The sequence below is a fragment of the Musa acuminata genome, chromosome BXJ2-11, assembly GCF_036884655.1.
Source record: "Musa acuminata AAA Group cultivar baxijiao chromosome BXJ2-11, Cavendish_Baxijiao_AAA, whole genome shotgun sequence".
NCBI classification, from domain to species: domain Eukaryota; kingdom Viridiplantae; phylum Streptophyta; class Magnoliopsida; order Zingiberales; family Musaceae; genus Musa; species Musa acuminata.
Genome location: NC_088348.1, coordinates 1,308,301 through 1,448,438, shown reverse-complemented (window position 1 = coordinate 1,448,438; position 140,138 = coordinate 1,308,301). Strand labels below are relative to the sequence as shown.

Here is a 140,138-nt window from a genome sequence, read left to right as displayed (position 1 = left end):
GGTATAAAAAGCGGTTTAGGCATCCATCTATCATGCATGGCGGAGAGAACTCTGTTCCTTACGATAGAGTTCATGAACCTAGAAGATCACCTGTACGGTAACTTGCTTGTTATCTGTTGACAGTTAGATGTTGAAGTGCATAAATTTCAGCAGTTTGATACATAAACTTGTTTTATGATTCAGTTGAATAATGGAGGCGACCGTGTGTGGCAAAATAATTCCTTGTCAAACTTCAATTCCTTTAAAGGTACTGCACATGGTTGAAGGTTGTGTTTCCATTTGTCTGTTGTGTTTTGGATTTTATTGTTTTCTGTTCTAATTTTGTACAACTGCTGTTATTTATTATGTTGATAAATGTCATCCTTTTGTTAATTAGATTTTTTTTGTTCTTTTAACTCTACACATTAAATCTTTTTCCTAGATGAGGAATAAGAACAAAGAGGAAGAGGAGGAGGTGTCTCGAAATAGGCAGTGTTGTGAGGAGTCGTGTTGCAGCTCTAGTACAGGTTAAAAGAATATATATTTATATATGTATGTATGTATGTATATGTATATATGTATATATATATATATGTATATATATATGTATGTATATATATATATATGTATATGTATATATGTATGTATATGTATATATGTATGTATATGTATATATATATCTTAAACCAGACTGAACTGCTCGGTTTGGTCCGACCAGTAATACTGGCTGAATCATACTGAACCGATCGGTTTTGCAAACCTTGTTTGAAAGAACCCTAATGGGGAGTTCTTGCTTGCTAGTTCAAAAAAATTAGTTTATATAAGTGCACAAAATTATTGAAATAGTTATTGTGGAAGCAAGAATACAGGATGGAAATGTTATCATCAGAATAAAAAGTGGCATACAAGTTAGTTGTTGCAAGCAACACCAACATGGCCAAAGGTGCAGCTGAACAAGTGAACTTGAAGAGCCACATGTTTAGATATTTTGGACTGAAGACGAGAATTAATTACATGAACCTCTCTACATCTATATTCACCATGGATGCATGAACTTCACACATGGCTTAATGGATCACAAAACCAGATCTTTCGATGTTAAAAATCTTGGCAGATGCAATATTAGACTATTTGAGAGAATTTTCCACCCAAATACGGTGGAGTTTTAGTTTGATAGTTGGCCTTCTTGTGTCATTCAGTTGTAAGAATTCAAAATTGTTGCATGTAACAGTAAGTTGACTGGTTTTATCCGTGGATAGAATTTTTTTTTTCTTCTCCTGGTCTTAACTATCAACAGTCTTTAGTGACTAGGCTTGCCGACTTTTCTCTTCTATGGATAGCTCCTTTTCTTCTGGATGACTTTGGCAAATATTGGGACCTTTATGAAACCTTTGATAGAAACATAGTAATGTATTATGTACCATTTTCTTAGATCTGTGCATAGTCTTCACCTGTAGGATGTGTAGTAATTGTATGATAGAAGGAATGACAGGCTGACAGTGCCTCTCAAGTTGGCTATCACAAAGGACATCATTGAGCATGGATCTTTCATTGCAGGCTGGGAATTAGCAAGCACTTGAGGATGTTCAATGTCTTTAGGGTTTGAAGCTCATACTAGCCAAATTAGAGGTGAATAGAGCATAAAGAAATGGATTTAAAGGCTGAATTTTTGTGGTAGAGCAGTTTAAAAAATTACCTTTGGTTCATGTTCCTTGGTTATGAAACAAGTGCAAGATTCTTCCCATATTGACAATTGCTAACCTACTGAAACTTTTACCCCTTGGGGTCCTTTTGCATCCATAAGTAATATTCTGTGTAACACATAGTAGTATGCTTATGCTGTATGGCCTTGGTCCATTGAATGTTGTTCGATAGAAGCCTGCTGTTTGTACAGGAACTTGCTTTCTACAAATTTTTGTTTATTAAGTTAATTAAGATGATGACATTATTCTTGGACCTAATTGACATGCTGTTTTCAACCAAACTTGCAACATGAAGGTGACAAGGTGCCTATGGGGCGAAACTTTTCAAGCTACAAAGATGCCCAGTTTGAAACCAGACAGGCTACTATAAAGCAGGCAGAATCTCCTGCTGGAATTTTACAGGAAATAGCGATGAGATGTAGAAATAAGGTATTTTTCTGAATTGTGCTGTATAAATTTGAAGAAGTTAATTAATCTTTTTCTACTTCTATGTAGGTGGAGTTTCGAAGCACTCTTTGTGATACTGCAGAACTGCAGTTTTCAATTGAGGTATTAAGACAATCTGGTCGAGAAGTTTTAGAAGCTATGTACCATTCCTGTATTTTCTTTTTTTCATTGATCATAGGTGTTCCTTAGGTTTATTTTATGTTAAGTTTGTTTTTTGAAAAAAAAAATTGATGTGCTTATCATTTACTCACTTTGATTTAGAACCATATATAAAGATTTAATAAATAAACTATGTTGCCGGCTTGTTATCTTTTAGTATGGGTGTTTTGTCTCATTTCTTAATAAGACATGTAAGGAAGGTGCCATTACCAACCATGAAACTAATAATGAACTTATAGATCGATTTGGAAGGTTCCTATTTAATGTGCAGCTTACTCCTTTTGGGAATAGGACAGTGTTGACTTATTACATGTGAACGGGATTTCTTTGTTAGTTCTATTTTATTCGCTAAATGGTGGATGCTAAGGCTTTTCTTAATAATGTTTATACTTCATAGTGACTATTGCTCTTTTTGCTTGTTTTGGTCATTGAGAATAAAATTATTATGTTGGAATGTCAATTATTCATGATATATTCTTTGCAGGTTTGGTTTGTTGGAGAAAAGTTAGGTGAGGGGGTTGGCAAAACGAGGAAAGAAGCCCAACATCGAGCTGCTGAGATCTCCGTTCGGAATTTGGCTGGTATGCTTTTGTTGTTTATATTAGTTGGATATTAGTTAAAATAAACCGTGATGTTATCAGACAAAGCACGCCTTATTTGATGGTTTTTTTATAGTATGTATAATATCTTAAACCAAATTAAATCTATAAACAATTGTTTTCTTAAATATCCATTTTTATACAATGGATTATGTTTATGATATTGGCAATTAGATCATTAGAAATTGCTTATCCAAGGAGGGCCCATGGGTGATCTTTTATGCTTGGCTCAACGGTGTATTGGGTGACTTTCGATGCTTATTTTAAGGAAGGCACAGTGATATTTGATGCGTAGCCCAAGGAGAATGCATACGGTAACTTCGAGGAGCATGCATTAGATGATCTTCGATGCTTATCCCGAGGAGGGCATATCGGGTGATCTTCAATGCTTAGCCGAAGAAGGGCGTATCGGGTGATCTTCGATGCTTAACATGAGAAGGACACAATGAATGATCTTTGATACTTAGCCCAAGGAGTGCAAATCAGATAATTTCGATGTTTAGTTTGAGGAGGGTCCATCGAGTGATCTTTGATGCTCAGCCCGACTATCAGATGATCTTTGATGTTGTGCTTGAAGACCACTTTTAGGATCTGATTTGATAGCAGGATTCTGTTAGTGGTCAACACACATGTTGGTTAACTGCTTTGGTGAGCAAGAAGCTGTACGAGAAATTGATGAGTGAGAAAGAATGAGCTTGAAACTATTTTGAGCAGGAAGGTAAAAGATGTCTGGTAGGCGAAAGACATATTAGAGCTCGTGTCCAATATAGGGCCCTTTCATCGTTAGCTTTTCAAGTCCTCTAAGCCTTTGAGCCTTAGCCTCTAGCTTCTCAGCCCTTTCCCTTCTTGAAGCACTTTTCTCTTCTCCTCATTAGGTAGGGTAAAATAACCCCTTTAATTATTTTGAGCCTCGATCCCTCAGTCGCCGAATGACCAGGGGGGTTAAAGTCGTATCCTCGGGTAGTTCGAGTTCTGAGAGTGTGTTATTGTCTCTATCTTCAGAGGGGACATCGGTCGTCGACTCGAAGGCCGAGAGAGACCTTTAGAACGTAAAAGGTTTTTATGACTAGGACTCCACCCTTACTCTCAAGTTTCTGAAGCGCTTGCACCACAGGTATTTCATCTCGACCAAGTACGAGATGATAGTACCTTTATCAAGATTTGGCCTTATGAGTCGATGTGTAAGTATCTTTGCATGTATGCTAATACATTCGAGATCAAGCTCTGATTCCCACTCCATCTGCTTATTTCAGTGTGCCTCCACTGGTGGAGGATATTGCCCTCCTGGATGGTGCCCAGCTTGTAACATTGGGGAATGCTGCAACATCAGCATAACCTTGACCATTAATCTCTTTCACGCTTGCTTTCGGGTTTGCAAGAGAGCTAATGCACTATCTTGTAGCTTGAGTGGGGCTTAAGATTAAGGGTGCCCCATCCTCCAACAAAGGTTGGAAATGGCGGTTCTTCCTCGAAGGCACGGGTTGGGAATAGGACTTCGATTTTGAATGGTCTGCCCATCCTGTCTCGAATATCCTCGTTCTTGACCTCAAAGGAGAAGGGTTAAATGCTTCAATTAGTAGAGGGCCTCTCCATTTTCTTAGCCATCAAAATGATTGATGAAGATTGGTTAATCCAAGGATTATAATATCGAATGATACCGCCTGTACCTGTCCACCAGTAGACCGGTATGCGGACTGCCCGCTACCGTGCGGTACTGTTGATCTAGCCTCGTATCGGACGATACGGGGCTGTATCGAACAGTAACGGTCGATATTTCGATTGTCATCGCCCGAAACAGGTCGGTAACGGTCGATTTCGATCGTCGCCACCCTCTACTGGGTGGTATCAACCTGGCTGCGACGAAGGAAGAAGAAGCGTCGAGGGAGAAGAGGGAGAAGGCGCTCGAAGAAAAGGGAGAATCGGGAGAACCTCGACGCTTCTCGATCCGATGCCGCTCTCCCTCGACGATCCCGATCCAGGAGGTAATGGAGAGGCGATGACTTGGCTTCTTCTTTGCTGCGTTCTTCGCCGAAGGCCGGAGACGTCTGCAGCCTTCGACGTCTTTGTCGAACGCTGCAGATGAGGAGAAGACCTCGTCTGACATGACGAGGAGAAGAAAAGGATGTGACGTCGTCAAGACAGCGTACACCTCATTTTTTTAATTTATTATATTATTTTTATATTTTTATATATTGATTTTTTATATTTTTTATATTATATATATATATACCGAGTGGTACACCCTAGCGTACTGCTCAGTATGCTCGTACCGTACTGTATCGAGCAAAGCTTGAAATGTCGGTACAGTACAAAATTATGAACCTTGGGTTAATCAATGTCAGATTGAGCTTGGGTCCTCCGGTGGTGTCTCCTTTTTCTTGCCTCTTTTGTTGCATGTTGTTTCTTTGATATCCGATACAGTATTCTTCTCTAGGGATGAATCTTATGTTGAGGCAGAAGAAAGGGCCTGCTATAGTTGTCGCCCTGGCCAAGGAGTTTGTTGCCTCAATCGAGTCGTCTCCTGCGTTGGTCGACGGGACCGAGAGGAGCACGATGGGGGAGGCACCGATTGAGAGTGCGCTGATGTTGCTGACTTCGGCCTTTCGAACAACCAAGTTGCCTAAACTGATATCTTCGGCCACATTCGTTGGTTGTAAAGCTTTGTAGTGCCTTAAGTGATCATTGGCCTTGACCTTATTGATGAGTTTGAGATTTGCACAAAGTTCCTCCTTAGAGGTCACGTTCCTAAATTCTTCTATTTGGAGTGTCAGGAAGATAACCTTGGGTGGTAGGATTGCCTCACAATTGACAATGCACTTCTTGAGGCTCTCGATAATGTCTTTGTTGGTCACCTTGGCGAGTTCGTTGGTTTGAGGACAAGCTACTAAATTGAACTTCAAGAGGATGTCCTGCGATTGGCAAAACTCTTGAAACTTTATATTGTCGAATTAGGTGCCATCGTATATGATAATGGCCCTTGGGATCTTGAACCTTGTAATAATGTTCCTTTACATGAAGTCTTCGACCTGCCTTTTTGTGATATATGCTAGTGGGTCAGCCTCCAACCCCTTGGTGAAATAATCAAACCCCACAATAAGGAACCTGTGCTGGCCCCAAGCAAGTGGGATGGGGCCTAGGAGGTCCATCCCCCATTGGGTGAAGTGTTAGTCGTAGTCTATTGGGCTTGGTATTGGATCTGGGTGACTCTTTGGCATCGGTCACACTTTTGTGCATATGCTATGACGTTTTTTTTAAGGTCAACTAGTAATATCCTTGTCGAAGAACTTTGAACGCTAGAGTTCGTTCAATGATATGCTCTCCACATAGTCCCTCGTGTATCTCAGATAGGACCCTTTGCTTACCATGGGGATAAACACTTAAGGAGGGGTCGGCTAAACGGCCTGCGAATAATGCAATACCATGACTGATTATAGTTGACGAGAGGACTTCATCCCTCCTGTACTTCAGTATGTCATCATAAAACAAGGTTTGTCCTTGACTAGTGAGATGCTAGGTAGGTTGAGGCTTTTTGGGCAAACAAGATCTCAATCATTAGGCCACTATCAAGAGAGATGGCATAGTTGGATACTAGACTCACTAATGTGTCGGCATGGACGTTCTCCTCTTGAGGCACTTGTAATATCTCAAATTTGGCAAAGCAGGTTATTAGTTTGTGCACTCCAGTTGGATACCTTGCCTTCATGGCATCTTGGTCCTTGAAGCTTCTCTTGACTTGGTTGACAATTACTTGGGAGTCACCAAAGATCATCAAGCTCCTCAACCAGAAGTGCTTTGTATTTAGTCGGTAGTGCTTCGTACTCTTGACTTGTTGTTGGAAATCTTTAATTTAGACTGGAGAGCATGCTCAAACACTTGTTTGTCAGCCCTTGAAAATTAGCCCGACATCCCTACTAGTGGAAGTTGTCGATCCATCAATGAAGAGGGTCCATTGCTGAAGCTTAAGGCTCCTCGGGAAGAGGTGGCAAACTCTAAGATGAAGTCCACTAGCGCTTAGGCTTTGGTTATCATCCTCAAAGTGTACCAAAGAGATCTGCTCCTTCAAGTTGAGGCAGACCTCGTTATTATATCCACGGTCACAATGGAACCCCTTTTATTGTGCCTCGTGGATGAAGACCTCATTGGGAGAGGTTTCTGAAGGAGCCCCATCTCTTGGATCAGGAGAAAACCCCTTTTAGTTCAGGATGTGTTGAGGGTAGTCAAATCCATGTAGGGTTGAGACCTGTGACATTCCTTGCTCGGTGAGCTGAATGCAGGGCTTTAGGCGGTGGTCGATTTGTCCTCATGTGTTTACACCCCTCCTCACGTTTTCTCAGCTAAAGTAGATCAGGAAAGGACATCAGTAGCTCGTCTGCTATCAACAAAAGAAAAAATAAAAAAGGTCTCAATCTGCACATAAAAGCTTGGATGAGAGCGAATGGATGCAGATCAGTAACTTCATGAACCTCCTTCATGAATTGGGTGATGAAATCTGCCAAGAGTCTTCCTCGCCCTGGTGTATTGCTAACAATGCAGTGACCACGTGCTTTGGTCCGTTTTGGTCGATAGCTGGTGATGAAGTGCCGCTCGAATTCCTTTGCTAATTTAGTGAAGGAAGAGACGGAGGACTAGCAGAGATGAGAGTACCAATCACAGACCACGCTGCAAGGAAGGTCAAGAAAGTTCAACATATTAAAGCATCCGTTGTACTGGATCAAGCCATTTTAGCTCGAAAAGCCATAAGGTGCTTGGTTGCATCAGCACTCCCATTGAACATCTCTAGTATTGGGAGGCAGAACCAAGGAGGAATTAGTTGTTCTTGGATTTTCTGAATGAAGGGTGACCCAATTTGCATGTCACCTTGGTTATCGGTTTTGTCGATGTGGAATTCTCGATGCTTGTCTTCGAGCCATCAGTCCATTTATTGGATTTGGGCACAAAGAGTAGGATTCTTAAGCTATCACCGGCTGAGCTTCTGATTATGGTTGGACTGACTGGTGAGTGAGCAGGACCATTAACCTCAACCATGTGAGACCGTAGGGGCTCGTTGTTGACTGGTGGTGCAGCAAACCTGGACCGCTTGGGGGCAATGGGAACGCTGTCGAGGCTGGTGTAGTTAGTATTTGCTGCGTTTGATCGTGGGTGACTGCTATCTGAGCCAATTGTGAAAGGGGATGACTGACTGCATCATTATTATTATTTGCTGGGCGAAGGCAGGGAAGACTTTAGCAGGGACCATCATGTGGGTTGGCATTCTTTCTGCCTGGTTCATTGAACAATCACTAGTATTGAAGTGGGGTTTGAGCAAACCTGAAAGCATCAATTGTGGAGAATATTGATGACCATTCGATGTTTTTAAAGGTGCAGTAGGTGGGGATTGGAGTGGCTTCACTAGGGCGCTCATTCGGAGTGTCTTTCTTGCACCAAGATCGGTGTCAAGAGGGGGCTCTTGGCATGGTTCTTTTGACGCCCAAGTCAAGCTCCCCAAGTGGGTTTAGAAAGGAGGGGGGAAGAGAAAGAGAGAGAGAGAGAGAGAGAGAGAGAGAGAGAGTGCCTGACCTCAATAACTGTGCCAATTTTTACCTTTTATAGTCAGTCCTTCCCTAGTTGCTTACGGGTAGGTAAGTATTTCGTGTAATATTTTCTAATTGGATTCTGCTGTTTCGTATCCATCGATTAAGGTCTTTATCGTTTTTCAGTGACATGGCTGTCATGTGTCAAGCTCTGGATCAACACAAATATTCCCTATATCATTAGTAATTGCTGAGGAAAGAAGTTTGGCATATTCTAGTTGGCTTCAACCTCTATTATTAACTTTTACAAGTATTATATTTTATGATGGTAAACTGACATAATCGAACCTTTACACTTCTTGGTACATGCTTAAACAATAATTATTTTAAGTTACACCAATGACCATACTACTAATTAAAATTTTCATTACATTTTTTAGCCTTTTTTTTAAATTTTACCTCTTAAAGAACTTTTTCTGTATATCTTGGGTAATCTTAATTTTCATTGCAGATAAATACTTGTCAAATGCTCTCACGGTCCCTAATACTGTGCATGGAGATCTACCTAAGCTGCCTCAAGCCAAAGAAAATGGTCTTTTAAGTGAATTAAATTCATATGGATATCAGCCATGCTCCAGGAATGACCTTTTACTTGTTGCAAGTACATCAGAAAATTCTCATTCCATAGATCAGAGATTAGAAGGCTCAAGAAGAACATCTTCTATCACTTCTCTCAAAGAACTAGTACGTTACTAGATGTAGGACATTTATGTGTATTCCAAGCATTTGCCCCCTCATATTTATCTCTGCTGTTTCTACATGTTAGTGTGTCATGGAGGGTTTCGACCTTGTTTTTCGAGCTGAACCTTCAACCTCAAATGGTTCAGTTAGTAAAGGGGAAGTGTTGGCACAGGTTATTCTCTAACCTTTATTTTTTACACGTTTTCTGAAATAAAAATGTAATGAATCATGATCCATTACCTGCAGTCTTCATTGACTAAATATCGTGTGGTCAAAACTCAAAAGAAAGTTCATACGATAAGTTGCTTTTCGGAAGAACGTAGAAGTTAATTTAATCAAATTTTCTATTGTATCCTCCAACTTCTGGGATCATCGTTGAGGTTATTTTTATAGCTTCAGTCAATTGACAAGACATGTAGGAATCATGGACCATTTTATGGAGAAAATCTTGGTCTGATAAACTGTGATGGGGCTCACTTTGCTAGCATCTTCGTGCCACATGTTTTGGAAGAATTCTCAGTGGAGAGTGAAATATGTCTGCTGGTAACATTCATGTACAGTTTTTGCTCGAATAATGTAAACAGTAATTGGTGAGGGTGGATTTCAATCACAGAACCTTGAGTTATTGATGACTCAGCGATCAAGTAAAGTGTCACGCAAAAGAAAAAAAGAAAAAGAACAATAAATCATAATTAACCAGGAGCTCCTGTCTCATTCTCTTCTGGTAAGTGAAGTAAGAAAGAAACTTCTAAAGGTCTTCATGCATCAAATTGTCAATGAGAGATTCCCAAACTTGTTTTTTGTCTTTCTACTTTTTATAGTTTAAAGTTTAAACTATATTCAATTGTTCATGGTCATATTGACTTAGTTGTGAAAAATGAGAAACACAAGAAAGTCATACTTGAGAAACATTACTGGTATGGTTTTTTTCCTTTTAGGGAGACTTGGGAACCAAAGTGAAAGCAGTATCGAGATCAAATATTTTGGGAACACATTTTATGAAAATAGCTGTGAAAATGGACAAACACAAGAAACTCCTAGTTCAGAAACATTACAATTATTTTTTCCTTTTAGGGACTTAGGAACCAAAAGGAAAGCAGTACCCAGATCAAATATTTTGGTAGCAGCACATTCCATGAAATCTAAAATATGTTCAGGATGGAAATGGGGACCAACCACCAGGAGAAAGTTTGTGTTCAACAATTTGATGATTATAAGAAAATGACCCCACCTGAATGAATATGCAACTTGCTAATTTAGTTCATAGCACTATAGCAGCGACATGCATGAACAAATTTGAACCAACCTCAATAGTTTCAAATTTGTTTCCATGTTGTATGATATATAGGGCAAAGTTTTCAGGTAATCTGGTGGATCGGCCCTGTAAGTGTATGTGTGTGTGTGTATTTCTAAAAGTTGTCTCTGTGTGAACTATCTGGTTCAGTCTGGTGGAATTGTAAGAATTAATCTATGAATTGGTGACTTTATTCTCAAAACTTTTTATTAAGCTTTATACTTGAAGTACTATCTTTCTAAGACTAAGACATTGATTGAATTTGTAAAAAATTGCAACTCTTTCATTTCTATTCAGAACAATATGTTGATTGAGACAAGAGTTCAGTGTGTGCTACATGTTCAAGAAAGCAGTTTAAGATATATCTTGCTACTGGAATGCATGTATTTTTTAGACACCAATTATTTGCACCTTCATTTGTGCTTATTCCCTAAGTAGTGGATTGGAAATTGTTCAGTTGCTTATGTTATACATATGAAAGAAATTCTTCTTCCGTTTTTGGCTTCTCATATGGAAGTTAAATGACAACAAAAGGATTAAGTGATGCAAATGGTCGATCATACAAACCTTTCAGCTTGCTTCTGTCAACTTTGATTAATGTCACATACTCACATTAACTGAGACTCATGAGGTCTTGTTTGATTTGAAGCTCTTAGGTTATGTATAATAGACTGTCACAAGCTATAAAGAAAGGAAAATAACCTACTGAATTATTAAATTGTGTAAAATGTCCATCTTAACATAGGCTTTGTCCTTCATGTTGTAATCAAAAGCCGGTTCAAGAGTTTAAATGTGACTTCTCTTCTGTTACTATTCTGTTGTTGACCACTATTCATGTTGTCTGGTTATGTTTTTTCAGGTAGAAATAGCAAGACAGATCTTGGGGAGAGGAGTTGGAACAACCTGGGTGGAAGCTAAGCTCCAGGTAGTATGCTTTCCCTTCATCTCCCCCACCCTCCCCCTCTCCTCTTTCTTTATTTGACTTTGTTCTTTCTTCTCTGTCACTGCAAGGAATTTTGCATGAAAGCACATTTACATTAGGTGGTACTTTGAAGTTTGAAGTGATATTGACATGCTTAGTGCTTAGTACGTGCATGTCTTGGAGGTTCCTTTTAAAAAAATAAGGCAGGTTTTTGGTAGTTCCTCTACAAGTGACTATACTTCTGCATTACTTGTTGTGTGCGCATGGTTTAAGATAGCTGCTCCAAATGGGGGATTGAGGAGAGAGAGAGAGACAAAGAGATGTATTGGTTAGAAGAGTGTAGAATGAACTGGACAACTTCCTGATCATGACAAGGAGTTTGGCAGGTTTATGGTTCACCATATCATGCCAACCAAGCATATTGGTCCTTGGTTGGATTGGTATATACCTATCAGTATTGGTGTACCATGTGTTAGTACACCGGAACCTATTGATACAATAAAAAAGACTGAAAAATCAGTCAAAATTTAAAAAAATCTAAGCTTAAATTTTATACAAATATATCGGTACATAAATTAAATTTGGTACCTAAGCATGCATTAATAAGCTTCTACCCAATAAAAATGGTAGAATAAGCATGTAAATCATGCAAGAAGACAATACATGGTCAATCTAAGCTAATTCTTCTTAAATACCTCTAAATATATCTTAATTAATGATTAGTCACTAAGCAATCAAGAATTATCGATATTCTTTGTGCTAATTACATGATGTTAAAGAAAAAATAGACAGATTGATTTCACAAGTCACCTTAAACAAGTTTAATAAAAGTGACAATGAGTGAGAAAATGTGAGGAAGAGTGTGAGTGAAAGAGGGGGGGAGGGAGAGATTTTTATAAGCCCAAAACAGCCCCCAACAATCAATTTGACCATTGGGGGCCGATGTCAATTGAAATTTCGGTTGTATCTAGTGATACATGAGGTGTACCGACCAGTAGACCTCATGTTTCCTACAACCAACCGAAATGGGCTGGTCTGTGTCTCGGCTGGCTCTCGGATCAGAACTTATCTGATGGTATGGCAGTCCATGGGGAGGTGACTAATGATGTGTGATATGTGGTAGGAATTGAGGACATGAGCAATCCTAGTTTTGTAACTGGTAAGGAATGAGAAAGCAAGCAATCATTTAACTGAATAGGGAAATTTGGGATGCATCTGTGTTTATCTTAGATAACTTGCTATTCTATACTCAAGCCGGGTTGCTAAACACTTGAAATTGAGTGTGATTTGAATTAGAGTCAGGATGAGTTTCTATGTTGGTTTTAATCCATGTCAATAATACCTGAACTAAAATCTGCTGGAAACTGGATTGGTTATGGGCAAGGTATGCAATACCGTACCGTACCAGTGTTTAGAGGTTGGCTCGGTACGGTACCATGTACTGCTCGGTACACCAGGGCGTAACGAGTGGTTTTAAATATTTTTCCTCTTATTATAGTACTGTAGCAGTGCTATACTATCTTACTGTAGCACTGTAGCACGTTCTATCCGGTAGCGGGTGGTACTATTCGAAATTGCATACCATGGTTATGGGTTCGCTGAAGCTAAATCCCTCCACTTGCAGCCCTAGATTTGGGTTGAAATTCAGAACAGAAGGTTAATTTGTTCAGATTTGGACTTTTTTTTTTCTGTTGATTAGCCAAATTAGACGTTGTTCTGTTGATTCCAATTTTCTACATGATCAATAAAAGGCTTTTCTGTAATTTTCTCAGTCTATGACTTAAAACCTTGATTTTTCCAAGAGTGGTTCTTTTGTTGTTGCTTCTAGCAGATCTTGTTTTATCTTCCTCTTTTGCAAGTGGTACTCCTGAGACAAATTGACCAAGTGCAACATGGTCTTCAGTGCACACTTAATATACTGATGTAGCTCTTGTTTAAACTCAATAAAATCTAGTTCAATCTTGACTTTGCATCTTTTCTACAGGCTGCTGAACAAGCTCTTGGAACTTTGAGGTCCATGCTTGGTCAATTCACTCAAAAACGCTCTAGTTTACCAGGGTGAGTTTTTTTTTTTTCATTTTTTTGGTTAGAGTGCCTAAATATGCACTTTCTTTTGCCGAAGAACTTTTTAAAATTGGAAGAAATAATGATAGTTCTTAAGACATTTAGAAAATATGATGTATAATAAAAAGAATTTCAATGGTAAAGTAAATGAGTATATGGTTTTTTATTAGATGATTTTCCAACAGTCAATAATGTGAACAAGAACAAAGTCATAACAGGAAAAGACAGTTGTTAAATATTTATTAATGTACGGTTCAATGATTTTATTGGTCTGTGGATACCATACATGTAGTTGGTTCTTGGTTTGCCTAGACTATTACACCAAGAAACATGATTATTTTCTTCAGTTTGTCAGCTAGTTTTAGATATTTGCTTAATTTCTTTTTGTTATCCCAACTAATTCTAATGTTTGAGATCCTTACAAGTTTTATTAAATGAAGTCTTGGATGGTTTGGACCAAGGACTGCCATACCATCTGAAACGGTTACAAAATGGGCAGTATGAGCCGGTCTGGGCATGGATCAGTACATGGACGACCCCCGTTTCGAGCAGTCTTGTCCAAATCAGGAAAAAATAAAAAAACCGAGAACAGTGATGGGCCGTCCAACTCAGTATTAAAAAAGAAAAAAAAACCTAAAATAGCAACTGGGGCTCGCCAATGGTAGTCACCTTCTCGCAATGGTCGCTGCTGCTGCTTTGCGAGCCTTCTTCTCACCGCTGCCGTCTTCTTGCAACGTCGTTTCGCTGCCGCTGCCATTCCCGCTGCTGCCATTTATTACTATCTCCTTTTCTTCCTCTTCTTTTTTCTTCCTCCAGTGTCTTTCCTTTTTTCTCTTCTTCCTTCTTCTTCCTCTTCCTCCGCTGTCTTTCCTTCTTCCTTCCTCTTCATACTTTCTTCCTCTTCCTCCACGGTCTATCCTTCCTCTTCTCCTTTTTCTTCCTCTCCAAATTGCCAGTATCTACTAGTGTATCGACGGATGATACATCGGTACTGACTGGTATGTTTCGGTCCAACCAGATCACCGAAATGGGTCCGGTACCCAAAACGGTGATCCTTGCTTTGGACAGCCGTTCCATTTACAAAATTTTCTTGAATCTTCTAATTGCTGGAAACTTAATCATGGAATCTTGCGGACGCCTGATGCATGTTTACTTTGCTAATGTAAAACCATTGAAAGTGTACTGCAACTTTTAATGGGTTCATGATTCATACTTCTTTTTTCCAAATAGAAAAAGTCATGATCACTAGTAATGTCTCCTTCTAGTTCTCACCTCCAGCTTGCCTCGCTTTCTACAGTAATTATATTTCCAGTTGCTTGACATCTTTCTCTTGTTTTTTCTTTATTCTCAGGTCAATGTCAATAACAGCGAACAAGCGGTCCAGGCCAATTTTCACGGATGCTGCATAGATTTCCCATCTTCTGGGTGATACTCTAAAAGTGAAATTCCAGTGCCTCGAGGACTATGCTACAACTTCAATGGTTCTCTGCTAAAATACATGGTCGCAACAAGAGCAAGGATACCAAGCCCTGACGACACCGAGCAGTCTTCTCCACAAAGTTGATAGAGCTATATCTCATGCATTTTTGGGCACCTCGATCAGAATATCTCGTCTGGAAGCATGTGTTTTACATATCGCTGCTAATTATATGTTTCTATGATGATTACTGTTTGGGATCACTCCACGGATTGAACCTTTCAATTGTGGGGACTGTTTGAAGTTATAGTAGTATCACCTGTTGCTAATTATATGTTTCTATGATGATTACTGTTGCATCATTGATTTTTTTTTTCATGGTTCCAACTTCCAACATTATCTAGTTTGTGATGATCAGATTGGATGGAAATGAATCACCTTCCAGTCAAGAAAGTCATTATTTGTAAACATTCATCATTTGCCAACAGCGAGTTTTATCTGAGTCGATAGAGTGCTTTAACCTACTCCACGGCTCTGATTCAATGCTCAAGTGGGAATCTTGTCCTGTGTTCACTTGAAGCAGCAGCATGTCACTGCCATGAAACTGTTGATGTTGTTCGATGGTGGGTGCATTAACGTCATCTTCTATAACTCGATGTTATTGCACAACCGAAGACTTTTCCAACAAACAGCTGCAGAGTTGCGTTCCGTTCCGGAGAAGCCATATCGGATGAGGTTAAAGGAGGGGGGATTGGCTTCTTCGGTAGTTCTTGAAATGTATAGACTGCAAGCCTTTGGGGGCTTACTGTAATCTGCATACAATGCCGATCTGTCAAAGCTTGTGTTTACCTTGTGATTACTCTATTGGTAATGGAGAAATGACATGATTTCATTGAGACTTTTGTCGATGAAAAGCTTAGCCTTACTCCTATAAATTGAGAACATGAACAGAAGTTGCAAATGAACAACCTCAAATTTGAACACTGAAAAGGTCTTAAGGAATCACCCTCACTTTCTGTTTCATACATGCCAATAGATAGCTCAATCTAAACTCTCTCTCTCTCTCTCTCTCTCTCTCTCTCTCTCTCTCTCTCTCTCTCTCTTATGGGGTACTAACCATTGTTTTCTATTAGCATTCATGGAGAAGCTAAAGCTTGCCAATCTGGGATGAGAACATTAGCTGCTGTGACCAATATCCATTCATGGATGAGCACATGCCCCAAATCCATCAAAGTTACAGACAGACAGCTCCCCTTCCTCTACGAAAGATTGATTTGCAGATTACGTAACATTGGGCTCATAATATCTTTATTTTCTCGTCAGCTCAAAATTTTCAACAATGACTACGACAACAGTGATCTTTGCATGGCGCGCACACACACTTTGGACCAAATCATCTGCTACTAATCCTACGCCAAACCTACCAGCTTCTCACTTAGCTGCCACAGCCTCTGAGCCTTCTCAGGATCACTGGCTTCCTCCGACAACTGGTTCTCGAACGACGCCGAGTTATTGTTCCAGCTCCAGTACACGCCGGACTTAGTCAAGCTTGGATCAATCACCACCTGAATCGAAGAACACAGCCGGATTCCGAAAGGATCGTCGTTAGTAATCCTCCATGTTTTCTGGTGTCAGCCAAGGAGACGACGTTACCTGTGCGAGTCTTTTGCCTGCTTCCTCCTCGGAGACGAAGCCTTTGGTGATGTACTTTTGGAAGGGAGGAAAGAGGAGGCGGAACAAAGCGACGTGCTCCCTGAAGAGCCCGGTGGTGGCGATGCAACCGGGGTAGAGGGAGGCAAATGTGACCCCGGTCTCCTCGTGGTACCGCCTGTGGAACTCCTGCATCGTGAGCATGTTGCAGACCTTGCTGTCCTTGTACGCCTTGGCGCCGTCGAACTCGCCTCCGTCGATCATGGTGGAGCCGCCGAGCCCATTCAATCCCCCCGCGAGCCCTCGCAGGTCTCCCAGGTTTGCTTTCGGGGGTATGTTCCCGGCCAAGGTGTTGGTGTTCCCTGGGCACCGGCAAGCACACACGGAGAAGCTCGTGTTAGCGATGCGCCTCGATCGAAGGAATGTATCGGGTTCAGGTCGTACCTGTGATCGAGCCGACGATGATGAGACGTCGGGAGGGGTAATCCGATGCCTTGAGGTCCTCGAGGAGTTCTCGGGCGAGGAGGAAGTGGCCGAGGTGGTTGACTCCGACGCTCATCTCAAAGCCGTCGGCGGTGTAGGTCGGCTCTTTGGCGGTGGGGAAGTAGACGGCTGCGTTGCACACGAGGACGTCGAGGGGCAGCCCGCTCTGCCGGAAGTTCCTGACGAACTGGCGGACGCTGTCGAGGGACGCCAGGTCGAGGTGCATGACCTGGTAGTTCTCCTTGGCCATGCCGGCCGACTTGGCCGCCTTCTCGGCCTTGAGGAAGTCGCGGCACGCCATGATCACATTCCATCGTCCCGTCTCGGCCAGTGCCTTAGCGGTGGCAAGGCCGAGGCCCGAGGAGGCCCCCGTGACGATCACGTTGCCCTTCCTCAGCGTCTTCTTCCCTTCCGGGGCGGAGCTTTTGACCCCCGGGGTTGTAGTTGCAGTCTGAGCTCTGATTCCGGCTGAAAGATTATTCCTCTGCATTTGATTCAACATGAACGAGCTAACTGAGTTCTCCGAACAAAGAATTCTACTACCTCTGCTTTCTTCCTGATGCTAATTAGATGTTCTTAACTAGAGCAGAACAATTTGCTTTGAGTCAATCTTGTAACAATAAACACAATATGCAGAAGAACCACAAACTTCCTGCAAACTAAAACCCTCATACCTTGTGGCTCCTGAGAACCGAGGAACTGAAGTCCGACTTCATGGTTTCAGACAGAGACACACCCAAGAAAGCCGAGTCCTTCGCACCTCCATTAGCCTTTCCCTGCACCACCGAACAAGAAAGTTATAGCTCACATATCTGCTTCGGAAAGAAGGGTAAGAACAGAATCAGCAAGCTCACACCTCCTTGTGAGCTGAGAGAGCCGAAGGAAGAAACGAAGCCTGAAGCGCCATTGTGCTGCTCATGGAACCGATGGTTGCAGGAGGAGGAGGAGGAGCAACGGCAGCAGGGTTTTGTAGTGGCGCTGGATCGAGGGGATAAGGTGATAGAATCCGGGCCAACTTGGCGCGGAATCGGCCAATGAGGGTTCTTCCTTTGGATTGCACCCGTGGCCGTATTTTTATGGCTCATCTCGTTGTGGATCGACCTGTAGATCTGTAGATGTCGTTGTGGATCCACCTGTTCGATTTGGTTCGTTCTGGGCCGAGATGCATAGCCCTTCTCCAGCCAATAATGGAGCATGGGATGGGAGGGCCTGTTGATGAGCTGAGCTAAGCTGTTGTCCTTTTGTCGAGCACTTGCTGCACAGCTTGAGCGTGTGTGTGGGGAGGACTGATGCAAAACACTAATATTTTACTATAATTATTTAGATAATGTTGATATTTTTGTCAATAACGCATCTATTATTAATTATTATTTTCAATAAAGATTATCCATGCCTATTATGAAAGTTTTACAAGCATTTTATGATATGCTGTATTATTTATTATTGTCTCACATCCTTTTATATCATCATCCATGTCGTAATCACAGTCAAAGAGGAATGCTGCAAGAGGTCCTACCAAGTAGCTATAATTAACGGCCCAAACGATTTCTGATCCAAAACTCAACCAGAGATCAGATCATTGATGAAGACTTCTGGAGTTGCTTGTGTTTCTCACATCACAATTTCCTACCAAGTGAGAGGACAACATTCACTGTCAGTCATAATTAATAACTGAAACTTAGGGTAATTTTTCTTGCAGCATTTGAGTTTAGTTTCTCTTCTTACATCAACATATGGTAGAATAAAACAATGGGGTCCAGATCAACATGCCCCCAAAACATGATTGAGGTGATAAGAAAAGAAGAGGAAGATACAGAGAATGGACCAACCAGCTCCCAGTTTCACCATCTTTAGCTTCTGCTTTAACATGCAATTGCAGTAACATCCTCGCAATACTGATGGATCCTTGTGGAACATCTGTTGCTGGATTGGCTTTTTACAAATCAATCACGCAAATGGACAACGGAAACTCAAGTATAGGCCCAAATGGATATTACAACTCTCGCAACATCCATCTAACTGTACACAAAACTACAGCAGCAAGTTGCTGAAAGCTTGTAACCGAAGTGGAGGGTTGAATCAGCATCAACCTGGGCAGTGGAGGGTTGAATCATTTTATGTTGGCGATCTCCCTCCATTTACCACAAGTGAAGAATTATATTTGAAATGGAATGCCAAAATTCTGAAAAGTTCTAATTTCGCCGCATCGACTTGCAGTGACAATCACCAATCCCCAGGCCGAACTTTTTGGCACTGGCATATGACAACTGTTCAGGTCATCATTACTTCGAGGTGTCTGTTTACTAGCCATGAGCTCTTCAGGCCAAGTTGCTGAAAGCTTGTCACCAAAGTGATCTGGTTTTCGACTGAGAATGCTATTGTTTTGCTGGCAACTAATGTTCTGGTTACTAGGAGAAGGCGAAAGATGGAGCCCATTGGCTTCAACCAGAAGTGGTGAATTGGCCTGAGATTCTTCACCAACTTGGTCCTTCTTGTTGGAGTGAGTTTTCACCATCCTTTCCAATCCGGAGCATGGCCAAGGAACAGCTACTGTCACACCCTGGCAGTGGAAATGCTCATAAGACTGCGTGACAGTTGCTGCAGTTTTGCTCCTACTAGGCCGAGAATCTTCATCGTATCTCCATACATATACATGAGAGTCCTCACTGGCACAGATAACATATCTTCCATTAGCAGTCCAGTATGCTGAGATTTGGCTGCTTGTATTGCGAAACCCTGAAAAAGAAAGCAATGCATCAGCCCCAGCTAACAAACTGAAGAACAGTGAATGAAATATTACTGTAACAAATCAAAATATTATATGCAGGTAGCACTGCCGGCATGAATGAAAGTTTCAGGGTGATTTGGTCCACTTAGATAGGTCTTTCCATAAGAAATATACATCTTACAGCATATATATTTCCCATGCAATTAATATTGGTAGGAACCAGAAAAATATCAGTAGGAACCAATAACAGGTATCTATATCATCACAATGATCCATGCTCCAATCTTTGAAAGATCCATGAAGACTGATGTATATTTAACATAAGTTACTTTAGAGTGCTGCTTCTCACTTCATTTCAGGAGAGGGGTCCTGGTATTGCTCTATGCCATTTTAAAGAGATGTTTTTGACAAGGATTGTCATTCATGCTGACCAACGCATATGATTGATTTGGTGCTTGCTTCTTGGTAATGTGGAGTAAAAGCTTCAAAAAACATGAAATTGCATCTTACTTCAGTTTATCTATCCTGTTCACCGGTCACATGCATGCTGCTAATAATACATCAAGCTTTTACAATAAGCAAGGATCTCAAACAAGTTTCGGAGGATGATTGTGTCAATCATGATTTGGTAGCTAATTTCAATTCTTTCTTAGATAAATCAAAATTTCTTTGCCTCGCCTTTGCATCTCAATTTTTCATTTTCTTTTCAAGTTTGGCTACAAAACTTATACTACAAGTGAAGTTGTTTGATGTCAATAAAACAATAAAAATCTAAAACCAAATTTAAAAGTTTCCATTTTAATTCATAACGTGTTTCCTTACCATCTGTAGCTAGCATGGAAATCTTTTTTGGAGAACATAGAAATTAAGCAACATTCCCTATAAGCTTCTGCTACTAAATGCTCATACAAGCTCATTTGATGATTGATAAGAATAGAAGGCTAATCTATGATGTAAAATTATGTTACCTTAAATAAATGGTTTGAGTAAAATTCTAAAGTGGAATCTATACCTTTGAATTTGTGGACCAGTGCATCATTATCAAGTATCCGCACTCGTGAATCTGCAGATGTAACCAGCACCTTTGAAGAACTCCCTGGAGCAAACTGTTAAAGAAGCTAATTAGAAAGCTCATTATATTTAGAAATGATAATTAAATGATGGAGAAGCTCAACATTTTTATATAAAAAGGAAAGACTGATCATACAAATACCTGGAATCCAGTAATTTTCTTGTGTCTGGACTTCTTTTTCTTATTTTGCAATTCAATGCGACTTTTTTGGAGAAGCTTATTGTCTGAATCCAAGAGAGATATATACATACATAAATATCATAAGTTCGTTTAAAAAATTAGATAAAACAGATAGACCAAACTAAGAGAGGGTTTATGTGTTGGATGCACCATACCAGATGTATCATACAAGTGACAACTCCCCTCGTGTGAACCAACTAGAGCGCCCTTCAACAATCAAAAAGTTGAACAATAAAAATCAAGATATCAACTGATCCATACTTGGAACAAGTAAATCATTTAGTTCCTAATAAAAGACCTGCCCATCAGGGGTATAGCAGGCAGCAGTGACCATCTCATGCAAATCATTCCAGTCAACAATTTGACGATCTGGAATACTCCATATGCGGACTTTCTCGTCTAGGGATCCGCTAATGAAGTACCTGTCATCAATAGGATTGAACTGGATGCAAGTCACTGCATCAATGCAAATGTAAGACGTATCAAGAAGGTAGCTAGAACAGAAAGAACATACCAGAACAAGAAAACAAAAAATAAGTCAGAATATAATTTGAGTGTACCGTAGTCACTATGTGTGAATGTTTTTAAACAGCAGTTGCTGGACATGTGCCAAAGCCGAACAGTTTTGTCCATTGAAGATGAAAGAAGGTACTGAGAAATAAACAAACCAAGAATAATATGATCAACACTTTAAGCTTGAACCAGAGAAGATAAACTCCTTAATCGACATTTAAAAAGCTACTTGAGTCTGCAAGCATTCATTGATAACATCTGAACAGATTGTAAATTTCAGCATACTGGTAGTTATACCAATTAGGAGAATAAAATGGTTATCAAAAGTTTCATGATGCAATAACTAAAAAATTGTAAGATTTTCATTTATCACAAAAAAAATACAAAACTAACTAGTGAGCCAGTAACATATTTTGGATCATCGTTTTGTTGCTAGGAATTGCAACAAAGCAATATGTCAGGAGGTAGTAGATCTTCATAATATTTTTAATCACTCAGGAAAAAAAACCTATAATTCTTACTATATAAAGCATTCAAATAACTGCAAAATCTGGTTTTTGACATAATACTACAGTAAGCAAAAAAACAACCTCAAACTCTAAACTTAAACTAAATACAAATTCTTCAGTAAACTTTACACCGGGAATGGTTTAGGATTCAATCTAAAGGACTGTACGAAGCAGATATTAGGCTTCAAATATTAAAAAGAAAATTCCAGAGCCCATTAGTGTTGTTTCATTATCCACCTACGGATGATATCAAGCGGGCCATGAAAGGGCAGCTTGGCTAGTATAAGACTGAAAGGCCAAAAACCTTTTGACTCGGTACAAAACCAACCTACAGTGCTATGATAATACTATTCAAGTAAACTTTAAATATTGGATGCTCCTAACATACAGAAGATGTATCAAACACGAATGTTGGTTCTTACAGCTGAAAGCATTTTTCTACTGTAGATACATAGCATAATTATGTAGCTAAAAGGAACAAATCATGTCTGTTCCTGAAAATTCTACATAGCCTGTAACTTTCTCTCAGCTGTGCACCACTTCCATGTTTAGAATTCTGACCAGCACAAGCTTGCATACCCGAAATATCCTAATTCTTCTGACAAACTACATGTATATGTGCATCACTGCATCTCTCCTCCTAAATTTCTATGTTCTCTAAAGTTTGATCAAGTTTCATGCTCTTATTTCATCATATATAAACCTCTGAAGGTCCCAATATTATTTCTCACATATAAAGCTGATGATCAGCAGCAATTCTACCTGTGATTTTGACCAAGAGAGATCAAGGACATCATCTGAGTGGCCTCTGAAAGAACATACAGGGCTCTCTGACAGAGAAAACATATGTTCTGGCATCATAAGAGGGTCCAAGCTAACAGACCTCCGACTGCCAGAAATCTTTGCTCTTCGCTTATTTTCCCAATGGTTCCCTTCGGCACTGGCCAACACCAATCTTGGATCTGGTGGGCAATCATCGATTGCCACAGCAAATGGATTGAAATTCCCACTCTGCTCAGCTACTTTTAGCAAATCCCCCTTTGTAGTGATCTTAGAGACTTCCCACACATGGATGACACAGTCCTCTCCGGCAGTAGCCAAGTACCGCCCGTCCAAACTAAACTTGATGCACCAGATGGAACCATTATGGGCCTGAATAGCCTGGCTCATGTAAAGACCGGTGAGCTCCTTGTGAGACTTCCCAGACTGTCGGACCTTCACACGAAGGTCTAGGCCGGGCGCACCATCCTGGCTGTCATCTGTAGCAGAGCTCGATCTCCTCCCTCCCTTCTCCGAAGATGTATCTTTCTCATCACTACTCCGACGCTGCTGATGGTGCCCTCCAGCTATCGCGACACCCGCCACATTCCTCAGGCTCCTGAGCCAGCTTCCTTTCTTCTTTGGCCTCGTCCCTCCCCTGGAAGCCCCATCGATTCGTGGCGCGCCACCGGAACCGCCGGAGCTGCCGCCGCCATGCGCGGCCTCCTCCACGTTCTGCCGTCTCATCAGTTCTTGAACGATGGGTGACCAGCCGACGCACATCTTGAACTCCTCCATCGTGAGCTGCCGCCCGGTCTCAACCTCCCTTAACTTGTTCCACATCCCATCCTTCCCGAATTCCTTCACCACGAACTCCCTCCCGTTGTCGAGGTTCTTGATCAAGCACCTGGGGTCATCGCACGTCGCGCGGTCGTCACCGTCCTCCCAGCGGTCTCTGCTGCCGACGCTGCTGCTTGCGTCGCCGTCGGAGACATCGAGATTCCCGGTGGACAAGGGCCGAGATCTCGAGAAGAGAGGCGGCCTGTGGGATACCGGCAAATTGATCGATCTCTGATGCTGGTGTTGGTAAGGCCGGCGCGGAGGCTCGGGTTTATTTACGGAGCAGGGGTTGACAGACCCATCGGATCTGGATCGGACCATGCCGGCGGCGGGGGCCGAGGGAGAGGAGGAAGAGGACGAGGAGGCATCCCAGGCGGGAGGCGGTGCGCCGGCGGGTGGGGGGAGGCGGACGAGGGTAGGGTCTCCGGCGAGGCCGAGGCGCTGGAGGAGGAGGCGGCGGCGTTCCGCGACGGGGGCGGGCTCGGAGGTCCAGACGTCGAGGGAGGGCAACGGCGGCAGGGGGAAGGTGCGGCGGCGGTGGCCGTCGCCGTCGTCTTCGGAGGCGGAAGTGGAGGAGCAGGACGAGGACAGTATGCGGTCCAAGGACTCGTAGAACTCCTCTTCCTCCTCCTCCTCCTCCTCCCCCTGTTCCTTATCGTGCATCATTCCAGCATTCCGGATCGCGACACGGCCGCGACAAGAAAGGAGCAGTTGGCTCCCGGGAGTCAAAATTGAAGGCAAGCAAGCAAGCAAGCAAGCGGCGCTTCCGCGACTCGGAAGAGAAATAGAGGGAGAGCGAAGGCCGAGGCGATTTGTTGTTGCTGTTTTCGTCGTCAGTTGATGAAGACTAGGAGGAGCGAGGTCGTAAGACTAGTCGTCGCCGTTTTCGTGGAGACTTGCTTAGTCGTGGTCGGTCTTTTTCGTTCGTTCATTAACTCTCACAAATCAAAATCCAGCTGGCATCATTATCATCTATATGTATATATACTAAATATACTGTATTTATTTTTAAATTATATTATAACAATTTCATATTTTTAGAACTCGTAAATAAAATAAAACTAATTAGATCGATTCTTGTCACTCCCTCTTCTATATCATTTTCTGCCTTCTAAAAAAGAAGCCACCTCTTAATTGCACTCTAACAACAACGCACTTTAGGTTACGTGAAGTCAACGGCTATGCTTAAACGTAGGCAAAGAATCGACGGTGAGTAACTGCTATGTAATCTTCATGGTGAATTGGTCTTCAGTCAAATGCCTAATAACTTCTCTACGTAAAAGTTGACTTGTGCAGGCCTGAAAGGTTCGGACTACGTCAAAGCTTCCGGTTACAGTCAATTTCTCGTCAACGTAGACGGATTTCGACGCCACAGATGCCTACCATGTGTGCGTTGATGCTGCCTAAGGTTGCAGGGAGGACATGGAGGATGTGTAGGAATTGAATCGGCGGCCACAGCTATGACCGCCGAGCATTCAATGGATTACTTCTGGTTACAGCTCTACTCGTCGATCAAAGCGAAGGCTAACCCAAAAGCCTATGCTGCCTACGGCTGAGATCGAGTGAAATAATAGCTGAACAGGCAAAGACCAAAAACAAGACAACACTTGTCTTCATGGCCTGGCGATGCAAGTTATTATAAGCTGTCTGCCTTTTGACCGCTTGTTGTGTCACAGCAGTGCCAGTGATGGATGCCATGCAGTGACTGTGATCATATGTAGGAAAAATAAACATAGTGGGGTGAGAGAAAAGGTCACAGAGAATGATTTGTTTGCTGTAGACAGAGATTCGACTGGTGCACCGTTTCTATCTTTTGCGGGTGGAGGCGAAAGAAGATGGTGGCGAACAGTCGTCGGACTGTGAAATATGTGGATCCCAAAATGTATGAACCGCATCTTTCACTCGTTACGTAGCAGGTGAAAGTATGACTGCGTGAACAGCAAACAATCTCATTCTATGTATCCAATATGATAAAGCTGAAACAGTCTGCCTGCTTCTGGATTATTTACAAACAAAACAAGATCCAACTCGATATCGTCTCAACCTTCCAAGTTTTACTCCTTTCTATGATCTCAAAGATCTAAGAGGGATCGAGTTCATGCAGGTGATCTCTCTCTCTCTCTCTCTCTCTCTCTTTTCTCTTCCTCATAAATATTTAAAAGGAGAAGAGAGATTTGGGTTGGGAAAGAGGACGAGGGACCATCCACTAATGGCCATATCCCATCGTTTTCTTGGCGTCCCACCACCACTACCACCTACATTTGTGTCTCTTGAAGTAGTAGAACTTGGAGGACAGGAAAGGAGGGAGCAGCATGCTGTTGGTTGATGGCAGGCCATGAGAAAGAGGAGATCATGAGACAGTTGTTGATCTCACGCAGAATGCTTCTCTTATCTGCACACTTTTACCCATAAAATGACCGAAGCAATGAGGATCGCTTTAACCTACGAAGCTCACATAGTTGAGCACATTTCCCTTGCATCCCTGTAAAATAATACAGGAAAATTTGCATTTGGACTGTAGAAAATGTTTTAAAGTTTTTGTGTGGACCAGCACATAAATTTTTCTTCTCCTCAGAAATGGACCAGTCCATTTTACTGTATCGGCATGATACTGAGCAGAACCTCGCTCCTCAGGTGATGTGGGCAAAGATATTGATGGTGAGGCTCCATACTTGTCCTTTAATCACACAAGAAAAGAAGACATTGTGCAACTTGACATATACATAGTACAAGGCCAGAGATGAACTCTGTAAAAAAGAGATGGATAAGAACAGTTGAAAACCTAGGAAGACTTGGGAGGCCACTGAGTTGGCCGAAGAATTTCCACTGAGCTGCAGGGGAATGGTAGTTTCTGCTGGATCCCATAATAGTCCTCATGTGAAGCCACATGATCTGCCTCCACTGCCCAAAAAAATCCTTGAAATCTAAATAGAAGTCAGTCATGAACAAACACATTGAATGACTCGATCAAGTTAAACCCAAAAGAAAGAAAGCAATAACACCTGTAGGTCAGCATCTACAGCTGAAGATTATGCACGATCGTAATTGCATGTTGGGTTCAAAGACATGCTTGCAGGCTCTTGATTGACTCCTTGGGAAGCAATAACCATTCTGTGGTCCTCCCATTCAATTGAAATGTACTACTCCAGCTCGGAGATTGGCACTAAACCACAGTAAGGGGACCATCAAAAGGTAAATCCCATCACTCGCACATCTCTTTGTTCCTCACTGCAACTCAAGAGCCCATATGTTACTGCATCAAAGCTGCAGTTGTTATCTGCGGTAGCATTCCACAGGAAGACGAGCTGGGGACATCGGAAAGGGGTGAGCACATGGAGGATGCAAGGGGAGGTACGAAGCGAGCTCAGCGAGTTGACATGAGTGGGAGGCATCTTCGCACGTATCGCTGTCACCGGCCAACGCAGTCTCATCTTCAACCCTTCTCCTTTTGCTCGATATCTTTGGCATTCTTTGGCGCGCACACAGGCTGGTGGTTGCTGCACAGGGTTGCAAATGGGCAGTGTTGCAGGAAGCATGTGAGGCTTCCTTGACTTGTTAATGTGGATCTTTTTAGTTTAGTTAGCAAAGGACTGGTTCTATTATGACATATAATTGAAGCAATGAAAGAGCAATGTCAGAAAGGGCACATAAAATACTGTGTATGATTCCCAAGTCAATGGTTACATTCGTGGTTGTTACTTATCCCCCTCAACATTCATGAACACCATGAATGATGCTTTGAAGACTGTTCTTACGATCTTCTGCTACTGTATGCCTCGAATCCATAAATAAGGGTTCATTAAGCTATCAGTTTAGAGATATAACTGGCCTCGCAGAAAATATCGTGGGAGTATAGTTCATTAAGCTGCACCTCAAAAATCTATGAGGAGTTTGGAACCGGCAATTCAATGGCTGGTGTTATTCCTACTCTGAAAGTTCATAGGATTTCATGTCGATTTGACGGATGGTGCAAAAGTATCCATTCGGTACAACGGGCTCCGATGCCCGCCCACTCAGTAAAATCCATGGCAGCTCTACTAGCTAATCTATCATATCAAAATGAAGAATATTAGCTGAAAGGGACCAAATACCGGAAACCGAGAAGACGCTTGAATGGTTAAGATCCAATGTTGTAGAAGGGATCCTTTCATAAGACAATGGGTAGACTTCAATCGACCTCATCAAAATTAAAGAGTGTTCACTTTCTGTATCTTTAATTTCGAATCTATGCGTGTAATGTGTAATTTGACACAAATTAATATAAAACAAATTGTTTGGCACGATTAGTTTGAATTAAATCTCATACAGTTCCTCCTTGTCCAGATACCACCGGCAGAGAAGAAAGGATTGCTGTGACAGTGACTGAGACTAAAAACAGAGCCAACAAAAGCCATTGAGAAAGTTAAAACTGTAATACTCATAATCGAAAGGACAAATTATTAGATTATAATTACTTTATCTAATTAAATAAATTATATTATATATGATTGGATTCTAATTATTATTATTGATTAATAATTTTTTTAATTATATCATAATTTCATAGAATATGACGTTGATGAGAGGGAATCTCCTACCCTCTACTCTTGTCTATAAAACGACATGACTTTCTATAAACGAATGAGATAATAGATATATTCTCAATCTCCCTTAATATTTAATTTATCATTCATAATGATTTGTGAATGATAGGAAAAGAGGAGAAGGTGAATCTAGTTCTTCTTGTTGATCAACCTTACTATAGCTTTTAGATTTGACGACGATGCACCTGTAGATCAAATAAAAACCTTTTGAATGACATCGAAATACATGCATCATAAATTTGATCTATCGCTTTTCGGTTCAAGTTTCTAATATTAAAGTTTTTCATATAATAGTAGCATAATCATAGTTTTTATACTTACAATTGATATTAGAGTCATGCTTTAAAATCAAATACCTTATATTTATTTATTACCACTCTTCGCTTGTGAAAAAGGATTATTCGATTTTGATTATGATGCTTAAATGATTTATTTGTGTTGTCGATCTATTTTTTTATCTAGTCTATCATATTGCTTGCTTGACGATGATGTACGGTTCATCGTGTTTGATCGATTGATCACCGTCAACAACTTGCTGTCGGTGATAGTATTATTGAGGGTGATGGCTTCCGATGGTCACTAACCTAGTCGCGAGCAATGATTCCATATAGGTGCTACTATATATAGTGGAAGCATCATGGGGTACCATAGCTGGCAATGATCATATGCACAGCTACTTATGTGCACCAGTACTACCTTTGACCGACGGCTATAGTAATGTCACTATGGCGGCATTTATTAGTCATGGTTAATGTCAACTAGATGATAAAGGCTATGATTTCCAATGGCCACATGGCAAAGAAGAATAGCAATGATCGAGTGAATGTCTGGGCACAACCATGCACTACAATGACCATGGGGGGTCTCTGGTTGTCGCGTGTACACAATTATGCAATAGGGCGCTCGATCGACGACACTCGATCAACGATGTATGACTATGGAGGTGTTTCGCCCATGAGCAACCTATACATGGTGAAAACAATCGCACATGGGTTGACGACACGACTTAACACGACGACGGGTGAGATCGTCGATTAATTGTGTAAGAATAGTCATTACTCTAAGCGATAACCATAAGTGATCGCATGCCTCACGTAGTAGTCGCTTAAGGAAAAAAATAGAGTTTTATTTATCTTTTAATTCTAATTTATATCTTTTTCATAGTATTGTCGTTCAAAAATTATATATTTTCATTATATATCCCAAGAAAAATTATAATTTAATCTTCAAAAATTAATTTTTTTACTTTGTTTTCTCGATTATAAAATTATCTAATTTAATTTATTTTAATCAAATATTTTGTTCAAACTTAATTATGAGTGTATTTTAACTACTTGATTAGATTTAGATTCTATCAATCAAATTTTGATCGAATTCAAAGATAATTAAATTTTGATAAATTTTAACTTTGATCAAATTTAATTTTTGACTAACTTAATTAGTTTGATAGTTACCCAATTCTAAGCCTGCCCAATTAAATAGGGTTAACTAGCCCAAGGGTTTCATAAGGAATTAAAAAATCATAACGAGACATTTGTCTAATAGACTCATTAAGAATTGTCATGATATTGATAGTACCATGTAAAAATAATTTTTCTTAATGGATATCTAGATGTAAAATTTGATATGCAAATTTAGAAAATTTATTTATGACATTAAACAAGCCTCTAGACAATTATATATAAAATTTCATAATATCATTATTTTCTTCAAATTTAAGAAAAATATTATTGATCAATATTTATGTTTGAAAATCGATAGGAGCAAGTTTATTATATCGATTTTATGTATGAATAAAATTTTACTTACCAATAGTGATCTTAATTTATTATATAAAAACTAAAATAGTTCTTTTCATATGTAAATTTTCTTGATAGTAGAAAAGTCACTTTACATTTTATATTTATTAGTTGAATGAGCAATTTATAAGGAAAAAAATATAAAGTAAGGTGTTATTGTATTATCAATAATAGAAATTGATTTTGTGGCATGTTTTAAGACAACTAGTCAAGCTTTATGTAAAATTTTATTTTAGGACTTGGTATGATCAGACTCAATTATCAAATTATTGTGGATACTTTGTGATAAATCATAATAGTTTTCTTTTCTAAGAATAACAAGTACTCTAGTAGTTTTATTAAATTACTTAATGGTTAGAGAAAAAATCTAGAAATAATTAATATTATTTAAGAACTTGAATTCTACTATATTAATTGTTGGTACATTCACTTATGACTTATATCCTAAAGTGTTTGAAAAAAACATAGGTTTATAAGTAACTCATAAAGATATTGTGATATATGTTTGAGTGGATATTATAATTGATATTTTTATGTAATTAAAGTTATTTATTTATATTATCTTGTTCACATTTATATATGTATATATTATATTGACAAAACAAATTATATGGGTCATTTTGGATTATATTAGAAAAAGACTAACAGTGATATGATATATAGAAGGAAATACGACATTGATGACATACAATCACTATGACTCGCATTAGTAGTTAAACTTAACATGGTATTATTATATTTATTTGACTTATTATTTTATAAAATTTGTGCCCACATATAAAATATTTTTTTTAATGTTTCAAAATCCAATTAAGTAAAATTATTTTCAAATAAATTTTTATTTTATTTATTTTGATTTTAATTTTTTTTATATCTACTAATGAATGGGCTAAGTGGGAGAATGTTAGACTATATAACTCTAACTAATTAGGTAAGATATATTATAGGTATGATTGGATTTTGATTACGTTTATCGACTAATAAAAAAGAAGTTCAATTATAGTATAATTTCTTATGAGATTATCTGAATGGGAAGGACTCACTCAATTACCATCCTACATCTTCTAATAAAAGGATAGGACCCTTCAAGGATAAAAATCAATTATTGAATTATAGATCTATTCATAATATCCTTTAGTTTCTAATTCATTGCTCATAGCAATCTTACGAAAGATAAAAAAAAAAAAGATTATAAATCTAATTCTCTTTACCGATCGATATTACTATAATTTTTTAATCTAATAACAATATATCTGTGATAAAAGTTTTTTAAATGATATTAAAAGATAAACATCGTAAATTTGATATATCATTATTTGATTTCAATTTCTAATATTAAATTTTTTCATCTAACAGTAATATAATCATAGTTTTTATACTTACACAACTAAATAAAACTAACACAGAACAATCAAAGGTCGCAATTCTTATCATCTCACTCTTCAAAGCTCGCACAGTTTACCTCTCTATGCAAGGATGTTTTTGTGTACATGAATTTGGTTAGTATTCTACTATGAGTGGCCAACTGACATGAAATTACAGCCAAAGCAGCTTATGTTGCAATGGTAGGTAGACCTACAAACTTCCTTTCATATGCTCGAAATGTGACTATTGATTGCATGAACAAGAACCAAATCACTGTTATTTCCAGAGGTTGATCATCCAAATTTCGAAGAAAACTCAATATGATCCCGATTTTGAATATTTTCATACTTGAAAATCAATCAATAGCATGAATTTTTTTTTGAAGAGATGTCAATGGAAGAAGGAGCTCTTGATCGAACTAGGCTTCTATACTTCTCTTGCAAGCCAATATCAATATTGGGTTGTACTTTATTGAGCTCCTTCAATGGAAGAAGGAGCTCTTGATTAAGATGTTTGTGCTGTCTTTATTTCAAAGATTGAGAGTGACTTAGCAACAACATTTCCTAATTCCAACTCGAGAGATCTGAAGGACCACAGCCCGACATATCACGCGACTAAAGCGCAACTGTGTGTTATTTCGTCCTCAACAATTCCACACTTCCTTCTTCGTTTCCCTTTTGACCTTTTCTTCTTTTCTTTGAGTACTCTCAAGACAGCTTTCATGAGATCATTCTCTGGTAGCATGAGTGCAGTGCAGCATGATCATGTGTTCAATTATGACATCACTCTCTTGGTCATACATTTGGATTGTAATTTTGTATGTATCCTTTTGCACAAAAGGAAACAATTATACTTTTGTTCACAAAAGATAGATCGAGACTAATGAGTTATATGACAGTGAAAGAAAACTACATGACAGTATGAGCTTCCAAGAAAATTTTGTTGTCTGACTTGTGCAAGAGGAAGACAAGCCAAGGAGTGATTGGGCTGTCACCATCTCTTTTAGCTAATGTGTTCATTTATTCTTGGCATCAATCATATTCCAAGATAAATGTTATCTTAGACAAAAAGAAAGCTGCCAAGTTACCAAGCTAGTGGTTTGTGGGTTATTGTGAAGCTTGGACAAGCATATTAGCAATCCTTTTCAACGGCAGCAAAATCTTTCTTTCCTTCTCAGGCTATTGTTTCTGTTTAATGATCATTGCACTTGCAATTACAAGCTCTATCTTGTACTCCAATTTGCTATCCTGAGAACCTTCTACAAACTGTTTATCATGCCATATATATTGGAGCTTAAGATCCATGAGAAATGATGCATGCTTTTCAAAGAAAGAGAGCACTTCATGATCCTAATCCATTAAGTTTGTCTCTCCATATGTGATCAAATATTTAGCTTTACAATCCTGAATTTCTTCCAAACACTGATCCGAATGCAATATTAGCATAAGAAAAGCCTAATCCAGAGGTCTCTTAAATTTGACAAACCTCCATTTTTACTTCTCTCCAACAAAAGATGAAGGCATCTTCTCTCTTCCTCATAGCTTTCATCTTTGATGAAAACTCAATCTTAAGTGCATAACACAAAACTGATCTCTAACCAAAAAAAAAAAAAGTAAGATTAGCTTGGCAAAAGCTCATATTTGGATCTAAAAGCCTTTGGAATATTACCATTAGGAATTCGGTAGCAATTCCTTGGTTCTTTCCTTTTACCTCATCACCTTCCTTACCTCATTCCATATCTGTCCAGAAACCAAACTATGCATGGCTTCTTTTCTCAACTCCAATCATGGCTTACACAAAACTGTAGTTACAGATCCTAACTTGGGTGTTCTCAGCACAAGCACAAAGAACACAGGTCAAGGTCCTTGGACAATCCAAGGTAGAATTGAGTGGTGCTGGGTCCATTGATTGGAAGCAAATGATTGATCAAAAGCCTGTAGAACATAGTGATGTGACATTGGGGACAAATCAGAATGATCCAGGACCTAGTCTAGGTTTTGACTTTTAGGCCAGTTATGGGTGTTTAAGGTTGTTGCTCCAAAAAGCAGCCAATGATGGATTGGGAAGGGGCAGCAAACTACTGCTGCTGCTGCTGCTTCCTTTCCTTTGGATGACATTGTGCTTTCTGAATCTTTTCAGACTGGTTCATGTAGGAGAGCTGTTCATCTGTGACAGAAATGGCATAGAAGCTGGAAATGAGTTGCTAATCCAGTTGGTGGAGTGTCAGAGAGAACAAGTGAAGCAAGTGAGAACCTCAGAGGAAGTACAAGAGTAGCTCCTACACTGCTTCTCCAATTCCATATTTTGTGGTACTCCATCCTCAGCATCAGATATGTTCTTGTTAGTTCACTGTTTCTTCCTGAAATAAATAGATATTACACTCTTTTACAGAAGAAGCATCATTGTGAAGACAATTAATTCTTTGTCTCTTATTATGTGAAAAAATTAATTTATCCGTCCTGCACTACCTCCCTTTCCCTCTGCTTTACCAAACTTGTTGTCACCTTCATGGACCCTTTCAAGATCACCTAGCCCTCGCATGAGAAACGAGGGAGCATAACAATGATAGCGTATGAGTATAAGGGAAGGCCTGGTATGATTCACGGAGGTGGCATCAACCCTCGCGTAGTGAATGAGGGCGCATGATGGTGGCGACTCTTGTACATAGGGGAGGTCCAACGAGATCTACTGGGATGACAATGGCTCTCACGTGACAAAAGAGTGGACATGTAGCAATAGCCCTTGTGTGCAGGGGAGTGTCATATGAAGTCCACGAAAGCGACGATGGCCCTCATTCAACGAAAGAGGGGATACGGTGGTGGTGGCCCTTGTCACGCTCGTATGTAGAAGGAGGGGGCACAACCAAACAAAGTTAGGGGCGGAGGTAATTACAAATCTGACGAAACATAAGGGAGGCAATGACAAATGCGGTATAAGATGGAGGTAGAGACGAGTCTGATGGGATTAGGGGACAAAATGGTTATTTATAAAAAAGAGATGCTTTGTGAGAATTTCTCAAAGATAAAAGCTTTTTCTCATAAATTTAAATTTAAAAAATAAATTCTTTTTTTTCTTCAATCACAAGAGTCAAATCGGAGAAAGCTAGGTTAGGATCATCGAGATGTATCACCTTGTTCCTACGATGTTCAACAACGATGGTGAGGGCAAATGCAACGACATCAAAGACGATAATAAGGGTGAGGAATAACTTGGAATCCATGAAGTGAGAGGAGATCAATGGATTAGAGGTACCGAAGAGGGATGGCAAGCAAGAGGAGAAAAGTGGTAGGAGATGGAACGAGGGATTTTATATAAACAAATACTTTCTTGTTATTGTACGAAGACGAAGTATTGAATTTCTTTGGAAGAATACTTTAAAATTGTTTTAGATAATTAATTAATAATATTTTTTGACCTGAATAAATAAGTCGATTTATATGAATTTAGAGTATAAAAAATACGAATTTTATCATATTTTAATCTAAATTTAATTCAGATATCTATTTGAATGCGTATATAATTGATATATTGTTAATGTTCATAATGCTTGTTGTCGCAAGAGATGTTTGCATTAATTGATGTTGCATGACAGCAATATGTCCGATTAGAATTTAGGAATTATCCCATCCCAATGTAACTGATCCCTGTTATTAATGACACACAATATCCAGATTAATGAGGACGTAAAAGTGTTGAGCTTAATCCCTGTTATTTGGGCCCATAACTAAAGAGGGTGACAGGAGCGGCCCATGTACAGAGCCCAGCGGACCTCGGCTTACATAGACAGCTCGACGAAAGAAACGGTAGCTTTACGGGGGCGGTGCCTCTTTTGCAAGCAACACGTGTCCATTCCGTTCCGTGTGTGCAAAGTGCAAGCCCTGATTCCACCCGCCCGATGGGAACTCTCTCTCTCTCTCTCTCTCTCTCTCTCTCTCTCTCTCTCTCTCTCGTTTGGCCACAGCAGCTATTATGAGAAAACAAAAAGGCCACGGCATGTAATATTTTTCGTTGGTATTTTAGTATGGTTATTAATACGGTATATTTTTCGGCTCAAGAAAGTCACGGTCGATGCCATATACTAGGTCAAAATTTGTACTAAGACATTATTCGAACCGCGTACCATCACGTTAACCTGAGAATCAGCAAAGGAAAACACCCTCGTACACCAAGACAGAATCCGTATTGAGATATTGTTCGACATGCCCCGTCCCGGGAACCTGAGGCGACGTTGTCTGATGTTGCTCCACGCGTCCCGAGATAATGACTAATCAGAAGTGTCATCTCAACTCTCGAAGATCAGGGGTCACGTCGAACCCGCATGCAACCGACCCTCGTACAATAGTATAAAAGTCTATGGTCGACATTCGATCAGGGGAGAAGTAAAAAAACAATTCAACCCACAACTGACTTGCTTGTCGGAGGGGCCAAAGTTGGGAATCACCTAACGAAGATCATTTTTGCAGGAAAATGGCCACCTACGAACCGCGAGCGTCCCAACCTTGGAAGTCACCGACTAACGTCCCCAAGGTGAGCCGTCAATCGGTACCCGGACTAAGGAACGCTGATCAACATCCCGTCACGAGGGCTCGATCGACCTTAATATCCAACTCAACCGACAAAAGACTTTCAATATCGACCCGTGCACATTTGTTCAGCAACTATTGTGATTCAAATTTTGCTTCTTGGATCGCTATTTCGTACTGGTGTTGGCTACAAAACCTAATGGGTTGGAATATACTTAATCTGTAGCTGAAGTTTTTGCGTTGGCTAAAACTAAGAATACTATCTATTCTAATTTGTTCGTTGGAGTTAATGAGAAAACAAAAATTGCATAACTACACTTTAGGTGACAAGTAACTTTACAGAGATGCACTAATGGTGTCTTGTTGACGATCAATATCTGAATATTCTCAAACTTTGTCTGACTTGGACTGAAGTTTTGATCATAAACTACAAGACTTCAAAAAAAAAAAAAAGTATTTTCAGAATTTTGAAGTGTTTTCCGTGTTCTTGTCAAAGGTTGAGGAGCAAAATATGTTGTAACGATTATACAGATATTAATCTCCATTTGGCAAATATTTCTTGTTGCTTTTCTTTTTTCTTGTTTTGATTGTGAATATGTCAAACGTAAGTAGGAATGTCCTCGTGAAGAGGGTTGGTTGTGTTACAATAAATTAAGATTTTTTTTAATGACAGTACAAGCATATATAAAATTATGATGATGTATTTTTGTAAAATTATAAAATAAAAATAAAAATACCATATACAATAATATGGGTTTTATGCTAAATTTTTTATGTTAAATTTTTTGATGTTGAGGTTTTAATATATGTTTATGCTTATCAAAATCTTATTATAAGATTTAAGACATTATGAAATAATGTTTGGCATTTCACCTAGTAAAGTTCTCGATGAAACCCCCTTAACTAGTTTTTACTTAGGGTATTTTTTATCGTCAATTTGATAAAAATACTCTTGACTCTCCACCAATTGTCATCGACCGTTATCATCTCCATCGTTGCTCCCAATATGAGTGGCACCTCCACCTTCTCCCTCATTTCCTTCTCACTTCTTCTCATCCACCTCTTTCCTCGCCACTTGTAGCTTCCTCCTCCTATTCCCTTTTCTCTTTCCCTTCCTTCCCGTCGGCTACCCTTCCTCATCATGATGAAAATAGTGAGTAGAGTGGCGAAGTATGGCGAGGGCATCAATGACAGTGATAGTGATGAAACCAGGAAGCCTCTCGATGCGAAGGACAAAGTCGAGTGGGTGAGATCGAGCGACGGGTGGTGGGGGTGAGGAGTCAACTTCTCCAGAATGTTGATGAGGAATATAAAGGTGAGCTCAATGACACTCACGATAATTCCGACAAAGGGATGGGATATGGGGGGGAAGGGAGGAGAGAAGAGACGAGGCAACAGACGTAAGGGTGTGCGATAGGTTAGCTTATAGTAGAATTAATTTATTATATTAATCCTAATAGTAAGGTGTCCATTATGTTATTCCTTGTAAATTTTAGATTTCTTTAATATTTATTTATTTTTTTTGTTTCTTAATCATGGAGGTCATTCTTTTAATAATTCTAGTAGGTCGGTCATGTGGATTGTTGCACCTTTTGTGTGGGATATAAAAAAAGAAAGACATAAAAATGAGAAATATGTTAAAGAAAGATATTTTACCTTTTAAAATAACAATTTCTAAGTTTCCAATTTCATGGTATTTTGGTTATGCTTGCAGAAGAGAGCTACGAGATTTCAAAGTCTATAGTATACAAAAATTATTGCTCGTAAAATATCGTTATAATTTTCGAATCCAACGATAATACCTTTACATATCAGATAAATTTTTTTTGAAGGACATCAAAAGATACGTATCATAAATTTAATATATTATTATCTGATTTTAAATTTTAATATTAAATTTTTTATATAATAAAAATATAAGAATTATTTTTATACTTATAAAAATAGCATAAAAACACTATAGAAAAAGAAGAGGAGATGAAATTGCAAAAAGGGGGAATGAGACAGGAGTCCGATAGCATGGGAGGCCACCACATCGTAGGGTTTGAATAGACACACTACTGTGATGGTAAAGATTTTGCATATACATGCATGTATCACTTATTCATAGATGTGTATGCGAAACAATGTACGTTACAGATTTCACATTAAATAGCTATATATATATATATATATATATATATATATCTTTAATCAAATATAATTAATCAAATTTCAATAATAAATTAAATGATTGGAACATTTAAACTAAAAAGAATTCATTATTTAACCAATCATCTATTCACATCAAAATCAGATTTGATTCTAGTCCAAGTATGTATGTATGTATGAATTATGTTATCCTTCATGATCATTAAGTAAAAAAAAAAAAACAAAAAGAGAAAATATAGGTCGAATTTTTTACTACGGTGTAAATTTTCTTTCTAAACAGTTGTTTTAAATTATTTCGGGAAATAATTAGCAAAATCGTAGCTATATATATATATATATAAATATTTGGAAAAAGCTATATGTATAGATAATAATTTATTGGAAAAACTCCTAAATTTAGAAAATTTTACGGTCCTAATTTTGAAAAATTCTCAGCGCACGAATCTCAAAGCGAGAACGCACGTGAATTCCAACTAACCTCCCGATGTCTTCCTCCCCGGTCTCCCCCAAATGTCGTTCTTCGCCTCCAAGTAAACACCAAATCATAAACCTCTCACCAGAAGCAGATTAATTGTGAGAGTAACTTGACATCGGGTGCAGGGATTCGGAGGGAGGGGAAAGGAGTACTCTGTGATGTCGTACGCGACGGCGGTGAACGTGATGCTGGCGGTGCAGGAGAAGAAGACGGCCGCCGCCGACCTCTACCGCTCGCTCCGACAGTACATCGCCGTCACCTACGGGGAACGCGAGGCCCAGGCGGCGGAGGACGACCTCGATGCCGTCCGCCAGCTCCGCCTCGACCTCGAGAAGCCGCCCGATGCCGCCGCCTCCTCCACCGGCTCGCGCCGCGACCTCCTTCTCGCCTACTACCGCGCGCTCTCCCTCATCGAACCCCGCTTCCCCATCTCTCCCGATCGTGCCCACGTGCACTCCCTCACCTTCACCTGGTTCGACGCCTTCAAGCCCTCTAAGAAGGCCTCCCAGCAGTCCATCCACCTCGAGAAGGCCGCCGTCCTCTTCAATCTTGGCGCCGTCTACAGCCAGATCGCCCTCTCCGCCGACCGCGCGGATGCCGCGGGCCTCAGACAGGCTTGCAATGCCTTCCAGAGCGCTGCTGGGGCGTTCGCCTACCTCAAAGATAACGCCGCAGCCAGGGCCACCGCTTCCGGGGCGACCACCGTCGATCTCTCTGTCGAGTCCGCTGGGATGCTGGAGAAGCTCATGCTGGCGCAGGCTCAGGAGTGTTTCTTCGAGAAGGTTATCGGGGATGCGAAGCCCCCCGTGATCTGCTCCAAGGTCGCCCGCCAGGTAAACATACCTTTAGGGCTCCTTCTTGTTGTTCTCAAATTGATATTCTTTGAATCTTTAGATGCTCCGAGATCACTCGCCAGGTAAATCGTGGGAGCTTGAATTGATATTCTTTGGATTTTAGCTTTTGTTCGACTTCAATCTTGAATTTATGTTCTTTGGATTCTTTTAAATCGACGGGTATCTTTCCCCTAATTCTCACTAAAATCAGGATGTGAAATTGGATTTGTTATGGAAGTGCCAATGATTCTTCCCGTCTATTCTTTTGTTTCACTTTGTGCTAATTAATGATTTCTCATATAATTTTTTGAATGTTGCAGGTTGGCCTCTACTATGAGGAAACTTATGCTGCTCTGAATGCTCCACCTCTCAACCAGCACTTTGATCGTACTTGGATCTCGCATGTGCAACTTAAGGCGGCCCAATATTATGCAGAAGCTTGCTATAGATACTCAATGGATCTTCACGAGAGGGAAGAAATTGCTGAAGAGATCACTAGGCTCAAGATTGGGATAAGCGCCGTTGCAGATGCAAAGAAATCGGCCAGGGGTGTTGCTCAGCCTCTGCTTGATGCTGTCAACAAGCTAGAGACTGATATGAACCGTAACCTGGAGAGGGCTATGAAGGAGAACAATCGTGTTTATCTCATGCGGGTTCCAGAAGCAAGTTCTTTGGCTGCTTTGCCCGCAGCACCTCTTGTCAGGCCAACTCCAATGGCTGATGTTTTAGATGCTAGCAAGGAGAGGCTGTTCTCCAGGCTTGTTCCAGACAGCAGCACAAGGGCTCTCTCCAAGTACACAGATATGGTCGACAATATCATCCGGACACAAGCAGAGAAGTTGCAGCAAGGAAGTGAGATAACAAGAGTTAAACTCAAGGAGATGGACCTCCCAGATTCTATATTAGCATTGGAAGGTAATTTTAATCTGCCATCGGATCTTAAGGAGGATGCGGAAGCAGTTCAGATCAGTGGTGGCCCTTCCGGGCTGGAAGCTGAACTACAACAACTCAGAGACTTGAGGAGAGTTAATCAGGAGCTCCTTGTCCAGACGGAGGAGTTACTGCAGAAGGAAGCAACCGAGGATGCGCAATTCCGAACCCAGTTCGGAACAAGGTGGACCAGACCTCAGTCAAGCACCCTGACAAAGAACCTGCAGGATCGATTGAACAAATTTGCTGCAAATCTTAAGCAAGCTGCTGATAGTGATGCAAGGATAGAACGGACTGTGAGAGACAATTTTGATCTTATGGCAATCCTTGACCATAGACCGGTAGGTTGGTCTTTTTAAAAAGTTCGTATCATTGTTGCTCAGTACTTGTTTTCTTTTGAAAGCCATTAATTCATAAGCATTGATAAGGTCTGTTCAACAAACAGGCCAAAATAAATGAACTGCAGAACTTTGTTGCTCTTACTGGCATTTCACTATAACAGCATGTCAAGAAAGAACATCTCCCTTTCTTTTTTGCAGATGTTATTTTAAGTTTATATAATTTTGTTCTAAAAATTGCATAAGGCATGATATTATACAAGCTCATTCTTTGTCTTGCTTTTTTGTTCTCTTAATATAAAATATGTGTATAATATGCAGGAAAACTAGTAAAATTGTGTTTATCGTGCAAAGGAGTAAGTTACTAAGAAATTATATCCGGAATGAAAAAGGTGCATTCTAATTCATGTTGTTAGATAGATGCATATCTGTTTGATTAAACAATTTATGATTATAGAATGTAAAAATTTGGTATGCAGGATGCTTGACCTCATGCAGTCATAGGTCCTTGTCCAGCATTGCTCCTCCTGTTTGTCACTAGCAGGCAGATTGTTGCACTAGCACACAATTAACATGGCTGAGAAAGCATATGTTTTTTTTAGTTCCTTTTCCCTTCAGGGTTCAAACGTTGTCATCATATACCAATTCAATTTTTGTTGCTTCATAATCATAACAACAAAGTATTCACTATTCATGTTCTCTTTGTCTTCTAGTTACATCATGCCATCGTTATCTACACTATGTTTGACAATCATATCTACAACTTCTCCATGTAAAGTGGATATGTAAGTGTAGCCTTTACAGTATACATGGTACCTAGTTTGTAGTCTTTGCTTGCTGTTTTCCTAAGCTTTTCTGGTTGTTTTACAGTATAGTAAATGAAACTTTTCAAAATTTAGATTCTCTTGGGCCTTCTTAGTTCTTATATGAGCATTTGAACAATTAAGTTTTTCTGGTGTTTACGGTTTTCCTTTAGTAATGTGCTTTATTCTAGAATTTATTCTTTTTCCGTCTAAGTAAAAAATGATGATTCATTCTGGTTTTGCTCTATTATTTGTTTTGAAGAAAATGCATCTATATATATTTTGTTTCATATTGTTGATTTTTTATTCCCAACATTTCTGAGCTGACAATTTAAATCCATGTTTCAGATTGAATCAGCACTACCGAGTCTTGCAAGGCCTATTATGTCCTTGGATGGCAATGAAGATGCTATAGTGGGAGCACTTAAACTGAGTTTGGTACTGTACTCATTATTATGCCTTTTTGTAGTGTTCAAGAAACATTATGGAATCATCAGTGGTGTCCTGGAGTTGTCTTTTTTCTTTATAATTTTCATTTGTTGGTTGTCCTTATTATTAATGCCCCAGCTTCATTATTTTTCTACATATTTACTAATTCTAAATCTAATTTTTGGTTGTCTTTTATTTATGTTATCTCAGAATAGCTTGGTGAAGATTCTAATTACCTACAAATGTCATCTGAATATTCTGGCTTTATGTGAATTTTTAGCTTCCCTTCTGGATAGGTTGCAGTAAAAAATTCTAGGTGTTGCACTTAGACACTATTTGTTTTACTTTTTGTTTGCATATCATTGAAATACCTTACTTTAGATATTGTGATGGCACAAATTTCAGTGAACAAGTTATTCTTTTGCTTTCCATTTCTTGATGAGTGTTAAGCTGAACTCATTACACTTCACTGTAATATGATCTGCTACTGGTAATTACACCATTACCACTGGTGCAATCAAGAAGTTTTGGTGTTTAATCTTAAATATTTATTGTTTTGTTTAATTTATCAAAATAACTAGGGGTCCAAATGGGCACTCAGCTGCATGGTTCACATAAGTGGCCAAAAATAAGGAAAATACGATGGCACCAAATTTTTTAGCTTAATTCACCTAACCTTGCATATTTTCTTTCTGACCATATCTTCAAGATCTGTTTCTATTTGGCTTGCTGTGTGATTCTGGACACGTTCTATATGGTTTTCTTTTCCTTGTTAATATCCAAATTTTTTCTTATGGTTGCCTAACACCATATTCTATCAGAGGCAATTGGAGAATCTAGGCGCACAGAGGGCAGGTCTTGAGGACATGTTAAAAGAGATGAAAAGAAAGGTGATAAATATTGCTTATATTCATATCTTTTATGTATGTGTATTGATAGCATTCTTATAAAATGCTCACTTTAAGGGGACATGATGGCTGGATTCATGATTCTTCATCTTTTTAGGAATCATCTTGGAGGCTTTATTTATTATCAGGAAGGTTATCCTTGTAGAATTACTATATTAATAGTCTTAAAACATGTATTTATCTGGTGCATGTTCTACTGAGTTTACTTTGCCTGAGAAGAGTTAAAAGTTAAAACAAAATTTCATATCTTAAAAGTTAGACAAGGCTAAATGTGGAAGTGATTATCATGTGTGGACTACTACAATGATCATTAATAAATAATTATTGTCACTCTTTTGGGGTGACTTTCTTGCATTAAATTTGTATGTGGTGAAATATTCCCCTTGTTTTCTTTGTGATTGTGAATTAGGGTTCTAATGAGTGATTGGTTACTCATAAAATATTGAATTATATCATCGAGTTGTCTTTAGATGTTAATTGGGGCCTGAACAGGGTGTATCCTTCATTCAGTTTGGGATGGTACTCCTGATTTTGAAATCGTTTTTATGTGCAACCTTGAGGTCATGGAGTTGGTACCAGCTGACACATTGTCTTGATAATAGAATTGATTGGCAATGTATTTAGGGATAGTGACAATTTTTATCATTGTTTTACTCGAGGTTTTTAATCTCGTACCTTACCAACGTACCAAACCTTGCTCAGTACTGTACGATACCGGCATATCGAGCGGTATGCCAGGGCGTACCTATAGGCTATGTTTTTCAAAAGTAGAATTTGAGTCCGCAATATTCTGTCAAATTGCGTACGATTGCAATAGAATAAACTATAATCAATCTAGAGGTAAGCTTCTTCTTGCTAATATCTCGCTTTTATCAAGATATTAGTTCAAGAGAAGAGGGCTTTCCGACTCTTAAGTTTACAAACACAACTCAACTCTAGCGTGGTATTTATAGCAAGCGAGTCAGGGCATAGGTAGTAATTAAAGATCACTTTCGGTGAGAATGGGTTGGTTCAACCACAACAGTCGTCGGATGCGAGTTAGTTGACTCGACATGATTAGTCAAGATCCACGATCCTCAAGCAACGAATCCCACTACACTGTCATGGACAAACTTTTAAACAGGATTTTTAATGTAATGCTTATGTATGTCCATGTCTTTTGGTATGTTTATGCTCTGTATAGCATGTAGAGGTACGACCGAAGGCTTAATAGTCCCATTTTAGTTAGGTTGGTGGCCGTTTTAGGCTTGTAAATAAATGTTGTGTCATGTGGACATGTGTGAGAGATTTTCGGTCTATAATGGACCATTTTACCCTTTGTTGTGCAACTGTTCAGAGCTTGTAAAGTCTGTTTATAATTTGCATTGTTTATGAAGTGTTTTCGGAAATGTTTGCTTGTGGATCCCGAATGAGACGTTTTCTCTAACCTGTTCTCTCTTTTGTGGGTTCTAAGGGACATGGGAGGCTTCGGGGAGACTGACCTTTGCGGACGGACACGCAAGGGTGCAGCACGACTTAGGAAAAACCAGCTAAGTCCATGACAACACGTAGCCCGGTGATCTCCATGCATTGATAACGAGCCATCACCTTGGAACGCAGGGTTGCTGTAAGACATGGGATTGGCCTCGTACAACCCTTAGGCCTCGTCAATCCTGTCCATCACCTTTCGCGTCCGGTGCCCGCCACTTGGTTGCCCTCCTCTGCCGCTGTCGCATCCCTCCCGACGAGCTCCACTGCCCTCCCACACACCTGTCTGACCTCGAGACACACAACCCCATCCCTCCTTCCCTCTCTCTCTCTCTCTCTCTCTCTCTCTCTCTCCTGCTCCTCTCATAGGATTGAAATGTTGGGGTCTGCAACCGTACTCTGAGATCTAGGAAAAAAAATTGTACCGGTAGTCGGCGGTCCGTGTGCCGATAGATTGGTGGACCGGTATGTACCGCCCATACTGCGCGGTATGATACGCAATTAAAAACCTTACTGTTAGGCAACTTTTACTATACCCATATTTTCTGTAGAGTGATCATGGTTGTGCTGTATATTTGTCCCATTAAAGTTGACACCAAAGTGCCAATGAATCTTTAGATCTAAGATGACAACTGTGTTCTGATGGACTACATTTCAGGAGTTCTTTTATTCTTTCCTTAACCATCAGATATTGAAAAGTTCAGTAAGTGTCTTTAAATGAATTAATCTTATATCTGTTTCCTTTCAGGATGATATACTGCCAAAGTTGATGGCAAACACTGGATCACAAGAGGATCTCTTCAGGAAGGAGATTTCTAAGTATGATCAGATATGTGAAGAAATTGCTCAAAATATTGAGGCTCAGGAGCAATTACTGCTTCAGATCCAGGTACATTATTGTGGAATCAGGATGCCAATAATAGTGGAACAATCATAAACTAAGCAGCTCTTTAGTTCTTTAAAGTCTTGCTATGAGAATAACCTGTAGATGTTTGACAAAGAGCTATCTGAATTGGTATTTACTGACTGTCATAATACTTAATTTATGTCAGACTAGCCTTCTATATACTTAGTTTGATCTCAATTAGTTATTAATTTATTATTTCCTTCAGAAAAGGTAAGGTAAATTTGTACATCATATGACCTTCGGTGATACCATGAAGCAGGGCCAGAGATGGTTAAGTCAACCAAATTTTGCTCTGTCTGCCTATCACCACTTTTATCACTAGGTTGACTATCATGGAGAAACTTATTCAGAATACCTATGCACTTAATCTTATTTACGTTGATGCTAGTTGTAAAGCCAGGCAACTTCAAGAAATGGTTAGTCAGTACCCTGCAACTGAGGCCATTGGGTGCTGAGATGTACAAATGTTATTTGCCAATATTTGACATCAGAATAAAATTATACTAATATTACACATATAAGGTTATCAAAGTTCACAGACTGAACCTAGGTGGCTGTGGACCCTAGTATAACTCAACTTGATATTTGATTTAACTTGAGAATATAAAAGAAGGCCAGACTACTGGTTTCATATTGTTTTTTATTCTATCTGTAACATGATGCCAGAATCCAGTGAGTCAGGTTTGCCGTTTTAACTCAAAACTATGCAGTTCAACAACTCCTGGCTTTTAGCTTGTAAGGTGACACTAATAATTGCTACATAAAAGCATCATGCCTTCTATTTTACAGTCGGCATTGCTGATTATATAATATTTTTTGTTTGGTTACTATGAAATTCATGTGAAATTTGCATTTTCTGCTACTTTTCTGCTATATTGTTGGTCCAGTGACCTAGTTTTCAGTGTCATTATAGGAAACAAAGATACAGTTTGTTTTGTTTCCTTGTATATTTTGGTATAATGGAGGAGTACCATACCTTGTATATTTTACTTGTAATCTGTAAATGTGATGTATAATTCTATACATTATAACCAATTTGGTGCAGATTGTTTATAGATTAAGTATTAGTTGTTTTTTTTCTGTAGGCACAAAATGATGAGTTTTCTGCTGTATTCAATCTGGAAGATTACAAAGGTATCTGTCTTATAAATCTCTTTCTAGCTCACTTCAGTTCAGACGTCAGATTGCTTAATTTCTCAACTTGCTTTGCTTGCTGGTAAATCTTTTGTTCTTAATGTAATCTCTTGACACCTTGTTTACTTTTGATCTTGAATTTCTCTGAAACCTCCTTACTCTTTACCAAACTCTTGTAAGCAATGTATTGTATACTTAGAGTGAAGGTGCATATTTCACTCCTATAATATTCGTCAAAGAATACTGTTGGTTTGATCAGGGTTTCACTCCTTGGCCGGCCTGATATGGGTCTGGTATATACCTGTATGTTAACTCATGGTAGGTTGGCATACTGGCATGGGCCAAAGAGAAAGAGTGACAGAGGAGGGAAGGAGGGGACAGAGGATGTGAGGAGGGCTGTTGACAGCACGACTGTCCAGACTAAAAAATTTTAAGAAAGTTTCCGATTGGACCAGGCAAAGAAAAGGGCTAAGTCCAGGTTTCGGTTATTGGTTGGTTTGGTAAATATCAGTTGGCACCAAGGTTCGCTGTACCGTACCGTACCGGCATTTCGACCCGGGTTCGGTATGGTATGGTACCAGTGTACTGGGCGGTACATCAGGGTATACCGAGCGATACACCCTGATGTACCAAATATCTTTTTATTTTTATATACTGTAGCAATACTACAATATAGTATTGTAGCACTGTAGCGGTACCGGATGGTCTGCGTACCGATAACCTGTCGGACCAGTACATACCGCCCGGTACGGGCGATATGCTTCGGTATGACAGACCTTGGTTGATACATACCGGTACTGGTCTGATGGTATTTTGAACCTTGAGTTTAATAACCCCACTGAGTTGTGGGTGACGGGCTAAAAATCTTGTTATATAGAGGAAAGGATTTCCCAAGAAACATTCTGATTAAATTGGTGGTCTTGTAGGTATCTTTGAGGTCTAGTGGCCATAGTAATATTTTCTGGAGCTTCTATAAATTAGATGGCAAACTAGTATCCCTATGCTTGCATGGTGTTGCATGGGAGTGCGGAACTTGGAACTTGTATACATGGTATGGTGCTCATTTAGAGGTTTGTTATGTCATATATAACCTATCATTATAGACAATCTGTCGATATATGTGATATATTATATGAATGTGTATGCTATATTTGCTTGTAGATAGTATCAGAGAAATACCACACTAATATAGTTATGGATATATTTTGCCTAGAAGATTATTGAGATCCAATCAAAGGCAAAACAAAAAGCTATGGGTCGAAATTAAACTTTAGGGTTGAGCACCGAGGTTGGACTTCAGAATTTGGTTATAAAAAGATGTTCTTTTACATTAACTTGGATTGTGATCTGCATTTGAAAGCAATGACCTTGTTATGTAAGCTTTAGTCATCGAATCACATTCTTATAAAATATGATACAATTTTCATCTGTTGGACCTTTTTCTTATAATATGCTGCTAATCATCAAGTTCCCTTGTAGCCTAAGCTTAATTATATTCTCTGCTTTCAGGAATTAAAGACCTTTTTTTTTCTGCATGAAAGCTTTTTTTAACATTGGGTTATGTTTGATAGTTGCCCGTGAAAAGTGTTACAAGCAGATCTCTGCTGCAATAGCAAAATATAGGGAGATTAAGGAGAACATCAACGACGGATTGAAGTTTTATGTGACTCTTCAGGTATACTAGTTTTGAATCTAGACTATATAAAATCTTTCCTGAAAAGTCATGACTATCTTTTTTATTCACTCTGATGTTCAATCTTTGACACGTCTAACAATAACGGAAAGCTCCTTATATTAGACAAGTATGAATCACATATCAGGAAGCATGCTTCTGATGTTGAGTTTATAAACTTGTATCATGTGGCTCTGCATTGTCATGTTGCTGCATTGATATGACAGAATTAATCTTCTAATGTGTTCTTTAAACAGGATGCAATAACAAACATAAAGCAGCAATGCAGCGACTTCGTAATGACCAGAAACATTCAGTGCCGTGATATGATCGAGGATGTGCAGAGGCAATTAGCTGGACTCAACTTCAAAGGTGATGGTAAAGTGGGTTACAATTATCCTTCTGCTGAGCAATCCAACCTTCAGAGGATTGCATCTCAACAAGCTGAGCCACAGAGTGTACCGCCACATCCTGCCATGACTCACCATCATCCACCCAGAGAGCAGCCCAGGCCTGGATACTCTCATCCCTACCCTACGTATCCGACACCACAGCAGGCCCCTTATTATTCTCCAAGCGGTCAATTCCATCATCCTCAACTGCAATCCAACCAAGAATATGGGCAACCAGCTTATCCAGGGTGGCGCGGACCATACTACAATGCTCATCAACAGCAACCGGGTTCACATCCTCCACCGCAATACACCATTCCATCTCCTTATCCGCCATCTCATCAGGGAAACTACTATAGGCCTCAGTGAACTCGTATCCTGATCAGGTTATGCATCTTCATTTTCAGGTTGGTGCAGTTGAGTTCAGCCAGTGAAATGGTAATGTACTGTGTGCAGTCCCTTGTAAACCCTACCTTTAAACATAGTTCCTTCAGTCATCCTTAAATAATATGTGGATGTTGCGTTGTTCTGTTTGGAGCAAATAAAATAGAGAAGTCCACCAAAAGAAGTTTGAAGAATATATTCTTCTAGCAAAAGCAAAGTTTTGATGATGAAACTGATAACCTCGGGAGCATCATCATCATCCTCCAATGGGTAAAAAGGAAAGCTTGGATTCTCTTGATGCTGAGTGCAGACATCCTCTTTCTCTTGCTACAGGATGAGAAGTTGGAAAGTTTGGAAAGGAACCTCTTCTCCCATTGCCCAAAGAGATTTTTTTGAGATTCATATGTAGATTACAGGCAAAAGAAATGAAGTTTAAATGGAGTTGATGGATTGCTCTTACCTTCGTGGGAACCAAGGATGAGCTGAGGAGAGCCATCCCTTTCAATAATAAATAGAGATAGTCAATCATGATTTGTGTGGCAGCCTCATCATTTTCTTGTTTTCTGAACCCTACTTGGAAACAGTCAATAAATAATAGAAACTATTAGTTGATTTATGAGATCTTTTCCTCCAATATTTAGTCAAAATGAGCCACAAGATTCTAGATGAACTGTTTGACCAGCCTACCATCCTTATCCGATTAATACAGATTCAACATAAGATGTGCTCCAACTTTTCCTTTATTGTTTAGTACAGATGCATAATACAAGTTACATGTCATATCGATTTACTTTATGCTGCTGATGTGAATTGGAAGGGAAAAAAAAATGCTCCATTATTGTACGAATCTTAAAACGACCAAACTATCCTTTTTCCAGATAAACCAATCAAATAGTACAGAGGTGTTTAAGCTGCAATATAATTTTTGTCATTTAAGATCCATCTGAGCAACCCATTGGAAGAAGCAAGTTGTTTCTAAGCTCTTGCCATCAAACTACTTTTTCTGCTTACTAATTCAAGCACTCCAGGTTTGGGTTTGGAACAATAATGAGTGTGTTCAACATGAGAACATCACATACTAAACTTTGTTTAGGATTCTAATAGAATTAGGAGTCATAATTAGAACATGCTATATATACATAGTATTAACCTTCTAATAATATTACATATTCTTGTTTAGTCCCTAAGATGTCTTATCTTTTTATAAATAAGAGCAGAGGGTCTAAGATAAGTAATCAAACGAGTCCTTTGTGACTTTCTTTCTATTACTCTATAACTATAATAAGAATCTTATATTTATAATATATCTTACATAATTAAATAGGATTACGTAATTTAAAAAGATTAAGAGATTGAAGAAGAAATTGAGATACCGAAGTAATTATGATGAATACATATATTTTTAATAATATCTATTTTTATTTTAATATACATTCCTAATGAATTATCGAAGTAGAGAGCAAAATCTTGAAGAAAATATGGTATAAAATTAATGACTTGAGTAGTCAAAAAAAATATTAGTGTTTAATGCATTCTACCTAGCCCATCAAGTAACCGAGAACATGATTATTAAAGTCATGAGTGAAATCTATGAGAAAATATGGTATGGAATTAGATTTAGAGGTGCATTGATGATTGAGGTGAAACCATGGCTTGAGTAGCCAAAGATAGATATTAGGGTTTGGTGCATTCCACCTTGCCCACCAAGTGATGGAGGACATGATTACAAACTAATACAATTAGTTACCACTACTTAAGCTCCACTTCCTTAGTTGTGGTTTATCCAACAAGACCAAATCACTTTCTTGTCATTGTCTCTCCACCTTCCTTCCCAGCTTGATCCATTAGGTTGACTTGTCCACTTCAAACACCAAAGACGTGTTTGGTGAATCTAAGCCCATTGTAGGTCACATTTTAGTTGTATCAATCAATGTTAAGGTGGCATAAACTTCATCCTCAAGAAAATGATATATATATATATATATATATATATATAGTGTGACATTCAAAATGAAATATTTTTACTAATACTTCATATTGGGATCTATAAAATGGAAGTCACTCATATTTTAACTTTTCAAATTATATTTTTTTCTATTAATCTTTTTCTAATTTAAGTATGGAAGGAGTTTTGTTAGATATGTTTTTCTTTAAATATTTATTAAAATTATATATTTTTTTTCCTTTTCGGAAATGAAATATACCAAATCAGTGGGTATGTATTATGTCAAGTCAATGCTTTTGTTGACGAAGTCATCTATCAAAAGGAGAGGAGGAGGAACCTTCGCCCGGAATATTCCTCCCTCGATGCAGGACGCCGTCGCCGTCGGTGATGATGTATTATTAATATCATCATATTAATATCTTAAATATAAATAAAAGTATATTTACTTTCCGTGATGATGAAACGAGTCCTCTTAAACTCGGAAATATTTATGATATCCAACAAAGATTTTCTTGCATCATGGTGTCCAATCACCGGTTAAGAACGGCTGTCATGTTGTGCCCGCCGTTCACTCCACGTTAATGGAAGTCCCTCTTCAGTGCCTTCAGTTGCAGAATCCATCGATGTCAGAGGTTCCCAAAGTCAACAAGTTTACATTTGGAGCTTTGCATTCATTGACGCTGGATTGCGGAAACCTCCATAGCGTCTCCACCCCCCCCACCAGTCTCTTTGTTGAGAAGACCAATAAAGGAAGACTTTTGACTCTCTCGTGATCTTTTCTCCCAGTTGAGCCTATCAACCATTGCCACACTCCGCTCTGTTTCCTTAGATTTGGACTTTATGGGCAACCTCATCCACACCTCCCAACTCGGGAACAGTTCGTGCCCCGCTATGATCGAGAGACGAGGGAATAAATGGCAGTAAAGAACAAGAAAGCTAACGTAAGAGGAGAGCGAGAAGGGGAGGGAGGCGGACTCATTAAAGAGCTCAGTTTCGTTATTCTTCCATCGGAGAGAGTGGCGACAAAGGTAATCTTCTTTCTTCTTTCTTTGGAAACGCCCGCTCTTTTTGTTATACTTTTGTTTCTTCCGCCATAGGAGGAACAGAAGATGCAGTTTTGTGAGAAGAACACGGAGGGGGCTGTCGCTGGGAGCAGAGGAGCTTGAAAAGGTCGAATTTTTCTGAAGCTTTACGTACCTCCGAGTGTCGTCCCTTCTCGTCCCCTGCTGCTGCCGCTTCTCGATCACCGGTCGAACATTGACGGAGTGTTGATTTGCTATGGTCGTTCGAGGACGAGTAATGAAAGCGAGCATGCGGTGATTTGGGACTTTCCGGGCCCTTCCCGTCGCCTCTCGTCTCCACTGGTCCAAGAACAGAGCACCTGCTCTGATCTCCTCCTCCTTTCCTCTTTTTCTCCTCTCTCTTCCCCCTTCTTCTTGTTTCTTGAGAGAAAAAGATTGGATCTTTAATATATTGGAAGGTTGGGGACAGCGACAGTTCATAGAACAGTAGTGTAAAACGGCGGGGAAACGATGAGCGCGAGCTGGCGAGGCCGCTCCAACCTCCAAAGCTTCCTCGAATCCACGACTCCTTCGGTGCCGCCCCACAAACTCCCAAAGGTCTCTCTTTTATTTTCCCGTCCCTGTCATGCATTTATTACTTCGATCAGTACTATTCATACATGTTAACCATTTCCTTTGATTTATTTTGTGTTGCTCTCGTAATATATGAGTGAATTCGGATCGGAAATGATTGCTCTCTACCTCCGGAGAGGTTTGAGCTCCAATTCTTGCATGGTGATTACAGTCATGGTGTCGAGATCTGAGCAATCTTTGGCAACTGGACGGGAAGGACAGCGTGGAGTTCTTCAACCTTGGAGACCTGTGGGAGCAGTACTACGAGTGGAGCGCCTACGGTGCCGGTGTGCCGGTCAGCCTGCACAGTGGAGAGATGGCAGTCCAATACTATGTGCCATACCTTTCCGGTGTTCAGATATACACTAACAAAGCTCCTGCTGCTCCCAGGTACCTCTTCTGCTCCCTCTGGCCCAAATAGCTTTCTTTTATCATGGACGCCTGCAATTGAGCTGGATTAGATTGGATACTCTGTTCTTGCGATGACAGTGAGCACGAGTACAAGAAGCTGACCAGTTCAGATGCTGCATCCGAGTGCTTAGAAGAAGCAAGGAGAACCAGAGAGCGGATTGGGCACATGTACTTTGAGTTCTTCGAGAGCTCTTCTCCTTATGGAAGGATTCCATTGCTGAACAAGGTATTTTATGTGCCTATGTTGTTTGTCTGTCAAAATATTTGCACTTTCCTGCTTCATAATCTCTCTCTCTCTCTCTCTCTCTCTCTCTCATTCATTCATTTTTGGGGTCTGTTAGTAGGTGCTTGAATTGGCTCAGTCCTACCCAGGATTGACATCTTTCAAGAGCACAGAGCTCTCTCCTGCTAGTTGGATGTCTGTGGCCTGGTACGCATCAAACCATCTCTTTTTCATCTCTCTTCAAAGGAATGAAATGTTAGCTGATAATTCTGTAATCGAGGAAGGAAGATTGATTACCAAACAACATGTCTTGGACTTTGGGACTCTAATTCTTTTCGATAGTTCTAGCACAAGGAACAAAACAATTAAGGTTGTTTGGGTTCAAGGCTTAGTCCTGTCTCTCGTTCAACAGGTATCCTATTTATCATATCCCAACCAGACGAAGCGTGAAGGATCTGTCCGTGTGCTTCTTGACTTACCACACATTGTCCTCTTTGTTTCAAGGTATGTGTTTATGCTGTTCTTCACAACCTCGGAATTGGCAACATGACATGAATCGTATCCAACACCAAAACACTTGTGTTATTTTAATATATTTCATGGCCAACTGGATTTCTCTCATCCAATAAACAATTTACGGGTTTGGCTTCATCGATTGTGCTTGCTGTAGAGGTAGAAACTCATTGCTTTCTTTCACATCCTGATGCATCGATGCGAAGTACTATCTCAATGAAATCTACATCTTTTTTATGGAGATGTTTCTTCCAAACGGTCATGCAGATCAGATTCATGAGAGCTTCACAAATGATCTGACCTCGTTCAGAGACGGGAAGAAGAATGGAATGAAACCCGAAGAGAAGTGCGACCGCATCTCTCTTCCTCCATTTGGTCTGGCCACTTACAAGCTTCAAGGGAGCCTGTGGACGATGGCTGGCACAGGAGATCATGAGAGAATCACCTCCCTCCTCGGTGCTGCGAAGTCATGGCTGCAGCAGCTTAAAGTCCAGCACCATGATTTTACCTATTTCACGACACATTTCGTATGAACAACCCCATTGGTCAAACACTGCCTCGGTCTGCTGTGGTAACTTGTCGTGTTAATATGTTGAGGATAACTACAATGAAGAGAACCTTCTTAGGGTGACCGGAGATCATAACAAAGAAATCTCAAGACTTTATGATCCTGAAAGATTTGTCTTTTTCCGGAGGTGGCATTTAAGTTTTATGTATAAATCTTTATATACCAAAGCAGAAGATTGCAGTAAGCTTAAAGAAACATATTGCAGACGAAGACCTCATGGAGACGATGGCGCTTGTGGAGAACCACCCACCCGTCTGTTGACTTACCCGCTTTCGTCAACCCGTTGACCCATTTCATCGTCCATCTCTGCGAGTGTTATTTGTACCCTATTTCTACTGCTACGCAAAAGACTGAAAATAAAAAAAGTATTTTTAATATAAAAAATAAATTCAAAATATCTTTTATCAAATAATTAAGTGCATACATTACGCGTGCGGGTAACAAATGCGTACGGCGCATCAGAGATCCTCGTCGTACTTTTAGCGCCGCCGTCTCTCTAAACCCCACCTTATCATCGACAGCCAGCTTTTTCACTCGAGGGTGTTCGACTGTTGGGTGGTGGAGGAGGAGACGACAGAAAAGAGTATATAGTTTTGGTATCGATCAGATTTCTTATTCTCTCCAATGCTCTTTTTTTCTTTTCTTGATGACACTTGTAGTTGTTACTGCTGTTCTCGGTGGTGCGGTCGATTGATCGGAGCAGCTAGCGATTTTGGTGGGGTTTCGGGGGAGGAGGGGGGAAGAGAAGAGGGATGGCGAGACATCGACATCGGGGGGATACTGAAGGAGCTGCCCAACGAGGGGCGAGTGCCCAAGGCGAAGATCGCGGTCGGTGCCGATGCTGAAGAAGCTGTTGCGGGCGGGGATGAACGTCGCCATCTTCAACTTCTCCCGCGGCACCCACGAGTACCTCCGCGTCGCCATGCACAACACCCACATCCTTTGCGCCGTCACGCTCGACACCGAGGTCTTTTTCTTTTCTCCTTTCTCTCCTTCGTTATTGTTCTCGATTTGTCGTCTTTGTGTGATTAGGTCGTTGCGGTGTCGTACTTATCGGTTTGATGCAGACGGACACTGCTAATTAAAAGATAACAAGTACTTTTTTGCATGGAGAGTTCTCTATTTCTTTGCAAAATGCCAGTCCTGTGGGGCTTTTCTTTTTCTAATTTTGAGGATGTTCGACTGTGGTGTGATCGGTCGGTCAATTTTCTGTAAGAGTGAAGCAGACGGAGTGGAAGCCATAAAGGATTGTGACATGAGAATCTTCCTTGTGCCAGATTTGCACGTAAACTAACATTGCAACATCAACTTCTGTCGTGAATGAGTGATGATATACACTGATTTCACGGATTAGTATAGAACTTTGGAAATTGCCACACAACGACAAGTAAGCAAGCTTTGGAAATGGTAAACTACCGTATGAACAAAGCATAACTCTTGTAATCCAAGCAAAATTAGACCATTCCACTTGTTTGATGTCAAAGTGATAAGCCCTTCTCGAGGAAAAAATATGAAAATGAAGGACAAATAGTTCTCTCCTTCCATCCACATTCTATTTTCCCTGGAAATTTTCAACAGATATTCAGAATGCAAAGGATTTGATGGTGAGTGTTGGAAAATCTATCCTCACAACAAGAGATACAATGTTCGCAAGTCAAACGTCCAGTTTGGAGCATAAAAATTGCTCCTTCAGATATAATTACATTGATGTATTGTGGAACGTGGTTTGGGTAAAAATAGCAGAAGAGTTGTATCTTCTACCAACAGGTTTGCTCACATTAGAAAATTAACAAGACAGACCTACAACGACTAAGTTGTAGCGAAAACAAAATAGAAGAGAAAATTCCCGAGGATGCTATGGTTGTATATTTTCCTCTGGTCATTCGTCATCAGAACTTTCATAAGCCAGTCCTAGCAAACTTTTAACAGTATATTCTGGTTTTTTATTGGCCTCGTCGCCATTAGTTTTCATGGAAGTATCTTCTCGCACCGGCTGCTCCTGCTGCTCCTGCGTTGCAACATTAGCTGCCAGACATGCATTTTTCTGGGTTTTGGATGGCGTTAAATGAGAGATATTCTTCCCCGGTTGCCCCTCACCGTCTCCAGTTGATGAGACAGTCGGTCGTTCAGATTGCAGTGAACTAGGACTTGAAACTTTCTGCCGTTTAGGTTTGATTCCAATAATGTTTTTCAAGAGATCTTGCTGCCTGTCCATCAAGGAAATGATCAATCAGATTTTTCTTAAAGAAAACTAGTCTACAGTATTAGGAAGCCAATGATAAGTCCAACATCACCTTATGCCACTCTTGGGCTTCGGTTCAACCCGAAGCGGCAACGGCAAGGGCAAAGGTGCAGGTGAGGAATCAACCAGACTTGCAGCTTTGTACTCAGAGAGTCAAAGAAAGAAAGAAAAACAGAACAATGATACAAGAACAAAAAATATGTTAACATAAGCCAATGATAAGTCCAACATCACCTTATGCCAGTCTTGGGCTTCGGTTCAACCCGAAGTAGCAAGGGCAAAGGTGCAGGTGATGAATCCACCAGATTTGCAGCTTTGTACTAAGAGAGTCAAAGAACGAAAGAAAAACAAAACAATGATGCAAGAACAAAAAATATGTCAACATATGCAACTCGAACACACGAGGATATCTTAAATGCAGCAAAAGCTTGTTTCTCAGTGCACCGTAGAAGACGCTCAGCATCTTCCTCAGCTTCCATCTGTTCCTTTAGATACAGCAAGTCATCACTGTCCAAAGCTGGAAGCAAACCACTACAAAGTTGGCAATATCATGTAAACACATAATGTCATTACTAAAAGGAAAAGCAAGTACCGCCTCGCCCATGAAGGTAGCCTCCACGTTCACCGGCAACTTCCTGCATCTGCTAGCATCAACCGCCCAACAGGAGAAGCCAATATCCCTGCCGGGGCATGTTATCAGAACACTATAACTGAAAATGTATGAATTTACGAAATCTACACATCCAAACAAGTGATCAACATAAAAAATTCACTTGCATCAACCCAATTGTATTCCACAGTTTATGCCAGTAAATCAACATTTCTGAGGCATCTTTTAAGTTTCACCATATGGAAGTTTTCTTTCAGTGCCTCCCTGCGTGTTTGTGGCTGTTAACCAATCTAACAAGGTGTAAAACTTCAACACAGAAGTAGAAGTTTGCTATGTTGGAGAAAATAAATGCTAAACTAAAAAATTAAAGATTGCTTGAAAATGTGTTGTTGGCAGTACATTACAACAACGAGATATCATCGTGATCTTCAGAATATTCTGCACAATTCATCTTACATGTATAATTATGTGATATTATATACACCTAAATAAGAACCAGAGATGAGTACACTTCTCTAGATAAGTAGCAGTTCACATGATAACTTCTTAAATACTAGGATTGATGAATAGGCGAATCTTGTGTTTTAAATCAGAATCCATCTCCCATGAGATCACATCCAAATTAAGCGTGACAGCTAGTTTGACACAGGCCCGTCTCCAGGAAACCTAAAGAAAGGAAACAATCCGTACAAGAGACCGACGAGGTACAAAAAAGATGTAATTTTGGCTAAAGAAAGCAAATAAATACCAATTAATAACCCAGAAGAGGCACCAAATGGAAGAAGAAAGATATAACATTGGCAAAAGAAAGGCACCCAACACATACGAGGTGTTGGGCAACGAACATATATTCCTCGAACTTCGAAAGAAAAGAACCTTCCTCATAGCAACAACTTAGAAGAAGACAACACTACCAATACAAAGATTCCTCTTCTCGACGAAACGTATAGAATCGGTAGAAAAGAAACAATCACCAATAGAAGGGCCGATTGGCTAACCTTTGCTACCATCCGTTGGAACGTGATGTCCTCGTCGTCGATCTTGTCCTTCCCTTTCCCCCATTTTCGATCTGCCGAATCGAATCAAGAACATTTAACACGGAGCATGACAACAGCGGGGAGAAACTTGTCGATAGGAATACCTTTCGGGTCGCTGAGGTTGGTGTACTCTCGCACTTCCTTTCCTGCCATGGTTCGCGATTGCCAGCGAAGAGAAACCCTAGCCCACCGACGTCACCGCCACCGGTTTCCGGCGAGAACCACACGATCGAGAGAGAGCGCCGAAAGCCCTAGAAAACAAACGGGGACTTCGGGTGGCCTTATCGCGATAGCTCGAAGCTTCGATTCCTAAGACGGTCTGCGCAAGGCTTTTGAGCTTCACAAAGCTCGGGCCCAAATAAGATGGCCCAATGCTTTCCACTACTCAGCCCAACTTGATCTCTGCCGGCCACTTTGTCAACGTCTCGGACAAACATTAATCCTCCGTTTTAGTCAAATGGTAAAACCTTTATACGAAAAGATAGAGAGTTGTTGGAGAAACTCTATAAATAGAAATGTATATATATTTTTTTAATAATTAATAAAAATATTATTTTAATATTTTGATAAATCCTAGGAGATCGATCCCTCGAAGTGATCCTCGATCCTCCCTTTTATTCCTCTTCTTCCACGATAAAACCCTAAGGGTCTTATCAAAAGCTCACTTACTCCGAGTTGATAATGCGGCTCGATATAATGAGTTGTTTAAGTCACCCAATTCCACAAACATATCATAAATCTAACTAGCTTCAAAATTATATTACACTTTTCTGAAAACAGCATATCACCATCTCTAGTTGGCATTTTGGTTTTGAGTGAGACATCAGAAACAACCAGATCAATGATCACAACCAAGTTTCACCAGGAAAACAAGATACAATATGTGCCCAAATGAATGAAGACTAGTACTAAAACATCGAATTATCTAGCATGGTTTTCATGACAAATATTTCTAGAGAAAAAGAATAACTACATGTAAACCCTCGTCTGCATTTTGAAGAGCATAAAAGCTTGTGATGAGTATAGAAACCAGCAGTGTCTAGTGAATGTACATTGACAAAGTGAAAACCCGGCAAACTCGATTTCCTTGAGCAACTCTGTCAGATGTATCAGCCTACAACTTCATCAGGATTCTTGGTTATACAAATTTGGAATCCATTCACTAGCCGAGCTGACGGGAAAAATGACATCCTATCTTCTTTGACTTGAACCCATCTGTTAAGATCCAAAGATGCATTTCGAGTAAGTTCATTTGTTCAGCTCATTCTTGCTAGAACTAGAACTGGCACCGGGTATGCGTTTGTGTGAATACAATTCCTTTTGTTCATTCTCTAACCGACATTTTGTGGAACACTTTTTGCTCTAAGTGCATGAATCAAAACAAGTTGAGCATACATTTGTTTTATTAAAAGCTGGACAAGAAGTAGAATGCAAACCTGAGCTTAGTAACAATATGATGTAGAAAGAAAGCAATCTGAAGTCGAGCTAGTTCAGCCCCTGGGCAGCACCGAGCACCCCCTCCAAATGGTGTGTAAAAGGGACTAGTTCTCCAATTTCTCTTATCCTTCAAATCCACAAGAAAAGAACTTCATCACTCCATGTTTGTGCACAAACATATCCGATTGTGATTGCCAATCACATTACATTCATGTTAGCCTAACATGTAGAATTATCACCACGGTAAACAACAGGCAAAAATACCACAAACCTTGTTCTCTTGATCCATCCACCTCCAAGGGTGAAAACTCAAAGCCTCGGGATATATACTTTCATCCCGGTGAACTGCTGAGAGAAAGGGAACCACGAAGAATCCCTTTGGAATAGAAAGATCTGACAATCGTTAGAAGAAGTAACTGAGTGAGGCGATTCATTCTCGGATTGTTGGTTTTTTCGCTGCAAGAATTACCAAATTCTACATAGCTTCTTTGTATGTTTAGCAAACACTGGAAGAGTTGAGACGAACACCTAAATAACAGGAAACAATTACCTTGATACTCGATATCCACTTTTGCTTCCCTCAGTAACCATATTGCTATGCCTCCAAGTCTAAGTGTTTCATCGATGACCTGCATGTATCGTTGTAGTCATTCTCTCTGTGTTACCGGTGCAAGACATGTCTTTATGCCATGGATAGGAACAGGAAAGACTTGTGTTCAGGTTTCTTGCTTATCCATTCGAGTTTTTATAGCTTACCTGGAAGATTGATATCTCACCTACAATCACTGTCTTTAATGCACCATTTTTGGTTTAAGCACCTATGACTAGCGTCTCATACAAAATTCAGCTAAAGTTGAGAACAAGTATCGTACACAGAGAGTGAATGGCATGGCTTCATAATCTTCCCGAGAGAGCATGTCACTGCCCCTTCTTCTTCTAATGCTCATTTGCTCATCCTGTTCAACCACACATAAGCGGATATCAACATAACATTACATTTGATACTGTGGGGTGTAGGGGAAGAAAAGATGTCATGAATTCTAACACAAGCAGAACTTGGTTTACGCAGAAGGCATGGATTGTTGATGCTAAGTTGGGTGAAAAGAAGCCTTAGATGTAGCTCTTACCTGCACTTGCTCCAATGCATTGGGGCAGTGAGTAAGGAAATAGAGAGCAAACAGCATTGTTTTAGCAGTCGTCTCGTTTCCAGCAAATAGAAGGTTGATTATGAAGTCGGAGATGACATCATCAGGTAAGTTCTCCTCCTCGACCAGTCTCCCGAGGACTCCATTCTCTCCTGCAGGCCTGGTTTGCCGTCTTGTGATCTCTATCATTTTCTTGATCTTCATGGTGATAGTTTTCCTTGCCTGCCATGTCCAAATTGCTCGTTAGCTTGATCGCGATGGATCAACAATTCTGCATGCTGGAGAGATCAAGCTTTTCTACTCTTGCAGAAGTTTGGAAAGCTATTAGACGGTGTGCAGTTACCTTCATTGCAGTGTAATAGGTGAATCCAGGCAAGTTGATTGGGACAGAGAGGCAACCATCAACAAAATCCGAAAATAGACAAGCCATCTCACCGATCTCTGATTCGGTAGACACACCTAATAGCTGATTGACCATCAGATTGATAGCAACCTGGAAGGAGATCAATTTATAGTCTCAGAAATTTACATTCAACAACTAACTTATCACAAAGGTATAGAAGCAAGCTGTCGAGCCTCACTTGCCTTTCTGCACAAGTCTTGGAGGACTATGACATGGTTATCCTGCAATGTGCTTAGTGCTCGAAGCATAACCATCTGCATGTCCGCTAAGAAGTGGGAGTTCAGATTGAGCTTCTCCGCCCTCATCATGTCCATAGCAATCCCATGAAGCTTTCTTTGCTGCTGTCCATGAACTACAATGACCCCATTCCGGCCTACCAAATCTCTAAAGGATTTTGGATAACATGACTGGAATAATTTCTCTTCGTGTTGGATGATGAAACGGTTGAAATATGGATCAGCTGAGACAACTGCTTGTTTACCGAAGAGATTGCATCTGAAAATTCTTCCATACCTGCATGTTTTTGACACAATGCAGAAATGTTTTCCTTTCAGACTTATGAACCAAATAGTTCTATCGATCTTTTCGCTTTTATTGCTAAAAGTTCTCTCTTTTTTGACAAAGCATTGAATCAACACAAGTAGTAATACAGGGTTGGAATTTGCCCCCCCTTTCCTTTTGTTCAACAATATAAACTGATCTGACGTATGTAGATTTACGAACTACAGCAACAGAGAAAAGACTAATTGAAACTTCTCTTAATCTACCGCCTGACTTGATCTTCCACGAATTTTGGTGGATGAGAACTCGCCACAGCCATGTACCATTCAAGGCCATGACCAATTAGAGGCCAACTTCTTCCTCCTGGCGGCAACTTCTTTGAAGTTCTCCGAATCGTCCTTTGATGATTCCGTTTACAGATCCAAATAGAGATGAAGAGGAGCAGGAGTGCAGCCACAGAAGTCCACGGGGAGGGCCAACTTTCTTCCATTTCTTTGAATAAGAGTTGCCACCTGCTTCAGAAGAAACAGGTAAAAATTGTTAGCAACGCCAAGAGTTTTGCTCAAGATGAAAAGAGGCAGATTAATCTACTCTTTCGATTTTATCTTGCCATTCGTTTAGACATTAGAGATCTCGATAAAGATCAAACAACTATTGCCGACGAACAAAACCCTTGACATCACTGTGCAAGGTCGTAAGAACAGAAACTTCAACACGGATTGAAATCGCTTAAAGCGCAGTAATTTCTACAATCACCATTAATTGAGAATTTTAAGAAAAAGGAAATCATGTACATACTCTTAAACCGACATTGTCAGTTCCAATTCATAGTTTTTCCACAGAGAAGAGATCCTGTGCAAGTCGACGTCTTTCCCTCTTTTATGTTTCATGTGGTCTATGAACTACGATTCCTCCTGACATCTCTCTCCTGCCATGGTGGTAGATAGTGACGCTGTAGCGGCGAGCAAGCAAATGCTGGCCGGATATGCGGAGCAGAGGCTGCACCGCAAATGTCACTCTCCTCCTCTCTTTCTTTCTAATGCATCAAACTCCCATCTAAGAAGACATGAAACGTGGGGCAAGCGAGTTCTCCAAGCCGTAAACCGCGGAAAACAAAGCAAGAAAGCTTGGATTCCATCAGAAAGCTGGCATTGACATTCCAAGACGCCAACTTGACAAAGACTTTTCAGTATACTTCATCGTCGAGATGAAGTCAAATATGCACGGCCACGAGGTTAATACGATAGTTGATCCAACAGCAGCTTAGCCAGGTTGGAAACGTAAAACGATGGACGAACGAATGGGAAAGGCAAACACAAAAAAAGAAAGCAAGCACTCTGCACGAGCAGAGATCTTAAATGAGGGCGTTGACCAAGCAGCCATTGTTGCCCAGTATTCCATTTCTTCCCAAAGGAAAAGATTGGAGAATTCAACAACTCCAGAGGGTCAATTCAATCGACCATCAGAGTTCGAAGAACAACGAAATGAAAAGAGAAAGAATTAAGTAGCATTCCATCAAACTGCACTTTGTTCTGTTGAGAGGAAGAATAAAATTTCTTGTCATTGTGTGAGCTGATGAAACGAAACAAGGGAGACAAAGACATGGAATAAGGAGCATATGAGAAAAGAAGAAGAGACTTGTACAAGCAAAAAAAGCTAGACGAAAAAGGGATAAAACCAGTAAAGAAGAGGAAAATGTGTAACACATTATCTAAAAATCTTAATTAGATTATCTGCCATAGTAAATAAGGAATTCCGCCGTGAAATCTCGTATCACGAATCCAGTTATCACAGCTCCATCAAAGTCTACGAATTAGGGCAGGATTCGTGCTTCGGATCGTTGACCCCGTTTATCTCGATATTTTTGGTCGGATTCGGGCCTATTCGACTCGATTCACACTCATTTAGGCCTATCAAGATATGGGCTATATTTAGGCCCATTAAACTCATGTGCCGAGATCCCAAGGCCCATTGGACTCGTTCATTTAAGATGATCGCAACTGCGTTCAAACGCCCTCTTTTGTGCTTTATCCTCCGCCCACTCCTAAAGTACTCCAAAGGAGGATAAGAAGAACAGGAAAGGAGAGGAGAGGCCGGCGGCTGAAATGGAGACCTCCCGCCTCATACCCACGCCTTCTTTCCCCTCTCACCGCGTCCTCTTCTCCCCCTCCGCCCTGTCCTCCTCATCCTCCTCCCCTTTCCGTCTCCTTCCCCGCCTACCCCCCCGCCACTTCAGTCGCCATGGCCGCTGCCGCCTCTCCCTCCCGCGCTGTTCCGTCTCGGCCGACGCCGCCGCCGCCTCTGCTCCAGTGGCCTCCCCCGCCGTTGATCCATCTGTCTTTGGCGGCCCCAAGGAGCTTTCCGGCCCTCAGGCGCTCGTCTGCGCCCTGCCTCCCCCGGCGAGAATGGCGTCCTCCGCCGTCCTCGCCGCCGCCGCTATGGCCGCCGGCTTCGGTCTAGGGCTTCGTGTTGGCGGCTCTAAGGTTGCAGGGATAGGGGGTGCGGCTGTTCTTGGAGTGGCGGGTGGTGCCGCGGTGTATGCCCTCAATTCAAAGGTTCCGGAGGTTGCAGCGATCAGTCTGCACAATCTTGTCGCTGGTTATGATGATCCGACGGAACTGAGGAAGGATGAAGTCGCAGCCATCGTGGAGAAGTTTGTTTCCTTTTATCACCTAATTTTTAATAGTTTACTTATCGAACAGAACTCGGGCTTGGAACCATGGTGATTCGATTATCTTTTTCCAGCCCGCAGGCCTTCGATTGAAGGAATAGGGTTTTGGGTTTTAAAGAAAGGTCGTCTAGCTAATTCCTTATTAAGGGAACGAAACGTGAAGAACTTGGTTGGATTTAGGTAGTAGGTTGCATACTAATTCTATTTTGTTCTTCTGGGTATGATGTTGCAGATATGGTGTCAGTAAACAAGATGATGCCTTTAAAGCAGAGCTCTGTGATCTGTACAGTAGGTGAGCGATCAGTTAAATTCCAAAAATATGCAAATTCTTTTATCTACCTTTGTTTTTGGTAATATCTTGTGTTGCTTATAGGAGTCCCAGTTGAGTTATTGTACTGTGTTGTATTTCTACTCCAAAGATGGTATCAGTAGAAAGGGATTTTGATTCATGATGGGATCAATCATGACTTTATATCAGGTCTTTCTTCAAGTTGGTTAGGGGAATAATCTTCTCAAGGATTAGCTATAAATAAGAAAATATTTAATTAACTATTTGAATATTTTTATTGCATAAAGAAATCGATCAGTCTTATATTTGCGTTTACAGCCACTGATATGCATGGTTTATAAAGAAGGCTTATTCAAGAAAGCTTTCCTTTATTTGTTAGTCTTGTCACTCCCAAAGCATCCATCAAAAGGGATCTCTAGAGTAATCAGTGATCAATCTTTTGACTTATTGGAGGAATATTTATTCCTTTCACAATAAAATAAGCGCTTAAAAGAATAATAAAGAAAGTGACAAGTGGACTAGTAAAGATGGAATAGAAGAGAGGAGGATGGATGATAGATGATTCTTCCTTGTAAGTAGGTTTTTTACTGTTATTTTCTATTGTCAGTTTACAATTGGTGAAATGTTGTTATATACGCTTCCATGTTGTTTAGTTCGCAACATCCTTCGCTTTGCATTGACAGAGTAGAAATAGTCAGCAAAACCTCACGTGCCCGCCGAATTTTGAATCCTTGGAGATGATGTCATTACTTGCTATTGACATTGGGTCTATTCATTTATTAAATTAAAGATGTAGACACACCCAACTATAAGTGAGACTGTGAGAGGTTTGTTCTGATCCTATGACTAAATCCATTTCCTAATTAAACATGTAAAAAAGGCAACAAATTATATGATGATTCTCACTCCCATCGGAAGTAAGATACAAAAATCAATAAGCTATGTTGTAATCAATGTCATGTGATACTGTAAAAGCTTCTGGAAGAAGAATAATTTTTCTAGCAATTACTTATGTACTTCTATAATATCCTCCTAGAATCATAACTTGTTGAAAATTTAAATTATTCGCTTTGAAATAACATAATATTATTTTTGACGAAAACTGATTTATTTCGTTTTCAATTTTAGGTTTGTGTCTTCAGTTCTTCCACCTGGGAGTGAAAATCTCAAGGGTTACGAAGTTGAGATGATAATTAGGTTTAAAGAAGCTCTTGGCATTGATGATCCAGATGCTGCCTCAGTTCATGTAGAGGTAATAATATAATTTATTTCTTTGTTCAAATTAATTAATTTCTCTTGCGTATTTGGAGTTTCTTTTTGTGATTTTTCTCTTGCCTTTGCTTTTCTAGATTGGTAGGCATATTTATAGGCAAAGGTTGGAAACAGGAGATCGTGAAGCTGACATAGAGCAACGTAGGGTATGTCTTTGCATTAAGGCCTTTTTTAAGATCGTATGGATTATTTTTGGGAGCATTGAATTTTTCTGCGCAGGCATTTCAGAAACTCATATATGTTTCAACACTTGTATTTGGAGAAGCATCCAAGTTCCTTTTGCCTTGGAAGCGACTTTTTAATGTTACTGATTCTCAGGTACTTGTATGCTTGATTCTTTCTCAGATGAGTACTAGAATTTTTTGGTAGTGAATAATAGATGGACATTGTTTTCTGCAAAGTTGATTGTCAAGTGGAGAAATTTTGTTGAGTTTCTCTAATGTATGTACATATTGACAACACATCTTACGTAAGCTCACATGACATGCAAGCTCACAGGACCTGATGACTTGTGGGTGCTGTGAGGTGCTGTGTTCTTTGGGATAACCTACAGTGTCATGTTATAAGCAAGTGGAGTTCTGTAGGAATAGCTTGGTAGTTTTGATTGCCAATAACAGAAAAAGCCGTTGGCTGCTACTCTGTAAAAGGTTGGATTGCAAATCTCTCGATCCTAATGGGATATGGAGTTTGAAATGAGTTTTTATTATCCAACCTCTGTATTCCGTGGGAGTGTCTTATGTTCTTACCTTCTATATACATTTAAATGCATGCACTTGCATGATAAAACCCTAAGGCTTTATCTAAGAAAATAGATAGGGATTTGATCGCTTTGAGGGGATTAACTTTCTTTTGATTGCTTTGAGGGGATCAACGTCCAAGTTGGCCAAAGGCTTTGAGTTGTATTTTATTATTTTTGAAAAATAGCTAGAGGAATTACATATATATAAAGTTATTTAATCCTTAGTCAATTAGGACTAGGATTTCTAACAAAAATAAAATAGCAATTCCTAATTTGCTACATCAAAGGACTCCTAACATAATTAGGTAAAATTTTCTCAAAAACTCTCATCATAACTAGGAAAAACTAAATAGAAAAATAAAGATTAATATCAAATCCTACCATAACTAGGAAAAATTAAATAGGAAAATAAAGATTAATATCAAATCCCTAAAATTAAGGAATCCTAACAATGCACTTTAACATTATTAATACATTTGATAGTGAACTTGCAATGCTATCCTGGTCATCTTGTTTAGGCTAGTGACAGGATTAAATTGGGTTCAGGTTTGGTTATATATAAGTTAATTCTGTTTCTGTTTTCAACAGCAAATTGAATAGTATTTATTTTTCTCTTAGAGGCATTATATGTCAGGTTTATAGTATTTGACTAGCAGTTTTCAGTATTGATGAGATCAGTAATATTATTTTCCTAGTTGTTATTGGGGGCTGCAAAAAGCTGAAGTTTTATGCATGGCTGCTTGCTGAAGTTAGTGGAGTTTTAGTTTGGCCTTAATGCTCCATGTGCTTCTTATTCTATTTTTCGTTTGCTGCCTGTGTTCTGCCATCCATGCAAGCACACACATATAGCATGCCACTCTAATAATGTGATTAGTGAGATTTAAAAATATTTGTATTTTATTGCAGCTTATTTTGTGTTTTGAGCTTTCTGTACCTTTTCTCCTGACAAACTAATATCCATGTCTTAATCACTGCTCTTGGATTATGTCTTTGATTTAATGCCAGATTGAAATTGCTATACGGGACAATGCTCAAAAATTGTATGCTTCAAAGATAAAGTTAATTGGACGAGGTAACACCACAAGTATCTGCTTTACATGTCCTTAACTTTTATCTGGTAATTTTTGTTCTCTGCTGATTGAAAACAAATTTAAAATTTTGACTTTGAGGTGTATGCTTTACATTCATTTACTTAGTCCATTTCTTGTGCGGGCCATATGTTTTTCATTAAATTTTATTATTTGGTGTTATTCTGACATTTTTATTCATTTTTTAATTATGATAGATCATATAATATATCACAGTTTTCAATGCTATCTTGATCAACTATTAATGCTTACAATAATTTGTAACATCACCTTGCATCTGATGATGCATCTGTAACTACCACCATGTATTCATGAAACATTATGGGTTTCAGACCTGCTTTCCTACTTTTGTCATGTAGGCTGTTATAAAATAGTTGTATAACAAATGATTTGTTCCTGACGTAACTACTGGTGAGCATATTTATGACATCTACTTGTTGGAAATAGCCTAAAATTTAGTTTGTCCCGTTACAGTGGTTATGGTAAATTGTTATAAAATTTGATGATCTTGTTGCACCCAAGAATTTTGAAGGTCTCACACCTTGAGTTTACTCCTCCCATGTAATTGAAATTTAATGGCCTTCCGCTTCACCCTCCTTTGAAAATATCTACTAGTCTCATGCTTCCAGCCCCTCTTTTTGTTCCCTTCAGCTGCGCAGATGAGGCTCTTTTGTTGTCAGTTATGTAGCTTAGAGTCCAAAAAAGAATCTGCTACTTAAAATTGTTATTATAATCACTTTAATAAGTACTTATATGGCAGCTTTCTTTAGCTTAGAATCTTTCTGCACTTCACATTTTAATTTTTATCTTAATGAAATCTCTCAATTTTTTCTTTGGAGTGGTTAACAAGTGGGAAAACAATGGTCTTTTTTCTTTGGTCACAATTGTAATCTTATTCTTTTGGTTTTTCTGTGCCTCTTTTTTTTTTTTTTTTTTACTTTTCATTTTTTAAGAACTAATTCTAAACATATCAAATTCGTAAACCATTTACTTTATTGATATATCATCAATGTGTATTCTGAACTAATGCTTGTTCTGTTTCTGTATTGCCACTTCATCATTTAAATAGTGGAAAAAGCCCATGACTACGTGAATACTCTTCCACCCCTTCTATTCATATCTAAATCATCTCCAATTTCTTAAATGCAAGCATTCCTTGACAATAAGGACTCTTTGATATATGAAAATATTGTGACTTCAGCCTCCACAATCTTTGTTCTGTGCACGATGATTAAACCTGACTTCTCCTGATGTCTTTGAACTCACTATTAACGCAATGATCCTAGGAGACAATCACCAGGCTTTGGCCTGATGGCTATATGGTCATTGTCGCTTTTTATTCCTTCTGGCATGTCTGTTGTTATCTTCTTCACAACATTGGCAGTATATTATCATCAAAGTTTGTTGCGACTGCTAGGGGAGGAACATGGAAATGGATATGCATCTAAGAAGTGAATTAATATTTGGTTGTTGCTGTATAATCATAGTTGTAGCTATATATATTATAGTAAAGTTGATTGTGAGTGCCTGTTCTACTCTTGATCTCACTGATGCACATGAATGTTTGTATGCTTAGAGAAATTGAGAACTTGATTTTGCAAAATGATGGTTTTCTTTACTGTTCCCTATCAATATGTTTGACAGTGATCATTAGGAATTTACATATGTGCTTCTTCCATGCGAATTTCTCATGTCATGTTGACTATGCATGTTCATCTCTATGGGTTATAAGCAGTTTTCATAGTGTTTGTGACGAGGGATGAGGAAGAGGTGCAACCCTCAGGAGAATGTCAGTGATCTAAATATAAATTCAATGGATTAACAATTATGGTACCGACTTGATGGCTAGATTAGTATATTACCAGAATTGGTCAACTTACCAATACTCCTTATGGGTTGGTATTGGTTGGTCCTGTCCGGCCCAGAAAGAAAGACAGAAAGAGAGAGAAGGGATGAGGAGATTATTCATATGGATAGGAGGTGAAGAGGCAGCGATGCGGACAAGGAGAAGAAGGTGACAACATGAGGACGAAGCAACACAAGCAAGGAGGTGTTGAGGGGGATATAGGAGGCATGGTGATGGAGGATGAAAACGAGAAAGAAAACAAATGATATCTGTCAGTATGTGTGAATGGCCTATAAACACAGAAAAAGGGATCCGGTACTGGTATTGCCTGATTGAGTTTGAACTGGTGCACTTGCCACTTGGTAAGCCTGAATGGTGAGCTTATTGGGCAGTAATAGCTTAGTTTCATACCAGAGCTGTAGAAGTTGTCCGGTTCATGTATTAATCGGCTGTTGGACTGGTAAACACTGGTCTGTACCAACTGATATAATCAAAATTAAGATCCATGTGCGGGACATCAATCATGTATAACTGAATCGAAACTATCAGGTTATTTATTCTGATCAGGTAACTAATTATAATAGACTGTAGAGGTCTTTGTCAGCTCTTGAACTAACCTTAAAATTTTATTACTGTCATTGAACAAAATATCAGTCAACAGGCATTCCATCATGGATCAGTTTAGAACGTTGCCAGTTTTGGACTTCTTGTATAGAATGGTACCTTTTACCTACTAATTAATTGTTCAGGAACAATTGCCTTGGACAGAATTTATTAATGAAATGCCTTTTGATACTGATATCTTTTAAATGGTTCATTTGAATGTGCATTCTGTAACTATTGTATTTTTTATGTCTCTTTGTAGATATTGAAGTGAAGCAACTTATTGAACTTAGAGAATCACAACTTCTATATAGACTTTCTGATCAGGTATGTTCACCAGGACTGTATGTCTATTGCCATTTTCACTTTTGTAATCTCAATGTCCGACAAAGTATTTTTATGTTTTAGACTTTGTTCCATTTGACTTTAAAATTTTATATGAATTTGGGAAGTGGCAATTATGCTAGTTTAGGTGGGTTCATCAGGTTTGCACCAAAGCATAGTCTGGTGACTGTTCAAAGGATATAGAAAAAGGATTTATATTTGGAAACATATTATTTCCATTTAGGTGGAAAAAACTTCATGAATTACCAGAATTATTATCTATTAAGATAGAAAAAAGTCAGGAATTTATTAAAAATCATAGGTTCTGCAGCACTCTTTGTGACAAACCTTTGGAGAAGGGAAATCATATCTTGCACATCTATTGAGATTATATTTATGTAGCCATAAATAATATGACAGTGCTGAAAAAAGGGCAATTTTTAAAAATAAAATGAAAAAAAGATTGCACTATAAGTGATCAAAATATGAGCATGTTAATGATAAATATTAAAAAATATTCAAAAAATTGTTGTTGTTGTTGACTTGTTGTTGGATTACTAGGCAATGAGTTATGACACATGCAATGATGTATATTTATCTTGTTTTATACACATGCAATGATGTATATTTACCCTGTTTTATACTATTGGAGTAATATAGTATAGGATAGTAGCAAGGTTCATCGTACCACGATGTTGGTATGGGCTGTACGTACCGATCCAACAGTTGATCAGTATGGGCTGTACATATTAGTCTGTTGTTATACCCCCACCATACCATGTGTTGGTACGTCGGTACTTACTGTGCCAACCATTGGTTGGTACAAACGGTATGGACCAATAAGGCGAACCATGGATAGTAACACTGTGGAGAAAGTGTAAACCATATTTACTGATCACAATTTTACGCATATGGACCGTATATAGACAGTTTTATGTGTAGCTGCATAGTCATGCCTATGTGAACTGCTTAAGCGGCTCCCAAGATACTTTGCTTTAGGTATTCTGTGATGGTGCTTTTCATCAAATTACTGAATTATCATAAAAATATTTGACCAAGATCTGTTGCAGATTGCTGGTGAAATGTTTAGGGAGCACACAAGAGAGTTGGTCGAAGAAAATATTTCATCCGCACTTTCAATTTTGAAGTCTCGGGGAAAGACAAGGTATGGATGCTCTTATTATGCTATTCTGGTATCTAAAATTTTTCACGTATCTGTTTTTCTATGAGTTGAGATGGAATTTTGTAGTTAGCAACTGTTTTTGAGGCCTTCTGTATTTTATGTACTCAGTTTGAATCTTTGCAGTCTTGTTAATAAGTTAATATTTAGCACATAATCAGTTGATGGCAGAGAAAATTCCTGATTATCACTTCTAAGCTAGCAAAAATAGGTCTGCTTCTTTTCCATGGTGACTAATACTTGACTCTCATGGCTTTAGAAATAACATAAAAAACTGTTGTACAAAAATCATTTATTGGCAGTAATCCAATATGAGGATTGACTAATACTAAACACACAAGTTCTAGGTAAGTTCATATATGGCCAACTTCAAATTTGCATCAAAATCCTTTCTTATTGACATATTAATCGAATGATACTCATGATGTGTAGGCAAATTGCCGAATGAAATTGGTCTACTTTTTTGGAATGAAACTGATGAAATTCATTGTAGTCATTTGATGCTCCTGTTAATGATGAATATAGATAGTAAATTTGAAGATTTTATAGTCAACTTTGGTATCCGTATAGATTTGCCTTTATGTTAGACAGAAGCACTTGGATGGGTTTTTTATAATTGTGATACCTGTTAAACAAATACCAGCCTGTGCTGGTATTGTAAGAAATTTATCAAATGCCCTGTCATGATGTCGTGTGCAAAAGTTGTGTCAGTATTCCTTGCATCAGCGAGGAGGAGTAAGGAGGATTGAGATCACTTAGTGCAGTGCATGGTTATGTGCCACCAATTCTGTTTTCTGTTGGAACTGTGCTTGACATCTAGCAAAGTGCATGAGGATGTAAAGAAAATATATTTCTTCTAGATAGCTATAGAATAGGGAGCTGAATAGTTTAGATGATATAGAAATTTAAAAAAAAGTACCATACTATTTCACACTCAAGGGTTAACTCCTAAAAATGAAGGACTTGCACCTCCACATCTCACACATGCATGATGCTATCATATTACTGGGAAAGGAAAGTGGCCTCACACTATTCATACATAACGCAGGGAAAAGAACTATTTATGCATTCATTGGTTAATTCACAATTTCTTTCCTCTTTTTTGAGACCCTCAAGTACAAATGTGTAGGACAGCAAGTATTTTATATGACATGATATTGGCTAGTATCATTGTCAAGAACCAATAATTTAATTTGAATAAAAGCGCAGAATCAAAGGAAACTCTTCTTCAGGCTCTAATTTTATAGTTTATAAAATTACTGTTACTTGCACCAATTTCTAAATATAAACAGGTAATTCTAATCACTTGTTAGGATATATTTTCTTAGAAGTTGATGTAAAATTTATTGCCAAAAGAAAGAGGGATTCGATTCACAACATTTTGACTGTGCAGCAATGTACAATCAAGGAGTGTATATTGTTCTGGAAAGTCATCAACCAACCGAATCTTTGTCATCGCTAATCCGCACTATCTGTTACAATAACACATACAGATGTGTACTCACCTGGACAGGCAACTTAATATAAGTACATAATTTAATTTTGTTCTTATAGAGACATCTTGTTCAGCCGGCTTGGAGTTTGTGATTTGCAAACCTTCTTTCCTCAGGGTAATCGTGCTGTGAGCATACCACAAATTTCATGAAATTGCTTGGAAGCTTCTACAACATTTTCTTGTGGTCATTGTCATATACTTTTGATAATTTTATCACTAACATGGTAAAATTTGTAGCATGGGGACACTGCAAGTTATTGAGGAACTCGAGAAGGTTTTGGCATTCAACAATCTTCTTACTTCTCTAAGCAAGCATTCTGATAGTGGTCAGTTCGCACAGGGTGTTGGACCTGTTTCTTTAATAGGTATGAGTTCATTTAAGGAACTTTAGCCTGTTCCATCCACTGCATGCTATGAATCCATTACATCATAGTAATGAGAATTATTTCCTTTTGTAATCAGGCGGGGAGTTTGATGGTGATAGAAAGATTGAGGACTTAAAGTTACTTTATAGAACTTATGCAGAAGAATCTTTTTCAAGTGGATGTCTTCAAGAAGAAAAGGTTACAGTATATTTAATTTGTTAGTTGTCTATTGTTGAAGCATTGATATGGTACATTTGTTGGACATTTGCATTGGTTTTTACCAAATCTAGAATTGAAATTTATGGCTGTTTCTTAAGTTTCTTTGTATACCTGCTTCTATTATGGATGTTATCATTTAATTAGCTATGCCAGTATATTTTTTGGTTAATAAACTTAAGCTAGTGAACACCATTTAGAATTATATCTTGCCTTATGAGATCTGATTATTATGCACGTTAATGAATGCCATGCACCCTAGTGTAAAGTGTAAAACAAATTGTTTAACTTATGCTGTTTGACACAACTTATAGTTACAATTCTCATTGTGAGATGTGATCATTTAATGTACTCAAGTATCCTCTATTAAGGTGGTCAAGTCTTTGAAGGCCAGTGATATCACCAAGGCTGCCTTTGGACATCATCTTACAAAGTGAAGCCATTCACTGGGTATTCAGTTACACCTTTGATACATATTTGTCAGCAAGTAATGTAATTTGTCTTTGAAAATTTTGCTGATACTTGACTGATCAAGTAACCTGCAAAGTTGCTTTTTCTAGAAGCTGGTAAGATTATGATTATTAGATTTTTGTTCTTGATAATTATTCGAATAAAATTTCTTTTGGTACTTCCATGAGGGAAGCTTATCTTGTTTTGATAAGATCATCAAGTGTTTCTGATGCTTGCAAGATTTTTTTACTGGAAACTGTATTTGCGAAAGCCTGTTTCAAAAGCTTCTTTTGCTGTGGTTATATATTTTTTGAAAAATATATTTTACAAGCTATGACGTACAGGTATCAATACAATATATATATATATATATATATATATATATATATATATATATATATATATATATATATATATATATATATCATCCTAAAAAAAGTATCTAAATGAATTGTTTCTGTACATGTCTAACAAGTTAAAGCGATGGATATATACCAGCGGCTGGGTCATGTATAAAACTTGAAGTGTTAACAATTTTGAGTGATTTTGTTTAAAATTTATGCTTTTAGGGAGTTGCTGTGCAAATGTGTTTGAATTGGTTAAATAATGTATTGTGTGAAAGAAATATAATCATTGTCAGTGATAAAAGTTCTTGATATGGGAGTATCCTTGCTGCAATCTAATTGTGTCTGAGGGAATCCATAATCTTTTAGATTGTTCTATTGCTTCGACATATCATGGATCTTTGGGCACACCTCATTCGAAAGGAAATGACGATGTACTGAGCCAAAGAATTTAATCTCATTTGTATCAGTACTGGTGTTTACTGGTCTGACCAAGTACCAGTACCTGTTGGTTATCTACTTTTTATTATTTTTTCTGGTAATACCAGGTAGGTATGGGTTGGTACTGTCCAGAATTCTGGTACTGTACCAGTCTGACTAGTTACCAAAAATGGTATTACACCGAGATTCAGATCCTTGTACCGACTTACTTATTTGTTTATCTCTGCCTTTGAGTTGCTGCTCATCTAGATTGTGAATTCTCCCAAAAGCAGATCAGTGCTACTGCACATTTTCCCTTTATCATTGATGTTGGAAAAAATATTGCAAGATATATTGCCAGAGGAAAGGAACATCCCTAATTTGCTACATGTTTGTTAGCTAAATTCCCTGCTGGTATAAGGAACCAAGTATCTGTGACCTTCATCGGACATGGTTTCATTATGCTTTGATATCCTTATTGCTGTTTATTTATAAAGGATACCGGTTCGCAGTGGGAAATGGTCTTTGAAACTCTTTTCCTTCATGTAAATGGTAGTCGAACCAGGCTTTTATCAGTGGACTGGATATTTTGACGGCACATTAGGCTGGCTCACTCAAAGAGTCTTTTGAAAACCACAACAAATTAGGGTTTCACAGTGGATTTTGTCAACAATTCTTGCAAGCTCGCTGCTTGCAAGCTTATGACATGTTGCTTCACCCTGTCTTTCTGCCCTGTAATGATGCCAGCTAAGATAATAGCCTTGAGTCTGCACTTCTTGAGGAAAGACCCCATGAGACCACTTGCATGTGCCTTCATTGTCCACTGGGGGTTGGTCCGGAGAGATGCCAGACAAAGGGGTATTTGAAGAGGAACAAAGATATATTTGGTTAGGTAGGCTATTCTTTGTCATGCTGCCCATCACCTCTGGTGCGACCTGAACTTAAATACTGCATAATGTTTTCTGTTTTCTCTGAAGTTTATTCATTGTTTTGTGAATCATCCCTATTCCAAATAACATATTGCATCCACTTCTTATTTTAGATAAAATTAATATTAATGCAGGCCAAGTCACATGTAGGCTGACCTGAAAATTCGGGTGACATTTTCTGGTTCAAAATTTTGTGCAAACAAGAGCATCACCATAATTGATTCACATATGCTTGAATCAGTGATTTAAAAAGCGCTAGGTGCCAAGGTCCAAAAACGCCTAAGGTGCTAAGTGCTCGCTCGAAGCGAGACGCTAAAATATAAAAATATATAATATAATTAATAAATATAATTATTTTAAATTTTAAATAAAAATATGCTATTAAATTAAGAAAATCTAAGATACAAAATCAAAATAATATATTATTAATCTAATAAATACAAATACTATTATTAGTATATTGTTTACAGTATACAGAAAGAAAAGGAAGAGGAGTGTAAGAGGATGCTGACTGAGAAAAGAGGAAGCGGTAGCGGGAGTGCAAGGAGGCAGCGGCAGCGGTAGCGGCAACGAGCAGGGTTAGGGTTGGGCAGCGACAGCTGATATCGGTGCTTTAGTTGGTTCGATTGAACCAACTAAAGCACCGGAGACCGAACCAGACCTAAAACATTGGTTCGGTCGCCTTGTTTAACCCAGGCGTTCGCCCGAAGCGTCCAGCGCCTAGGCTCGGGCGAGCGCCCAAGCGGCACCTCTTTGAAGCGCGCCGCCTGGAAGTGAAGCGAGGCGCTCGGGCCTCGCCTCGCCTGAGCGCCTAGGCGAGCGCCCGAGTGTCTTTTTAAATCACTGGCTTGAATTGATTTAGCTTTGGGACATTTTAGTTTTTCTTTTTTGCTTGTAACATATTAATTTTTTGTATTTCTGTATCCTTTTTTCCTTGGTAAAAATTGCAGCTTACAGCTTTGAGCCAGTTGAGAAATATATTTGGTCTTGGGAAACGTGAGGCAGAAAACATCATGCTGGATGTAACATCGAGGGTCTACCGCCGGCGGCTTTCTCGAGCATTTTCTGGTGGTGATTTGGATGCAGCTCCTAGCAAGGCTGCATTCCTTCAAAACCTTTGTGAAGAATTACATTTTGATCCAAATATAGCTAGCAAGATTCATGAAGGTAATTGGTTTGTAAAGAAACATTAGTTATCATTTGATGCCATTTTAACTAGTCTTTGGTCCTGTACATAATGGTGATGAGATGTTATAGAAATTTTGCAACATACATAGTGGAAAAATCAATAAATTTTTTATTAAAAAACATATGCAATTTTTGAAGGTACTGAAAAAGACTATTATTTATGCTTGAATATGGAATTGCACATGGTTTGTCATCTAGAATTTGAGAAATTGTAACTGATTCAAATAGCTGATTGAATGTACATTACAAACAAGACTAACAAACGTACTAACTACTCGGAGTGGGTTGCATGGATTTTTTCCTCTATTGAGCTATGTTAAAAGCAATATCATTTGTCAAACTGAGTCCTGAGAGCCATTCAATCGCTTTTGATTGATCCTAAATTATGATAAAGTTTCCTATTTATTGTTAATTATTTTATTAGTGAAACATAAAATATACCATTTTTAAGCGGTAGATTAGTTTGGCATGTTACTTAAGTGAAATTCAAAATCATGTTAATGATTCTAGTACTTGTCCACTACTACAGAGTGATATTTATGTTATGGATAATTTTAATAAATATCTAGGCTGCTATTTTGTTCAATCTAAAAAATAAAGGCTGAGAATTTGAAGCATGGAAATTTGTGAGTCGATTGATGCTTGGACTTTGGATCCACTTGTTGTCCTTGTCTCACTTAGATGAATATTTCTCATGTTATACCTTTTGTTTCTGGACCATTTGGAGACACAAAGGTATCTGAATGTAGTTTCTTTAGCTTGTTGTTTTATCTCCAGTGAGAGAGCTAAATTTGTTAATTGCTTGGTGGTCAGTGATTGAGGTCATTCATGTTTTGAGTTCACGAGGACAGTTTTTTATGCAAACAAGTGGAAATGGAGAACTTGAAGAAATTTGAAGATTTTTGTCGAGTATGATTCAATCAGCGCTAATTAAAAGTTTTTTTTTTTAACTTTGAACTTGCAGAAATTTACAGGCAAAAACTTCGGCAGTTTGTAGAAGATGGGGAATTGAGTGAGGAGGAAGTTGCTTCTTTACAACGCTACAGAGTTCTTCTTTGCATTCATCACGAAACCATTGATGCAGCACATGCTGATATATGTGGTCGCTTGTTTGAGAAGGTAAAAAAATCATTATGTTTCTAAAGTTCTGATTCACATTTCAGTCATTCTTCACTTGATGTCTTGTCCTCATAATATGGTTAAAATGCCCTGTTTAGTACCTGTGACCTTGTTGTATGGAGGTACAGGTACAGGTACAGGTTAGTACCTGTGACCTTGTTGTATGGAGGTACAGGTCTTATTGAGAAAGAAACCATTGTGCAACTTGCTCTATGATAGTCTTGGTAGACTACATGAAATAGTTAAAACCAAACAATGTTGTTTGAGATAGTCATTATCGATACAGGTGCTGTATATTTGGCTTGAATCTTAACCAAGCATGATCGGCCTCCTTGGTTTTTGACTTAGTGATGTTTCAAATTTTAAAGTTATTATAAAAGAATTAGTTAAATTTCATCTGTTGGTCATAGTTTAATTTGTATATGTAGCCATGAATTTTAAGGTTAGCAATCCATCTTGTGCATCACATGTTGACTAGCGTTCATTGAGAAAAAAATAGCCTGAAAAAAGTGTTCTTGAATTTTTTACTCAGATTTCTGATTTTTTTTGGGAGAAACAGTTTGGAAATTATGGTCTTTGTTGGAGTATTCAATAGAGATCTTTAAATTAATTGTCTGATATGAAACCTATATGAATAATGCAAGTGATAAGTATCTACCTAATAGGTTAAATTTCTGCTCAAGATGTTGGCGATGGCTTGTGTAGCAAATTATGGCAGTGATTGTCTGATGTTAAATGCCAGTAAATATCTGGAATAAATTTAATAGATCATTTTTTAATAAAATCTCAATGATTTCAAGAGAAACAATTGCATATGAGCTTACTATGAATGACCCTTGCAAACAGATAATGTTATTATTCTTTATTTTTATTTCTGTATTTTTGTTAATGGTATATTGTATTTTCAGGTTGTTAAAGATGCAATTGCATCAGGTGTTGAGGGTTATGATGCTGAAGTTAGAAACTCTGTAAGGAAGGCTTCTAAAGGCTTGCGGCTTACAACGGATGCAGCCATGGCCATTGCTAGCAAGGCAGTATGTATTTTGTCTTCTTCTGTTGTGACACTAAATTAATACTAAAAAATAGCTTTTATGTTTACAAAAACCATTGACAGTTGAGCATTGCAAATTCTGCCTAACAACAAGTTGCAAGTTTACTTACTTCAACCTATTTTCTTTTGCAGGTTCGTAGAGTTTTCATGACTTATATACAACGATCCAAAGGGGCAGGGAACCGTACTGAAGCTGCAAGAGAGCTGAAAAAAATGATAGCATTCAACGCATTGGTTGTCACTGAATTGATTTCTGATATTAAAGGAGAGCCTGCTGCTCCAGCTGAACCTATTGATGTTGATTCTAAACAAATAGATGAGGAAGATGAATGGGAATCTCTGCAGACACTGAGAAAGACACATCCGAACAAAGAGCTGGAAGCAAAGCTGACCAAGCCAGCTCAGACAGAAATAACCCTCAAGGATGACCTCCCTGAGAGAGACAGGGCTGAGATTTACAGGACCTACTTACTCTTTTGCATTACCGGGGAGGTTACGACAGTTCCATTTGGAGCTCAAATTGCTACAAAAAAAGACAATTCAGAATTTTTGCTGCTAAATCAGCTTGGACGAATACTAGGAATGACTGGTAAAGAGATAGTGGAAGTCCACAGGAACTTTGCTGAACAAGCATTCATGAAACAGGCTGAGGTTATTCTAGCTGATGGCCAGCTAACTAAAGCCAGAATCGAGCAGCTCAATGAGGTTCAGAAGCAGGTGGGACTGCCTGCAGAATATGCACAAAAAGTTATTAAGAATATAACCACAACCAAGATGGCAGCTGCAATCGAAACTGCTGTGAGTCAAGGGAGGATTGGTATTCAACAGGTCCGAGAGCTAAAAGAGGCTAATATTGATCTAGATAGCATGATCTCAGAACGCTTGCGGGAAAGCCTCTTTAGGAAAACGGTGGAGGAGATCTTTTCATCAGGCACTGGTGTATTTAATGAAGCCGAGGTGTATGAAAAGATTCCATCAGATCTTAGCATCGATGCTGATAAGGCAAAAGGGGTTGTTAAGGAGCTCGCCAAGACTAGGCTATCAAACTCATTGGTTCAAGCTGTTGCATTACTTCGGCAGAGGAATCGAGATGGAGTGGTATGAAATTCGAGTACCAAAGAGAGCATATAATTATTGAATTTTTCTATTATATTTTTCAATGATTGTTTGTTTTCTGTAATTAATTGTGGTTTATGGGAAACGTAGAATTAATATCGTTTTGATTTTTGAATGATTACTTAAAATTAAGCATTTTTTCTCACATGGCTTTTATACATACATTTTTTCAGCTGCATTATGCTTTCTATATGAATGTTGTTCTTTTGGCAGAGCATCATATTTCCAATGTGAATTTTGCTTAAGGTAGGTTCCTTATTACAAGATCATTTTTATTAGTATCTTTCTCACAAGTTGCTTGGCGTGCGCTAGTGATGGTCCATGGCCAGATTAGTATGGGTATGGTCCATACGGTTATAACAACACACTATACATGGGCACATATTGTGTTGTCAGGGAGGGGGTGGGGGGTCATGAATTTTTTCTTTGGGGGCACTATCCCTAAGAAAATGGATTAGACCATCTGAAAAGTGGCGGTCTACATCTGTACCAGAAAATCCCGGCCGTTGTATACCGGTTCAAGGGAAATCACATTCCTTAGTCTAAATGAACACCAGATGCTTCTTATCTATATAACGACCGCATTGAAGTTCTGCTTCTGTGGGCTCTACAGAGTATGTTTCGTACTTGGACTTGCAATTTAGTTAGTCTCCTTTTGTTGGAAACTTAAGTTATTTTGACAACCATTCACTATTCTGTTGCTTTCATCGTCTTGCAGAATGTCATTTTGCTGTGTGGGGGCTACTTTGTTTGAATAGTTTTATGATATTCTAGATAGTAGTTTTCCATCCCTCTTTTTGCTGTCTCTCGCTCTTTCTCATGTTGTGTTGCATTATTTGAGTATTGCATTGAAACTATTTGAGATATCTGTGATTGTTTTTCATGATATCCGTGAGTATTGTTTGGGAAATTTTCATCTTATCTATGTGGAAAAGTATTGTCTTATATGGTAAACCACTGTTTTTTTAATCCCAACAGCCAAAAATTCATTCTTCCCCCTTCCTAAAGTTCATTTTGACTTGATGCCCTATTGTTGGGTGGAATCAATCTGGATATTCTGTTGTATAAAAAGTAATATGGTCGAGTGGGAAGGAACATATTTACTTTATCTAATGAAAAATAAGTCTTTAGAATAGTAATTGTCATTTGTAGTTAGAAGAATATTGTCGGCTAAAGGAAGAAGGATGACTGCTTGTATTTACATGTTTTCTTTTATATGTTTCCCCTTGCTCTTTTAGCACTGAAGAGATTATTTGTAATTTATGTACCAGATTTCATCTCTGAACGACATGCTTGCCTGTGACATGGCGGTCCCTGCTGAACCCTTGTCGTGGTCCTCACCGGAAGAGCTCGCAGACTTGTACTGCATATACCTCAAGAGTATACCGAAGCCAGAGAAACTCACTCGGCTCCAGCACTTGCTTGGCATCAGTGATTCAACTGCTGCCATACTTCGGGATACAGCAGAGCGAGGAGCACTTCCAGTGGGAGATGAAGAAGAGGAATTTGTATTTTAAAACTTGTGCACAATTTTACAAGCTTAAAGTTTGGTGGTTGCAGATTTTCCCCCGAGTATTTGATTCTATTGGTAAATTTTGACATCTTTACTGAAGGTTTGTATGCTTGCTGAGCGCTGGACTACATGCTTGCAAATGTACAAGAAGATTGTACAGCTTAGTAGCTTTTTACAGCCATCCTTGGATTCAGTCGGTTTTAGTACATTTTTCCTTGGTGATATTTGTTTAGGGATATGAGAACACCTTGAAAGCAAGAGTTGTGACTAATAGAAGTGTTTAGTCCGTCTGTAGTGTGCTCAGCTGTGATCCAAATGTAGTTCGCATTCATATGAATGAAACATTAACTTACTGTCCATGTAGTTCAAATATGTGGTTCGAATGATTTTTGAGTTCCGATTATATATATATATATATATATATATATATATATATATATATCAGAAGGAAATCCCGAAACTACCGTCCTAAAATTTAGAAGTATGACTGTATGGGGTTCTTGGATGGAGGTGGGATGTTATCCGAGCATAACTTCCCCGTGTGGGCTCTATGATGACACCTGTATTTCTTGTCCTTCACGGTGTGGGCTTCGCGGTGGATCTTTGCCATTCGTGCTTTACGCGGGATACCTACGTCGAGAAAACTGGACCCTTACCAAAAGGAATCCGTCATAGTGGAAATATAGATAGTGAAAATATAGATCTAATATACTCGAGGCACCTGAATCAAAAAAACCTAACCCATAAGATGAGATCCTGAATGCTCCAATATCGAATGGATCGAATGACGTACTTCAAATATGTTTGCAAGAGCTCCAAAGCACACCTTACAGAGGAACAATTGATAGGAAACATTTTGACAACCAATCTTAGCCGTGGAAGATAAGGGCTCATCCCTCGGGGCAGTGACTTGGAGGCAATTATGGCCTGTCGACCCTCGTGGACAACAACCCATAGGAGGACATTCGAACTAGCTTTGTCAACCTCCATAGATAAAAGTTTAAGAGAGGTCATTTGAGCCTACCACCTCCTTGATTGGCCTCCATAGATAATAATCTATGAGAGGTTATTCGAGCCTCTCACCCTCGTGGCCAAAACGCCAAAGGGAAGGCATTACGATCATTATGGGTGATTTCCTCGATTAGTCAGGTATAAAAGTCGGCCCTTAATGCTGGCCTAAAGGTCGAATCCCTCTATGAAGAACCCTTTTATATTATACATCATTTCAAATCTAATTTAAGTATCGAAGATGTCAAGTCAAGAAACTCTCCTCAACATTGACATTTATATACGAACTTTTCAAGGAGCCAGAGTCCACCCATTTGAAGATCATCTCAAAGCTACCTCGAATGCCTTGGTGCCCTCATCAAGTCTCTCGTAGGAGGACGACCACTAGGGTTCATCGAATGACCTCACGTTTTTAGGTTAAGACTAAATTGCGTTGACTATACTCTCCCCACGACAATTAGGTTTGGCTTGTTGCTCGTAAGCAATTATTCGAACACTATCATGAATGAAAGAATTATTTATCTCATAATTAATATTTTTAAAATTATTTATAAATATCTTAAATTTTATTATATAAAATAATTTTTTGAGGATGGATTTTGGTAAGTTTAATTTGCACAACATGAAAGGCTTTAATTAAAATTACAAAAATAATATATTTAAAATCTAAAGGTAAGTCCAAATGAATTAAAAAGTATTAGTACGATCGTTACATTCCCTTCATTACATGAAACAGGTTTGTGGGGTCATTTTATATATTTGATCATGTTGTTCAATCTATTACTAGCATGACAGTGTTCACAATTCAGATTTATACAGCTTAGATCTAGAAAAGAAATTGTAAGGTGACAAACAAAAGAATTGCCACGAGAGAGAAAACAAAATAATAATAATAATAAAGGAAGGTTTAACTATAATTTCTATCAGAAAACAAATCTGCTTAAAGTTATTCAAGCCAATTATTATTGAACAGTGGAGAAGAAAGCCATCTAAGTCACTGACAAAGCTGTAGTCAAAAGAAAAGAATATTTGATTTCCTCATTGGCAAAGAACTATCAACATCCTTCAAATGGACACCATCTTACAACAAATAATGTACACATGTAACTGGTTTCCATCCAATAGTCTATATAGCATGATCGTTGCTGAAGAACATGTTGCTGACATATTTTCCATGCTTTCTCCCTTTGCTAGTTTCTAGTAGAGGTGATCCTCCTTGTTCCATAAGGGATCCAACGGAGGGAGTTGGTAGTCATCAGGCTTTAGTGCTAACGCAAAATCTGGCAAAGTTGGTGCCGTCTTGAATGTCCTGCACACACAAACATTTAGCATACTTTCTTCACAGGCTGCAAAAAATCCACTTCATGTTTAATGATCATGATTTGAATCAACATAAACGTTTCCATTTTTTGTTGTTCTCTTATTATAATAGAATTGCATGGTGCTTTTAGCAATACTAAAGTCCATCTCATGGATGCAAAACTTCATTTGGCAACAATGAAGAATCGGTTTCAGGAACAAGTCTTTGAATGTGTTGGTAAAGAACAACCCTAAAATTAACGGTAAAGTGCAGTTTACTAGTTGTAGAATTGGAATGAAATGCCATTATAACTAGCTTGACATCACAATCAACTCTAGATGATTACCTTTCTTCACTGTAAAGATCTTGATTGATTCGTATCTTACTTGATGCATCTTTAGGAATCTTCTCAGACAGATATTTCATAGATCCCCAAAGAGGGGGATTCCTGCAGAGAGAATATACTAAGCTTAGATTTTGATCCAGATATGTAATGATTTGTCCTAAGGTACTAATTCTGGTCCTATATGTTAGTGACAACATCAATGCTGATGTATTAAATGCAAGAGAGAGGGTAATGGCTGACAAACCTTGATGTAGGAGGTGTTGAATTGAAAGTTTCACAAGCTTTCTTGCTTTCCTTCAGATACTCTTCTGATGCTTGCAAAGCAGCTATTGCCACTCCATGGGATTTCTCTGTGTTGCCCTCATCAAGTATCAGTCCATGGTAATAGTATGCAGCAGCCTGTTATATTGAAAAATTATGTATTCAAATATATGCTTGAGCAGCAATAAGCAAAAGAAAAGACATAGCGAGTTGTTTGGCTTCTCCTTTAAAAAAAGCAAAATGAAAGAACAATGAGCTATATGGAAATCAGAAAATAAATACATACCCCACATGTTTCTTCAAAACAAGCCAACACTCTGGAACAAATGTTTGCAGTCAAGAAAAAAAAATGTCACTGTTGGAGTACTTGAAATTTGAGTTTCATGTCATGTCTGGCACTCAGACAGTTACAAGAGAACCCTAAACACACTTTGAGAGTTGATTCAAGTTAATTGAGATGTCATCACTATTATAACCGTTTGACATAATGTTTAAGTTTCATTAACTCTGGTCGATCATTGAGACTTAGTAATGAAGCAATTGGTCCAGCTGACCATTAGGCACCCATGAACATGAAAAATGATGAGTATAATTAAATTATATGGTGCAAGCAAATTCCTAGATCATTTTAATATTTCATGTAAAAAAAAACTAATTCTTCACCTATCGTCATCTCTAATTCAATCTCTTCTATTTAATATGTTCAAGACCTGAAGGTGGAGGGAAAGCAACAGAAGGAGCTTCTGCTAGCTGAATGACCAGAACTTCAGTTCTGGAGCTTTCACAACAAGAAACCTTTTCCTTTCTTTAAAATCAAAGCAGTCAAATGGAGATCATATTTGTAGGATAAATATATCTATATATGATGTACAAATCTCCTTTCTTGGATGGTTAGGATAAAGTGTCTTCATACATCATTTGAGCTACTATTTGTATTCTACAAAGACTTTTACAGGAGAAAAAGGCCAACTGAATATAGACAAACAATTACAATAACACTTTTCACCATCCATGTCTTAAAACCTTTAACTTTAATACGTGATGGACATGTTAAAAAAGAAGCAGGACGTACCTTTGCTTCAGCATATTTCCACTTAATAAAGAGTTGATGCTTTTTAGCCCAGCCATCTGTAGAAGGAAGCTTTGCCATGTTGTTCTGAGCCTATAAACATTAGAATAGGTCCAGGACATTTCACATGAGTTTCACACATATCTCAGCATTGACTACGTTGCCAGTGAAGCAATGGAATTTAATGGGAAATGTTAGAACGAATTCCAGAGATCAGGGACATACAAGCACTGAGAAAAATATCGAACCGAACAACAGATAAAGTCGTATAGTTTATTTACAGAAACACAAATGGAAGATGCCATATTTAGGAATGGGCATCACTTTTAATTATCAATCTATATCAGGCAACAGGGTTACATAAGATAGATTATAGATGTACAATGTCAGTTTGGTACAGCCAGTTCAGAGGAGTTCAAAGATGAAGCTAATCTGGACAAGGAAAACAACAAAGAATTAATATCAGTCAGACATGGAAGAGTTTATAGCTGATACCTGATGCCAGTAATTGACCATTTCACACGCTAATCGCCTTTTCACAGCAAGCGTTGCCTTGGGACTATCTATTGCCATCCCAAGCTGGATATCAACACACTGTCAACCACATAAAATGGAGAATGAGTGAGCCAGTGGCAAATTAGTTTCCCTACCTGATTAAAATTGTTCATTTGTGAGAGGAATTGAAACTAAGCACACTTGCATGTGTCAGCCATACTTGCTGTGAGTTGATAATTAGTGCATTCTTCAACTTCTTTGGGTTCATGTGATTGTTAAAAGCAGACATTGGCAACATAATGAAAGGCCATTAGCTGCTTTGATTGCTCTCTAAAGGATACAGTGTTCGAACATTATGTTAATTGCACGCCAAATGACAACAGTGAACAAGAAGTACCTGTCCCAGAGCTTGCAAACATAGAGCTCGAAGAACTCCTTCTTCCAGGTCCAGTGGAAGGTCCTTCCTGCACAATATTGAAAAGAAAAAAAGAAAACTCAGAATATTCACACAATAAAATGAGAAAAAAATAAAATATATATCATGTTTGAAGTTTTAGGATATCCCCAAAACAGAATACCAAGAGGCTTGATGATTCATAAGATAATTAGACAAGTGGCTATCAATGAAGTTGGTGATGAGAAGGACCTCAAGATAAATAAACCTGTGTTCTGGAGTTATTTGAGGGAGCACATGTCGAATGGCACAATCCAAATACCCTGCTGCCTTCAGCAAAATATCAATCGATTTTCTTCTGTTCTCTGTAGTCAATGTCAGTGCAAAAAATGAGTTTGTGCAATTATCTTCTACAAACAATGGGAAATGAGTAGGTTTCATGGTGCAACTTCATCAGTGTCATGTTCGTTAATACTCTTTTATCGATAAATGAAGCCATAAGAAAGAAAAGAAGCTGGAATTGCTTAAAAAACTAACTTTCCATGACTTTCCAAGCAAATAATAAATTCCACAATGAAGGTTCAAAATCTCACATCATAACATATTCACGATCGTGTATGCAATAAATTTGTGATACAAGATGAGGATCCATGAATCATATGACCTACTGTTGCTACCCACCTTCAGATATCTTTAGCTGATAACCCTCGCTGGATATCTTGGGAAGAAGCAACCTATTGGCTTGCAACAAAGATAGCATAGCCATCAAATGTAGCACAGACAACACCTCATACCAAGCATTTGTCATGGCAGTTTCCTTCATAGAGAATTAGCAGAACAAATCAGTCTCAGTGTCTTCTTGATCTTAATCAAGGAAATCAACTTGCAGGAGGACTAACAGGTCAAAAGATACCGACTAACCTCTGCACCATCTTCCTGGTTAATCCACACAAACGGCACCTTGTCTCTCAATTGGCAACCTACACCAATCAATTTCATGATTCTGTAAGCATGCTGCAACCACAAGCACAAACAAATAGCTACAACCTTATGAGGTGACTGGTTCAATTACCATCCTTCACTAATCCCAGAAGAACAGGCAAGTAATCCTCAAGAGCACGCAAAAGTTCGCTCAAGGCAGAACCTGCACACAAATGAAATGCATTATAGCGTCGCAACTATCTCTACAAATCGAACTAGAAGAGATGCATATCCCGGAGTCACAAACCATGTCTTGTAGTTGTTATTCTCCTTGGCTTTGTGAACCGTCGTGCTTCTTGAGCAGCCATGGTGACCATACGAGTTCTTAGACTCGAGAGGCGATCGAGAAGGCCTCTCGACAAACAATCACCCAGTGGCTGAGACAAATCTACGCTTTCGGGGATGCGGAATCCGGGCACAAACACGGCCACCTCCCCAATACTTGCAGCCCTTCTCAATGGACTGGCTTCCCCGGGAGTCGATAGCAGACAACCCATTTCCACAAATCTAGTTCTGCAACAAGAGGCAAGAAAGGAAGTCTTGGCACATGAACAACAAGAAGAAAGATTCCATCAAATCTGCTTACAATGCAGTGAGAACACATAGAAATTCTCGGAAACGAGACAAATCGAAGTGCTATTTGCAGTGTCAACAAGAAAACATGTCAAGTTACGTGACTGCTAAGGGAAGGGTAGCATTGAAAAAGGAAGATACGGATGTAAAGCCTCACAGATTAGCTGATAAAAGAGTGGGCAGATTGAATGCAACCAACAGGTAGGTGATTCATGGGGCTCGTTCACATGTAATCTCTCCAGAAAGTGGTCCAAAAGATCACGAGCATTGCTGACAAAGTGGCAAGGCAGCACCGTCCATCTCTTTTATCTTTCCAGCCAACCATATGATAAGATAAGCACACTGCATAATTGCTTCTCAAGTCAGAGCAACAGATGAGCACCGATGAAGATAGAGAGGAGAAAAGATAGCCAGACACAGACATAAGTGGCAATGCAAATTGCCCCCAAGAACAAGGCATATGATTCGAAAGCACAAGAAAAGATAAAAGCAAGTTGAACCAGAAAAAAGTGACCTTTTTTCTCTAAAGCTAAAACATGTTTGGAGAAGTTTGCCACCTGAAATCTAAGTCACAGGTTTGTGTTGGAAAACCAGGGAAACAAGACAAAACAAGGAACAAGCTGAGCCAGAAAAGATGATAAACTTTACACTTCTCTAAATTTTTTTTTTCTTTTTTTGAAGCTGTTCATCTGATCCCAAGCAGAAGATTCCCAATCGTGTTCACAGAAACATCCAAGACAGAAAAAAAAAAACCTTACAAAACCAGAAAAAGAACAGATAAACATCCGAGGATAGATTCAAAAGAAGTCATCATAAGAATGGATATTACATGTGAATCGGATCTCGTTTTCGATCCCGGTTTCGAGGATGGACGGAGTAGCGAAGAGAACAGAGCGACGAGGGAGAAGAGTTAGAGAGTCCAAAAGGTCGGCGCCCGAGTGGCTCATATAAAGGTAGTATTTGGCTGGACGACTCTCCTGTGCTGTTGCTGTTGCTGACTGAGATCCAAAGAATTCTACCACTGTGCGCCCAATCTTCCCATCACAAATTACCATGACGACAGTTATCGAATTCTTCTTCTGTCGATTTGTGACCAGATCCTACCACCAAGAACACGGCATGACGACATCTGCAAGTTCTTCAATTGCTATTATTCTTGGAAATCCATTTTTTGTGTGGTCCAGCTGATGCCATGATACAGCAGAAAGATCACGCTATAATGTGGGTGGCCTGTTCTGTGATGTCAAAACAACACAAGTCTCCAGTGGTGTATGTACTGCGTGTCCGATGCAATTACTCCACAATGAAGTAAATGATGCCCGTGGATACACCTTACGCCCTTTTTAATGCGCATGAGAAGACGTGTCTTCTCATCATCTTCGAAAACTAAGAGGGCGATGGCCCTACGTGCTAATCTTATAAAAGGGACCCCACGGTGGTGACATCGACATATGTTACGACCCAGCTCACCGCCCCGACGTCACGTCCCTCTTCCCGGTGACAGGCGCAAAGATATCCCCTGTTCGTGACCCCAGTCGCGGGGAATGTCGGCACTCGGAGAAGGAGCGACCCCATCCGAGCCGGGACCGCCTCCGGTGAATCCTCCTCGACCGTACGCGTGGCCCGACGGATGGAGTCATGGCCACGCGGCCAGCTAGGAGAGGTCCGCCACCTCGTGCTTCTCACGTGGGTGGTCGAGGCTCGTTCCCCCGGGCAGCGGGCGCGACCGAACTACGCCATCAGATGTTGGGCCTCAAAAAGGCGTTGAAGCAGACATCCGGCCGTCCACCTATCGACACGTACGAAAAGGAGGTGTGATCGGTAAGTTCTCCAGGTCCACGGGTCCGGTGGTCCCCGCCCAGCAGGTTTTACCTATCACGGACTTCCGTTGGCTTTCATCCTCACGAGAGGATCACGTTAGCTGGTGTCGGCCCACCCACCTGTCCATATTTGCAGCAACGATACATCCACAAGTTCCAGTTTCTAAATGAAATCCTTATGAACATTGAGCTGAATCGAGATAGGTATAAGTTCTAGCTTCCAAATATTGACATACCCAAGAGATAATAATTATTGGAGATTTTGATAGAACCTGCACTTGCTTTCTCATGGTTGCAAATAATTGGCAGTTGATGGTGCCACATGACCTCGCAGGCAAGCACCTCCGGGGAATCAGAGTTCCATCGTCTTCGTCTAGGTCTTAAAACAAGACATCAACCTTCTTTTCAGTACCTTCACCTAGGCAACCATCATAGTTTGTTTTACAGCAATCCAGCTTACTGGCAACCCAACCTTGTGATATGCAGGCATGATCGCAGCTCATGGTAATCCAGAAATTTGCAAGATTGCAATATCGAGCCTACACCGGAAATTGTGATCTTCATGCGGTTGCTCATCTTTAAAACCGTCAATTGGGACTCAAATACACCCATTGCCCATGACCGTAAAGCCGAATCTGTTCCTGTGTCACAGCCAACCCTTGTCAAGAGCCACAAGATGTCTATAGGTTGACAGCACACATATCAAGGATGAGCCTGATGTTCAAACGCCAGTCCATCCTTGGAACTCCTGAAGCTGTGGCAACAAGCAGGTGACAGGGATTTTATGGATTCTTCCGAAACATCACGGCATCCATCAATTACGAGAGTCTCAAGATTATGGCAGAAGTGAACCCTGGAAAAATATGGATTCATGGCCAACCCTGAAACAGTCCAACAGCTTCAGAATTTTCAACAACGATGATGCAACCTCAGCAACTCTTGAAACTCCAACATCATCAATTTACTCACATCTAAAACCTTTATATATCGACCCAACCCTATATCTTCGACGTATCACGGCTCTTAGACAGAGCTTTTAATAATTCATCTGTAACAGATCTGGATCCTGTTATGTACAACCTTTTCAAATCCGAAAAACCCAAAGCAATAGCTTTATCTGTAACCTTTCTGCACTGGGAAACATCAGGGGACAGGATGGATCAGAGGCCATTTCCCAACATCAGTGACACCTGTGGAACAGAAGGAAGATAGATTATATTACTCTTAGAGTCCAGGGCAAAATAACCTATTTTCTCATGATAACTGAATTAAGTAAAATCCTAGAAGAACATGACACGATGACAAATTCTATTATAATATTTAACTTACCAAAGGTTGCATGTCAGTTTAATAAAGAAGACAATGAGGTTTGTCACTGATACAATATAGATAAAACATCATGGAGAAACAACAGTAATCACAGACAACTAAAATAACTGGCATGTGTCATAAGCATCATCATATAAGATCATGAAGTTCCAGAGGTAAAACTAAAGGGGAAACACTTGAAACAAAATCAATTGTATGACAAGATATTCGAATTTAAAGACATCAAGTAAAATGACACAAAGAATAGTTCACAATGCATTAATGGTAAATGAACCATAATAAACTACAAAGGTGCACGCTTGAGCATCCAAAGAGCTATGACTGCCAAAGTTATCGCAATCAGTGTTTCCTAAAGTTTTGCCATGTCTAGAGCATGAAGTCGAATCTTATATCATAACCAAAAATGACATTTTTACACCAAATTATACCTCCTATTAGAGCAAGAGTGACATGGTGGCCCTGTCGACAGCTTATGTGGCTGACTCGTCAGCACTCCATGCCATCATTCTCATCATCTACCCAGCAAGGGCTCCCTCGCCACGTGTCCAAGTTATCGGTTGACATATGGTCAAGCTAAACTGGTAGAACCACTCGATGTTAGCTCCAACTTATGGCAATTTCAACCAACATAACAAGTGAATATAACAACCCGAGGTCTAACTTGAGGTCGGAGGGGCATTATCGAGACTCTCCCCCAACTTAGTTTTACAAGGATTGAACATCCAGCTTGGCAAATTTCCCTAAGACCGACTCGAGAAGGAATCAGGTTGGATCTAAGTTGGCCTCCAGCTCGGACAACCCAAAATCAACTCTTACACCTCCTTTCTCTCACAAAGGAGTTAAACGTATCACACATTCGAAACCATTGAAAAGCACAAATCACCTTTTAAATGGACCATTTAGAAGCAAATAATATGCTGTATATTGTCTAAGACAACAATTTCTTACATAAGTCACCAAAATAATCACCATTGGCCATTACACGAGGTCCATTCCGCGCAGATGCTACAACCAAGCAAGGTTCTTATTTTACTTTTCCGCCCACCATTGATTGCTAACAACGATGTGCAAACAAAGTGAAAACCGTGGGCTGACCATGCTCCGGAACATAGTAGTCGTCTTCCAAATAAGGTTCTTATTTTAACTAGTTCAATAAGTAGACATGATCAACCACACAAGAATCTGTACCAAACAATTGAACTACAGACCATCACATCGACTGAGCAGAAAAAAACTCACCTTTACAGTTCTGGAGATCAATCACACGAAATTTCCGGAATCCAGCAGCAATGACAGCAAAATCTGAGTCGGTAACTCCAGGGTAGAACGAACTCCAGGCGGATTGAGAGAGGTCGAGCTCCAGGAGGCCCGTGAACCGGTCGGCCATTCGGCGGAGCATGACAGGGTCAGCCCGGGCCCTGAGTCGGCGACTTTCAGAGCTCTGCAAACGGAGCCAGCGCTTGCAGACAAGCCCGAAAAGGTCCGCTCCTCCTCCTCCTCCAGCCGCGCGAGCACCGCTCAGAGCTCATCGTCAGTGAAGGCATCGTTAATGCAGACCATCACTCTCCCCTCCTTCGGAAGGTTGCAGATCAGACGAACAGAGGCACCCACAAAGAGGGAGGATTACGGTTTCAGTGTGGAGACCCAGCCCTAATCTGTGTTCTTAAGGAGTGGCCTCCCCTCCCCGCCTGGCAGGAGTCCTAAGCTGCCTTACCATTACACACATCACCTTTTCGGTACCCGCTATGTCATTGAAGAATGTGAAGGATAACCATTGGGACTTACTCTATCTGTCCAATCATAAGGCAGGTAGGTCTCAAGGGTAACCAAATAAAATAGATTTATCAATATTACTCTAACCAGGTTGGCTCGACCGGTTCGCTCGTAAGTCATCCCGGGTTAGCCCGAGTCACGCTTTCCCGGTTTATAAAGGTAAGCGGCGGCTTGCTGACCAAAACACGCCTTGGCTGCCGTCGGTAGTTCTGTCCTTGGTCGCCGCAAGCCTAGAGCGCTCGACGATCCCGTTTCTTTCTCCTCTAGAAGAGTATGATTTAGTTCATGGCTCATCAATTGGATTTCGTTCTGTTATTCGATGGATCCTGATCGGTTGCTTTCTTTTGTTTTCTGGTCAAACCCTAGCCTTTGTTTCCTGAGTCATGGATCCCCTGCAGCCTGAACCTGTTAGTTACATATGTGGAGGTGCAAGATCTTGTTCTTTTTCCCTTGATCGAAGTAGTTTTTGGTTATTGTGATGTTATCCGTTGCTTGATGGTCTTGATTATGTCAAAAATTGGAACGAACATGATTGCAGATTGTGGAGCGGAGAACACGCTGAAGCCTGGGGACGTGATACAGTGCAGGGAGTGTGGATATCGCATCCTTTACAAGAAGCGCACTCGGAGAGGTATGTAGTATTCAGTTTTCCTTTAGACTTCGTGTTGCCTTTGCTCGAGGTCTTAGTTTGTTGATCATTGATGGCTGAAGAGCGGAGGGCCGCTTCTATTTGTAACTAATATATTTTGACATATGGTGTTGTAACTCTGATGTCTTGGTCAATTGTATCGTCTTTTTCATAGATACCGCTGCCACAGCCCTAATTATTTGTTCTTTTTGGTGGGTTTTCTTGGTTGATCGTGTGGAAATTTATGCTTTTGCAAATGAATTGAAGGATAGGTAGAAAAATGACTTAACTAGTTGTTTTGTAGTGGATTCATTGGTCATCTGCTTATTTTGAGTCTATATTTTGATGATGATTCATCTCTTTGCTCTTAATTGTTTTATGGTGCTTTTGTATAACGTATACCAGCAACTATATGTTCAAAGATTTGGTGTTTATGTGTAAAATCGTTATCTGGGATTTTACAGTGAAAATCCCCATACAACATGTATATGGAGTATGAATGTTATTTTTTCATTTAAATTTCCTGTTTTTGTACATCTATTTCCTTTTAGATTGCCTCTTTTTCTACAGTTCTAGCTTATTGACGATACTTGATGAGAAATGCATTCTTGTTCTCTTAATGATGTTACTAATACTGCTTAAACTTTTACTACATTAGTCCTATATTAAGTTTGGAGCTGCCACTGCTTACTGATGCCAAACAACATAACAAAGGTTGGCACACAGAAAAATGGGGCATATCTTTATTTTAGGTGCAATAATTCAAGGCAAAAGGTAGATAAAATTACAAGGATATAGTTGGGAGCTTCAAGCATAGAATAAATATTTGGCATTAAATTTCCATGACCCTATCTGTATTGATTAATTTTAAACTTGAATTGTTCTTTCTCCTTTTTTTTATCCTCGCTTTGCTTTAAGCTAGGTAAATCTTTTGCATCTAGAGTGCCTAATCTTGAAAATGGCAATTAATCTTATATGAGTTCTAGACTAAGTGAAACTAAGATCAAACTATGAAGTGCAATTTTAGCAATATCTAGAGAAGAATTGTGGGTGTAATCAAAAGAAATAGTCAAAAAGGTGATAGAAGTAAGATTTTAAATATCTTATTAACTATAATTTTGAACAGAATTGGAGTTTTTGGAGATTGATGAAGATATTAGCTGTAGAGTTAAGGTGAAATGGTTAAAATGGAGAAGAGACATAAAAGAATGTTGAATGATCGTTGTATGCCCCTTAGATTGAAAAGAAATTGGTATGTATTTGCATCTGACTGATGTGCCTGATGCTACCTTTTTTCTTTAGAATGTCAAAGTTGAACATTGTTCAAATATAAATTGTCATAATGTGAAAATGCATCAGACAGCAACTTTGGCCCCAATTTATTTATCCTATGCAATGTAAACATAGTGTACAGAGTACGGTATGCAGCAAATCATGCAATCTGTTACTTTAGGCAAGACAGTTTCAGAGATAGCTGAGTCTCATTTAGTGGGATTAGAAAAGAATATAGTGATTTTCATCATTGAACTAAAGCCGACTCAATTGTCTTGTCCGGTGGCACTGTTTTCAGTTATGTTCATGGGATCAAGTATGAATCACGCAACTAAGTTGGTGAAAGCCTGAAGTCATCTTTAAACTGTTTCATTTCTTCATATATTATGGGTTTGAAATGATAACAAAGAATATGCTTGTTTTTATCCTTAAAGCAATTTTTTGTTGTTTATATACCTGCATGACATTTTTTTGATGCAACGATGTCCATGAATCTTTTCCCTGTACTAATAGTTTGTTTTTCAAATGATGCAGTTGTGCAATATGAAGCCCGTTGAGAATAACAGAACCTGTGGATGGCGAGTTATCTGATATGTTGGTGGTCTTAAAGAACTTATAATACAGTATTGATGTCATTGTGGACCATGGGATTAGTAAAACCCAGTAAACAAATAGACTGCAAACACTATGAACTGAAGATTTCTTTTTGAGGCCGTCACTGTGATTGTAAGTTATACCTGTGTGCCAGCTGATCAAAACTGGGTTTGGGTTTATGGGATGCCACATTTTTATTAACTGGGGTTCCAACTAGAAGTTTTGAAGTGCTCTTCCAAAGTAATCTCCGTCTATCAATTGATATATTTGTTTGCAATGGGCCTGAGTGCACAGAACTCATGCTTGTTTATTTCAATGGACGTGATCTTTAAATAGGGTTGCATCATGTTTGAGAACCTTGATACAATATTGAGATCAAGGTATGTAATATCGTATCGTATTGGTGCTTCGAGGTAAGCTCGGTATGATACGGTACCGACGTATCGAGCGGTACATCATGATGTATCGAACGGTATATCAAGGTTTATCAAGCTATTTTCTCCTACTGTAGTATTCTACAGTGTATCACTGTAGTACTATAGTACTGCTACAGTTTATTACTGTAGTACGGTTCGTTCGATAGCGGATTGTCCGCGTATTGGTATGTTGTCGGATCGATATGTAATTGAGATGCGATTGAGATGAGATTTGGTAGCCTTCCAAATCACCATCGCTTGATTGAAGCAACTTGTAGGAGATTGTTTTTGGATTCGGGATTTGATCTTCTTAGGTGTTCTACCACATCAGAAATGCCTATTACACTGAAGAATGATGTTAAACAAGATCTGTTGCTAATGTCTACATTTTGGTAGAACTGTGATACCATAGCAGAAATGTGGCTTTACTGCCAATTTCAACTCGGTAGGAAGTCACAGAACCCACGACATGACAGACGACGAATTTGTCCCTTCTTAAAGTACGGTCAGCTATGCAAGATTTGGTCGTGGATTCTGTAGTCGACATCCATCCACAAGCCTAATGACACTATAAATTTTATCTTATTGGTATCCGACATAGAATATATATTTGTAATCTGATCAATAATTCTACTCATATGGTCACTCATTGTTATTTTAAAAATCATTGGCCAATTAAAAAAAAAAACAAAGAACTATCGCTGTATTGTGCACATCATAATTTTTCCTGTGTATTTACTCCAGGTTACATGATGGGTGGCTGAGAACGACATTGATGTTTGGTGTCGGCTCCTTGGGAAGTTACTGACTTGACCTTTCGGAAGCCATTCAACATGATCAAGATAGATGACGACTAGTTGCTACGTCACAAACTTATCTTAACGTCCATGAGATCTAATAGTGTATCTCAAAGTCAACTGTCGCTGCAAGTGGCAAAGCATGGCACAACAACAATGACAATGTGTAAACAGGGGGGGCTCCTTTTCTTCGACTAAACGCCACAAAGAATCCAAGATCTAGAAACACTGGTTTCTTCTCTGTACTTCCCTAAGATGCCAAAACTTCTTTCATTCACATTAAGATGAGCAATGTCAAGAACGACAAGAACTACATGTCAAAGGAAAACAAAGAATCCGGAGGTTCTCTTAAACACGTTGACTCCAGGTCAACCGCGAAAGCATGCGCAAGTCCCCTGAATCAACGAGCCACATCCCTTTTCTATCTGCCTGAAAGCCCAAGACGGTATTTAGCATTTCTTCCAAGGCGAAGGCATTACGTGGTGGCCTCCTCCTCCTCCTCCTCCTCCTCCCTTGTCTCAGCCAAGAGAATTCAGTGTCATTTTTCGCTCAGTTCCTCCTGCGTCATGTCGACGTCCCCTCTGCGTTTAGATCAACGCCGTGTTTGCTCCCCCTCCCTCGGAAACGTCTACATCCGAATCGTAGTAGATATGCTGCTAATCAATGACTGGTGCAGCAGTGGGGCAGTGATTAGGACTCCATGGCTCGTCAACGCTCCGAGCTGATGGCGAGTTGCGAACGACTCGTCCGCCGAATGGCTTTAAGACAATAATAAACTTCTGCAATGTAAATATATATAAGGAGACACATTAATAGTCTTTGAACCACACATGAAAGCCTCCTATATGCTCGAGTCGAGTCGAGTCAAATTAGGGACTTCAGGTAGGTTTGACTCATATCATCCTTAAGATTGGTATAAAATAAGTTTGGCTAATGCAGCCGAGATTAATTAACCTCTCAAATGTCGCAAACTTTTGCTGTACAAACGAGAAATGATCATCTCATATTTACTTGATTTTGAAACCAGACGAACTATCATGGGCATCGACAATACAACATGAACATAGAGAAATAATGGTCGACGTAGAATTTACCTGGTTTGTGTGACATCCATGAAGAACATCAATTATAAGCTTCTTAAATTTAACTCAAACTAAAGCTCAAAGCTTCTTTTCCTTTTGCACATCATTTCACATAAATCCTTCAAAAAATTCTCATCAAAATATTAGTCCTACATCTTTCCACACATATGATATTTAAGGAATATCTAATTAATGTAGAAGTCTTTATATGCTTGAATTTCTTATATTTAACACCAAGAATCCAAAAATGCTTATCATACCCAGCATATGAAATCAGTTGTTCTTGACTGCATGCAAGTCAATCATGCTAAAGATTGCCTACTTTCAGAGTAATTTCTCCAACTATCTTTGCTGCTGTTTACATTGTTTGATCTTTCATCTTCTAGACTTTCTGATATCTGTTCGTTTTCATGTACCGTATATAATATACTGTTTACTTGATCACCTTTGAATAAGTCAACACATGACAGAGACTCTAAGATTTGGTTGGGTAATTACGAAAGTGAGTTTAATGCAATAACATCACCTGAAAGGTGGAAGATAAAGAAAAGTATCAGAAAGTAACATGGTGATTCAGTAAGAAAGACGAGCTTTGATTGCAGATGACATATTTGTGATATCACCATGAACAAGTGACGACCAATCTTCTTTGAAGGAGTAGGGCTCAGGCAAGCAGTGAGAGTTGACCAAGTAGCTAACCCTACCTAATCCAGCAATTCTTAATCAGACTCAGATAATATCCTGGGTTAGGGAACCCCCATCATTAACCCACGTAAAGCATTCGGTCTAGAGTCAATGCTAAACAAATGCAACATGTCATTTTCGATTGACCGAGTCATGCAAATATATCTTGCGAAAGAGAGATAATTCGCAGAAGATAAGCTTGTGAAAAGGAAGCTTTTCTTATTCTTCCTTTTCCCTTTTTGATCCAGAGTTAGGAATTGCCAACCCATTCAATTAGATGGAGAAGTTTTTGGATGGTTTGGGTGACTTCTCCGATGTTTTTGGAACAACATGACCAAAATAATATGCTTCGACCTTTTTGTGTGCATATTATCTTTGCGTTCACCAATTACAGGAGAAGAAAGTTAGGTTATGGGAGAAGCAATGGAGCGCTGAGGCAATGCAAAGAAGTAGCACGTCCGACTACGTTTAGATTTCACAAGGAGAGTTACATAGAGACGATGCTTCACGTAGTGAAGAGTTTCCAGTAGCATATTTACACTGAGGTCTCATTACATGAGCTATCTACACAGAAAACTTTGACACCATGACTGGTAGCAGATCAGCGGCACTTCTGTAATGGCGACGCGTGCAGACACACAACTTTAGAACAGAATGCGTGCCTAATAATGGTGATGTAGGATGAGACACAAAAGGAGGAAGTATAGGGACGTTGGAGACTGTACTACGCGGGCCAACGAAGCCTCTCCAAGAAGCGGCGCTGCGCCGACTCCTCGCGCTGGAGCTTGAGATGGTCGTAGTGCTTCTTGATGAACGTCTCCACCCGTTGGAACAGCTCGTCTTGGCCGACCACGAGGACTTCCCTTCTCCTCCACCCCACCTCCTCATTGATCACCACCGGCGCAACCTTCTCGTTCGGCATCTCGGGCCCTTTCAGCCCTTTTCCGGGAACCGTCGTCTCCGATCCCTGCTCCTCACGGCGATGTCGCCTCAGCGCACTCTTCGCCGGCCGCTTACCGCCCTCCATGATTGCGTTCCAGGTGTCATCGATCGTCTTATGCTCGTCCGGTGGCTCCATCATCACCTTCTCGATCTCCGGCGGCAAGGGTTCCGTCTCGGACGGACTAGCGCAGGAGAAGGTGGTGGAAGTGGGTGGGGAGGAAGGGACATCGTACCAAGTCTCGGAGGTCGGGGAGGGAAGGACATCCAGCCAGGTCTCCGGTGAGTCATCAGAGATTAGAGTAGGAAGAGTGAGGTCGAGAACATTGCTGGGTCGATGTTCTTCACCGTTCTTGGTGCTGGAGAGCTTCCAGATGACGAAGATGGCAAACTGGGAGAGGATCCAGAGACTGCGAAGAGAGCGGAAGACGTCGAGGGAGTAAGGGACTAGTGCTGCAGAAACCAAGCCGAGAAGCAAAAAGGACATCTTTGCCATCTGATACATCATTTCCAACCCCTTCCTTTTCTCCTTTGGCTTCCTCATCAATAGATCCATCAAGTTTTTCAGCAAGAAGGAGAGTAGTAGATTCCTTTCCCCTTTGCTGCTCGGTTGTAGATCACAGCCAGTGAGACATGGAATATAAGAAGGGATGATGAGGATTGAGAGACAAGGGTAGTCCCAAGTAAACTACACGGAAGATAACAAGGTGTGTACCCTCATATAGATGCCTACTGTGATGCCTTCCTGTATGGCAATAATTTCCTTGCACCTCTGTTGCACTCACCACGTAATGAGTGACTTAGTAAAACCCAGCCGATTGGGTACTTTGACTTGACTTTTAATTGTCTACGTCATGCAACTTATACGCGTATTCTGATACACCACCTACATTAGATATATAAATATATATATAAATATATATATATAATATTCCCTTCTTTACAGACTGATGAATCTGCATGGATGTGTATGAATAGGTATATAACCTTTGTGTAAAATACGTATCCTGATATGATGAATACAGTATCTTTTGCATGTTATCATATTGCCTTGTCCATGATATATATATATATATATATATATATATATATATATATATATATATATCATTAGGATACATGTCCTACATGCATCAACTGTTGCGTGTGGAGCAACCTTGCATCACCCCTAGGACTCTATCTCGCTTTCTCATATAATACATCAAGTGATGAGAAAGACACAAAAGTAGAGTTAGGTCTCCTTCCTATATATGCATAATCTATAGGCATATCTACAGATTCAGCCACATAAATGAACTCCATGCTTTCTCCTGTTATCACTGTTACGAAGCTTTACAGTCTGGAAGGCGCCCACAGGTCACTGCCGGCGACAACAATGGCCACTGTTCTTGGGGCCAGCGAGCCTTCGACAACCCCAGAGATATTGACGCTTTATGATCCTTCACCATCGCCTTCATTTTAGGTTCTTCGAAGAAGAAGGATGATTATGCCATGGTGATCAAAGTGCCCACAGCTAGCAGATATGAGTGAGTATACCGTTGATGCTTTCGGTTGTAGATGGCGCACGGAAGCTTTGTCGGAGGAAAGGTGGAAGACAAGGTTCGAGTGCACGTTCTGTGGTCCTGTCGTTGCCAAAGATGATGATGATGATGTAGGAAAGGTGTAGTATTGCCGTTCTCGTTGGAAGGAAACCGAGTCCACTCTTACCTGTTCTTGTTTTCTTGTATGCAGCCCAAGTACAAGAACACTCGGAAGACTTACTCAGTTCATTAGAGAAGCATCGATACGATATGCTGGAGATGGTGGATTAGGTAGGTTGGTAGGGCCCTCGAAGATCAAGGAATGTGATTGCTAAGATTCAGTGGACCACACAGTTGAATTCCGTGCCCTTCTCCCTGCAATTATGGCAGGAGGATAAACAAAAGAAAAGAAGAAGAAGAGTGATTAGGAAGACAAAAGGACTCCACTGGCTGACCCACTCCAAGCTTTTAGATCGCTCGAGCATTCTACCTGATATAAATTCATGTACTTTTAATGTCTACCATAAAAGTAATCGTCCTCCTGACTTGGTGACAGCGAGAGATTATGTTCATGACATTGTCTTCATAGAGTTTCCTCCAATTCTTATGTAATTCATTTAGAATCTAGTCTCTATCATACTGATTAACTTGTGTATTCCCTAATCATGCGATGTGAATGCGTGAGCGAGCAAAGAAAGAAAAAGAGTCATGAGAAGGAAGACATCTAATGCTTTTCTACTTTCTGTTTGATCCATGAACACAGTTACATGGCTCCTGAGATTGCCTCAAAGGCAGAATACAAGAACAGAATCTGAAGCCAATCTCAGCACAAGCTTAAATGCAAAACTCCAAAGATTGCTCAAGAGCAAGTAGAAGAACACAATAGTAGAGTGCAGAGAAACCGAAGGAAAAGATACGGATAATGGTAGTATCTTTCTTTTGTCATATATATCATAAAGAAATCAATTGTCCGAACCTGGACTCAGTGGTTTATGGTCTCAATAGATTTGTGCTGCTTGCTTTTGTCGTCGTCACCTGTTAATTCTTATCTGAGTTGGCAAGAACTCTCTAGTTTTATAGATAATTGAAGAAAAGGACGTGGATAAGGGTGGGTGGATAATGGTTACAACAGTGTTGGATTTGTTCTTCCTTCATTTCGGCCCTGATTACTACTATATGCTCTCGAGAGCTCACAGTGGTAGCTCTAAGGTTTGACTGATTGCTGGCGTAGTTGTTAAAGCTGAAGGATAAAGAGGCTACCAGTTGGAAAGAGCAGAGCAGAGCAGAGCATTTCAACAGGAAGAGGGAGAGGGAGCCATCGCCATCCTCTTTTAAAGTATTTTTAATCTTAGCTGTTTTTAAAGCTTCTATTAAGAAAGCGAAGGAACAACTTTATCATCACATCAACACTCACTTTTTTCTTAAGCCTTTGAATGATGAAATACAATTTTTTTAAAAAAAAAAGTTGATTAAAATAACTGATTCATTCATTTTTATTAAGGATGAACATCCGATTAAAATAGTTGAATCCATATTAATGATAATGTGCTCGTTAGATCACTGTAAACTAAAGTCTTTATCAACTTTTAATATTAAACTAAATTATGATATTACAGTATGTGCTTAAGAAAGACGATATATTATGATTGTCTCGATCCATTTAAGTTGAGCTTTAGTCGGATTATATAGTCCTTTATAATTAGATAAGATATATAATATAATTAATTAAATTTTGATAACAGATATTTGACTACGAAAAGAAATTCATATTAAAGAAGAATGTTATTAATGGAAATAACTCTCCTAATAACTTATCTTAGACTCTTTACTCTCGTTTATCGTTTATCAATAGACAATATTGTTAGTGTAAACAATCTTGAGCCGTGGCCTCGGGACCGACGTGGCTCGGTTCGGGTCCGGATGATTGGGGATCTCCTGGGGGACGTGTTCCGAGACTGCTGAGGCAGCCGCTCGTGGGGGTCCGGTCGGGACGGGGCCGTCGCTTCCTTCGGGAGGGAACTCCACGCCTGGGCACGCGATGGGAGGCGCCCCGTCTTTGTTCCTGCACATAGGTCGGGTCGGGAGGCTCGACCCGACCCCTCCGACGATCAAGTTAGTTGATGTGAAGGGGATTTCAGATGAAGAAGTCTTTTTTTGGTCTCCCCTCTTTTTCCGTTCAGAATGCGAGGGTATTTATAGGGAAGCTCACTGTTTCCTGATGTTCCCGCTTGTAGGGGGCAGGCTGGTAGCGTCTGACATAGGTGTTGGTGTGGCGTGAAGGACCGAGCCTAAGTAGGTGTTAATACGTCTCGATCGGCGTTCTGGTCCGTTTGACTAGGTGTTGTCGCGTCAATCGAGGCATGAGACGTCATCTAACGTCAGCCGAGTCTTATCATAATTACTATCCTCATCATATTCCCCCCGGAAAAAAGCTATGCGTCGGTCGTTGTGACGGGAGTCCGAGGCATGGCTTCAGCTTTCAAGCGGGCTGGCCGCGCAGGCGCGGTCTTGGGGAGCATGGAGCCGAGGGGCACGACGTAGGCGAGCGAGCCGCGCAGGTGTGTCTCGGGAGGCAGGGAGCCGAGGAGCACGACGCAGGCGGGCTGGCTGCGCAGGTGTGTCTCGGGGAGCATGGAGCCGAGGAGCACGATGCAAGCGAGCGGGCCGCAAAGGTGTGTCTCGGGGAGCATTGAGCCGAGGAGCACGACGCAGGCGGGGGGGCCACACAGGTGTGTCTCGGGGAGCATGGAGCCGAGGAGCACGACGCAGGCGGGCTGGCCGCGCAAGTGTGTCTCGAGGAGTATGGAGCCGAGGAGCACGGCACAGGTGAGCTGGCCACGTAGGTGTGTCTCGGGGAGCATGGAGCCGAGGAGCACGACGTCGACGGGCTGGCCGCGCAGGTGTGTCTCGGGGGGCATGAAGCCGAGGAGCACGACGCAGGCGGGCTGGCCGTGCAGGTATGGTCTCGGGCATCATGCGGCCGAGGGACACGACTCGGGCCGAAGGACACAGCTCAGGCCGAGGGAGATGGCTCGGGGGGGCAGGCCGCGCTGAGGTAGGCTCGGGTAGTCTACAGCCGAGGGACACGGCTTGGGCCGAAGGACACGGCTCAGGCCGAGGGAGATGGCTCAGGTGAGCAGGCCGCGCTAAGATAGGCTTGGGTAGTCTACGGCCGAGCCGTGTAGATTCAGAAGGGTTTAAGCCGGAGCTAACCACGAGCCGAGAGGGGGTCAGGCAGATATTGAACCTTCGCTCAGAAGAGACTGAGGCAGGGCTTAGATTTCTTTTCATGAGGACTACATCAGGTAGCCACCGCGGGTGCTTGACCTCTCTTATGGAGCCCGCGATCGGGAGTCATCCCTTCTCCTCACGGCCGCCCAGGCCTCCGCTACGATGTATCGGTTAGCCCGCTGGAGCATCTCTGGCACCGCGGTGGGAGGTCACTCCGCGAGGGACCAGAGGAATTTGGAAGATCGCAGGCCTATCATAAACGCATGCACTAACAGAGAGGGGTGAGTGTTCGGCAAACCCCGAATTTGTGTGGCAAAGTGATCCACAAAATGTGAGAGGGGCTCGTCCTCCCTTTGTTTGAGTCCAAGGAGCAGTGCCGCAGAAGGCTTCGGCCATGCATAGGCCACGAAGTGGAGCTCGATGTCATTGACGAGCTGGTCAAAGGACGCGATCGTTCCGGTCTTCAAGTCGTCGTACCACGCGTGAGCCGGCCCTCTTAGAGTGATGGGTAACACTCTACACATCAGAGCATTATAGGTCCCGTATAGCGCCATCTGGGTGCGAAAAGCAGCTACATGGTCCGTCGGGTCGGTGGAGCCATGGTAAGCGTCCAGAGAGGGGAGCTGGAAGTCCGGGGGAACTGTCTGATCCCGTATCTCGAGCGTGAAGGGAGACCCTTGGTGTGTGTCCTCCCCGAGCTCTCCCTTGGACCTGCGAACCTCTTTTCTGCACCTCGTCGAGTCATTAGCTGACGAAGCGCAACCGGGCCCGCCGGGAGTCCGAAGGGAGTGCCTCGGGTTCCGGGCAGCCGCTCGGGTTTACCATCACTAGATCCCCGAGTGGGGCCGGTCGGACCCGAGGCAAAGTGGGGGGCTCCGGAAGTGTCATGTGGGCCCGAACGGGGGCCTTACGTTGTCGTAGTGGTTTGATTGCGGGCGGGTGCGCCGGATTAGAAACGAGCGGGATAATGGTTTGCACCATACCCATCAGAGCTCGGACTTGACGAGCGAGGTCATGAAAGGCCTCGGATGACACGGGCGTTGAGTCGGCTAGGGCGCTGTTGGGCGGCGACAAGCTCGGGTCGTTGAATATTCACCAATATCGTTCTGAGGTCGTGGTGGGGTGTTCGTCACGATGGTCTCCGTGCGGGGGATGTTCCCCCGAGGCTTCAGTCGGGCGCGACCTCTCAATCGTGGGCTCATCTGAGCCGCTCGGGTGATCACCCGACATTCCGGGCCCTCCTTCTAGCGCCAAAATGTTAGTGTAAACAACCTTGAGTCGTGGCCTCGGGGCCGACGCGGCTCGGTTCGGGTCCGGATGATGGGGGATCTCCCGGGGACGTGTCCCGAGATTGCTGAGGCGGCCACTCGTGGGGGTCCGGTCGGGACGGGGTCGTCGCTTCCTCCGGGATGGAACTCCTCGCCTGGGCACGCGATGGGAGGCGCGCCCCGTCTTTGTTCCTCCACACTGGTCGGGTCGGGAGGCTCGACCCAACCCCTCCGATGATCAAGTTAGTTGATGTGAAGGGGATTTCATATGAAGAAGTTTTTTTTTGGTCTCCCCTCTTTTTTCGTTCAGAATGCGAGGGTATTTATAGGGAAGCTCACTGTTTCCTGATGTGCCCGCTTGCAGGGGGCAGGCTGGTAGCGTCTGACATTGGTGTTGGCATGACGTGAAGAACAGAGCATGAGCAGGTGTTAATGCGCATCGGCCGGCGTTCTGGTCCGTTTGATCAGGTGATGTCGCATCGATCGAGGCGTGAGGCGTCATCTGACGTCAGCCGAGTCTTATCATAATTACTATCCTCATCAAATACTTTTAAGGGTTAAATAATATATCTTATAGAGGATAAGATTATAGTTTCTCTCTCAACCTCCATGAATCATCAATTTAACTGGTCTTATGTGAAATGATAAAAAGAGAAGAGAATGAAAGTATAGTTCTCATTACAAATTAATAGCGTTTTTGGATCTAAAAATGGTGTCTTTGCAATTACACAAAGATCCTTTTCGGATAGTATCAAAAGTTACTTATCGTAAAATCGATCTAATGTTATTTAATTTCAATCGTAACATAAAAGATTATTTATGCATTACATATACCGTATGACAGTTTTTTATGCTTATAGCTTTTAGATACACCGGCAGCCTGTTAGACATACTGGACTGCACTCTAAAAAAGAGTAGTTGTTCTTTGTGGCCCAAGCTGAAGAACACCAAACATGTTTTGTCATCGATCTGAACACCAGGAAGAAGAAGGATACAACTCAAGTGGTTATCAAAGGAGAAAGGAGCTGCCATCATATATGCGAGGCTAAAAACAAGGATTAGGAACGCGAGCTCGCTTCAGCTGACTAACGCAGCACACAGCAGCAGGAAGCAAGCAAACCTATATGGTCCATGAAGGTAAGAACAACTGGGTTGGCCTTATTAGAAGGCATTGTTTTGCAGCACGAACAGCAGCACTCTTGACGTCGTATGATCTAACTGAACTGAACTGAACTGGTTTGCATCAACTCAACACTCTTCTCATTCAAGTTACATCCTTGGGTGTGGCAATGCTACATACTGATCTTTCATGCAGTTCAATTCCCGTCTTCTTTGCTCTTTTCTCCCCTGTTTGCAGCTCAAGGCCAATGATAATTGGCAACACTCCTTGGAGTGGAGAGACCAATGGCTTAGTCTTATTGTCTTAGTAGATTTCTCTCACAACTGTAGTTGTATGGAATTCAAACCATTCTCTGATAAACTTAACAAGTGGATAACGATCAAAATGAGCTCAAAAAGGTTAGGAACCCTCACCATAAATAAAGAATCCTCCGATAACAACAATGATCAGATTATCTCTCTCTCTCTCTCTCTTTGTTCTTTCTCTACTCTATTCTCACACCAGATCCTTTATTTTTTTTATTTTTTTTGCTTTTCCTGTTTCTTCCTTTCTCTTCTTATTCTTTTCTTTTCCTTCTTCTTCCTTCTTTTTCCCTCCTCAGATCTCTCTTTTCCTTATAATATTTTTAATACATCAATATAAACACAATAGATACTATTAAAAAACATCATAAACGAGTCAAATGAAAATACTTATAATAATAATTTAAGAGTCGTTAAAAAAACAAAGAAAAAATTCGATGATAAAATTTTTAAAGTTTATTTTGGATATTTTCAAATTAGAGATACTATTGAAAAAAAACCGTTTAATAAATATTCAAAAATATAAATAATTTTATAGGAAATCGCCCATCATAAATAAACGTATCATTTGCTTTCTTCGGTCCATTTATTCTTTACTTCGAGACGAAATCGGTACGACCTGCCGACTACTGACTCGGAGAGGTGCCGAATTGGTGCCACTGATGAAGTCAATTGCCTTCTATGCTTACCTGCACTATGGTTGGAGAAGATAGTGGGCCCGGATGTGGCTCCCGCGAGTTATGGTTAGGAAAACAAGCTCTTGGGGGAAGCCAAAAAGTTTCGGAAAAGCGCCCGTGCGCACTAACTAGGCATCGAACCCAGCGCTCTGTTGACGATCCCATGTAGCAGCGAGACCACAGAATTGAATATAAAGCATTACCATTGGCTATTCCTGCGAGCCAGCCGCGTCCCTGCGAGGTTCCTTCGAGCGGCTTTGGAGTTGCCACTTTCCGCTGCGTAAATCCCGCGGATCCCTGTCCGCTGCTACTTTCCCCATTGCCAACGAAGACTTCTCGTCTAAGCATTCTCACCTGATAAGGGAACTCTCATCTCTCACCGAGCGCAGCAAACTCTCTGCTCCTGCAACGATCATCGGAGAAGACGGAGCGAAGAAGTTTCTCATGGGTAATCTTCTTGATCTTTTGCGACGCATTTTCTTCGGCGGAGAAGAGAACGAGGGTTTCGATCGATCGAATGCAACAAGTACAAGTAGCACTCATGGCGGATACTATCATCGGGCGGACGACTCGCCAACACGATCTCCGGCGCTGACGTCAACTAGGAGGACGGCGCAAGCCTCGTCGTTTCCTTCATCACTTACCGCTGACTCATTCCACTTCGTCAAGCCCCAGCTTCCGGTGCAGCCCCGTCAACCTTCGCTTGGAGCTTCTCCATCTTTCTCGCAACCTCTGCCGTTCGAGGTTCAGGCAGCTCGCCCTCTTCCGCCCAAGCCGTCACCCACTGTCACCGACGCCGCCGATCCCGTTAAGCGCCAGCAGCTGGTGAATCCTTCCGAACCTTCGCTGAAAGCTTCTTTTCCTTCCTCAGGAGCTTCTCCATCTTCCCCTTTGTCGTCTTTCAAAGCAAATCCTCTTCCATGGCAGTCACCTCCTCCACCTGCCGCCCCGTCGCAGTCGCGTTCCGCCGTCGCCACTGCCAAGCATCAGCCCCCGTCTAATCCCTCCGAACCATCATGTCGGGCTTCTCCATCTTCCCCTTCGTCGTCCAAGGCAGCTACGGCAAGTCCTCTTCTATCGAAACCGCCTTCTGCATTTGCTACCTCGACGCAGTCGCCTTCCACCACGGTCACCAGTGCCACGCGCTATGTCGACAAGCGTCAGCTGCCGTCGAAACCCTCTGAACCCTCGTCAAAAGCTGCTGCATCTTCGTCTCTGTCATCCATGGTCTCTGCAACCAGCGCTCCTCGATCAAAGTCGCCTTACGAACCTGTCCTCACCGTCCTAGTCGATACCACTAGCCAATTCACATCCAAGAATCCCCGCGAATCTCGGCCAAACACTTCTTCTCCTTCGTCCAACGATTCTGCATCTTCTTCTCCTTTGTCATCCAAGGCGTCTCCAGCTTCTCCAATCCCGTCAAAATCTTATCCATTTAGCCTCTCATCACAGCCACCTGAATCTGACGGAAGATCGCCGGGAACACCTGGATCCAACCTAAAGCGCACGACTCCAAGATACGACATTCCGGAGCATCTGCAGGTGATGATCAAGAGAGACATAGTGCCGCCAGTTCTGAAGATGCCATTGTCTCCGCAGAATTATGCCGAATACTTTGCAACCTTGCTTTATGCAGAGGACTACGAGCAAGAGGTACTCTTGTCATATCTACTCAGTTCCCCTGTCTAATTGTATACCGTTGGGTGGCAATGCTACCACGGAAAGAAATCAGGAGACTCGTGATCTTCCATGTCTACTGCAGCTTATGGCCAAAGAAGTTGGACATGATCTTTTCAGATTCAGCCATTCTGCATCGACTTTAAACTGCTGCTGTTGCTTCATCTCATAATTAATTGTTGGTGTTTGCAATAACCAGAAATGGAGCGATTATTTACTGTCGGAAGTTACTCTGGACTTGCGGCCAAAGACCGAGTTTAGAACTCGGAACGCCGGACAAACCGGGAAGAGCAGTAAGAAACAGAACGATGTCTATCCCTTTGTAGCTTTCGAGATCGACGCAGTTCCTGAGAGACGGCCTTATCTTTTATCAAGAGATTATGTCATTCTGAAACCTTCAGGCAACACGGACGCTGCACCCTTTAAGGTTTGTCTCTCAAACATCCTCCCTCTTCTTTCGTTTGCATGTTCTCTGTATGCGAAACTATGATTCAGAGAGTAACACTCGTTTATTCACGTACTTTGTTCTTGTGCCAGGGAGTCATCGTACGCGTGGTAAAGAGTACAACGGTACTGGCAGAATTCGAACATGATTTCCATAAACAGCATTCGCCGGCGAAGAAGTACGACGTGAACTTCTCCTTCAACAGAGTTTGCTTGAAAAGGTCTCATGTGGCCGTCTCAGCTGCGGCAGATCCTATACTGTGCAAAATCCTCTTCCCCGATCCAACACCGCCGACCAATTCCTCGTGCTCACCCATATTCCAGGCTTCACTAAACATCAGAGATTCCAAGATTCGCACGTTGAGAAGGATTCAAAACCTTGAAGGCCTTGTACCTTATCTCATCGACGGACCGCTTATAGATCATCGACCTCTCAGTGACATGGAGGCCGAATCGAATCTGAGCATCACGGGAGCTCGATCAAATCTTTCTATCACGGGGCACATCATTCGGGAAGCCATCGTCCGGATTTACAGGGCCTCCTCCGACTGCAGAATACTTGTGTGCTCTCCCAGGAACAAGACGTGCGATGCACTCATGCAAAGTTTGTTCGACGAAATCCCAGAGACGAAGTTGTTCCGAGCTTATGCAGCCTTTCGAGACTGGGAGCTTGTGCCCGAGGACATTATGCCGACATGCATGTACGAAGGGGAGTGCTTCGTTTGCCCACCTCCCGATGAGCTGCAGCAGTTCGCCGTGGTGGCGTCTACGTTCATGAGCAGCTTCAGGCTTCACAGCGCCGGAATCAGAGCCGACCACTTCACTCACATTTTCCTGGTGGATGCTTCGTCCGCCATGGAGCCCGAAGCGACGGTTGCTCTCGCAAGCCTGGTTAGCGAGAAGACGGTCATCGTAATCACAGGTTCGTTGAACGACGGGCCAAAATGGGTGAGATCAGGAATGGCACGGAGGAAGACTGGACTGAAGAGATCTCTGTTCCATAGGCTTCGGGAGCGAGAGCCCTACCGCAACATCGATCCTACGTATATTAGCATCCTCAGCCCAAACTAGCCGGAAAGCAATAAAGGGTTGCCTAAGATGATATATAGAACTGCGGTGATAGCGTTGTGTTACGTACGAGACGACGCTCCAAGTTGTTCTGTGGAGCGTCTCCTGATCTGACTTTACTCGAAAATATTATTAGTAATGCAATAAATATATAATAAATTCCTAATTATTTTTTGCTTGTGAGTTTCTCGAGTCGTCTATGCAGTTGTATTTCCGTAGTTGAATGATTTTATGTTCATTTATATATTTTCCGTTTAGCTACCCACACAATGATTGGTGGTATTAATAGATTTTCACATGGGTCCCGCAAAATTGTGTCAACGAAAGTAAAACGGGTGAGTAGAAAAAGCGCTCGAGGATGCAAAGGTGTGCACTAACAGACCACTGAACCCAACATCTATCTTTTCGCGAGTGAGGATCCCGTGTAGCAATCCGATCACGATATTGAAGATAAAACTTTACGCTTGGTTAGCCTCTCGGCCCCATGTTGACTGTTCGACAAATTGTGGCGCCCATCCGTGTTTGGAATCGTCTGAGAGACAGGCAATCCAGGATGTGTCTCCCGGGACGCGAAGGCTCCTTTCCCGCCTTGTAGACCGTGACGTATCGCGTTCCACTTTTTCTACGTACAGTAGTACTTGTCCCACGGTCGACACGTTGTCTTATAACTGGGCGGAAGCGAAGTCCACGTGGACCATCCAATGCTGCCGGTCAGAAGACAAGTAGGTTTGTAGTAAAAATTCTCACCACTTAGCTTTCTTGTCCTCCGAGTATAATAAGCTTCTCTTACGAGCAACAATGAAACTAAACTGTCTGATGTGCGCAAGGATCATTGGAGAGGAAATATAGAGAGATATGATTGTAGTAGAGAAAGAAGTTTGAATGGGTATTCTTGGTGCTTTGTGCCATATCCTCTTCCGGGGAGAAGTAGATGAGCGCTTCGATGCGTCGAATGGAAGAAGATAGTACGAGTAGAAGCAATAGCGAACTAATCCACTATGCCACTTATCCTATAGAGGACTCGCTTATATAATCTCTGCCTCGTCGATCTCGAGTCTGAGGTACCTCGTCTTGAAACGATCAGTGACGATCTAGTACCTCAACTCAGGCAACCTGGCTAGAGCACTAGATGTCGCAATGGAACCCCTCAAATTCCTTGTAGAAGGTTATGTCTTTCCTCTCTCATTCGGAAGCCTAGTTCTTCTCCTCCTCCCAGGCCCCGTTCGCCTCCTTAGCTTCTAGGCCCCTTTTGTCTCGGCTTCTTTGGCACGACGGATGGCCAGGCCTAGACCCAATGATAATTTGGAGATCTCAACCTCTGCCCTCCTTTATACCTCCACAATGTACTGCTTCGCCTCCTCGACTTGAAGACGGACCCAAGTCGACTTCAAGAATATGATGAAGAAGGTCAATTATCCTCATCTCTAGTAATGATCCACATAACAATAGTTGTAAAGACTCTCCTCAAATCGTTGCCCAAATCTCCACACGCCCCAAATAAGGGTTGCTAGCTGAGAAGGAGAAGGTGAGAGAAAATAAGATGTGGTAGCCAAAAAGGTCTAGCTTATGGTCATTTGGTTCCCTCTTAATTATAGAGGCTCTTTGTCAACTTAACCATAATGAATCCGGCCTTATTGGGTACTGGATCTCAATCCAACTACCTAAGACTCTTGGATTGGTGGATCTCTATCCAATAATTTCTCATTAGCTCTTATCCATATGATCTAATAATTAAAGAACTTATTGGATATCCAATAAGATAGGAGCTCCAACGAATATCTCATATTTGAACATCTACTCGTCGCAACACCTACCATATGTATGTGATCCTCTAAGTCCAATATCGAGTTGACCGTGAGTTATATCTATCAGAACTCTTTCTAACTCAGTGAATTATCATCTTTTATAATAATTAATTTGACTCATCAACTACGAACGTACTAAGTCATCGTGTCCCAATCCCCAAACAATACAAGAGAATTCAATCCATTGGACCTATCTATCCTCAGTTACCATGTATTTATAGTCCCTCATCTAATATCCTAAAGATCATATACCAGACATGATAATGTCATGCTCATACAGAATCTACTCGACTCTCGCTCTAATCGGATTCTCCCAGAGAACTCTTTTTCTCTCAATCCGAATGATCATAACCAAGGATTTGCCTGAGTAAGAATACATAGAATATTTCTCTCATGACACTAAGAGCAGATGATCCTCTATCAAGACTCAATTGCCCTTGTAAAGTTGACTACCACTTCCGATGATCAATTGTGTAAGATTTTAAAATGTCCAAACCTATAAGTCCAGTATCAAAGAGTGGAGAACTCATATAGGACATCCTTAGTATCTTAAGTGGTATGATAATGATGTATCGTTAACCATCCAGTATTCACAGAGCGGGTCAATCAAAGAGCTCATTCTCAAATGAGCACCTGTATTGTATCCCTAGTGTCCCCATATGAGCAACTTTGAGACTAACTATCTCTATCATATGAACAAGTATACAGCACACTAGTTTGTTCGGTTATCTCGATGTCCCTCTTGAGTAACATATAATCGGATTATTTATGGTATGTGTTTAAAGGTCAATTGGTCTCATTATCGTGATATCATCACGATCCGATTTTCATTACATAGATTCATGGACATCACAATATATGCAATATACAGTGAGAAAATATCAATAATAATAATAAGCGAAAAAACTGCGTAGCGTGTTACGCATATCATCATTTACGTGATTGACTTATATTACACCTATAACTAGTAGTAGGATTGTCGACGATCAGGAGGTGACCCCACTGTCATGACGCAACCACACAGCCATGTGACAACCCTCCGTCCGAGGACACTAGGATGACCCAGCTCTAGGAGGAACTTTGCAACCAGGAAGATCATGGTTCATCTTTCTAATAATCCCAAACTAGATCCTCATCAACAGAACATCTTTTGACCGGGCAACCTATACAGTCTCACTACTCCAAGGCCAAATCGACCCTCGCGAACCGCCTCCTTTGCGGACCTCCTATGTTGGCTTGCCACATCATCATCAGGTCTCCCATGTCTCTCGATATCATTAGCATCGTAGAAGAATGTCATATGCTAAAACAAGAAGATATACCGACTTCAGCATGCAGTGTTTTAATGTATCAAAGACTAACACTGGTTTAATCGTTGACTCGTTCTTTGTTACCACGAAGTCATCTGTCGCAATCGTGGCAAAGAGCAAAACAGAAGCGGTAGAATTTGGCCGTGATTTCCATGGACAGCATTCGCCGATGTGGAAGTACGACGTGGGCTTCTCCTTCAACAGAAGGTCTCGTGTGGCCGTCTCAGCTGTCCTCTACTCTGCAAAATCCTCTTCCCCGATCCAACCAATTCCTCATGCTCGCCCCTATCCCAGGCTTCACGAAGCATCAGAGATTCCAAGATACATCGCACGTTGAAGGCATCGCACCTCATCGAGGGACCGCTCAAAGATCATCGACCTTTCAGTGACATGGAGGCTGAATCAGATCTGAGCATCACCGGAGCTCGATCAAATGTTTCTTTCACAGGGCACATCATTCGGGAAGCTATCGTCCGGATTCACAGGGCCTCTTCCGGCTGCAGAATACTCGTGTGCTCTCCCAGGAACAAGACGCGTGATGTACTCATATGGCGTCTACGTTCATGAGCAGCTTCAGACTTCACAGCGCCGGAATCAGAGGCGACCCGGTGGATGTTTTATAGAGAGAGTCTTTTGCTCAATGTATGTACCTCTACTCCATTGGAATCGGTCGATTTCAATCCAAGAACTCACAGATTGCAGCTTTCCGAGAAGAAAACAGTTTCCTGATAAGAGGTTGTTGGTCTCCGGACAAGAAAAGACTTAGTTGAAAGAAGAGGAAACAGAGACAGAGTGAGGTGGTATGGATCGAGATGCTTAAAGCTCCTCGATGATATCCCAATCTACTTTACTTTTTGGCGGACACCACTAGTGAAATACTGTGATGTAGCATAAACAAATCAATTCAAAGCATGGTTGAAGAGCTCATGCATTCAGGACCATCAACGCACCGAAGAAAAACTCGATCTTGATTAATGGAAATACAAGGAAGGAGGCAAGAACACGAGGCAGCAAAAAGATAAAACTCGAGAGACAGGCCAGCTGAAGAGAAGGCGAGAGGATTAACCACACAGATCACATTAGACAGGATGATCGATCGCAAAGCAGCAGCATCAGCAGCGAGAAGAACAGGTACAGTTTTTATTAGCTCTCACACAAACCAAATGGTCCACAAATACATACACAGAACCCCATTATTGCCATGCTGGTAAATCAAAGAAATATGGCTACAAATATTATAGAATGGAGCTTTGGAAACGGGGAACTTACGGGGTTTGACAACAGAGGGTTCCCTGAAGTAGGATATCGAGGTGCTCTTCCATGTTCCCAGCTACCGATCACGATTGAAGCTCCCACGCCCTCTTCTACCTCAAATGCTCCCTGTGAGTTGCCAGTACAATATTAGCAGCATGCTCTGCATACGATGACCACAATATGAAACCCTATTCTTCGTTCGCACTGCCTCCGGCAAAGAGAAGAAGGGGATAGATAGCCACAAGCGCTCTCCTCTGATCCCCAGAGATGTAGAATGAAGAAGCCCTTTGCGAAGACAGCCAAATTCCAAACATCCATCCATCCATCATCATCATCGTCTGTGCTTCCGAGATGCCTACGAGTAGTCTCCTTGAGAAACCCATGGGAAAGTATTGTGCACGACCGATCCACAGAAACCGTAATAACCGAGACGGAAATCAAGAAAGAGGGCCAAAGAAAGACAAGGCAGGCAATAAAAGACTTAAGTCCGCATCACTCCAACCCCACAAACAAACTAAGGCTTTTTTTGTTTTTTTGACTCCAAGAGCGAACCACTAGAACCCTAACCCTAACCCACCCACGCAATCAGCGGGCCTCGTCGTCGGTCCCAGCTGCCGCCCCCGCGGCGGCCGCGCCGGGGGCGCCCGACAATGAGGCGAGAAGGTTGAGGTGCCCGGCGAGAGGAAGATAGTTCCCGACCCGCGCCGCCGACGCCTCCCCCATAGGCTGACCAGCGAACCTCCCGTTGAGCGTGACCGGCACCATCTCCGGCGTGGCGAAGCTCCAGACCTGCCCGAAATCCTGCCGGGCTGGCAAGGCCCAGAATCCAGCCGCCGGACCGATACCCATCCCCGCCCCACTAATTCCGCCGCCGACTCCCCCGGTGACGGTGTCTTCTTTGCCTCCGGAGTCGTCGTCCGCGCGCAGGCGCTTGCCGAGGATGAAGGGAGCGGGCGCGAGGGCGTGGGAGAGGAGGTGGGTACCGCCGCTGACAGCGGCCGCGGATGAGGAAGGGGTGGGAAGGGAGAGGGGTGCACCGGCCGCGGAGGAGTTCCCGGCGGCGCCGCGGAGGAGGGAGGCGGAGACGGTGGAGAAACTGGCCGGGGTGGTGCCAGTGCCGGTGGCGGCGATGATGGAGGGCTCGGCCTGGCGAAGGAGCCACTCGATGGTCTGGCCGTCCGACTTGTGGCCCAGCTCGCGTGTGAGCTGGAACACCCGGGCGGCGCAGATGATGGGCATGCGGATGCGCCGCCCGCGGCCGTCCACCTTGCTGTGACGGTCCTTGGACGGCGGCTTCTTGACCGCCAGCGCCCCGTTCCCACCCGCGGGCGCCAGCTGCCGCTGCTGCTGCTTCTGGCCCTCGAGCGGGCCGCTGCCGCTGGTGCCGCCGTCAGGGTTGCTCATGGCCCCCCACGGAGCGAGTGAGAACAGCGCAAAGAATACAAAAGATTAAAAAAATAGAAAAGAAAAGAACAGGAGAGGAAGAGAGATAGGGGGGGGCGCGATGGGAGCAAGAGCGAAGGGTCCGTTTGGCTGAAGAGGTGGGAGAAGACTAATGATTGAGGCGAGAGAGAGAGAGTGAGAGAGGGGCGCAGAAGCAGGAGCGGGTGGAGACAGAGGGAAGAGCACATGGGTTGGTGGGGCCCACGCCTTCTTCCTCCCTCCCCTATTTCAACTTCTCCCTCGCGTCCTACCGGCCGTCTCCTCCCTCGACGCCATCAGAAGCGAAGCGGAGTCGGCCCATCCAAGATCCGACTCCGATTCTGGACCCGATCCATCTCCGTCCATGATCAGAATAATTGACGAGGTATCCACCGTTCAACGAGCGAGACTTATCGGCGTGTTTGCAAAACAAAGGATCGATTCAGGTCCTTATCGGATTCAGGCCGCGGCCATTTCCGCATCCGATCCAACGACGTTGCTGATCGACCGCTCGAGGCCGACAGAATTCGAAACCTGAGTCAGGCTCATGTGCGCGACGCGAGGTGGTGGTACGGGCGGGGAGCACGGTGGAGGATTGCGGCCGTGGATCGGCCGCCGGTCGCTTTCCATGTCGGGAGGGGGGGGCTGTGGTCCAGCCGGAGGTGGGGGAGCCGGGCACTGCAGTGCAACCACCAACACCCGCTTTTACTGTGCCACACTCAAAGAGCCTTCAAGGCTCCCCAGGGACCACTCCTGTTGCGTGACAGTGATCTCCATTGGATAAGCTCACTGCTACAGTGTGCTCCCTGTCAAAAATCTTCTGATTACATCTCATATCGAATGTAAATTTACCTCCAGAACTGAAAACACATCATTCTTTTGAATCCGAGTCATCGGTTGTATTTACAAAACAACAATGTCCAAGTAACTTTTTCATTAGAGCTTGCGGAGAACAAAATACCAGAGAATGACATAATCCCACAGTCTCTGTACGCATGTGTGGCGAGAATACAATGATGATTTTTATTGTAAAGCTGCGACTTTTGGGTCTTGGAGACCTTCACAACAAATAGTTCGTGAACAGCAGTCATGAGCATGCATGCGACGTAAGGGTATAAAGAAGACTCGAGGTAAAACACTTTCCACCCACATATAACGCTTCCGGAGAACATCTTCTTTACAGGAATCACAGGCACGCATGCATGCAACCAACGTAAAAGTAGAAAGAAGTGTGCCGGTAAAACGCCCGTCGGAAACACTTTTGGGGTACCATCCTTTTCACTGCAATCACAAAGCATGCATGCGACGTAAAAGTAGAAAGCAGGTCCGCGGTAAAACACCCGAGGAAAACGATTCTCTTTTACGGCGGCCTCACGCATGCATGCAACGTAAAAACGGAAAGAATACCCGCGGTAAAACGACGGAACAAAACGGGATCCCGCTGTTCCAGCTGTCGCGTCTTCTGTGGTTAGGTGAAGGCTGTTTAGTCTACCGCAACACCACAACCCGGCCGCTCCTTCGTTTGCTTGGGACCCGCTGGGCCCGACGCGCTGGTCGACGTCGGATCGAGATCCGAGGGTCGGACAGCAACCCGGGATTCTGGTGGCGTCACACCTGATATGCGGGGCCCGTTGCTCGGTCAGTCGGGTCCGCTCGGTGCCCTCTTTTCGTGAGTCGTCGCTTTCGCTTGACCTTTTTTTTTCCTGCTTTCCAATAATGAGGGGGACAGATAAATAGCATCCAGTGCGCGCCTCGGTACGCGCTCGCTGCACCCGCCCGGCCCTCTCCGTCCGAGAGCTACGCGCGTGGACGGGGGGGTGACGATATCGGAACCGGAATAATTTGAAGCGGATTTGTGGCGGACCCGCGGCTAGTTGGCGGTGGGCCCCGGCGCGGAGCAGACGCTTCATCACATCCCGACTCGGAATACGACTTGGCTCCCGATGGGTACTGTTGATCCACATCAAGAAGTGCAGAGTCCGGGGTCAGCTCACCAGAGCCAAGTGGGGACGTGAAGCATGGCTCCTTCTTCCACACACCCATGAATAAGATGAGCAGTAGAAATGGTTTTCCATCCCAGGAACCAAGTGGCACTGTCTCTCGGAAAGCTGACCAGTGGAGCATGAGATTGACGTGATCTCATATGTAGGCCTCACCTATCAGAAAGCTATACATATATGTAGGATGAGAATCACGGCCATGGCATCCTCACTTCCAAGATGATGGACGCGGCTAAGAATCTCATATTAGAGTAATAGCATATAAGAACGGGTAGAGACCTCGAAAGCAAGAGCGCTGCTGTTCCCGATCGTCTGCAGTGTCTGGATCGTAGTTTTAAGTACGTCGACAGTACAAGAACATATAATCCAAGTACGTTCTCTCAGTCTACACATCACTAAAAAGTGCGGTCTGCAAAAGCCTCGTTCCAGTGGCCGGCTTTATCAAAGTAGAGGGGCTGCATGAGTTCTTCCTGCATTCTCTTTATCTTGCAAGACAACCAGCAGTATGATAGCGTTGCTTGGGAGAGAGGAGATGTCTTGTCACTCCAAATGGATCCATGAGTCGATGAGTGGTTCAAATTTAGAATCTGTTTCATGGGAAGAAGGTTAAGAGAGAAAGATTGATGTTGATATCATTGTTTCTCTATCTACCTCTTATCTATATTGGATCATACTCTTCTTCTTGGAGGTATATAGAAATTAACCTACCTATCTCTGCCAACTTAATTCAAGCTTGTGAAACCCAAGTCTAGTAGAAAAGTTGCTGTAAGTTTGGCTCTTCTCCCACCTGTTTCTTCTCCCCCGAGACCAGTGGATTAATGAGAGCAAATTAAATAGGCATTAGATGATTACAAGTAATGTCAAGTAGGCAGGCAGGAGATTGAGGAAACATGATTCCATCGTCCTGCTGAGGTATAATTTCTCTTTATTGTCTTTCATTAACAGCAAAACATGGGTCAAGTGGCTGCTTCCCCCACCCAATCATCCTCATCTAATGACCTGGATTCCAGCACTGTGTTAGCCACCAACACCTCCTTTTGCGTGTTACCATCTCTTCCCACCGGGGTTAAACAAATACACCATCTCTCTCTCTCTCTCTCTTCCCTATTCTCCTTCTCCATTACATGCCATGACGCATGCAGTCAACTTGCAGTATAAAAACAAGAAGGAAACATTGCAATCTCCTCATAGCTGTCAGAACATGGACAGAATAGAATAATTTCCTCGAGGACAAAGCCAAAGCCTGGAGACAAAGTGTAGATGTATTACTTGCAAGTTCTCCACCATCGTACGCCATCAAGTGAAGCATAATTCCAATGATTGAAGTGACTTGTACAAGCATATAGCAACCTATTAATGTGTCCTTTTTTTCTGTATCATTTTTCTTCCAAATTGTATTCTTTTTTCTTGGAACGATCGATTCGATCGACCGAAAGACTGACGTCGAGAAATGCAATGGCAGCACTACAACATGGAGGGGATATCCTTTGTTGTTTTATAATGCTAGGATATCATGCATCGGATTTCCTTTACTTAGCATTGTCAAATATATTATTTGGATATTCTGATTGCACGCCTACTACACATTTTTATATTGTGCTAAGTTTCAAATGATGTTCTACTTTATTCCTATGCTGACATTTGTGGGCGATCCATTACAGTATGGTAAGAGCTTTTATTAGTTTACAGGACGCAGGCGATTAAATAATTCGACACAAGCAATCGAAGAATGGATGTGGGGAACTATGGTTGAAAACTCCCTTCCCGAGGTGATGGTGATCAACGCATTACAAACTAAGCTTTCTAGCGTTCCATTATAGGTCGTGATTGACTATTATGAACTTTGATCGCTTCCATCAAACATCATTTATTTAGTCTGGTAAGATTGCATGCATTAACTATATTGATAATGCTAAATAGATACAGAGATCATTTGTAACGAAAGAGGAAGCAACTCAAGAAAATGACATCATCTCAAGCACCTGCAGGTGCTTATTATGTCATGTAAATGTCCGAAGAAATGAGAGGAACATGGAATGCTTAAAAAAAGGGAACATCACAACATAAGTTTGAAATTTGCTTCTGCGACCATGTTAGGCGTCAAATGTATATATTGATAGAAGATAGAAATTAAAGATAAAAAAAATTTATATTTATATTTATATAAATTAGGAGGGAGGATTTTTTTTAACAGAGCAATAAGATTTTCTCATACAGTTAAAAAAATCTTATCTACTATCGTATATATGTATATGTATATCTATTGACTATGTGACAAGCAAGTGAATAGATGAAAGAAAGTTAAATGTGCATGGTTGTATACTAGCTGATGTAAATAAAGTCACTACCTATAGAGATTCTATACCTTTGGAGTCCAACAAGCTAAAGCAAACAAGAGTCAAAAAAGAACCTCAAGATAAAAGGTGAGAGATTTCTCCACAGAGTTCGACAAAGCTAAGCATCAATCCGTATCTCATTCTCCCTTATTGACCTGAACGAGGAGAGGGGATCAATAATTTTCTCTTCTTTCTTTATTTAGTTGTGGTTGATCCTCGTGACTCCAACCCTCTCCACCCACCTCGGTCATTTTGATCGAAATCATATTTGTGACCTAAAAATGATATTTTTATTGGTATTACGCTTAGCCAAGTTTACGCACCCATAATCAAATCGAAATAATAAGAAAGAAGATTACAAGCTCGAGCACTGGTGCACGGCCTTCGACTGAATCATACGATGAGATCCAATGTGCGTTGACTTCGTTGCTCGATCCATTTAGTCCACCTTCGAAATGGTCCAACGCAGAACGTCCAAAACTTTTTATCAGGCCCAATTGTGTCGGCCCGCGCGATCAACGGGTCGGACATTAATCGATGTATTTGCCACATTAAAACTATTTATGTTCGTTCGTGTGCTTGTGTGTGTGTGTCTATATATATTTATATATATATGATTTATTTTCTGGCTCACAAAGCGTCGAAGTCATACGAATAAAACGCAAATATCTCTACATCCTGGGTCGGACGAGGAGATGGCCTCCGCCGGAGCCGCATCCGCCGAGAAGCGCTACTTCTGCCACCAGTGCAACCGGACCTTCACCGCCGTCGCCGCCGGCGGTGGCCTGTCCTGCGCCCATTGCCACGGCGATTTCGTCGAGGAATTTGACCTCTCTGGCCCTGATCCTAACCCTAACCCTAACCCCGAACCCGACCCCGATCGTGACCTCCACTTCTCATTCGACGATGCGGATGCCTTCTCCGCCATCCCTTCCCTCCTCTCCGCCCTCATCGACCTCGCCGCACCCGGTGGCGATCGCGCTCTCGAGAGCCCGCCCGCCGAGCCCGGCGCTGAGCCGATGAGCCCCGTCGCCGCCCTTCGTGAACTGATCCAGACCCTCTCCCTCGGCGGTGCCTCCGGTGCCGGCGGCGGCGGGCATCGCTTGGTCGGGAACATCGGTGACTACCACGTCGGCCCCGGGCTCGAGCAGCTGATCCAGCAATTGGCCGAGAACGATCCCAACCGGTACGGCACTCCGCCGGCGTCGAAAGCCGCCGTGGAGATCCTTCCGGATGTAGAGGTCGGGGAGGAGTTGTTGGCGTCCGATGATGCTCAGTGCTTGGTTTGCATGGATCCCTTCGAGATTGGAACCGTGGCAAAGCAGATGCCTTGCAGTCACATCTACCACAAGCAGTGCATCCTCCGATGGCTCGATCTCCACAACTCGTGCCCTGTTTGTCGATATGAGCTGCCGACAGACGATCCTGAATATGAGCATTACAAGGCCCCTCGAGCCAATGTAGTGAATCCAGGTGGTGCTTCTGCCGCCGGAGCTGTCACTGGAGAACATGAAGGGAATTCGTCAACTCCAACTGCAGAGAGTTCTGACATTCATGGCGATCCTGCATTGCACGGACTCTGAAGGTGTGGTTCTTCACTATCTACATTATTCTTGTTTGATTCTCTTTGTGTTATATTCACTATCTACATTATTCACTATCTGCATTGCATGGACTCTGAAGGTGTGGTATATTCATCCAATATCTTTTAGCAATATCGGATAGTGTTTATCACATGTATGTTACGGTTTGCGGTTTAGTTGCATAAATATGCCAAAATAGTTGTCTCATCCAGGACAGTGATTTTAATTTTTGGATATCGCTATTCAAAGAAACTATTAGAACATCATGGAAGAAGCTAGGGTGTTAGCTTTTCTATATTGCCAGTCAGTGGTGTTTAGTTGTAATGGATTATGGCTACTCAAATCTCATTGACATTGCTTTGGGGATGTTTTGATATTTAACTACTGGATATATGGTTGTTTGTTTCCTTTATGAAGTTGATGGCTTCACGCCCTCTCTTGTCTAGTAAAAAGCATTTGATACAGCCAGGATTCCAATGAGATGTTTCATAAATATTTTTGGAAAAAGTTGATTTCTGATGGACGTAACCTAGAATTGACAGCTACGACACATGGAATCTTAATGACTGATTCTTTATTGCAGGCCATGTGTTTCATGTGGCCACCAGTTTAAGTTGGTTTAAATTTTGTCAAGTTGTAACAAGAATGTAAGAAGAATTTGTAGTGGTTTATTTCATTAGCAGGCAATTGCTGGTCAACGTAGGTATAATTTCATTCAGAGGCATGCTGATCATGAGGACAATCTTCTGCTTAACTTGATCATGTCATCTAGGGTCATGTTGATCTTGAGGTGAACCATTTGCTTAACTGATACATTTTTTTCTCTTGTTCAAATATGGAAGTAGGATTAGTTGTTCTGCTACTTTATAAGTAATGACTTCACATGAGAAAAAGTGGTTCACACCTGGATATGACGACGACGATGACAACAAAGCTGTAAGCCTTGACTATCTTGGGTCGACTATATGGATCTCTTACTGCCATTAAGATTTGTAAAAAGTCACATGTTTAGTTAGACTTAGAGTATTTAAATCTTTAGTTATAGTTTCTATTAAGGTCTTTTTAGGTTTTCCTTTGTCTTTTCTATTACTACTAACATTAATCATTTCTCTTATTTTAACTACTGCATTCATAGATCTCCTAAGCATATGCCCATACCTTTTTAAACAATTCTTTCTTATCTTATCCTTTATTGAAGCGATACCTAGTTGTTCATGAATAAAAATATTTTTTTTCTTATCTTTCCTAATAACTTCATACATTCATTTCAATACTTTCATCTTAACAACATAAACTTTTTGTATATATTATTTTTTAACTGTCTAACATCTGGATATTGTGCTGATTCATTAGCTAGAACTGACTGTGATTTTATATTTGTGATCTATTTCAAAATGACATTTGCAATGACATCTTGATATCAACTTCTATAGTTTATTTGTTTTTCTAGGGATGTATTTTGCATTAAACAATCGAGGATTTCATAGCTGATTATGAAAAAGGTTAGGTTGTGAAGAATGGTCAGTGGGGAAGAAGGGTGGCTCCACAAATTAGATGCAAGGCAAACTAATGAAAAGGAACCACTCATTGCAATCCTTGTGAAGTTTTTCTCAATAGGTTAGCAATGGATGAAAGCATGATTTAGATGGAAACCATCAACATTTTTGCAAGCCAAAGGCAATTTTTTAACTATATACATTTATATACACGTTTTTGCGGACTTCTAAAAAGTATGGACTTTCCTTGGGAAGATATGATGGATGGGAAGGCATCAAGATATTTGTGTATAAAAAGTCTAGGGTTCTTGCATCTAAGCGACAGAGTGCTTAATGTGACTGTTGATCTTTGGTTTTAGGACAAGGCAATTTCATAGTCCGTCTGCTAGCTTTGACATGCATGTTCTCATTTTGTCTATTCATTTGGTTGTGCAGGAAGACCTGAGAATGCATCTCAGGTTTGAAGTGTCTTGCTTGCAGGTGTAATGGATATTCCCTTTTTCTAAAATGTATTGATCTATGGTAGAGTTGGTTCCTTTTGGTCAGTGTTGAATTTTGTCTAGGTTATTAGTTTGGCAGTATTTAATATTTGACTTGATGTTCAGACACCTGGGTTTGTATAGTATCTTTTTTTTCTGTTTCTGTTAAGTTAACCTTGTCTGAAATGGGCCACTGAAACTAAACCTTAACAACATGGTTGTATACAGGTTAATCCATTTTATGCCTCTTTCTATGCAACCATTAAACTATAAACTAACAGAAAACATTCACTCATTTATATACTAGGTTTCGTGTAAATCTTATTGGAACTGAGACCACAAAGAATTGTGCTGGTGATGTTTGCTTGTCTTGCTTTTTTTAAGGTTAACTTGTATGGTTCAGACCTGACAATCTTTGAGGCATTGTTGCCTATATTTGACTGTCTGAAACCAATATTGCAATTTAGCGCTTGTATTATGGTGTCAACAGGTTTTAGCAATTCTGTACTGTATCTGCAAAGGATGCATTGTCAAATGGGGATGTGTTAGTGAAGAAAGGGTACATTTTGGTGCTAGATACATATCCACTTCTTTGTTTGGAATTTAGATGATCAAGTGCTGTTCTAGAAATGTATGCTTGTCTTGATTTTGCTAGATGGTGTCTTTTATTTTCCTTTTCTTGTAGTTGCTTCATGAAGTGCATCAAGATGATGCTTTGAAACATGAAGTACATAATTTTTGTGGCAATTACTGATAACGAGATCACCAATTAATTTTTTGTGACTTTCCAGAGGATGATTGGCCACCTAGTCTGTTTGAGTAAAATGTGCCCGACTTCCTTCAAAATGTGTTATATGATGTTCTTGGCTTCATTTAAGCGACAATGTCAGTATATTTTCTTGCTGGATTACTTTACCTGTTGAGTTGGGGTGGGAATATGACCTTGATACATGTGTAACTTCATCATGGATGCAATCAGACTCATGGTCGGATCAATTTGGAAAATTGGTCAGTGGAATGGCTGGTTGATTCATGCAACTTTAAGAATGCGTTATATTTTTGTCATAACCCTTTTTGAGTCTCACTTGAAGTTGATAATTCGTTAGCTTGGGCCTTTGTGGGTTGTTTGTAGACCATCTCCTGCTGTTAGGTTAGATATAGTAGGTGATTTAATGCAAAGTATTGCAACACAGAATTATGACTAAGATTGGGCTTCGACAAGTTGAAGCTTGTTCAAAATCTCAGGTTCTTTCGTTGAGAAAGTATGTGACTTCTACTGGACTCAGTTGTATAAGCCATTATGATGAAGTTCAGAATTTCCTTAAGGATGGGCATAAGATTAATGTTATCCCTCGTCACTGTTATTTCGTTTCTCAAAGCTGGGTGACTGTCTCAGGAATATCTGAAGACTGCTCTGGTGTGTTATGCTTTCTTTTCTTTGACATAATTATATTAGCTACTTCAATTTCTACAGATATTTTGGAAGCACAAAATTTGTTATTTTGTAGAGTTTGGATTTTGTTCAAGAGCTTCATTTATATTTTAATATCCACTTATTTCATCCAATGCTGGTGACTGAACCTTGTACTTAATTACCTGCTGTATAAAGTGCGGATGGTAAAAGAAATGCTTATAGGCACGCTCATTTAGTCCATCACATTTGCATGTCTAAGAAGTTCCTATGGTGTTTTTCTCTTATTCTGACTGCACATGTTCTGCTCTCTCTCCCTCTCTGCCCCTGTTGGATGATTACGTTTCGACTACATTCAGACTGCTGTACAGATACTGATTAAAGTTAGCCAGTTCGTATCGATAGAAGAAATGCCATTCAAAATAATGTATTGGTCGGTAAACGTTTGGTGTTTTTTTTGGTGTCTTCCAGGTAATCGAAAGAGGAGCTGCTGCTAAGATCATGTATCAGTATCGAGTGTTGACGGAGTCATACCTGGAAAAGAAATCTATTGAATTTCCGGGTTAGATCAGAGTGTTTGGCGTGTACTTTTTCTGAATCCGTGCCTTCCCCTACCTGCATTTATACTTGTGTTTCATTCCTCTGTTCGTTGTCAATGGATTCTCTTTTGTATGATATATATATAAACAATTATTGGCATTATTTTCACATACTGGGATTTAAATTCTTTCCTTGTTGTTTCTTTTGACACAAGTCACAGATATGGATGACCAGAAGATGATGGCTTCAAAGATGCCAAGAGAGGTGTTACGTATCTCTTTCTTGTAGAAGAGATGGCAAAGGTGTGTCCCAACTTTTCTCAATTGCTCCATAAAAGATGAAGTCAATTTCTCAATTGACTAAATACGTAGGATCAGGTCCCACTTATATCCAGTGATTAGACATAATTCAGCCCCAAAATGTTGGTCATGATTAAGCATATTATATTGCAAGAACTTGGTTCATAATATAGTGTCACCGGCTAGAAGCGACCTTTTCCATATTCCTTCTACGTCTGGGTAACATTTTCTTATGGAAGCTTGACGCATGGACTAAAATTTGTCACCCAAAGTCGGTCACGTCAGCATATCTATCGAAACATTTATGATTCGGAGAATGTTTTCCAGGTCGCAAGGGGTTACGAGACATCAGTCTCGACCAATAAAATTACGAGGCCTCCAGGAACTAAGGAATGATCGGCTTTAGCAGGGGCTGTCGCCCGTCTCTAAACAGATAAATAGTTTGGGGATTTAAAGGGAAGAAATCGATTCCTCCCAATAGAATAATAGCTTTCTATCTCGAGCTCGGCTCATTAATAAACGACGAAGATTAGATTTTAGCCCCTTACGATGAACTCTAAATATCTTTAGATCAAATTAAATTAAGATATAACTGTGTGATTATATATATTTAACGAGTTTTAATATAAAAACAATAATTTTAGCCCACGGCTAACTCTTCTCGCCTCCGATGTTCCCGCCGCCGCCGCTCTCGCCACCACCGAGAAGAAGAACTCATCATCTCATCCTCCTCTTCACCTCTCTCATCGATCGCTGCGGATGCATGCGAGAGCTGAAGCAGATCCACGCCCAGTTCACCACCTCCGGCCTCTCCAACGACGACTTCCTCCTTTCCAAGCTCCTCCTCTTCTCCGCCGTCTCCGACGCCGGCGACGTCGACTACTCCTACCGGCTCTTCCAAACGCTCCCCAGGCCCTCCGCCTTCTCCTACAACGCCCTCATCCGCGGCTTCTCCAAGTCCAAGAGCCCCAGCCGCTCCCTCTCCCTCTACGTCCGCATGCTGCGCGCCGACGTCCCGCCCGACCACCTCACCTTCCCTTTCCTCGCCAAGTCCTGCGCCCGTCTCTCATCAATCACCCTCGCGGCCTCCGTCCACTGCCATGCCGCGAAGCACGGGCTGGAATCGGACCGCTTCGTGTCGAACTCGATGATACACATGTACGCGTCCTGCGGCGACGTGGCGTCGGCGTGCAGGGTGTTCGACGGAATGTCCCACCCGAATGTCGTGTCCTGGAACTCGCTGGTCGACGGGTACGCCAAGTGCGGAGACCTGGCGGCCGCGCGGGAAGCGTTCGACCGTATGCCGGAGCGGGACGTGGTGTCCTGGAGCGCAATGATCGATGGCTACGTGAAGGGCGGGGAGTACCGAGAGGCGCTGATGCTGTTCGACATGATGCGGGCTCACCCCGCCAGGCCGAGAGCCAATGAGGTCACCATGGTCAGCGTGCTGGGCGCGTGCGCCCACCTGGGGGCGCTCGACAGGGGCCGGGTGATGCATGCGTACCTGAAGGAGAAGGGACTGCGCTTGAGCCTAGCGCTGGCCACTTCCTTGGTGGACATGTACGCCAAGTGCGGATCCATCCACGAAGCTCTCGGGGTGTTTCGAGATGTTCCAGTTGAGCAGACTGATGTTTTGATTTGGAACGCCACGATCGGCGGGCTCGCCATGCACGGGTTGGGCAAGGAGTCGGTGCAGATGTTCGAGGAGATGCGGAGCGCGGGTGTGGCGCCGGACGAGATCACGTACTTGGCGTTGCTGAGCGCGTGCGCTCACGGAGGCTTGGTGGAGGACGCTCGGGGCTTCTTTCGATCTCTGGAGGAACCGGGCGTGACACCGCACATCGAGCACTACGCTTGCATGGTGGACGTCCTCTGTCGAGCCGGGGAGGTGCGGGAGGCCTACGAGTTCGTGAGGACGATGCCCGTGGAGCCGAGCGCGTCCGTCTTGGGAGCTCTGCTCAGCGGCTGTCGAACCCACGGCTGGGTCGAGCTGGGGGAGGCGGTGGGGAAGAGGCTGATCGAGATGGAGCCTGATCATGATGGGAGGTACATCGGCCTGTCAAACGTGTACGCGGTGGCCAGGCGGTGGGACGAGGCTAAGCTGATGAGGGAGGCCATGGAGAGGAGAGGGGTGAGGAAGGCACCAGGTTGCAGTGAGATTGAGGTGGACGGTAACGTGCACCGGTTCGTCGTCCACGATAAAACTCATCCGCTGTCGACCGAGATCTACTCCACCTTGAATCTTGTGGCGGTGCAGACGAAGATGGAATACGGCAGCAACGTTCCCGGACTCGTGATCTGAAGAAGGTGGGAGCAGGCTGCGCACTGCATTCATCCATCAAACAGATTGAGGTGGTGACTTCGAACCACATTGCGTTCCATGGCTTTCGGTAGCTTCATCTGCTGGACCATTGACTGCGCCACACGAGATGGAGGTATCATTATTCATGTTCGATAATATGCATGGAATGCAGATCATCGGCCTTTGATAATATTTTTTCTATGTTTTAAGTGTAACACTCTTGATTAGCCCTTCTAGTTTCATATGCACTGTACTAGGGTTTGATCTGGGTTATGTTGAAAATGTTATGGCCCGGGTCTGATGGGCTAACTGACCTATTAATTTCATTTGGTTTTTAAGCTGAAGTTGATAGTTGTGTACTCGTTAAACCTTTATAAGTCAATCTTAATCTTGTCTGTGAGACTATACTCATTAGATCCTTATAAATCAATCTTAATCTTATCTACTTTCGACGTGCGACTATACTCTTTTTCTTTCTTTCCTCTAGAGAGGAGAAAAAGAGAGGAAGAGGACTAACCATCATTAGAATAATAACAATTCGATAAAATGCATAATAGGAATCATGAGGTAGGAACTCGGGGAGATTACATATTTATCTGCTTTTGCATGTTTAATTAAACACCAATAATGAGTTCAGAAACAAATGCATATGAGCAAAGGTTTTGGTAGACCCAGCAAGTAAATGCCTGCCATCAAATATTCATAATGCAGTAGTAACTTGAATACAATAATACAATGATATCCAAGTAAAATGTCCAAAGTCATGCATAGTTTCTTACTAAACCAGATATGACACTTAGAACTATGCTTATTGAACTATTGTTTCTCATTTAAGAGTAAAACTTGGAATCAAATTCTGGACGTCCATTATATTAGGAAAGAATTAATTAATTAATTTTTTTCAGATCACACTCTCACAACACCATATAAGATGATGAAATGCTTCAATAGTGCAGTCTTCCAATACTACACTATGTGCTACATCAACTAAGATTTATGTTTCGTGAATTTTGTTTAAAGGAGAAAATTGTAAGCTAATGGTTGGATACTCCATAACTGTTCACTTGATTTTTAGGATTAGATTTGTTTTTCCCATAATATGTAAAAAGGAGTGTTTGAAAAAAAAAAATTAGGTCAAGAGAGTGATTGTGTCGTGATTATTGATTAGACAAAAGATGACAAATGCTAGTGAACCTGTGGTCGAGGAGTCAACACGGTTTGATCCGATTGTCGATGTCTAGGATCGTCCCGGAGATGAGACCTTTGTCGGGTTGGGTTAAACTTGAGGTCGGTCCGGATGCGCCTCTTTAGTGAGCACGCCCTGCTTCGTCACCATCGAATTCCTGCACACTGGCTTAGGTTGAGATGAGAGGGGGTTTCTCGACTTAAGCCCCTCCAAAGATCAAATCAGTGGAACTTTTGTAGAAAATTTGTTGTCCCCTTGCCGGATGCTGGTCGGGGACTTTTATTCTAGTGCTCGAGGGTCAACCATAGGCGATCTTCATGCGGTGATCGACTCTCTGGACAGTGAGTTTATACCTTCGGACGACCGTTGTCCTGAGCTTTTCGGAGCGATCCTTGTTGGGATGACGCTGGCTCATGAAACTCCAGATGGTGCGAGAGGGGAGTGACCGTCATCCCGAATTCACGGTGGCACGTCCGATGTGACGCCCCATCTTCGTCTTGAGGTTTTGTATTTGCTCTATTAACAAATATGCTCCACAATATGCTATATTAACAAATATATTAGCGTCAAAGATAGATATATGTCATGTTTTGTCTAATCATATTCGACATGGAATTCATGACAAATATATTCGACAAAAGATCATCAAAGTTCAATTCGATGGTTTATGATGGAACTGTCATCGATTTTCTTTTGGTTAAATAGGAAGTTTTCCTCAACATATTTAATCATGTTATATTTGTCATTGGATATTTAATCATCTTTTCCGAGTCTCATCTGACTCACCGATTGATTCCGTAAACTTGATCGATTCGTACGAGTCGAACCGAGTTGGCGGAACCAACCGGTTCGTCTTTCTTAAAGCCCTAAGCGAACCAAACACCACCGGTGGCTCCTCCCTCTGGCCTGCGACTGCTCTCCTCGACTTCTCCCTCTCGTGCCTTGGCGAAGCGGCCGGCAACCTCCCGTTGTCCGAGCACTGCCTCTCTTCGATCACCAACCGCCGCTCGACCGCTACTTCTCTTCAAGCGCCTCCCGTCGAGAGGTTAGATCGCTCCTCCCTCTCTGCTCCTTCCTCTCTTCTCTCGGGCGCGGCCTACATCCGCCGCCCTCGCTCTTCTACTCTTCTCTCTTATGCTCCTTCCTTACCTTTTCGGTCTTTATCCAGAGCCGCGGTACTCATTGTTGATAAGGGAAGAACCAGATTATGGTTCCGATGCTTGTTTTCTTAGATGTTGGTGTGTTATTGTTGATTTTCTTTGCTTTGTACCGATAGATGTTTGATTGGAGTCGAGATATTGTCTATCAAGATTATTGTTAAAGATACGGTGTTCTTTTGTAAGCTAATCTGAGTTTATATTTGCTTCTATTTTCTTTCCATGTCTGCTGAGATAATACCTTCGGCTTGCTCATATTTGTAGATGCTACATAGCTGTTGACTAGTTATTAACATAGCATTTGTTCATTGATGTAGATATGTCTAGCACATAACAATGCGCTATCAACGGCTTTAATTTAGGTTTGTCAGGACGATTCGCTCCATGTGGCCTTCAGTTGAAGGCTTTCTTTTTTTTTCTTATTTTACTTTCTGTTGATTGTGGTGCACAAGAGTCGTCGTTGTATTCTGGAAGATGTTTTGGTTGTTTCCGTAATGGTCCAATCTTGTTTGCTTAATGGAGTATCGCCTATTTACCACTGAGTTTCATCTTATATGGAAATTGGAATGCAAGTGAAGATGCTATTGATTTCTGAGTTTTAGCAATTCGTACTGTGGATTATTTAGTAGCTTTTATTGGGATTCATGCTTTCCTTTTTCAAATAATCTTTTCTTCCATCCTATGCATACCGTATGATACACTAAAATGTTGTAAAATTCATTATTTACCTTTTTTTTTTTGCAGATGGCTTGGAGAGTTCTAAGGAAGAAGGTAAAGCATTCATTTTACATCTTATTCAAATTTTGAAAACAGGGTTATTTCCTGAGCATGGCATAGCAGAGTCAATCCTTTTTTTATGAATGATATTAGTTGAATCAGTTATCCTCAGGTTTATTTTTCCACATGTTGTTTAGTGTTCTTTTTCTCATTTGAGATAATGAATTTGGCTACTTGTTTTCAAATTTCCGAATGATTTTCAGACTAACTTTTTCTCATTGTAGGCTTGAATTTTTGTTTGACTGGCAGTAATTTGCTTTTGCTTATAGTACATGACTTATTTTTTCTGTCACTTTGTTTCTTTTGTAGGGTACCAGTGCCAGCTTTTTGAATGCATTTTTATCTACTCATTCAAAAGATGCGACACATGTTATCTATGGCTCATTTGGACAGATACTAGGTAGTCTTCATGGCTTTAGTTAATTCATCTTGCTCTGGAGTTAAGAAATTCACTGGTTAAGTCAACTGGTTTATCATTTTCTATGTAGTCACCTAAGTTTGAAAGATGAATTCGTGATAAGAATTATGTTTAGCTTTCTTGATGTGTTGATTAAACTTTCATTGACCTTGAGTAATCTTCCAAGCAAAAGTTTTGTCAAATTTGATCTATGGAAAGAGAAGTATTTTGATTGATTACCAGAAGTAAGAATACATTTTGATGCTCGCTAACTAGGGTAGACTATTTGATCAAGGCATGTAGTATCCCTTTTTTGTCCTGATAGGATTTTCCTTCAAAGACCAGTTTTCTTATGCCCTTAGTTGTCCTATTTCATTTTTATTTAATTACACATTTCTATACAATCATATTTTTAATTTTTACAAAGATTTTGGAGCCAAATGTGCTGGTTCTCAAGAACCAGTATATTTTAATTCTCTGTCAGTAGGTCGTTTTTCTCATCTTTATTTGAGAAGTTACTGTTTTCAAGAACAGGATATTCTCCTACTTTGTTTTCCATTCTTTACCTGGTAGTCATTAGCTTTTAATATGACCATAGTCATCTTCCTACCTTTGTGGCTTTCCATACTCTAATTTGTTCTATCACTCTTTATCATCTTCCTACCTGTGTGGCTTTCCATGCTCTTTTGATTTGCTACTCATCATTATTATCCTATTTCTTCCATCATTGCTGTCACCTAGCCCTTTCTTGCTTAGTTGTTGGCTTCTTGCATAATCTAAAGGTATGATATCTTCTTATTTTGTTTCAGATGTAATCTTTTTGGAATTAAGGTTTGTCGTACCATAATGTACCGCTCAGTACGGGCAGTATATACCGGTCTGATAAGAGATCGATACAAGCGGTACATCGGTACGCCCCCATGTATTGTGTGTCAGTACACTTGGTATGGCTCGGTACAACTCAGTACGTACCGTACCAACAGCTGGTCAATACACCGGTATGGACCGGTAAGACGAACTATGTTGGGAATTGTTATTGAAATTGTCTCTTCTATAGATTTATTTCCTTCAGAGTTGATTATGTATTTGTCTTATTAATCCAAAAATTTAAATTAACTATAAAAAGAAAGGGCCTGTATGAGTGCTCTAGTTTTGAATAGGGCTAGTTTCTGATGATGTGGAAGGTGCACTAAGTCTTTTGTGTATTCGTGAGATGAGTAAAAAGAAAAAGGGGAAGGCAGGAGAAATGAAAAGGAACTGGGCTGTTCGGATGGGACAAGCAAGGAGAGAGAGGACAGAAGAAGGCTGAAATTACTTGTGTTTTCAAGGAAATACTTGGATTGGTAATCTTACCTGAGTAGTTTATCCCTTGCTGACATTTGTATATGTGAGCTCCATGAAACTGTTCTGGTTACATTCGTGCAAATTGGTATTTAAATGTCTGTCATGTGTACAATTAAAAAAAAAAAAGATGCTTGGCTTAGGTTGTGTAACTTCTGTGAAGTTTCTGTCATAAACAACAATAAAAGAATCTGATGTCTAATATCAGTGTGTAAACCATATCTGAAGTAGTTCTGATATCATAACTGCGATCATAACCTACTAGAAGGCCCACATTACTCATGACTGCATTGATTGATTGAAGTACTTTGTGTGACACACCATAGGCAGCCAGAAAATTCTAGAATCCTCCCATTTTCCTAGGCTGTGTAATTACCTTTGCAGAGCAATGTTTTAAGTCAATATGTTTTTGATGAAGATCTGTTGACTTACATTCTTGGAGAAATTTCAGTAGTCTGTTGACAACCACTCTCCGCTAACTATTAATAAACCAACCTCGTGTATGTGACAGTCTGCATTCATTCACTACAAGGATCTGCGCAACTAGGCAATCCAAGTCGTACTTGACAAAGTAATATATCAACAACAAAATAAATACTGAATCTAATATGTTCTATCATTGGACAAAATGAGTTTAGATCTCTTTTTTCCACAGGAAATCTTGCGTGATTTTGAAGGCTGTGCGGACTTATTGAGTTATACCTTATCATGATTTGTAACCCTTGGTCTTTATTGCATTGCAGATTCTGATGTTTTACCTAGAGTTGCTGCTAATGCTAGTGTCCTAAGCAATAACTTGACTATCAGGTGTGTTTGCCAAATCTTTCCCAGCAATTATGCTACTCAAGGATTTTACTTTATTGCAAAAGGTATTTTAAACATTTGCATGTGTATACACTCCTTGTTCCTTAATTATAAACCTGCAAAGACTCAATATGTTGCGTGTATGGTCCTTGCACTTGCATGTTGCCAGAAAACACACTCTATAGTGTCATGCTGAGATTGTGCTGGTATTTCCATGACTTAAGGTCTTGGCTATTTTGATGACTATAACAATTGGCATTCAGGTCATGGTAGAGAAACCTATGGCAGATCTGAAAGGTGCCAAAACTTCATGACAGATTTTGCGGGTTTAGCTGTTAAGTTTTTGTCCATATGTTTTTTAGTAATTTTATAGTTCATAGGGTATCTGAATTCTGAATTCATTTGGCTATTCTTTCTTCTACCTTTGACTATTTAATTATGGCTATAATTCCACGAAGGGTGGTGATGGACAACATGGTTGGGGAGACATTAATGTAGATATTTGTGCCAGCAGATTGTCCTTTAACGGGTCCTCATTCTGTACCTTGCATAACAACCAGATTCTGTGTTTTCACATTTTGCTCGTGTTTTTCTATGTGTTGATTATTTGTTGCTTAATTATTATGGTAGGAGTTTCCATGCAAGTCGTAATATGTTGGCATGGAGAAGAAAAGGGGAAGATGCCCCTGGTCTAAAAGCTCCCAGAAAAGAGAAACATGTGAGAAGAGAAACTAGGACCCAAGCACCTGTCGAAACACCTTATGTACTTCCGAGACAGAAACCTTCAGCAAAGTCCTTCCATGATAAAACTGTGGAAATTTTTGAAGGCATGACAATCCTTGAGCTTGCCAAGAGAACTGGTGCAAGTATTGGTTCATTGCAAGAGATAATGAAAAATGTCGGTGAAAAAGTTGATTCTGAATTTGACCCTATCAGTGTTGACGTTGCTGAGCTGGTTGCAATGGTAAAATTCTTTTGTTTGATGGCCTTTGAACTATCCGACAGTTTTGCTGTTTACAAAACTAAATGATGTCATCTCTCTGCTTCGCATACTTTGCATCTTCTTCCGTCTTCTCTTGATGTATACATAATAGATTGTGGTTTTAGGAAATATCACTCTTTAAGTGACATTTTGGAAGTTTGGGTAGAAACATTTCATCATTGTTAAGAGTCTTAAGACAAGAAAATTAAGGGAATAATTAGCAGACTTTGTCCTATTCCTGTTTCATGTCAACAGTGGAACCGCATGTGATTGCTCCGTGTGCTTATCATTAAGCTTGTGTTTGGCCTGGGATCGTTGATGCACGCTCTGTTTCTTCTTTTAATACACTGAAAATATGTTGATCTAGAAGAACTGTGTTATCAGTTGTCAGATTCCATCTGTTTCAAGTATGCAATGCTCAGGTCTCTGAGCTACCAGTGCAATGCCCTTCGCAACCTAAGGGTACCTTGCCATCAGGGTATGTGGGTGTGTGATGCATGCTATGCTACATGTAGAACCGGGTGCATGTTAACTTCATTGGCATAACACGATGGAACTGTTGGCATGGCATACAACAGTTAGTATGTGAGCTAGGCATGATGCAATACCCTGCAAGGATTTTATTTTCATGATTTTTCGTATTATGATTAACCCCCAATTTTGGTAATGAACTAGCAAAGCATTCTGTTTTATGAAGTTTTTGCTGAGAATATTCAACTACCTGGCATGGATTTGTAGATTTTAGAAAATGATAAATAGTAACACTATGAATTTGGTTTCTTCTGCCATGCAAGGATTATGCTTTGGGTTATTCTACTATTCTTCATATTCTGCAGGTACGCACTAGTTTTGACTTCCTTTTCTTTCTGCTTCCTGTTGTTGCAGGAAGTAGGTGTCAATGCTAGAAGGCTACACTCTGATGAAGGTGCAGTTCTTCAACCGCGAGCACCTGTTGTGACAGTCATGGGTCATGTGGATCATGGCAAAACATCCCTTTTGGATGCATTGCGCCAAACATCTGTTGCTGCCAAGGAAGCTGGTGGGATCACCCAGCACTTGGGTGCCTTTGTTGTAGACATGCCATCTGGAGCCTCAATAACATTCCTTGACACCCCAGGACATGCTGCCTTTAGTGCTATGCGTGCCAGAGGTGCTGCTGTTACAGATATTGTCGTGCTTGTAGTAGCAGCAGATGATGGTGTGATGCCACAAACTCTTGAAGCTATTTCCCATGCAAAGGCAGCCAATGTCCCGATTGTGGTAGCTATAAACAAGTGCGATAAACCATCAGCTGATCCACAGAGGGTGAGAATTCAGCTTGGATCAGAGGGATTACCCTTGGAGGATTTAGGTGGTGATGTACAAGTTGTTGAGGTCTCTGCTACTAGTAAAATCGGATTGGACAAGTTGGAGGAGGCTTTGCTACTTCAGGCTGAGATGATGGACCTGAAGGCTAGAATTGATGGGCCTGCTCAGGCTTATGTAGTTGAAGCGAGGGTTGACAGGGGCAAGGGACCTTTGGCTACTGCAATAGTCAAGTCTGGAACCTTATTATGTGGTCAACACATTGTTGTTGGAGCAGCGTGGGGAAGAATCAGGACTATCAGGGATATGGTGGGAAGGGCAACTGAATCAGGTCGACCTGCAATGCCTGTTGAGATAGAAGGACTGAAGGGTGTTCCAATGGCTGGAGATGATGTCACTGTGGTGGGATCAGAGGAGAGAGCACGGATGCTTAGTGCTGGAAGGAAGAAGAAACTGGAGAAAGATAGGCTTCACAAGGCCAGTGAAATGACAACAGACATTCCAGATGCTTCAGAAGAGGTGCCAAAAAGGGTTGAATTGCCTATTATTATTAAAGCAGATGTCCAAGGTACTGTTCAAGCAGTTACAGATGCTGTGAGGAGTATGAATAATGCACAGGTAAACATCTTTCCTCAAATGCCATAATTAATGTTGGATCTGGTGCATAAAGTTATTGTCACCCTTTTTGTATATTGAGCAATAGATTATGATGGAATGCTTCTCTAGTCCTAGCATGTCAGTGTCTTTTTTGAAGAAAGATACCTTCTTATCTGTGGCAAAGTTGTCTGGTCTTACAGTAAATTGCTCTTTTGCCATCTAGGAGCAATGATTTGAGTCACAAAAACAGCTTCTCTCTGCCCTTTTTATGCCTTCTTACCTGGGGACATTCTTTTTCAAACAATAGATATAGCATTTAGTTAGTTAGGATTCAATTGATTTAGCACTTCACAGATCACTGGTCTGAGTGGTAGACTCTACCGTGTATAATTCTACTATGTCACCCTTTGTAAGCTTTACTGTTATATCATTTTTCATTTTGGTCCTATACGCGAATGTGCTAAATAGATTTTTTGAATATTTTCTAATCATGTTGAGGACAAGCCACAGTTAAATCATGATCCTGGTTTATTTTCTAGAATGAAAAATATTCTTAGGACCTTGCTTCACTATTTAATTGGTTTTGCATTTATTATCTTTTGCCAGGTTTTTGTTAATGTCATTCATGTTGGTGTTGGCCCCATATCCGAATCAGATATTGATTTGGCTGAAGCTTGTGGAGCATGCATTGTTGGGTTTAACATACGGAATCCTCCAACAGCCATTACTCATGCAGCAAACCAAGCTAATATAAAGGTAATATTACTTTGCTGTTCCGAGTATATTTCTACAGGCTGCGACTGTATCTTGTCTTCACAAGGAAAAAAACATACAAAATATTATTTTCACAAGGATGAACCTAATTTTAGGGAGCAAGGTTTATACTTTCGTATCGTACCGAAGTATCGAGTTCAGCTTGGTACAGTATGATACAGTATACCGAGCGGTATGCTCTAACGTACCACTCGGTGTACATATATATATATATATATATATATATATATATATAAATAATAAAAAATTAAAAATAAAAAAATAAAAAAGGGGCGATGTCATGTTGTTTCCTCTCCCCGCGAAGCCTCGGCGACGTCGTCGAGGTTTCTTCTCTCCGTGCGGATTAGGAGAAGTCGCCGACGACGCCGAGGTCTCCCTATGAAGCCTCGGCAACATCGTCGAGGTTTCTTCTCCCCACTTTGAGGCTTCTTCTCCCCGCGCAGATTAGGAGAAGTTGTCAACGATGTCGAGGCCTCGTTACCTCAGACGAGGAGGAGGCGACATCTCATCTGCGTCATCCAGCGAGGGAGGGCGGCGACGAATCGGGATTGTTGAGGGAGAGCGATGTTGGATCTTCAGGTTCTCCCTTTTCTTCTCCCTCTTCTTCTTTCTCCCTTGGCTAATATCGCTCGGTAACGGGTGGTGACGGTCGAAATCGACTGTCACTGATCGATTTCGGGTGGTAACAGGGTGGAAACAGCCTCATTCGACGGTACCGCCCGGTAGTGGGCGGTCCGCATACCGGTCTACCGTCCAGTATGGGCGGTATCATTCGAAATTAAAAACTTTATTAGGGAGCTTTCTATATAAATATATTTTACAGCCTTCATTTAGAAATTACACCTTCTCTAAGTATCTGCCTTGCCTTATGCCTTGCATTTTCTGCATAGGTAAAGCACACAATGCTTTTTGTGCTTCAAAAGCATTATTTTAATCTTGTAAAATAATGGGATTGTTAAAATAAGCAATTGTGGCACATCTTTTTGCAGAAGTTATTGCACTACTGTTGATACATATAAACTGAAGTGACATTTTTACCTGCTGATGTTATGCTCCTGATATGAGATTAACCCATACACATGAACCTGCACCTTGGATATCAATTATGCATTGGACTCTATGAAGTACTGTACACTCACAAACTTCTGGAATTTCAATTTTGGTTGCCTTTTGTGACAAAAAGGAACAGCTTACCTCTAGAAATGAAACATCTCTTTCAAATAGTTCATTTTGATGAGTTGTAGCAGTAGACAACTGTTTTACTACATCCTACAACAAAATATTTCCACTTTTCTGTATCTAAAACCCTTCAAACATGGCAAAAGTCATTGGTGCTATTTTTACGTTGGACAAGTTGTTGATAACTATAAGATGACATAAATTAATCAAAACAGTAATAAACATCAAACAACTAGTGAAACTATCTTGTTTGTTAGCAGAAATTGACAATTTGCTATCATGACAAGGAATTGAAGTTTATGGAGCCTAACACAAGTACTGCATTAGATTTTTAAGATTTTATCATATGACAAGAGAGTCATAAGTGTATGACGTCTGTTCTTCTGATGCCTCTTAATTTTATTAATAGATTTTCTGGTCTTATCAAAAAGGTCGACTTTGAGGATGAGTTAAGAAGAGATTCAAGAAAATTTGACCAGCTTTGGTACTATTGGCAATAAAAAATTAAGGAAAGAAAAGTGATGATTTCACTGGTGTAAAAGAAGAGGGTGAAATAGGATAGGATGTAAGGGGAAAGTGGTAGAAAGAGAACCATGATGGGTGTCACTCATGCCTTTATATGTTGCCGTTGAAGTTTCCATCAACAATTACAATTAAATTTCTGATGAAAAGTAATTTTTATTTAGATGCTTAGTTCACATGGTAATAACAATGGTACCTCCTGAAAATAGATCATTTACCTGCCAATGAAGTCTCAAGTGAGCTCAAAGAGTTTTTACTAAGTC

At 40.9% G+C, this 140,138-nt stretch overlaps 15 protein-coding genes and 1 pseudogene across 17 annotated transcripts in view; 8 read left to right on the top strand and 8 right to left on the bottom strand.

The window, feature by feature from the left end:
- Positions 1–15,197, top strand: part of LOC135627709 (RNA polymerase II C-terminal domain phosphatase-like 1) — a 21,538-nt gene extending 6,341 nt beyond the window's left edge. For both annotated transcript variants that reach the window (XM_065133896.1, XM_065133895.1), the window contains 10 exons: positions 1–92; positions 184–247; positions 1,978–2,111; positions 2,178–2,231; positions 2,773–2,869; positions 8,909–9,141; positions 9,224–9,310; positions 11,292–11,357; positions 13,339–13,412; positions 14,770–15,197. The exon at positions 1–92 is cut by the window's left edge. In XM_065133896.1, the coding sequence (XP_064989968.1) occupies positions 1–92; positions 184–247; positions 1,978–2,111; positions 2,178–2,231; positions 2,773–2,869; positions 8,909–9,141; positions 9,224–9,310; positions 11,292–11,357; positions 13,339–13,412; positions 14,770–14,827 (959 nt within the window). In that variant the 3' untranslated portion in view covers positions 14,828–15,197. The remainder of the gene's footprint in view (positions 93–183; positions 248–1,977; positions 2,112–2,177; positions 2,232–2,772; positions 2,870–8,908; positions 9,142–9,223; positions 9,311–11,291; positions 11,358–13,338; positions 13,413–14,769) is intronic.
- Positions 15,198–15,998: 801 nt separating this feature from the next.
- LOC103970181 (protochlorophyllide reductase-like) lies at positions 15,999–17,975 on the bottom strand. Its single transcript, XM_009383849.3, has 5 exons — positions 17,825–17,975; positions 17,643–17,744; positions 16,930–17,452; positions 16,489–16,847; positions 15,999–16,400 (listed from the first exon to the last, which is right to left on the bottom strand). Exons 1-5 carry the CDS (start codon positions 17,885–17,887, stop codon positions 16,245–16,247), a joined length of 1,203 nt encoding a protein of 400 aa, XP_009382124.2. The 5' UTR covers positions 17,888–17,975; the 3' UTR covers positions 15,999–16,244.
- A 645-nt stretch (positions 17,976–18,620) lies between these two features.
- On the bottom strand, positions 18,621–24,409 carry LOC135627708 (uncharacterized). Its single transcript, XM_065133894.1, has 7 exons — positions 22,733–24,409; positions 21,509–21,599; positions 21,247–21,404; positions 21,104–21,155; positions 20,910–20,992; positions 20,709–20,802; positions 18,621–19,704 (listed from the first exon to the last, which is right to left on the bottom strand). Exons 1-7 carry the CDS (start codon positions 24,233–24,235, stop codon positions 19,124–19,126), a joined length of 2,562 nt encoding a protein of 853 aa, XP_064989966.1. The 5' UTR covers positions 24,236–24,409; the 3' UTR covers positions 18,621–19,123.
- Positions 24,410–38,515: 14,106 nt separating this feature from the next.
- On the top strand, positions 38,516–48,807 carry LOC135627707 (vacuolar-sorting protein BRO1-like). The gene is made up of 8 exons (XM_065133891.1): positions 38,516–39,298; positions 39,619–40,569; positions 41,718–41,807; positions 42,620–42,688; positions 44,922–45,062; positions 46,166–46,214; positions 47,786–47,889; positions 48,144–48,807. The coding sequence occupies exons 1-8, from the start codon at positions 38,624–38,626 to the stop codon at positions 48,645–48,647; spliced, it is 2,583 nt and encodes an 860-aa protein (XP_064989963.1). The 5' UTR covers positions 38,516–38,623; the 3' UTR covers positions 48,648–48,807.
- Positions 48,808–51,477: 2,670 nt separating this feature from the next.
- Positions 51,478–54,108, top strand: LOC135627436 (uncharacterized). The gene is made up of 7 exons (XM_065133538.1): positions 51,478–51,635; positions 51,705–52,226; positions 52,414–52,631; positions 52,731–52,878; positions 52,997–53,082; positions 53,288–53,379; positions 53,656–54,108. Exons 2-7 carry the CDS (start codon positions 52,140–52,142, stop codon positions 53,919–53,921), a joined length of 897 nt encoding a protein of 298 aa, XP_064989610.1. The 5' UTR covers positions 51,478–51,635; positions 51,705–52,139; the 3' UTR covers positions 53,922–54,108.
- Positions 54,109–55,553: 1,445 nt separating this feature from the next.
- On the bottom strand, positions 55,554–58,091 carry LOC135586861 (uncharacterized). Its single transcript, XM_065133890.1, has 6 exons — positions 57,950–58,091; positions 57,807–57,877; positions 56,791–56,839; positions 56,609–56,715; positions 56,251–56,339; positions 55,554–56,163 (listed from the first exon to the last, which is right to left on the bottom strand). The coding sequence occupies exons 1-6, from the start codon at positions 57,996–57,998 to the stop codon at positions 55,836–55,838; spliced, it is 693 nt and encodes a 230-aa protein (XP_064989962.1). The 5' UTR covers positions 57,999–58,091; the 3' UTR covers positions 55,554–55,835.
- On the bottom strand, positions 57,951–62,570 carry LOC135627706 (abietadienol/abietadienal oxidase-like). Of its 2 annotated transcripts, none has more exons than XM_065133889.1 (10): positions 62,130–62,570; positions 61,598–61,846; positions 61,013–61,343; positions 60,771–60,920; positions 60,410–60,649; positions 60,155–60,238; positions 59,833–59,911; positions 59,554–59,675; positions 59,282–59,409; positions 57,951–59,060 (listed from the first exon to the last, which is right to left on the bottom strand). In XM_065133889.1, exons 2-10 carry the CDS (start codon positions 61,819–61,821, stop codon positions 58,955–58,957), a joined length of 1,464 nt encoding a protein of 487 aa, XP_064989961.1. In that variant the 5' UTR covers positions 61,822–61,846; positions 62,130–62,570; the 3' UTR covers positions 57,951–58,954. The 2 variants fall into 2 exon arrangements, with proteins under 2 accessions (XP_064989961.1, XP_064989960.1); XM_065133888.1 differs by having other exon boundaries at positions 61,598–61,843; positions 62,130–62,569.
- Positions 62,571–63,348: 778 nt separating this feature from the next.
- On the top strand, positions 63,349–81,906 carry LOC135627705 (protein TIC110, chloroplastic-like). The gene is made up of 15 exons (XM_065133887.1): positions 63,349–63,984; positions 64,235–64,294; positions 65,420–65,543; positions 65,641–65,709; positions 65,783–65,881; positions 67,308–67,374; positions 70,102–70,166; positions 71,234–71,328; positions 73,076–73,203; positions 73,301–73,401; positions 76,513–76,729; positions 77,715–77,869; positions 78,778–78,903; positions 79,053–80,018; positions 81,308–81,906. The coding sequence occupies exons 1-15, from the start codon at positions 63,437–63,439 to the stop codon at positions 81,551–81,553; spliced, it is 3,066 nt and encodes a 1,021-aa protein (XP_064989959.1). The 5' UTR covers positions 63,349–63,436; the 3' UTR covers positions 81,554–81,906.
- Positions 81,907–83,569: 1,663 nt separating this feature from the next.
- Positions 83,570–88,127, bottom strand: LOC135627703 (uncharacterized). Its single transcript, XM_065133886.1, has 12 exons — positions 87,990–88,127; positions 87,651–87,916; positions 87,495–87,566; positions 87,344–87,402; positions 87,104–87,239; positions 86,691–86,787; positions 86,426–86,492; positions 86,029–86,127; positions 85,537–85,626; positions 84,448–84,602; positions 84,204–84,305; positions 83,570–83,866 (listed from the first exon to the last, which is right to left on the bottom strand). The coding sequence occupies exons 2-12, from the start codon at positions 87,898–87,900 to the stop codon at positions 83,755–83,757; spliced, it is 1,239 nt and encodes a 412-aa protein (XP_064989958.1). The 5' UTR covers positions 87,901–87,916; positions 87,990–88,127; the 3' UTR covers positions 83,570–83,754.
- Positions 88,128–89,172: 1,045 nt separating this feature from the next.
- LOC135627704 (uncharacterized) lies at positions 89,173–92,700 on the bottom strand (annotated as a pseudogene).
- Positions 92,701–93,029: 329 nt separating this feature from the next.
- On the top strand, positions 93,030–95,593 carry LOC135627356 (DNA-directed RNA polymerases II, IV and V subunit 12). Its single transcript, XM_065133431.1, has 4 exons — positions 93,030–93,169; positions 93,265–93,324; positions 93,437–93,529; positions 95,333–95,593. Exons 2-4 carry the CDS (start codon positions 93,282–93,284, stop codon positions 95,353–95,355), a joined length of 159 nt encoding a protein of 52 aa, XP_064989503.1. The 5' UTR covers positions 93,030–93,169; positions 93,265–93,281; the 3' UTR covers positions 95,356–95,593.
- An 8,677-nt stretch (positions 95,594–104,270) lies between these two features.
- LOC135626266 (uncharacterized) lies at positions 104,271–104,615 on the bottom strand. Its single transcript, XM_065131455.1, has one exon. It carries the CDS (start codon positions 104,613–104,615, stop codon positions 104,271–104,273), a length of 345 nt encoding a protein of 114 aa, XP_064987527.1.
- Positions 104,616–107,664: 3,049 nt separating this feature from the next.
- LOC103970170 (probable RNA helicase SDE3) lies at positions 107,665–110,800 on the top strand. Its single transcript, XM_018821027.2, has 4 exons — positions 107,665–108,253; positions 108,356–109,081; positions 109,305–109,532; positions 109,643–110,800. Exons 1-4 carry the CDS (start codon positions 107,873–107,875, stop codon positions 110,618–110,620), a joined length of 2,313 nt encoding a protein of 770 aa, XP_018676572.2. The 5' UTR covers positions 107,665–107,872; the 3' UTR covers positions 110,621–110,800.
- A 4,052-nt stretch (positions 110,801–114,852) lies between these two features.
- On the bottom strand, positions 114,853–116,606 carry LOC103970169 (transcription factor TCP7-like). The gene has a single exon (XM_009383834.3). It carries the CDS (start codon positions 116,388–116,390, stop codon positions 115,572–115,574), a length of 819 nt encoding a protein of 272 aa, XP_009382109.2. The 5' UTR covers positions 116,391–116,606; the 3' UTR covers positions 114,853–115,571.
- A 4,770-nt stretch (positions 116,607–121,376) lies between these two features.
- Positions 121,377–126,421, top strand: LOC135627702 (E3 ubiquitin-protein ligase RING1-like). Its single transcript, XM_065133884.1, has 2 exons — positions 121,377–122,329; positions 126,185–126,421. The coding sequence occupies exon 1, from the start codon at positions 121,440–121,442 to the stop codon at positions 122,325–122,327; it is 888 nt and encodes a 295-aa protein (XP_064989956.1). The 5' UTR covers positions 121,377–121,439; the 3' UTR covers positions 122,328–122,329; positions 126,185–126,421.
- Positions 126,422–127,064: 643 nt separating this feature from the next.
- On the top strand, positions 127,065–129,284 carry LOC135627701 (pentatricopeptide repeat-containing protein At5g08305-like). The gene has a single exon (XM_065133883.1). The coding sequence runs from the start codon at positions 127,223–127,225 to the stop codon at positions 128,852–128,854; it is 1,632 nt and encodes a 543-aa protein (XP_064989955.1). The 5' UTR covers positions 127,065–127,222; the 3' UTR covers positions 128,855–129,284.
- The last annotated feature ends 10,854 nt before the right edge of the window (positions 129,285–140,138 follow it).

Coding starts and splice junctions, on each gene's coding strand:
- LOC135627705 (XM_065133887.1), top strand. CDS start 63,437: ATGGAGACCTCCCGCCTCATACCCACGCCTTCTTTCCCCTCTCACCGC. Junction 65,710..65,782: donor CTGACATAGAGCAACGTAGG/GTATGTCTTTGC, acceptor TTTTCTGCGCAG/GCATTTCAGAAACTCATATA. Junction 77,870..78,777: donor GTGGTCGCTTGTTTGAGAAG/GTAAAAAAATCA, acceptor TTGTATTTTCAG/GTTGTTAAAGATGCAATTGC.
- LOC103970181 (XM_009383849.3), bottom strand. CDS start 17,887: ATGAGCAGCACAATGGCGCTTCAGGCTTCGTTTCTTCCTTCGGCTCTC. Junction 17,745..17,824: donor CTCTCTCAGCTCACAAGGAG/GTGTGAGCTTGC, acceptor TCGGTGGTGCAG/GGAAAGGCTAATGGAGGTGC. Junction 17,453..17,642: donor CGGTTCTCAGGAGCCACAAG/GTATGAGGGTTT, acceptor AATCAAATGCAG/AGGAATAATCTTTCAGCCGG.
- LOC135586861 (XM_065133890.1), bottom strand. CDS start 57,998: ATGGCAGGAAAGGAAGTGCGAGAGTACACCAACCTCAGCGACCCGAAA. Junction 56,340..56,608: donor AAGCTTTTGCTGCATTTAAG/ATATCCTCGTGT, acceptor CTCTCTGAGTAC/AAAGCTGCAAGTCTGGTTGA. Junction 56,164..56,250: donor AAGCCCAAGAGTGGCATAAG/GTGATGTTGGAC, acceptor CTTGATGGACAG/GCAGCAAGATCTCTTGAAAA.
- LOC135627356 (XM_065133431.1), top strand. CDS start 93,282: ATGGATCCCCTGCAGCCTGAACCTGTTAGTTACATATGTGGAG. Junction 93,325..93,436: donor TGTTAGTTACATATGTGGAG/GTGCAAGATCTT, acceptor ACATGATTGCAG/ATTGTGGAGCGGAGAACACG. Junction 93,530..95,332: donor CAAGAAGCGCACTCGGAGAG/GTATGTAGTATT, acceptor CAAATGATGCAG/TTGTGCAATATGAAGCCCGT.
- LOC135627702 (XM_065133884.1), top strand. CDS start 121,440: ATGGCCTCCGCCGGAGCCGCATCCGCCGAGAAGCGCTACTTCTGCCAC.
- LOC135626266 (XM_065131455.1), bottom strand. CDS start 104,615: ATGGCGCTATACGGGACCTATAATGCTCTGATGTGTAGAGTGTTACCC.
- LOC103970169 (XM_009383834.3), bottom strand. CDS start 116,390: ATGAGCAACCCTGACGGCGGCACCAGCGGCAGCGGCCCGCTCGAGGGC.
- LOC135627436 (XM_065133538.1), top strand. CDS start 52,140: ATGAGCGCGAGCTGGCGAGGCCGCTCCAACCTCCAAAGCTTCCTCGAA. Junction 52,879..52,996: donor GGATTCCATTGCTGAACAAG/GTATTTTATGTG, acceptor GTCTGTTAGTAG/GTGCTTGAATTGGCTCAGTC. Junction 53,083..53,287: donor AGTTGGATGTCTGTGGCCTG/GTACGCATCAAA, acceptor CTCGTTCAACAG/GTATCCTATTTATCATATCC.
- LOC135627706 (XM_065133889.1), bottom strand. CDS start 61,821: ATGGAAGAAAGTTGGCCCTCCCCGTGGACTTCTGTGGCTGCACTCCTG. Junction 59,912..60,154: donor CCATGCCATTCACTCTCTGT/GTACGATACTTG, acceptor CGATACATGCAG/GTCATCGATGAAACACTTAG. Junction 59,410..59,553: donor GGATGGATCAAGAGAACAAG/GTTTGTGGTATT, acceptor GTGGATTTGAAG/GATAAGAGAAATTGGAGAAC.
- LOC135627707 (XM_065133891.1), top strand. CDS start 38,624: ATGTCGTACGCGACGGCGGTGAACGTGATGCTGGCGGTGCAGGAGAAG. Junction 40,570..41,717: donor CAATCCTTGACCATAGACCG/GTAGGTTGGTCT, acceptor TCCATGTTTCAG/ATTGAATCAGCACTACCGAG. Junction 42,689..44,921: donor TAAAAGAGATGAAAAGAAAG/GTGATAAATATT, acceptor GTTTCCTTTCAG/GATGATATACTGCCAAAGTT.
- LOC103970170 (XM_018821027.2), top strand. CDS start 107,873: ATGGGTAATCTTCTTGATCTTTTGCGACGCATTTTCTTCGGCGGAGAA. Junction 109,082..109,304: donor CAGAGGACTACGAGCAAGAG/GTACTCTTGTCA, acceptor TGCAATAACCAG/AAATGGAGCGATTATTTACT. Junction 109,533..109,642: donor CGGACGCTGCACCCTTTAAG/GTTTGTCTCTCA, acceptor TTCTTGTGCCAG/GGAGTCATCGTACGCGTGGT.
- LOC135627701 (XM_065133883.1), top strand. CDS start 127,223: ATGTTCCCGCCGCCGCCGCTCTCGCCACCACCGAGAAGAAGAACTCAT.
- LOC135627708 (XM_065133894.1), bottom strand. CDS start 24,235: ATGATGCACGATAAGGAACAGGGGGAGGAGGAGGAGGAGGAGGAAGAG. Junction 21,600..22,732: donor TCTCTTGGTCAAAATCACAG/GTAGAATTGCTG, acceptor TTTATTTCTCAG/TACCTTCTTTCATCTTCAAT. Junction 20,803..20,909: donor AGAAAATTACTGGATTCCAG/GTATTTGTATGA, acceptor CTTCTTTAACAG/TTTGCTCCAGGGAGTTCTTC.
- LOC135627703 (XM_065133886.1), bottom strand. CDS start 87,900: ATGGGTTGTCTGCTATCGACTCCCGGGGAAGCCAGTCCATTGAGAAGG. Junction 87,240..87,343: donor ACCAGGAAGATGGTGCAGAG/GTTAGTCGGTAT, acceptor TTCTCTATGAAG/GAAACTGCCATGACAAATGC. Junction 84,603..85,536: donor GGAAATATGCTGAAGCAAAG/GTACGTCCTGCT, acceptor TCAATATAACAG/GCTGCTGCATACTATTACCA.